The sequence below is a fragment of the Quercus lobata genome, chromosome 5 (assembly GCF_001633185.2).
Source record: "Quercus lobata isolate SW786 chromosome 5, ValleyOak3.0 Primary Assembly, whole genome shotgun sequence".
NCBI classification, from domain to species: Eukaryota; Viridiplantae; Streptophyta; class Magnoliopsida; order Fagales; family Fagaceae; genus Quercus; species Quercus lobata.
This window is the reverse complement of record NC_044908.1, coordinates 69,702,305-69,846,483: the sequence shown is the minus strand read 5'-3', so window position 1 is coordinate 69,846,483 and position 144,179 is coordinate 69,702,305. Positions and strand designations below refer to the sequence as shown.

The window sequence follows — 144,179 nt, the reverse complement described above, 5'->3', positions numbered from 1 at the left end:
GAATCTCTTTTTTTTTACAGTTCAATGAACTGTCCGGATCTGAAAACCTACTCCCAATAGAAGTTATGGATGAAGGGTCTCCTTCTTGGTATAAAGGGAGGATTTTCTACATAGATGCGCAGAAGGAAGTGGTGGAGGCCTTTGCAACTAATTTGAGAGTAATTTATAATTTAGAATGTCCAATCTGCCATCCAAATTAGTATGTAAAATAATAAATAGTGTATACTTATCTTTCCTAAATTATAAATGCATTTGCAACGTACACTCTAAACCACAAAATTCTACAATCAACATCTTAATTTGGCAATATCTACCCCTAATTTAATACACTGATTTTTGGATGATGAAGGATATTGCAAATTAATCCCGGACGAGATTTTATGAAATTTAAAGCTGAATAACTACAATTATTGAATACGAGTGTAACTGAGTTTCCATTTTTCAGTGACTAATTTGGGTGGATAGTGAAATACTGGGGCTCATGAAAAAGTAAATATTTCCATGCGGCAAAGATCATGGTTTTTAATTGTAGAGATTATTTAGGGAAGCAAAAGTGGATGCAGGTAAAGACTAACGAGTTCAGTCCCCACTTCTTTTTAAGTAAATTCTTTACCCGAAGCTAAGGTTCACCGTGTGTCACAGGGTCAAATTTTTCTTTCAATTTGCTGCCTATGATGGCACTAAGCCCACTGACTTAGTCTCAGCCAACACACCACACACACGCACTGTAGGAACACTATGAACAGAATTATCAAGAGAAAGCACACACACACAGCACACACAGTATTTACAGGGCACCAACCCCAACCTTCATCACTTAATATCAAGTACAAAGGAAGCTGAGAATCCACACGAATTTCTCAAAGCAAAACAATACACTCTCTTGCTGTTGACAACCCCAACAGCCTAGGATAATATACAGAATAAACTGCCTTGGCAGTTACTACCAAGTAACTGCCCCTTTTCCTGGACTTGCTGCCACATGTAGTCTGACTTAGGACACCTTCATTGCTGCTGCCTTACACGTTTCCAGCCTTTGCACTGCATATCTGAAGCACCCACAATGCTAGGAAACGTTGGTAACTGCCACCAACTGCTGCTGCACACATAGCACATGCCAGCCCAACACTCAGCATCTCAACATGGGTCTTCTGCCCATGTTCCAGCAGCCCACACGTGATGCCCATCACGTTTTAGAAGCCTTGGCCCTCTATCCAAGCCTTTCCTATCAGCATCACAGCCCACAACATATCATGTCCATCAGCAGCACACTAAGTAACTGCCATCAGCCCACACACATCAATCCATACATTCAGCCAGCACCAACCAGCCCAATGCCTTGCACAGCATATCATTAACATCAGCAGCCCAGCACTGCCTTGCACACAAGCCACCAAGCCCACATACGAAGCAACCCATAGCCAAGCCATCATGCCATGCACTACCACGTAGGGTCAGCACCACCTGCTGCTGCCCATCATCAACAAACCGTTGCTGCCCACCATGGCCCTCCTCTGCCATGGCCTTGGGGCATCATGTGGAGCAAGGTGCCTCCACATGCTGCCCCTCATCATGCTCATCAAACTGATCCCAGCAAGGGGGCTGGGCTTGTCCCCCTCAAAGAGCATTTGGGAGCTTCATTGGATAGGCATGAGGAGCCATTGGTGTCTTGAGAAAACATTGAGCCATGTGACTGGCCTGATGTTGTCCAAGCACTCCACTTCCTCATGCCATCATCAGCAACTAGTAAAGCTCCTAACAAACCACCCCCACCAGAAGAAGCCGACGTCCTCGTCCTCGTCGGGAGGGTATCTTCAAATGCCTTCACCTCTTTCTCAAACTGCCATAATGTTGATGCTTTCTCCCAACTTGCCTCTGATTCAGCCACCCCTTTCCACTTCACTAAGTAGTAAGTTATCATATTTCCTCCCTTTCGATAACCTGTCACCTTCTTATCCAAATGGTAACAAATAACAAGGGCTTTTTAAAAAAAAAAATTAAAAAAAATAAAAGGTAGAATGTTTGATTCTATAAAGAAAATTGAATACAAACAAGTATGCATTAGTCACCTAATAACTAACATATAATCATCATAATTTTTTTAAATAGAATTTGTGATGTGTTTTTGTATCACAATTTCATTGCCTCTTTTGGTGTGTGTGTGTTTTTTATTAAAAAAAAAAAAAAATCTAACATATAATTACATACATTTGACATTTGAACATTTTACTTTGCGCGTATATATATATATATATATTGACATACGTTTGTACTTAATAATAAATTAAGTGGTTGAACAAATATAAATATCAAAAATAGCAGCAAGTACAATTATGGTTAGATTGCATATCAAGCTGTGACAAGCATTTTATAACTCTTACATTTTGTTGAAAATTTTTCATATTATTAATTAAAAAAATAAAATAAAGAGAGAGAATATATAAAATTGGGCTCTAATTGACATGATGCATTGATACACATATGGGGAATTGTATTTAAATGGAAAAAAAAAAAAAAAAAAAAAGGGTCCCTTCATATTGCATATCTTACAATTTCGATTTATAGAAATGTGGTGATTAGACACTCAGGTTCGATTCCCGCTATCAGCAGGAGTCCGTTGGTGGGCATCACATTCCTAAGCATGTGTGATCTGCCCGGGGGTTTAATATAACTATAAACACTCCCATTTTCGATTCTCAAAAAAAAAAAAAAAAAAAAAAAAAAAAATCCCTCAGCAAAAAAGAGAGAAGAATCTATTCTCAAAATTTGACATGACAAGGACATGTGAGGAGGAACCTGCATTGACAGCATTGTTGCTACTTCATAAAATGTCTTTAACTTTGTTATTAATGGTGCTTTTCCACAATTTTACTCTTATTAGAATCTAAAACATTGGAGGTCCACACAATTTACCCAGATTCCTCAAGTCTATTTGAGCACCAGGGGTGTTACCTAGATAGCCTTTTGTTATTACATAATGTTAATGATATACTTATATCTAACTAATTATTACTATTATGAAAGAGAACTTTATTTGAAAAACTAAACCAAACCACATACAAACTAAACCCCAGCCTCCAAGAAAATAACTTTAGCAAAACTCATAGGACTAACAGCCAAACCAGAGAGTATTTATGCATACAAGTTTCCTTAAAGCCATACTAGCTGCTCTATTAACCTAGCTAAATCAAGAGGACTGAAGAGCTTAATTTAGAAACAAAGTTAACCAATCTTAATAGTGATGGGTTCAAATCTTAAGAGATGCTAGTAATTCTTATTTCTTTTTTATTCAAAATATGTAATTCCTTTTTTTTAGATGGTAGTAATTCTTTCTTTTTTATTCAAAATATGTAATTCCTTTTTTTTTTTTTTTGACATGAATAACATCTACTTTTGTAATGATGAACATTAATTCTTATTGCAATAATGCAATCCTTGGTACACATATAATGTATGTCATGCAAGCCAAGTTAAACAACTTAATAAATAAGTCTGCGATGAGGGACAAAGTACAATAATATTACATTAAAAAAACTTGGAGATCAGTAGCCCACCTTTAGCTGAAATGCTTCACAAGTGGATTTCTTTTTTTTTTTGATAATCAAAAAGGGGCGGGGCGATCATATGTGACTCCCTTACGATGTGACCTAATAGAGTACTCCCCCGCTAATGTTGGATTGAGCCATAGCTATTGTGATCGGGGCGTTACAGACGTCACTCTAACACCCCAAGAGAGCCAGTAGATGGGGCGCAATGCAAGCCAGGAACCCCCCCCCCCTCCCCCACATGATCATACCCACCACGACTCAAACAAGGCACCATAAGCTTACCTGCGAGATCCCACACCAACTGGGCCACCCCTCTTGGGGCGCTTCACAAGTGGGTTTGCACAATGATCTGGGTTCAAAATTATAGAGTGCTTCGAATAGTTCTTATATGGGTTTGAGGGTGCAAGCAGAGGTGGTAGACAATAGACATTACCAACTTTTGTGGGTGTGGTCTAGACTCTGGAGTGCACATTGTCTTAAAAGATATACTGGCATGCATAAAGATTAATAATGGATTGTTTGGATGGCTTTTATAGGTGGTTTAATTACAAATTTTGTCCAAATTTTTTGCCCAATGTTTCAAAATGGCTCTTATTTTTTGAAATGTTTCATTTTAGTCTTTATACTTTAAAGTTTGTGTAAAAAATGTTCATGTCGTGAGCTCTTGATTTGATTTTTTCTCTCCAAACATATAATTAATCTTTTTCCCTCTTTGCTGCTATCAAATTCCTTGGGATTTAGCTAAATAATGTCAAACTCAAAATTAGATTGACCTTTTTGATACGTAAAAATATAAAGACTAAAATGAAACATTTTAAAGAATGTGGTTTTAAAATATGAATAAAAAATTATTAAGGACTAAATATGTAATTAAACCTTTCATGTAATTTCCAAAGGCCACATATCAAATCATGGCCGTAACATTTGATAATTTTTCGCATGTGTAAGTGTCAGAGACTGTGACCTCCAGTTGGTCTTGTTTTAAAGCCATGCCAAAGCATATATATATATACCGACATCGATCATCCCTAATCTATGGCTCCAATTGGTCTTGTTTTAAAGCCATGCCAACTAGCATATATACCGACATCATCTCTAATCTTTGGCTCCAATATTCTTCGTGACTTGCAAGGCATCTGATCTTGAAGGAGCTTAGTAGTAGCTAACCCGTTATGAAACCGGGCATGGCCTTTTTTATGGGTTTTAATTTTTTAAATATTAAAATTATGCAACATCACTCAAAATGTCAAGTCATTAGTCCTCTAGATGGGTAGTTAACAGAATGACATATAGAGCTCATTTTTTAAATTTTAGAGACAAATAACACTTGCAAAAAATCATGTAGTTGAATTGTCACCTTTCTATTTGGCGTATTAATAACGCTTACTTGAAAGTAGACTGAAATCACTCACTTGTTGAATTAATTTCAAGAACTAACCATGTATTTTTGGTGTTTTTTTTTTAAAAAAAACATATATATTTTAATAAATAAATAAAAAAGAATAAGGATTAGTCGCTTCAGTTTAATCCGCAAAAATCCTTGAATCTTAGTTTTAGTTTTCTAAAGGCATAAATATCACCCTCAAACATTCCCAGTGCAAGCAAAGAGGTTTCAAGACGCGCGCTTCTATGGGCATGGGAATCTACAATAAATAACATCTCAATTGTGTTTCGAAATTTCCGCCATATTTTGCACGTCCGGTTGAATCGGTTAATGGGTTAGTTTTTATTTAATTTTTATAAAATAGAAATTTTACTCTAGTCTAATTTAGGTATATATATATATATGTATGTGTGAAACTTCCTATTAGAAACTTAAACCTTGGTCTTACTTTCCACACTTCATAATCACTTATATTTGTAGAGTGACCATCGATTATATCAAGAATATGCAATAGATTTTATGGGTCAGTTGCTGATATGACCACTTTATCATATTCGTTTCTTTCATAATGTGACAGTTCTTGGCCACTGCAGGAACTGTATATGATCTAAACCTTTCGTAGTTCATACCAATCAATTTATTCTTTATAGATGCCAATCCAAATTAAAATGAGTGGTGAAATGTTCTTGTCTCAGTGGATATGTCTTAAGCACAATGTCATTTATTTAACTATATGACAAAGAAAGATCCCCCCACACACACACGGTCAAATTAATACTCAAAACACAACAAAGAAAGATTATATTCTGAACTATATATGCTCTTTCTTCAGCGGTGAAAAAGGAAAATCCAAACTGTACAGAGAACATGGATACCCTTACTAGTTCCATGAATATGGAATTTGCATGCATTATTACGTTACGTGTTTTTGTGTACTACGTATGTTGACATGACCCCCTCGTCCAACTTCTGATTGAGCAATGCCTTGTCCTAGTATAAGATGATGAATAAGCCAATAAAATATTGTGTGGATTCATTTGTGTTTTATCATTAAATCCAAATGACAAAATAATAGAGATCAATGGCTATGTTAAAACCATAATAATCAATAGGGCAAATTCATTTATCTTCAGTGACACACTTCAATTAAGCTAGTTTTATATTCCAAATTTGCTCTAATATCTAACAATGAGGATGGAGGAAAATCACCTAAGGCCCATTGGGTAAGGGCTAGATCCCGATTTAGATGTGTCCGGCCCAGGAACACTCGAAGGTCACTTTCCCCCATTATGTCAACATTAATTACCCTACCTCATTACCATATCAGTAACATTGTGGGTAGTACCGTATGCCACGTCCCCTTTTAGTTTCTCACTTTATGGTAAAAAAACCTAAAAATGGTCACCAACCCCACTAACGAAATCCAATAAACACTCACTCAAACGATTATTAAAAATAGGGATGTGCATAGGTCGGGTTGGGTTAAATTAAAGAGATTTTTTAACCCAACCCATCACATAAGTGGTGGTTTAAAAAAATTCAACCCAATCCAATCCAATCCAACCCAACCCATCACATAAATCCAACCTAACCCAACCCACATGGGTTGGATTGAACCCATGGGTTTGATAATTTTTTTATTACTATTATTATTAAATTGAGCAAAAAAAATATAAATATAAATATATTAAAAAAAAACCCAAAAATTAGTATCAATATAACTCCTTAAAAGCAAACAACACTAATGACTAAACAACAATAGTAATCTACTAGGGTTTGTGTGAACTAATTGACTTTTATATAGGATAGGAAGAGTTGATTATTTAAAACAAAAATTATTAATTATATAATATATTTTAAATATATATTAAATATATGGGTGGGTCGGTTCGGATTTGGAATTTTATGACCAAACCGAACTCGACCTGCTATCAAAAAAAATTCTGTAACCCAACCAACCCACCAAGTCCTAAAAACTGACCCAACGTAGTGGGTTGGGTTGGATTATGTCGGTTTTAGTAGATTGGCTACACACCCCTAATTAAAAGAAATTTACTATAGTTTATTATCAATTATTGTTTTTTCTTAAGATTTTTATTAAGAATTCTTGCCCTGACTTGACTTTTGGAGTGCCTCTCTTTTTGCATGCTCCTATTTGATGTATCTTTAATCATCACACATTCCTATTTAATTATGTGATTTATATTCTCATTATCTACAAATAGAATTTCACTTTTTGTGTTATACTTTATGCTCTCCATTAATTATGGTATGTCATGTGCTTTGTTTTTCTATTTTAAAGTCTAATTATTTTATAAGAAAAGTCAAATAAATAAATGTTAAGTTGTGTTTAATAAAACATAAAAATAGAATATAAAAAATAAGACAAGGAATTTATATTCATATTCAACCCTAAAGTGGATAATTTACCACTTTTAATAACAAACACAATGTGTAGGGATAATTTACTATTAATAACAAATACAATGGATAATGTACACCTAATAACAAAGTCACTACAAAAAAATCATCCTGTCCCAACGTCTTTTTCCTGGCGTTTTTACAAACCGTCGTAATAGATAAGCCTGTACCAGCGCTTTTTGAAAACGCTGGTATAGGAAATCCTATTACGGCGGCTTAAAACTGGCGCTTTACAAAGCACAACAATAGGAGGCCTATAGCGGCGTTTTTCAAAAACGCTGGTATAGGAAACCCAAAAAGCACTAGGATAGGGTTACTGATTTCCCTTATGGAGAAAGACCTATCCCAATGCTTTTAGAAGCACTAGAATAGGTAAATCCTATTCCAGTACTTCCAAAAGTGCTGGGACAGGTTTTTCCATTCTCATATAGAGAAAGACCTATCCCGGCGCTTTTTGAAGTGCTGGGATAGGTCACATATAGGGAATTTTTTTTTTTTTTATACAAAATAGAATTTCTATTTTAGCTCTTATACTTTAGACCTAGAAAAAGACCAAAATACCCCCCAAAACATCGAAAAATAGCAAAAACACCTCTGATACCTAGAAAAAGACCAATATGGCCCCGAAACCTAATAGGATCCACCTATTCCAGCACTTCAAAAAGCGTTGGGATAGGTCGTTGAGAAAGACCTATCCCAGCGCTTTTTGAAGCGCTGGAATAGGGTCTTATGGAGAGGGACCTGTCCCAATGCTTCCAAAAAAGCTAGGATAAGTCTTTCCATTCCCATATAGAGAAAGACCTATCCTATTTAGAGGGACCTGTCCCAACGCTTCCAAAAGAGCTAGGATAAGTCTTTCCATTCCCATATAGAGAAAGACCTATCCTGGCGCTTTTTGAAGCGCTGGAATAGGGTCAACCTATTCCAGCGCTTCAAAAAGTCCTAGGATAGGTCATATATAGGGATTTTTTTTTTTATACAACATAGAATTTCTACTTTAGCTCTTATACTTTAAACCTAGAAAAAGACCAAAATACCCCCCAAAACATCGAAAAATAGCAAAAGCACCTCCGATACCTAGAAAAAGACCAATATGGCCCTAAAACCTAATAGGGTTCACCTATTCCAGCGCTTCAAAAAGCGCTGGGACAGGTCTTTCCATTCCCATATAGAGAAAGACCTATCCCAGCGCTTTTTGAAGCGTTGGAATAGGGTCTTATGGAGAGGGACCTATCCCAGCACTTTTGAGAGGGACCTGTCCCAGCACTTCCAAAAGCGCTGGGACAGGTCTTTCCATTCCCATATAGAGAAAGACTTGTCTTGACGCTTTTTGAAGCGTTGGAATAGGGTCAACCTATTCCAGCGCTTCAAAAAGCGTAGGGATAGGTCACATATAGGGATTTAAAAAAAAAAATTTATACAAGATAAAATTTCTACTTTAGCATTTATACTCTAAACCTAGAAAAAGACTAATATGGCCCCGAAACCTAATAGGGTCCACCTATTCCAGCGCTTCAAAAAGCGTTGGGACAAGTCTTTCCATTCCCATATAGAGAAAGACCTATCCTAGCGCTTTTTGAAGCGCTGGAATAGGGTCTTATGGAGAGGGACAGGTCTTTCCATTCCCATATAAAGAAAGACCTGTCTCGGTGCCTTTTGAAGTGCTGGAATAGGGTCAACCTATTCCAATGCTTCAAAAAGCGTTGGGATAGGTCACATATAGGGATTTTTTTTAAAAATTTTTTTATACAAGATAGAATTTCTACTCTAGCACTTATACTCTAAACCTAGAAAAAGATCAAAGTACCCCCCAAAACATCGAAAAATAGCAAAAACACCCCTGATACCTAGAAAAAGACCAATAGGCCCTGAAACCTAATAAATGACTAAAATACCCCCAAAACATCAAAAATGACCCAAGCACCCCCTAAGACATCAAAAATTACCAGAGTACCCCTTGTGTCTAAAACTAGCCAAAATACCCTCGATTACTTGAATAAGACCAAAATACCCCTATCAGTCTGAAAAATGACCAAAATGCCCCTCAAAAGACAAAAAATGCCCAAAACACACCTGACACCTAGAAAAGGACCAATACACCCCCGAAACATTAAAAAAAAAAGAGACCAAAATACCACAAAAACATCGAAATGAACGAAATACCTCCAAAAAACTAGAAAATGACAAAGGCACCCCCATGCATGAAAAATGTGGAAAACCCCTTGATTACTTGAATAACACTAGGGGTGGCAAAATCAATCCAAATCCATTTGCCCACCCAAACCCGCCTACTTAAATGAGACGCAAACACACCCAATTATTATTTTTTTTTTTTAGGATGAAACACACCCAATTATTAATTGGGTTAAATGGGTATTAACCTAATTATACCCAATTAAAATTAATGTTTCTTGGGTTATAAATGGGTACCCAATTAGACCCAATTATGATCCAAGTATCATTTCTACAAATCAACCAACTTTAAAATATCCCAAAATCACTAAAATTACCAAAATACTCCTTTAACCTAAAAAATGACCAAAATACCCCTAAAACCCAAAAATGACCACAACATCCCCCGAAAACCCAAAAAATGACCACGATACCTCCAAAACCTAAAAATTACTAAAATACCCCCGAAACATAAAAAAAATGACTGAAATACCCCCAAAATCCAAAAAAATGACCAAAATACCTCCTAAGTCTAAAAAATGACCAAAATACCCTCGAAACCTAAAATTATCAAAATACCCCCAAAACCCAAAAAATGACCAAAATATCCTTGAAACCCAAAAATTGACCAAAATACCCCTGAAATACAAAAAATGACCAAAATACACCCCCCCCCCCCCAAAAACCTAAAAAATGATCAAAACAACCAAAATCCCTCTAAACCTATAACGACCAAAATACCCTTCAAAATATCTAAAATGACCAACATACCACTAATCCTATAAGATGAACAAAATACACCCGAAGCCTCTAAAATTACTAAAATAGGGGTTTAGGGGGCATTTTGGTCATTTGTTATATTTAGGGAGTATTTTGGTCATTTTTTAGTTTTAGGAGGGGGGAATTTCGTAATTTTTTAGGTTTAGGGTGTATTTTTATCGACTTACAGGTTTAAGGGGCATTCTTGTCATTTTATAGGTTCTAGGGTATTTTAGTCATTTTTTAGGTTTCGAGGATATTTTGCTCATTTTAAGGTTTAGGGGTTATTTGGTCATATATAGGTTTTAGGGGTACTTTGGTCATTTTTTAGGTTTCAGGGGGTATTTCAGTTAATTTCTAGGTTTTGAGGGTACTTCGATCATTTTTTAGGTTTCAACGGTATTTCGACCATTTTTAGGTTTCTAGGCTATTGTGGTCAATATTCAGGCTTTGGGGTTATTTTGGCCATTTTAAGGTTTCGGGGGTATTTCGACCATTTTTAGGTTTCTAGGTTATTTTCGTCAATTTTCAACCTTCAGGGTTATTTTGGCCATTTTTAAGGTTTCAGGGGTATTTTGGTTATTTTTATGTTTCGGAGTTATTTTGGTTTATTTTTAGGTTTCAAGGTTATTTTGGCTATTTTTTAGATTTCAAAGATCTTTAGTAATTTTTTAGGTTTCAGGGGTATTTTGGACATTTTTTTTGGTTTTGGGGGTATTTTGTTCATTTTTTGGGTTTCATGGGTATTTTCGTCATTTTTTATGTTTCGTGGGTACTTTTGTCATTTTTTTGGTTTCGGGGGTATTTTGGTCATTTTTTGGTTTTGGGGTTATTTTGGTCATTTTATGGGTTTTTGGGGTATTTTGGTAATTTTTATGTTTCAGGGGTATTTTGGTCATTTTTTGGGTTTTGGGGGGTATTTTAGTCATTTTTTGGGTTTTGGAGGGGGTATTTTGGTAATTTTTGGTTTCATGGGTATTTTGGTCATTTTTTGGGTTCCAGTATTTTGGTCACTTTGTAGGTTTTGTGATTATTTTGTTAGTTTTTGGGTTTTGGGGGTATTTGGCCATTTTTCAGGTTTCAGGGGTATTTTGGTCATTTTTTGGGTTTTGGGGGTATTTTGGTAATTTTGAAAGTCAAGAGAGTATTCAAGTAGTTTTAAAGGTATTTAGGTCATATTGGGTTAAATAGGTGGGTTACTAATTAAATGGGTTGGGTTGGTAATGGGTAATTAATTTATATATAAACGGGTCATAAATGGATAAATGGGTAACTAAACACACAACCCATTTATGACTCAACCCGCCCATTTGCCACCTCTACGTATGGGGTATTTGGTTCATTTTCAGCTGTTAGGGGTACTTTGGTTTCTCAGCCATTTTTTTCAGTTTATATTTACTCTTAGGGATATTTCAATCGTTTTCAAATGAATATTGAATTATATTTCTTCCAAATTTGGTTTTTTCTCATGATTCAAGGTATTGTGGTCTTTTTCAAGCTTCAATGGTATTTTAGTTATTTTTCTTGCTTCGGGGATATTTCATTCATTTTTTGGGTGGTAGGGGTGTCTCAGCCATCTTTTGAGTTTGTGGGGTAGGTTGGCCTTCTTTTAGGTACTGGGGTATTATAGTCATTTTCACTAAATAATACATTATATTTCCTTCAATTTTGGTGTTTTCTTAGGATTCAAGGGTATTGTGGTCTTTTTTTAGGCTTCAAAGGTATTTCAGCTATTTTTCTTGCTTTGGGGGTGTTCAGCCATTTTTTGGGTGGTAGGGGTGTTTCGGTAATTTTCTATGGTTATGCAGGTAAGTTAGCATTCTTTTAGTTTTAAGGGTATTTTAGTCATTCCAAAGTAATATTAAATTATATTTTAATTTTTTGGTCCTCCTATCGAATCTTACATTTTTTTCTAGTTATTACATCATATTTTAGTAATTTGTAGTGAGGAATTATATTTTATTAATTTGAAGTATTAAATTAAAATATATTAAATTAGTTTGAAGTATAAATTCAATTAAATTTTGTTTAGTTGAATTATGAAAATATATTTCTGTGGGGACAAAATTTGGAGCCCAAGCCCAAATGTATGGAATCCTGGTCCAATAAACCTAATACAATGAATTTTGTAGAGTATGGGTCAAAGAACTAGGTCTAGATGAGTTAGGCAACGGCTAGCATGGAGTTAAGAATCAATCAAACACAAATAAAAGCTATTATTGCTAGAGTACCTTCAGTTCGAGGAGACCAGAATTTGACGTATATATAGATCACAATATTAGGATTTTATAGCATGCTACAGTATTCTCTCTCACTCCTTTTTTCTGCCCCTTTTTCATGGGAGCTCTTCCATATTATATAGCTTTTTCCTGATCATTTGGACTTTACACTTGTTGATCATCTGGATCTCTACTTAAATACCCATCCCATCAGACACCCCTTTCAGCTTTCTGTGAGTTGTGGCAGCCAAGGCAGCACTGTTCAGGGGTCTTCTCCACATTAATGCGGCCAGAAAAGTAGTTGCAGTGCATTTAATGTGTTGGTGGCAGCTTTTCCTTAAATATTTTGAATTTTCTTCTCTCTCACATGTTCAGGGGGCGCATCTCAGTTGTTAAAGTACATACCTGGTTTGCGTTTGTTGTGTTCGAGAAGTTTCTCCTCGGACCTCTTTTCCTTTGTCTCCCATTGATAAGAGTTGCAATGTGGATCATCTAAGTCGTGTTTTCCTCCTCGGACTTGTTAGGGTCCTCGGACAAGGCCCAAGGCCCAATGCATCATTTTGGGCCCCAACCCCTACAATTTCTATTAATTAAAATATTATTTATTTATTAATTTGTAGTGTTAAATTATATTTTATTAATTTGAAGTATTATATTAAATTATACTCAAATAATTTGTAGTATTAAAATATATTTACATAATTGGAAGTATTAATTATATTGTTATTAATTAGTAAATTATATTTTATTGACAATTGTAGTATTAAATTGCATTTTAGTAATTTGAAGTATTAAATTATATATTTGTTAATTTGTAGGATTAAATTAAAAATTTTTAATTATTAAATTATATTTTATTAATTTGAAGTATTAAATATTATTTTATTAAAAAAATCCGTAAAGAGCTATTAAGGCGGACTTAATTTTCGCCACAACAAGTTATATTCCCATCATAATAAATCTTAGCCTACTCTCTCTTTATTGCAGCAGCTTTAAAATTCTGAATGTTGTGACAATAGGTCAAAATGTTGTCACAATAAAAATTCTGAATTCCCTCTAAAACTCTTCGATTCCCACCAAAATTTGGATCTCTTTACTCTCTCACTCAAATCAAACCATCGTACTGCCCACCCAAACACTCTCTACCTCATTCTCCCTTACTCTCGTCTCTGAACCCTCACTGCTAAGCCACCACCGTTCTCCTCGTCGCCGGTCCAACAGTCCTCCGACAACCTCATTCTCCCTCACTCCCTTCCTCACTCTCCCTCACACTCCGTCGGCCTTGCCTTCTGCCGCTGACACCACCATCGCCAGCAACACAGCCACCGCGGCCATCCTCAGACTCCTTCCCTCCCTCATCACTGTCTTTTCATTTAGTTGGTACAGTTCCCATTTTTTTTGTTTTTGTGATTTCTTTTTCATTAAATTAATTTACTTTTGTTTGTTTTTTAATATGAAATTTCAAACTTTTTTGGAACTAACGTTTGTAGGTTTTTTTTCCCCCCTCTATAAATTTGAGTTGGTTTGGTTTTGATGAATAACTGTTTTTTGGGTTCTGCAGATTTGAATCTCTCTTTCAGTGTTGGGCTTAAAATTTTGAACTTTGACAGTGTAAGTCATTCTTTCTTTCTAATGCATCTTTCCAATTATTTGTTAATTTTCTCATCTGGGTATACCTTGTTATATACTAAATTTGATTCAATTGTTGTTGGTCTTTCTAGGTAAATGTGGGAACTGGAATGTATTTGAATCTGATTTCTCTGTGTCTGTGATAGTGATAGTGATAGTGATAGAGGAATGATTGTTTTGATCCAAAGAGACATATGGTCATTAAATTTTGATATTGCTTTAAGCTGAATGTTCTATGAGATATGAAAGGGTTCAAACATTTCAGTCCTTGAATTTGAAAGAGGACATTTCATTTCTCCCATTCCTCTGGTTTGACATCTTTTCATCGGTTTATTTGAAATACAAAGTCATAAAGCATAAGTAATGATGCATTGCAACTTTTTATTCAGTGAGATTTCATTCTAAGACCTACCCCGCCTCCAAAAATCCCTTTTATATCAAAGATTGAAGATAGTTCCATTTTCTTTCAAGAATATTCTATAGTATTTTACTTCAACTGTATCAATGGTTGTGAATTGATTGGTTTTGTAAAATAAACTGCATCAATGGTCATGAATTGAATTTTTGTGACAAATTTGATTGTTTTATAATTACATGCTCATTGTCACTGAATAAGCAGGTTCATTTAGATTTTCAATCTGAAAGTTGATTGTCTTTATGGTTTGTGGACCATTTCACTTATTCTTTTATAGAATGTTCTGAATGTTTAATTCTTAATTTTTTGTCAAATGTGTTTGGTTCTTACTCTCATTGTAACTGAAGATCCAAACTCACCTCAAAATGCAAAGTGGTTTTCTTCTAAATAACTCTTTCAAAAACTTTAAAGTGATGTGAAAGCTCTACTATCAATTAACTTGTAACACATGCCCCACTTCTCAAGTGCATGGAGTCCATCTCACACCATTAAGTAGGGGTTTTATTTATTTATTATATATATTTATGTGTGTGTATGTGAAACAATAATAATATAGTAGAGAGATGAAGAGAGATGCACGACCTTATCAATTGTCATGGTGGCATGTATAGTTGATGGATACTGATGTAGGGTAGGGAAGCTGGCATATTAAGGCAGGATCAGTTGTCAAGGTGGAGTGGGGGGCAGTGCATGGTCATACATGAACTGAATCGGGTCCTGATCCAATTGAGAATTAAAAATATACTTCTCTAGAGGGCTGGAGAACTGCTACTATGGTGCATTTGCACTGGTAAAATATTGTTTATAATTGTATATTTTATTTGCACTGGTGAAATCCCAATAAAATATACAGTCCTTTTCTTTGTGTGATGGCATATTATTAAGCTTATTAATTCATACTAATTATGTTATGTTGCAAAAATTCTCTCCTTTTTCTCGCTTTATATCAACTTTCAAGTAAGGTGATTAAAAAATGGTTGTAGTGTAAAATTGCCCCACTTATTGTGTATGAAAGTGGTGCAACCTCATCATAAAGATGTGGTGCCCTTCATTGTCGATTTCTCCCAGCCTTAATTTTTTTTTTCTTGCTCTACTGATTTTAGGAAAATGGGAAAAAAGGACAAACTTATAGTATTTGTAATGCATTTTTCTTTATAAAAACTTAATTCATGTGCCGGTTGAATAGATATTTGCTTATATGACATTACAGGTGACTCAGAGAAGTTAGTTAAGGTGTTATTTGACAGATGGATGCTATCATTAGTCAACGTGGTGATGAAGGATGTAGTGAGCATTAAGCAAGTAGGCATTTGAAAACTGAGCTACTCATACAGGTGATGTTTGTTTCTTAGAGCTGCACGTCCCTATGTGTAACTGTGGAGTGTGGACACATTATTGATAGTGCACTTAACATAGTGGATATAATTTAATATTTTTCAATTCACTTAAGAAAGAAGTTCATATTCTTACTTATAATAATCATAATAATTTAGATTTGCTTTCTTTACAATGATGTGTAATCTAATTAGAATTTTTTTCTTACATATTATAACATGTAGAAATAATTCTTTATCAAATTTTTAAAAATGAATTTATAGAGTGTACGTGTGTCGCATGGGACATTGGCTAGTAAAATTAATAATTAAATTTTTTTTCTCATTTAACTCCCAAATATGATTACTTCATTTCTTTTCAAACATTTAAACAAGAGGGAGTTAAATATTTAATTTAATTAAATTATATATATATATATATTTATATATGTTTCATTCTTCATAAACTTCCAAGGGTTAAGAGTCTTGAGACTCCACTCATACACTAGCTATCTTTTTGTCATAGAATGCTAAGCACTATCAGTGCCGACTAAGGAGAGGGACTTAGTGCACCAAGAAAAAGTGTCCACAATGTGGGGGCATTGATTGGGTTTACCTAATCCTCACTGAGGATCAATCAGATTGAGTTTAATTAAGGATAGCTTTTTTTTTTTTTTTTTTTTTTTTTTTTTTTTTTTTTTATAAATTGGGAGAATGAAAAAAATTTTATTTGTCTTTCAAACTTTGCCAATAAGAGTAGATATTCTAAGATATTTAGCAACATCATCGTAGACCTAAAATGAAGGCATTTTCTCATGGCAGTATTAGGATGATTTTTGAACTCCATGAATTAATTTATTAGTTTTTTAGAGACAAAAAGACATGCAATGAAGAGGAAATTTGATTGTACTTAAAATTTTTACTCTTATCATTGACTTTGCAAAACTTCTATTCATACTTTATACTATAATATAGCCAATGAAGCTTACGAACTCTTATTTCAATAGTGCATTATGATCTTGTTCAAGTGTCAAATTGTCTGGGAAATATGGATGGTCCAAATTTGCCCCTAAAATTTATGTGATTCCATTTTTTTAATAACAAATCTCTGAAAATTTTGTTAAGATTGGTATAGTGGCTTTAGTGATTGGAATTAAGTTCTGTTGGTCATTCACAAGCAAAATTTTCCAACTAGACGGTAGAAGGCCAACAAAAAAAAAAAAAAAAATCACTTGAAAATTAATAGATACGTCCCTGCTGGTAAGTATTGTACATGAAGCTTCCCAGGACAAACTTGGGGAGCATCTTTTCTTGAAAATCAGACTTGTTTGAATTTCCCCTTCTCCTTCTCTTGGGTTGGGTTTATACAATTGTTTCTTAAATGTGTTTGTATATGATCTATGAAACTTCTAGGTTCAAAACATTGTAGTTCAAAACATTGCAGTTCTTCACATACTGGTTCTTAATTTTTGATATGCTTAGATATTTGATGGAAACTCTTAAAGACACAATATATATGGTTTGAGTTCTAAGTACGCATGGTATAACTCTAACCCAACTTTTTTTTCTCTTTTATAATAACTCCAACCCAACTTTTATATATATAAAAGCATATTACTCATGTTGGCATGTGTATTATTGCCCTCATTGCTAATATATTGTTTTGTTTATTTGTGATTACTAGGCAAAGATGAAACGACTTATGACAGAGGGGTCACAGTTGCAGGGAAACGACATTGAGGCTGGCATACTTTGGCAGCCCAACGATGCATTTGGATAGGTCATCGATGCAAAGAGAGGTGACCGTGTCAGAGGGCTAGGCTTTGGTCCAACCCCTTCTGGCAATCGTGCGAGGTCAATGGATGACAGTACGCCACCTCCAACATCTACTGCAACCGACCAAAGGGTTATAGAGTTGTCTACTCAAGTAGAAGCAATGAAGGAGAAATGCACTCGTTATGATGCCCTTGAAGCTCAAGTTCAATTAATGCAGAGGATGTTGACCTGACTGTGCCCATCATTTCCCAGTATGTCTATGGTAAGTAGTTTGAATAAAAAGTATTGGCATTTTTATTCATGTTTGTATGGTGATTGGTGAGTTGTCATGAAGTTTCTGTGATGCAAAATAATCAGATGAATTTTGTTTGGAAATGGTTTATGGATAATTTATGAAGTTAATGGGTTATTGGATAGTATATGGTGCTTTTTTGTGTGTGTCTAAGTGTGTAGGTGATTGGTGAGTTTTGATCTGATGAATTTTGCTGTGAAATGGGTTAATTGGGTGGCCATGTCTTAGTAGTTTTTCGGAATTTGATTAAATTATTTTCTGTAAATCTTTTTGCAAAATCAAGGCTTTGAGAATCACATGCCTGTATCTAATACTGCATTGTATTATAAAAATATTCTGAAGTTCTAAATATATGGCAAGAAGTGCAGCAAGTGCTTATGGGCTTGAGAACAAATAGGAGTGAATGCTTGAAAGAAAGGTGCCTATAATCAATGCTAACATTCATGGGGTACCCCCATAATATGTGCATGAACTGGCTTCTCAAAAAAAAAAAAAAAAAAAAAAAGGTTGCAGTAATTGTATTGGATTATCACTTGCATTTGCTTAAATTATATTGGTGACTGGATGTCTGATTTGTGAAAGACTAACCTTGTGTTTGTCCTTTGATTTTTGGTTGGGTATTTAGGACATGATTGTAGCTTCTGTTACCATATGATAGCCGTTATATTGCTGCCTATAACACTGCCCTGCCTCTCCACGTAGAGGAACTTTGCTATAGAATGCTTATTAGCACTCATGGTTAATGTATCCCCTTAACTCCCAACTACCTCCTTCTCAACTCCTTCATTAATGTATACCCTAATCTTTATATCTACCAGTTTAGGGTTCATTGTAACACATAAAATACATAGAAATATCAAGTAGAAATGTAACCTCTAAGGCTTTACACAATATGTGTAAGTAATCACTTATTGAATCTTTTGCATAAATTGCTCACTAATCACTTTTTGAGAAATTTACTGAGACTAATACCCAATTGATATGCTTAATTGAAATTAGTTATTTTAAGTGTGTTTTAATTGCTAATGTGGCACTTGGTAGTAATACTAGTTGTTTAGTACACTAATCTATTGTGTGTTTCTTAATTCGTAGGATGGTGATGGTTATTTTGTAGTGGATATCCAATCTCCCGGTGCTCAGCGCTTATCATCTGATGATACGCAGTAGGCGATATTTTGGGCACCTATTTTGGAGTAGGCAATACGCAGTAGAATGTATTCTTTTGTGCAGGACATTCTATATAGTTAGAATGTATTCTTTTGTGTAGGACATTGTACATAGTTGTCTAGAATGTATTATTTTGTGTATAAAATTTTAGACATTTGAGATGTAATTATTGATATGGTTTAATTAAATATATTTAGTTTCTTGATTTAATGTGGTATGGTATTTGCTATTGAAAAATATGAATTGTAGTTCATTACAGTTGCTATAAAATAGGTATTGGAAAATATGTATTTTAGGTACATTACAGGTGCTAATTTTTTTTTTTTTTTTAAAAAAGGACCTATACCAGCGCTTTTGAAAGCGCTGGCATAGGTCTTTTTAAATTATGCTGATTCACAACCTATACCAGCGCTTTTGTGAACGCTGGAATAGGTACATCCTATGCCAGCGCTTTCAAAAGCGCTGGTATAGGCCTTCTAAATTATATTAATTCAAGACCTATACCAGCGCTTTTTAGAACACTGGAATAGGTTCTCCCTATGCCAGCAGTTTCAAAAGTGTTGGTATAGGTTTTTTAAATTATATTGATTCAAGACCTATACTAGCGCTTTTCAAAACGCTGAAATAGGTGTTGCCTATGCCAGTGCTTTCAAAAGTGCTGGTATAGGTCTTTTAAATTATATTGATTCAAGACCTATACCAACGCTTTTGAAAGCGTTGGCATAGGTAGTACCTATTCTAGCGCTTTCAAAAGCGCTGGTATAAGTCTTGAATCAATATAATTTAAAAGACCTATACCAGCACTTTTGAAAGCGCTGGTATAGGGTGTATGTCTTTCCTAGCGCTTTTGAAAAGCACTGGTACAGGTCCGGCAACCCTATACCCACATTCATTGCCCAACAGTTTGAAGCGCCGGGGAAAAAAACACCGGGATAGGCATTTTGACCCTATCTTAGCAGTTTTGAAAACGTTGGGATAGTCTCTTTTTTTTTGTAGTGAGTGTACGATAATAACCAAGCTATTATTGTCCTCATGAACATTGCTCCTCTAGGCTCCTCCGTCTCTAATCACTTTATAATCCCTTCAAAAATACTCATTCAATCCCATTTCTCATCTTGGCATTTTATTTATGATTTCATTTTTGGTTTGCTAATTAAGTTGCTTCAATTAGAGAATTCAATGGGAGCCAAATTGAGCAGGTTCAGACGTTCTAGTTCAGGAAGACAACCTAATTCAGTCAACTCCAGTTATGGTAACATGACTCCGAATAAGCAAATGAAGAGACCAATGTTTCACTCACCAAAAAAGAAGAGTCCCAAGGTGAAGGAGTTAACTCCAGAGGAATGGCTCATGGCTTCTCCAAATAGACCAGATTACTGCAGCGAAAGTGAATTGTATGTATTCAGACCCTGTTCAAAAAGGGTGCACCCATCTTTACCTAGAGCTAGAGGCCGTACTACTTTATCCTCTAAAGCAATAGATAGCTTCTGCTTGGAGAGAAGAGTACACATTGAAGAAAAAGCTGAAGTAAAATTAGAGGTTTCTTCAATACCCGAAACCAAAAGTGGGAAGTTGAAAAAGTTTCATATTTTGCTCACCAGAGCAGTGATCAGTATTATTGTTCATGATGTCCGTTATTTCAACTATTAAGGACTTCTATTTCTATATATTGTTGTTGGGTTTATATATAAGTACATACATGGAGAGAAATTAAGCTAGCTGAAGCAGGAAGAATGGTTTGAGAGGAAAAATAATGTTGCATGTGGAGTTTCTAAATGGAAATCCTAGGAGGGATATGGTTGGTGATCCTATAGGGTATAGAAGTTTGATCAGGAGTTAAATAATTTGTATGTAATGAAATTGATCATTTCGGCATGCATGATGTGATGAAAAAAATATTTAGGTCAAATAAGTCTTTACATCTTTGCAAAAAAAAAAAGAAAAAGTCTTGACATGTCTAAAAATATACAAGTCAATTTAATAAAAAATAAAATTTATAATTAAATTATGCATAGTATACATTAAATGCAATTTAATTTAATGAGTTATGTATGACATAAGAGTAATTAGAGATAATAAAAAATGCATTAGTCAACTATATAAATATATTACATGTTTTTAGAAATAATCTAGGAGGATTATTATTGAAATTTATGTCAAAATTTATTATTTTTATAACAAAAATAAAATGGAGGGAGAATTTTTGAAAGTCAAGGGAGCCATGGCCCCCTAGGCCCTAACCCCCTCCCTCCCTCCCTCCCTCCATGTCATTGGTGTATGTGCACTAGTTAGGGTGTATATTTTATGTTGTTTAGTTTCCTAATATAAAATATGTATTGGATCATGTTCTGTACAGATAGGGTATGATTTGAAACTCAAACTCCATGATCATTACTATTAGTTTGAGATATTAATTTCTTTGATAGGTAGACAGGATTCAAATTTCAAAATCCCCTTTTTCGATGACAAAAAAATATCATTACCAATTAAATTAACTCAACTTATTCATGTATAAAAAAAAAGAAGAAAAAAACCTTTATTCTTACGCATCTTTCTTTTAAGTTTCTAGCATATACTTAAATTAACCCAACTTACTCATGGATTTTTCCAAGAAAAAAAATGATTTTCACTTAGATTTTGCGTTATTGCACATGATTGATCTTCTATTTTATTGTTGACTTTACAATTTTAGTGATGACATATTTTGAGAATTGACTACAATTCTTCGTTAAAATTCTTAACTTACATAAGACTAGATTTTAACCCAACAACATAAGACTAAGATATTGTAGCCCAAAACAAACAATAACTAATGTATTATCAGCGGCCAACTAATATTTTTTCCTCAGTAATTTTCCATCGATCGTATCTTAGATTGTTGGCATGGCTGGTATCTAACATCTATATATTTTTGAGTGTTCTCCCAAAAGCTATAAAGTTGCATCACAACGATGCCTCAGTTGCAACAAAAACTCAATCAAAAAATTAACCTCAAATGCCAGGTCGCGTTAATTAAGTCGGTTGCCTTGAAATTAAATTACTATTTACATTAGGACTATCCTGGCTTTGAATTCAACATCAAATAGGATTTGTTGCCGACTTTGAATTGCATTCATGTGCAAGCAATTTTGTTTCAGCCCTAGCCGACATAAACACCTATATATTTAAGGTTTGTATTTGCTTTGCTTTATTAGAGAGGTGCTGCTGTTTATGTGTGTGAACCGAGTGTACCAAATATTAGATTGAGAGAGATTAGAGAGAGTTTTTGGCAAGTCTCTAGCAGATTATGTGAAGTTTTTCTTGGTCCGCCATTGAAATCAATTAATCGATGACGACTAGTTCTATTAATTATTCAAAGAAACTAAACCTACGCAGAACTAGAGTGATTGAACTGGAAGCCGAACCCACGGGCACACTGGTAGTTTCTTGTAAACGTCTGTATCAAAAGAAGGAGCGAAGGTTGGACGGTCGTGTACTCATGGTTGAAGATTTCAATAACCCTCCTACAAATTTGTTAACCCTCAAAGTTCCTACCCAAATACTCCAATGCCCACCTTGTCACCAACACTATCTTTTGGGGAAAATCTCAGCCCTTAACCTCCTCGATGCTTCGAAAGTTCAGCGAATTGTTTCGACAGCACAAGACCTAGCGGCCACGGGCACAGGATATTTCATCGTGGCCGAGTTGGAAATCCTTCGAGTTGAAGTTGTTAACGTATTTGATTTGTCAAATTTCATTGAGTCTACCATTGAGTCTATGATTTCAAAAGCTAGTATTGATAAACTGGTGAGGAGGGGGAGCTTTGTTGCGAGTAGTAAAAGTCAAGAATTGGATTTGGGTACGTGTACTATTTGCTTAGAGGAGTTTTCATCATCACCAGAGGCGAAGCTGATTCGAATGGACTGCTTTCATGTTTATCACCTAGCTTGCATGTATCCATGGTTGGAGAACCGGAGTACTACTTGTCCCTGTTGCCGTTGCAATATCAATTGATTATCTTGTTTCATTTTTTTTTTTTTTTTTTTGGGTTATAATTTTGTTTTATGATATTAATTGATTATTGATGATATGGTTATTTTTAGTTTTATATTTTCTCTCCATTTTTATGGATTTTATATTTCATGTTGTTGTAATTCGTAAATAACAAAAAATGGTATACTTCCCAAAAAAAAAAAAAAAAAAAAAAAAAACCTTGACATTTGGGTACATTGTTTTTGAACCAGCCCACCTCTTATATTATCAATTTAAATTTTAAATCATGAGATATTACAATGGATCAAGATAATTGGGTGAAACTTGTATCCAGTGCATTTTTTGAACACATGTTCGCATCATAACATATCCAATGCAAAAAGGCACTGGACACAAATCGTATTTGATCAAATTGACCCTTCAGTCCTACTTGCATGGTAAGGTGCAGAGTCTCAAAAACCTATTTGAATCTTTCGTAATTTTTTTAAACTATTAAATTTCATTTTAATACTATTTTTTCTAAAATAAAATTTAATTTAAAAAAAAAACATTTTTTTTGTTCTACTTCACAATCTACCCATTCTCTGTTTCTCTCTCCCTTCATGAAGCTGGTATGGTTGCTTTGATAGCAATTTCCTCTCACTTTTTGAGTCCATAATTCAATCTTTCTTCTACATGGGTGTCATTTTGCAAATCATCCTTGGTTTTTGAATCTATTGGGACAAAAGATGAATGTTAATTCACTTGGGTTTTTTTTTTTTTTTTGGGGGGGGGGGGGGGAAGTATATTAAAAACATAATTTTTTTTTTACTTGGGATATATTAAACTTGAAAATTATAAATGTGACACTTCTAATCTTAAAATTTCATAAACACCCAAACTCCTTTCGTCAACTATAATGGACAAAATGTGGCTATGTGCAAGTGACCACTTTATAATAAAAATAATAATTAATTTTTCTAGAATTAATTTTTTTGAGTAAACAGTAATACTTATTAGAACCCACATGAAAATAATAATATTATTATTTTAAATCGGATTTGATGAAATTAAATTTGGAAAGAAAAAGGTGCATTGAAGTATGAATAATATGAACCTTCATATATGAGTATTTATTTTTTGATGGAATACTTTTTAAAAGGTAATGGTCTATTTAGGTTGAACTCGTTGGGCCTTGACGAGTACGAGAAATCATCGGCCTGTTATCCTTACAATGCCCTCTTCTCAAAGAACCACGAGGCCGAGAGCCTTCAATTTCTCAAAATCACTAGAACATAAAATTTTATGTCATCTACTAGAACATACCAAACTAGTCGCTAACCCGTGCAATGCACGGGCTAGTTGTGAAAATATATAATTATAGATAATTGATAGTTAATAAGTATGAATAAATAAAAAATGAAATTGGACTATTTGTAAAAAAAAATAGTTTACCTAATTTAGTTAGAATTTTTTTACATAACCTCAATCCTAATTTGTTCAAAATTTATTTAGTTTTGGATCCCTTTATTAAATTCTAAATAATTCTAATTAACATAGTTGAAGACTATATGTAACTCTCTTTTTTTTCCCTTTTTCTTTTTTTTTGATACCATAGAAAACAATTACTAAAATGGGATGCTCAATTTATTCGTAATCTTCATCTCAATTGAACATAGATCATGATTTTCTCAAACACCTGAAAAATGTATTGATTTGTAAACACAAATTGACTAATGGAATTGTAATGATTCATTTATAATTATTTTCAGCCTCCTTGAAGCTTCCAATATACATAATAAATCCTCTATGGAAAAATGCACTTACTATTATATTCTTATTAATCTGTCAACATGATTATCTTCTCAAAAATTTAAAATATTACACCCAAAGAAGTCATACCTCGAAAATGTACTTTTCTAAACCTTCAATCCAAGTGACACAAATGCATCAACAATTATTTAAGATTTAATCCAATAATTAGCATGCATTCATATATATGAAAGCTATGAATCAGTGCGTTACTGAAATAGCAAACTATCAATATCATATCCAATATTGTTTATTTGTAAGAAAGACAAACAATTTAATAAAAAAAATAAATAAACAGTAAAATTGGAATATGGGATGGGAGAGTAAGAATTTCTATTAGACTCAGAATGTGCAATAGTGCAAGTGTCCAATCTTATTATACCAAAATGTAAATATTGCCTACTCACTATCCATTTATATGAGGAGGAAGAGCCCATTGTTAGAAGAGTGGAAAGTACTGAAGAAGTAAATATCTATCTCAATTTGATAGGGAAACACAAACCTGAGATTCACCTTTCAATCAAAAATATGAATATAAACGAAATATATAAATATATGTATATTGGAGTTCATCTAACCACTGGTTGACATGGTCATACTATTTATTTCCCTGTATATATATTTTTTCTTGGAACCTAAGCCACTGCGTTGGCGTGTATCATTCCCATGTTATACTTTTCAAACTTTCTTTTTGATAGTAATACAATTTCTACCTTTTCAATCAAATAAATAATAATAATAATAATAATAATAAATCGGAACTGAATTTAACTCCCAACTATTAAAACAAATTAAAATAGAGACTCACTTAAATAGCAAGTTCCATAAAATTACACACCATATGAATTTACTTCCCCTAAAGTATTTCAAATTATTACCATTCTTCTACATCTTAGCAAATAATTTTTTGTATCAAATTATAAGTTAGTGTTTTTTTTAAGTAAATAATTTTATTAGAAAAGGAAAAGAGAGGAAAAATTAAAAGATGTATACACTCCCATTTCAAAGAATACAAATCAAAGGGAAATAGAGTCTTTTTTTTTTTTTTTTGATAATTCAAAGGGAAATAGAGTTGGCTCACTACACCTTGGCTACTCTATGGTGATGAAAACATCGTAAAACTACATACCTGGAGCTTGAGCTCTAACATTAAAAAACTTAAGCATTCTGGCATAACTTCTACTTCTAAAAACTTAAATACTATTGGTGGTAGACTAAAATAAAAATCTCAGCTTACATAGATTTACAAACGATGTGAACTTTACATTAGAATCTCTGTTTTCCCCAAAAGAATATACATCTTTTCTAAGCACAACTCATTTTGGCATAAAAGTAAACCACAATCAAGTGAACAAATTAGAAGTTCTCAAAGCTTTAAATCAAGGCAGTTAAAAACTAAAAACAAAGTTCAGAAAATATCATGTCCCAAATCATTTCATTAAGCAAAACATTGAAACCAACCACACAAACACAGAAACCTAGTCCCAACAAAACAATATGAAACACATAGCATTAATTTCAACAAAGCTTAAATACATACATAGTATGTACACATATACACACAAACAGAACATAAATATACATACAGATCAAACGGACTCAAAAGCAAAATATACTCAACAGATCAAATGAGTAGTGAAGACCAAACGTTTCATCGAAAAAAATCCAACCAAAAAAAATAATGATCAAATCAGAATCAAGCAGATCAGTAACCGAACAAAATTTACAAAACCCTAGTTAAATTTCTAGTCCACTGAAAATCCATAGAGATTTACTCAAATCAACAAATAGTTTTACAAATCTGAACACACACACACGAATCGAAGTACTCAGCATTAATTGATTGCTAATTAATCAAATCGAACCCTAGGTTTGATAAAGAAAAAAAAATCAGCTTTATGCGATTTTGATCGAAAATCTCAAAAAATAAGAAATATAAGAAGAAGAAAACAAACCCTAATTTTCTGAAACAAAGTTCTAATTCAACCATTTGATGCAATCTGTATATTTTTTAATGAAAAAAAGCAGAAAATTTAATGTGAAATCGTAGCAAATCAGTAACCGAACAAAATTTACAAAACCCTAGTTAAATTTCTAGTCCACTGAAAATCCATAAAGATTTTACTCAAATCAACAAATAGTTTTACAAATCCGAACACACACACACACACACAAATCGAAGTACTCAGCATTAATTGATTGCTAATTAATCAAATCGAACCCTAGGTTTGATAAAGAAAAAAAAAATCAGCTTTATGTGATTTTGATCGAAAATCTCAAAAAATAAGAAATAGAAGAAGAAGAAAACGAACCCTAATTTTTTGAAAGAAAGTTCTAATTCAACCATCTGATGCAATCTGTATATTTTTTAATGAAAAAAAGCAGAAAATTTAATGTGAAATCGTAGCAAATCAGTAATCGAACAAAATTTACAAAACCCTAGTTAAATTTCTAGTCCACTGAAAATCCATAGAGATTTTACTCAAATTAACAAATAGTTTTACAGATCCGAACACACACACACACACACACACAAATCGAAGTACTCAGCATTAATTGATTGCTAATTAATCAAATCGAACCTTAGGTTTGATAAAGAAAAAAAAATCAGCTTTATGCGATTTTGATCGAAAATTTCAAAAAATAAGAAATAGAAGAAGAAGAAAATGAACCCTAATTTTCTGAAACAAAGTTCTAATTCAACCATCTGATGCAATCTGTATATTTTTTAATGAAAAAAAGCAGAAAATTTAATGTGAAATCGTAGCAAATCAGTAACCGAACAAAATTTACAAAACCCTAGTTAAATTTCTAGTCCACTAAAAATCCATAGAGATTTTACTCAAATCAACAAATAGTTTTATAGATCCGAACACACACACACACACAAATCAGCTTTGATAATTAATTGATTGCTAATTAATCAAATCGAACCCTAGGTTTGATAAAGAAAAAAAAAAAAAAATCAGCTTTGTGTGATTTTGATCGAAAATCTCAAAAAATAACAAATAGAAGAAGAAGAAAACGAACCATAATTTTCTAAAACAAAGTTCTAATTCAACCATTTGATGTAATCTGTATATTTTTTAATGAAAAAAAGCAGAAAATTTAATGTGAAATCGTATAAATTACCTGAAAATACGCTGAAACCGGTGAAGAGCGAGCGAAGCAAGAGCGAATGAGTGAATGGGGATGGCTTGTAAGGGAGAGGTTTGAGGAATAAAGAGAGAAAGGGGAAACGACAGGACCCAAGACAAAGCGAAGAGAGAGAGAGCTCAAAGTCAGAGGTTAGGGTTTTGGATTTTAAGGAAGCGTATAGGTTAGAAACTTAGAGAGAGTCAGTCCTATAAAATACTGGGAAAAAAATCGAAATTTTAAAAATAAAAATAAATTAATTAATTAAATGCTGATGTGGAAAACTGTGGGAGCTTCAAAAGCTTCGGTTTTATATATATATATAGATTATCAACCTTCAATTCACTTAATCACTCAAACTCCACAACAAACACTAAGTATAACTTTACATGCAATTCCCACAAAATCTAAAACCTCAACATTAAAAAAAAAAATAATAATAAATAAATAAATAAAAACCTTTAAAAAATCAAAATTTCTAACATTTTTTTTTAATACAAGATAAAAATTATTCTCTAATCTAAGTATATATGTGTGTTGTAGGGTCGCAATTTGGAGTCCAGGCCCAACAAGTATGAGGTTCTGACTCAAGGAGCCCCGAAACAATGAATTTATAGAGAGTGGGCTACAAAATTAGGCCTTAACGAAGTGTATTCTGGATAGAATTGGGCCATGCAACAATTGAAAGTAAGAAAATCCCCTTCATGTCCATTAGATATTCAGTCCAAGGAGACGTGGTCGACGTATACGGGTCCTTGCTCAAAGGCTATGGTTCTAGTATTGTTCTTCTACTTTAACTTCCTTTTTTCTCCGTCCCTTTCTTCATGGGGACTCCTTTTTCTTATATAGTCTTCTTGAAGTCATCAGGACCTTACACTTGTTGATCATCTGGACATTCACTTGAGTGCCTGTCCCATCAGACATCTCCCCCATCTTTCTGTGAGTTGTGGTAGCCAAGGCAACACTGTTCATAAGTCCTCTCCACATTAATGCGGCCAGAAAAGTAGTTGTCATGCATTTAATGTGGCAGCTACATCCTCACCCTTGGCACCCTACGCTTTCTTCCTTCTTACGGGCTTGTGGGACTCATCCCTGTTACTTATGCTCGTTGGGGTGGGTCCTTCTAGCAGGCAGAGTGCATGTTTGAGCCATATTTGGTACGTCCGAGGAGACATTTCTCCTCGGACCGTCTTTTAAACATCCTCAGACTCACAAGAATTGGGTCGGGGGCCCTTTTGGCACCCACATCTTTTCCTCGGACATGGTTGAATTTCCTATACGGGACCCAAGGCCCATTGTATGATCTTGGGCCTTTGCCCCTACAATATCCCCTCAAAATTCCGGGTTTTCCCTCTTATCCGAGGAGAAAATGTGGGATTTTGATACTTACGGGATAAATTATTATAATTTCTTGACTCACGCGTGTGGAAGTACAGCCTCATATGCCTCATTATTACTACTGGCGTTTCGTAACCCACGAGGCGCTATTAATTGCGCCAGGCGGCTTTATGTCTCCTGCATCCAACGGTGGAGCGCTTAATCAATGGTTGATATTTCCCCAATTCTTTGGGCGGGAGTAATCCCGTTCAGTTTCTCCTTGCTATATAAGGCTTCTGAGGGGAATTATTTCCCCTTTTTAGAAAAAGCACTCAAATGTCCCAGAGCATTCCAGTACTTCCTCTTGCAAAACACTCAAAAGTCCATATCCACTTCCGTGAGGATTTCCGGCGAGTTCTTCAAAAGCTCGAGAGGTTTAGGATCTTCGCTCCCGTAAGTGTTCATTTCCCGTATTCCTTAACTTTTCCTCTCTGTTGCCTTTCCCAGCTTTCTTCCCTAAGTAAACCTTCTTCGTATCACCTAGGGTTAGTAGGATGGGTAAGTTTCAGAAACTGGTAGATTCTCCGGCCAGTATGGAAGGTTTCAGGGCCAAATACCGTATCCCACCGGGAGTAGGTCTAGAATATTGCTCCTCGGACCAGATCTTAACCAAGAGAGAGATGGGGCAGGTCGCTATTCCAATGATAGCTTTCATAGAAGGAGGAATGATGATCCCCATGGGGAGGATAACTAGGGATTATTTGCGCGGTCATAGGCTGGCCCCCCACCAGTGCGTCGCTAACATGTTCCGGATCCTAGGGTGTGTAGATGCTCCGTAATTTTAATTTGGGGGTCTAAACAGCTTTTGTGTTTTCACACAATTTCAAGACGAATAGATGAACCTCGACCTCTCATGGCACGATGTAGTTCACTTGTACAAGTGCCATTGCCTCAATGAGTCGTATTACCTGAAATCCAGGTCTGACGAGGTGTTGCTGATATCCTGCCTTCCCAAGTCCAACAAAGGCTTGAAGGACAACCATTTAATTGTCTCTGGAGCATGGCACGACGGTCTTTACTGCCCAGTTAGGGCGGGAACACCAGGTGGGGCACTATAGGGTCAGATCCCTTGGCGGGGATCTTAGTTTTGAGCTTTCCTCTCACTTATTTTGGTTTTGGTTTTCATTATTTGCCTTCTCGGACTGACATAACCTTCCTTTTGGAGCTTTAAAATTTGAAAAGTAGCGAAATATTAGAAGTGGAATAGAGATTGATGTTGAGTAAACCAAAAATTGGTTACTCTAATTCTGCAACCCATGTTTCAATTATATGTTAAAAAACCTCCTCATACTCTCCTCTATGACTCTGAACTCCTCTTTATTTACCGCATTTCTTCCTTCTGCAAGAGTCATGTTCACTGCTCCTGCACCTCCAACTCCAACAGGAATTTCCGCGTCTCTATTTATCCCTTCCTTTCTTCTTAACCTCTACCACTACCAATGAAAGAAAGAACTCAAAAATCTTAACAGAAACGGTTAAGTGTCACTTCACACCTTCCTGTGACCCTTCCAAGCTCAACTGGCAATCCTTCTTCATTACTGTGAAACTCGATCACCAGCCTCATTAATTATACCATACAGTTTTGATATAATCTTTGATACCAGAGCACATGACATATTATGAATATTGCCTCATCTCTGAACTTGAAGTTGTTAAAACAATTTGAAAGAAGGATTTCTAGTTCATAGATTGATAATTAAGCTAGGGTTAGAAAGTTAACAACTTACCAACCAAAAAAAAGAAAAAAAAGAAGAAGAGAAGGTTAACAAGGTGCACTAGAAAACTTACTTGTTGGGAGATCAAGGATAAACTTTTTTGACTTTATTGTTTATCGGTGTAGTGAGAATGTGAAGTCATGGACCACTTTGATATTCTAGTTCAACAAGTCATATGGTTGCTTTCGAGAAGCTATGGATTTCCAGTGGCTACTCAAGCATAACGTCATAGTTAGAGATGAAGTCGTGTTATGCGTTCTGAACGTATCGGCTGCATGCATCTAAGCGCTTAACTGCTTATGTTTGGATATTTAGATGTATTTTGTCATCATTAGAATCATAATCAAACTACATAATGGTGTTGGAGCTGCCTGAATGGGCATGCATTTCAATTGTTTCTATTGGAAGATATGCACATGTTATTTTAACAAGCTTGTCAAGATAGTGATTTAGTAATTTAGACAATAGTCACTTCAAGTAATGATCATAATGTGTTAGCAAATGAAGCTCTAAAGTATATTTTCTAAATGAAAAATGAAAGCATGAAACTAAATGCACTTGCATAGTTGCACGCATAATGGTTTTTAAAGGATGCATTAATTGGTATTTAGAAGAATATTTTGATTTTATCTAACACAATTAATACGGTATCGGGTTTGGCTTTTAACTAGAATCTTCTTTTATTTTAATGACCCCCTAACCCCTCCACCTTCCCTCCCTCCCTCCCTCCATACCATTGGTTTATGTACACAAGTTGAAACCCGAAGATCCAGTGTAGTACCTGGCATCACCTTAGGGTGTAAATTTTATTTTGTTTAGTTTCCTAACATAAAATATATGTTCGATCATGTTCTGTATAGATAGGGCATGATTTAAAACCATCGCTCCATGACCATTACTGTTAGGTTGACATATTAGTTTCTTTTATAGGTAGACAAGATTCAAAATCCCCTTTTTGTGACAAAAAAACTATCATTACCAATTAAATTAACCCTACTTATTCATGTAAAAAAAAAAAACCTAACTTATTCTTACACATCTTTCTTTTGAGTTTCTAGTATATACTAAAATTAACCCAACTTATTCATGGATTTTTCCAAGAAGAAAATGTTTTCACTTAAATTTTGTGTTATTGCATATGATTGATCTTCCATATTCTTGTTGACTTTATAATTTTAGTGATAATATATTTTGAGAATTGAATAAAATTCTTTTATATTTTGAAAATTGAATAAAATTCTTCCTTAAAATTCTTAATTTACGTAATACTAGATTGTAACCCAACAACATAAGACTAAGATATTGTAGCCCAAAACAAACAATAACTACTGATGATGTACAAATCGTCAGTCTTGTAGGTTCGTCTAGACGGAGCTAAATCCGTGCCACCAACTTTGCAAATGTAGAACAATGGCTCTCTTAAGGTGGTTATCGGTGTGGTGCCTGCCACAACGTCTCTGATGTCAAAGTTAGTATATATGGGAGTTTTTAGAGAATAATAAGGATGTTTTGAATATAAGAGTATTTTTGGATGAATCTTCGTACTTGGTTTGTCTTTGATCAATATGTATATATACAGCTTCATGGTTTCTAGCCGTTGGGGCCTTATTTATAGCTTTAGTGCCCTTTTTGTAATGCATCAGGGCTCATGAATATAGGTTTTGATGAGGCTCCAACGGTTTGCCCCTTGATTGGTAACTGCCCAAGGCATTGAATGCTATTATTAATGATTCGCCTGTGTTCATTCATGTCGTGCCAAGGTGGATGAGTATATTTGATAAGGTCGTCCAGGAAGGGGAGTTCGTCAGTCCCACCAGCTGCCCTTCAAGTTCTGGGGTCGTCGGGGTTATGACGACCCTCAGAAGATGAAAGGTTTTCTGGCCAGACATGGCTTTTGGGGTTTTGCTCCACATTTAATGCGTAGTGGCGGTGCCACACACATCATGGCCACATGGCGTGTTCTGACCAGTGGAGTTAATGCTCCAATTGTGTGACTCTTGGGTTTCTCGCTGATTTTCAGTTTTTGTGCCTTGGTTTTTAAACTTCCCTTCATTTCACTTTCCCTTTCACTTTCTCCAACTCTCAATCATTGCTATGTGGTTCTTCTCCTCCAACTTGTTTTTTGCGATTTTCTTCGAGCCATTCCATTCTATTGTTGAGCTTCCTTTTGAGGTATGTTTTCTCCTTTCCTTTTTCTTTGCTTTTCTATGGCATGGGTAAATAGTGCTTGATTTTTGATTTTTGCTCCCTTTTTCTCTTCTTCTTCTTCTTCTTCTTTTTTTTTTTTTTTTTTTTTTTTTTTTTTTTTTGGGTTTCTAGGATTATCCTCCCTTTTTGTTTTTTGGGTTTCCATGGTTAGTAGCTCTAAGGTTAGGATAGCTTGCCCTTCAATCTCATTTCTTTTTATGCGTTTAGGGGGATCTTTAGGTACTTTCCCGTACCTTGAGAATTTTGTCTTTGAGGGTAGTAGTTTAAGTGTTGCATTAGCTGATTTGCTACCCTTGCTCCGTCAGTCAATTGATTGGTTTGAGGGTTTAGTGAGGAAGTGAGGAGTGATGTTTGAGGTGAGGTCCAGTGACCTAGAGATCAGGTTGTTGTCTAGCGATGACCCTGTGGAGAGAGATACCGTTGTCTTCGTTCCTCATAAGGTTAGGGCTTTCCATGCCCTTGGGGAGGTATGTAGTCTGGACGATGAGACACTCTCCAGATTCAGGGGTAGATTCCAATTCTCTGATAGGGTTAGGGTTCGTCTTCCTCATGAGGAGGAACGAGCTTGCCATTTCTCACTTAGGGAGGTATGCTTCTATGAGGCTGCTTTCCTGAGTGGTCTTAGATTCCCTGTCCACCGATTCATTATGGAGCTTCTAGGCCACTTCAACATTGCTTCCGAGTAACTTATGCCCAATTCGTGAAGGATAGTAGTCAGTTATATGGAGATATGGCTGGCTACTACTTATAGGGATATGATTAGGGTGGACGAACTTGTTTATCTGTATCGTTTAAAGGAATCCAAGGAACATGGGTATTACGAACTGGTGCCCTGGGAAAGGAGAACTAGGATCGTCCGGGACCTGCCTTCGTCATTTAGATACTGGAAGTCCCGATTCTTTTTTGTGTCCGGGGATGACTAGGAGACTCCTTCTGACGAGGTTTGGGGTGATCTCCCTAGGTTACTCCGTCGGTGGAGAACCCCGAACCTAGGTGCGTCATTATTTCTAATAGCTCTTTAATCTTCATTTTTTTTTTTGTGCATTATATCGTCACTAACTCCTCTGTTTATTGTCTCATGCAGTTAAGAGATGGCCTAAGCTTAAAAGCAGGTACAAGCAACGTGTTGAGGCTATTATTGAGTACGCAAAATCCATTGATGATTTCGACGACTTGGTTAACCCTCGCACATTGGCTTTGCACTGCCTTGGTCCACAGCCTTCCACTTTTGTCTTGCGCACCATTGAGATTGAAGAAAAGAAAAGTAAGCACTTTATTTAGTTTGTCATTGATTTTGCCTCTCTCTTTCTCTTTTCATTTTTTTCTAGGTGATTCCTTCTTGCAGGAATGACGACTAAGTTTAACCAAGACATGTATGCGAAGATGAGGTCAAAGAAGACCGAGCCTTTGTCCAATCTTGGGAAGAGGACAGTGCGCATTGTAGAGAAGGGGGTATCCGTCACTCCTGCTGCCCCTGACACTAAGCCAACGAAGATAGCTTCTCTGGCCACCTCGGTCGAAAAGATCACTCCCATTTGGAAGAAGCCACTGTGGCTGATAAGGGAAAGGAGAAGGCTGATTCTCTTCCTTCCAATGTTTGGGATGACACTGGGGTCACAGTGGCAAGGGCACACGAGGTCGTCTCTACTGAGGAATTGAAGATCTTCTCAAGTATTCCTCCCAATGAGGTTGTGGGTCATCACATCCACAAGCTCGTCCAGGTAATGTACTTGTCTAAATTCATTCTTCTCTTTCTCTTCTTTTTGCATCGTCTTGAATATTTTAACTCTCTTTTCAGGTACTGGGAGAGAGTCTTCACATTACCTCAGAGTATCTTACTTAAGAGGTGCTTGCTCACTCCCAAGTGCAGGAGATCATAGTAATATAATTCTCGGAGTACCGAGGTCGAACCACAAGGAGTAGGATAAATTCAAAGACAATATAATTAAATAACAAATTGGTTGAAGAAGAAAAATACTTTTACTAGGTAATTGTTAACAAGAATAACAATAAAAACTAATTTCAATCAATAATGTAAACACTAGGGTATCGGGATGTATATCGATATGAAATTCTTTGTGATCTAAGAAATTATATATTTCATAATTGATTGTTCTTATAAAATTAAATACTTATGATTCGGTTGAACTAAGACAATTCAAGAACGCATGATAACCTAGATTAATAATGCGGTTAGAAAAGTTTTTAGAAAAACTCATTCACTTTAGAACCTGATTTCTATTTGAAACTATTAGAAATTCATCTAAACAATAAGAAAAATATGATTGAACTTATTGAAAGCACGGTAGAACTAATACATCAAAAGAAATCTAATTGAACAATCAAATATGTTGTTGATAAAATCTTAGAAAGAATCACATTGAATATTCATACCGTATAGAAAAAACATAACCCCTAACCCTAGCAAAGATTTTAGGCTGCCATTAGAGAAAAGAAAATACAAGGTGTTTTTCTCCCAAAAATCATTCTACCAGACTCCCTTCTAAACCCTGATATCTAAGTGTCCAAAGAAAATAATACTTTTACTATTTTAATTTCCGTCCAGGTTTACAACAGTAACTTGTGAGTTGATTTTGGCATTCAAAAATTGATAACATTGGAAAACTCAAAACTGGAAAATTGTAGATATTTAAGTCACGGTTCCAACCCATCTGACCTTGTGTCAATTGGATTTTTGAGGAGAGAGATATGCCCAAAATACTGATCAGTGCTCAAATCAGTTTTTTCCTTTTCAGATTCTGCCTCTTTGATTTCTTTTCTTATTTGAAGCTTCCAATCATGGTAGACGATCCAAGCACTCCAACTGCACCTCCTTAGACATTTAAGCATGGTCCTTTAGCTCCACTTTAATTCTAGTTTGGCCTCCATTCTCTCACAAATTCTTGTAAACTCATCTTTCTCACATGATTTCCTGAAAGTAGAAAATTACACAATGAATGATATCTTATTCAAGAAATTATGTAAAGATAAATAATAGGGACTAATGCAAATCATGGCTTAATTATACAAATTAAGCATAGTAATAAGAAGATAACGCCCACATAAATATATAACAAGTATACATTTTAAGGCATTATCAAGAGGCGAAGGTTGCTTCGGTAGTGTCCAGGGTGGAGGCCTTGGAGGCGGAGAACTCCAAATTGAAGAAGGATCTGATCATTGCGATGGACGAAGCTAATACCGTCAAGGAAAAGGTTAAGGGCCTCTCCGATGAGCTGAAGGTGGAAAAGCAGCAACTTTAGAGAAGGACGAGTAGCTTTTGGCCGCGAGGGAAAAAATCAAGACGATTGCTGCGAAGTCCGTGGAGGCTTTCCAAGCGATAGAGGAGTACAACACCATCCTCTTCAGCTGGTACTTCAAAGGTTTCGAGCTCCTAAGGAGGTATCTTGCCAAGCATTCCATCGAGTGGACTTTGAGAACCTAGATCTTGAAGAGGTGGACAAGGAGATGGCGGCTGACGAAGCTTCTCAGTCCATAGCTCCTAGGGATGCTCCTTTGCCTCCAGCTGATGACAACACAGCTATAGACACCTGAATTTGTTTACTTGGCTTTTTTTTTTTTTTTTTTTTTGGGTGCCCGGTGTGTTTTGGGCTTTTTAATTCTAATTTCAGAACAATGTTTTTACTCTAATTTAAGAACGATGTTTTTTGCCCAGTGTTTATGGGCTTTTACTTATCATATTGAAACAATGTTAGTTGCCCTTTTTTTTGGACCTTTAGTTCTATTAGTAATTTTTATACTTACTTGTTTTCATTCTTTCCTTGCATGAAGCTCAATGACTGCTTCGTTCCTCTAGTTGCCTTTTTTTTTTTTTTTTTTTTTTTTTTTTTTTTTTTTTGCGTCAGTAATTTGCATTATTGTGACTTAGTTATTAGTGACTTAGTTAAGGTTTCTGTTGTGACTCATACTTGTTGGAGGAGTCTTGTTCCGTCAGTAACTTACATCCGTTTAGGTGAAATTTTGTTACTTAGTTAATTTTTGTGACTCACACCCATTTAAGGGATCTTGTTATTTTTTGGCTTTGTCAGTAACTTACATCCGTCTAGGCGAAATCTTGTTACTTGGTCAATTTTTGTGACTTACACCTATTTAAGGGATCTTGTCATTTTTTGGCTTCGTCAGTAACTTACATTTATCTAGGTGGAATCTTGTTGCTTAGCCGATTTTTGTGACTTACACCCATTTAAGGGATCTTGTTATTTTTTGAGTTCGTCGGTAACTTACATCCGTCTAGGCGGAATTTTGTTACTTAGCCAATTTTTGGCTTTTAAGCTCTAGGTTTGCTTGCATTAGGTTGTTGGCTGAATAGTCCTTTTATTGCTTAAAAAAAATGAATAAAATTATTTGTTACAACTATTGGTGATATTTCTTCAAGTGCTCAATGTTCCATGGTCGTGACAGTCTTTGCCTATTTAAGGTCTCCAGGTGATAACTGCCTTGTCCAGAGTAATAGACCACTCGGTAGGGTCCTTCTCGGGTTGGACCGAGTTTTCCTTAGGCAGGGTCTTTGGTTGCTAGGGTAACTTTGCACAAGACAAGGTCCCCTATGTCAAGTCGTCTGAGTTTCACTCTCCTTTTGTAATACTCAGCCATCTTTTGCTGATACTTTGTTATTTTGTGAGAAGCTTCATCCCTGACCTTGTCTAAGCAATCTAAGTTGATCCTTAGTTGATCGTCGTTGGTTCCTTCATGGAACGTCTCTCGTCTAATGTTGGTGATTCTCACTTTGATCGGGATTACTGCCTCGATGCCATAAGTGAGTCTAAAGGGGGTTTCTCCCATCGGGGTCCTCGCTGTAGTCCTGTAAGCCCACAAGACATTGGGCAATTCCTTCGGCCATGCTCCCTTAGCGTCATCTAACCTGACTTTGATGATCTTGAGTAATGTTCAATTAGTCACCTTCGTTTGTCCGTTCGCTTGTGGGTGTCCAAGGGATAAGAACTAGTTTTTGATCCCTAGACTTAAACAAAAGTCCCTGAAGCCTTGACTGTAGAACTGCCGTCCATTATCTGATATGATCATTCGTGGTATCCCAAACCTGCAAATTATGTTTTTCCATACGAAGTTCTGGATTTTTGCTTTGGTGATGGTTGATAATGCCTCTGCTTTAACCCATTTTGTGAAGTAGTCAATAGTGACTAGTAGAAACTTTACTTGTCCCTTACCTTAGGGCAATGGGCTGACGATGTCAATTCCCCATTGTGCAAATGGCCATGAGGAGGTTATCATTGTCAATCTCTCTGCTGGGAGGTGTTGGAAGTTCCCAAACCTCTAGCACTTGTCTCATTTCTTGACGAGCTCCCTTACGCTTACTTGCAAAGTAGGCCAAAAGTAACCTGTTCTGATGACTTTGCTTACCAAGGATCTAGTGCTTGCATGGCCTCCATAAACCCCTTCATGGATCTCTTCTAGAATATATTTGGCTTCCTTTTCGTCGATGTACTTCAAGTAGGACATGGAGAAGCCTCTCTTGTACAGAGTTTCGTTCAAGATCGTAAACCTGGTTGCTCTCTTCCTAACCTTCCTGGCCTCCTCGACGTCCCATGGGACGTGTCCGTCTTGGAGGAAGGATATGATCGGGGTCATCCAGTTGCTTGTGCTCTGGATTGCAAAGGTAAAGATTTCTTCAATGCTAGGGTGTTTCTGGACTTCCATTTCTAGGCCCATGCTTGTTGGTCTTTCTTCCAACGATGCCCGCTTCATGATCTCGTCTGCTACCATGTTCTGGCTTCTGGGGATTTGCACGAATTCCACCCCATCAAATTCTTGTGTTAAGCATTTCGTTAGCCTGAGATACTTTTGCATTCTCTCCTCCTTTGCTTCATACTCCTCCTTTATCTGCCCTATTACCAGCTTGGAATCACTCTGGAGGAGCAAGTTTTTAGCTCCTAGTGCTTTCTCGACCCTTAGCCCCGTCAATATTCCTTCGTACTTGGCTTCATTATTGGTGGCCAAGAATTTTAGCTGAACCCCGTACTTAAGCATTTCTCCTTCTGGGGTGATGACGACGACCCCCACTCCTCCCCTCTTTTGGGCTGACGAACCATCAGTTTGTACTGTTCATATTTCTGTTTCGTTGGCTGCACTGTCCTCGTCTGTGATGGTGAACTCGGCGATAAAGTCTGCTAAGGCCTGCACTTTAATAGCTGTCTTAGGGTGGTATTCAATGTCAAACTGGCTAAGTTTGATTGCCCACTGGACCATTCTCCCTACTGCCACGGGCTTGTTCATGGACTTCTTAATGGGTTGGTCTGTCATTACCAAGATGGGGTTCGCTTGAAAATAAGGTCGCAATTTGCGCGAGGCTACTATCAATGTGAATGCAATCTTCTCAATCCTTGGGTATTTAGCTTCTGCCCCTTGGAAAGCTTGACTGACGTAGTAAACTGGGAGTTATTTCTTGTCCTCTTCCTGGATCAAGGCTGCGCTCATGGCTGTGGCTGATACTGCTAGATACAAATACAGGTTTTCCCCTTCTTTGGACAGACTCAAGAGGGGTGGATTGCTTAGGTAGCACTTGAGTTCTTGAAAAGCTGCCTCACATTCGTCAGTCCAAGTAAAAGCTTGCTTCAATGTCTTGAAAAAGGGTAGACCTTTGTCCGTCACTTTAGTGACGAACCTGTTGAGTGCCGCTATCCTTCCTGTTAGCTTTTGGACTTCCTTGACAGTCTTAGGCGATGCCATGTCAAGTATGGCTCGTACCCTTTCTGGGTTTTCTTCTATCCCTCTTTGGGATACCATGAATCCCAAGAACTTCCCCGATGCTACTTTAAAGGCACACTTACTAGGGTTCAACTTCAACTAATACTGCCTGAGTGTGGCGAACGTCTCTCTGAGATCGTCCAGATGTGTGACCTCTTCTTTACTCTTGACAAGCATGTCATCCATGTATACTTCCATGTTCCTCCTGATCTGCTTGCTGAACATTTTATTCACTAACCTCTGGTAGGTTGTTCTTGCATTTTTTAGCCCAAATGGGCATTACCTTATAGCAATAGAGCCTTGAGCTTGTGATGAAAGCAATTCTCTTGGTCTTCTTCAGCCATCTTGATCGGACTGTACCCCGAGAATGCATCCCTGAACGTTAGTAGTTTATGCCCTACTATGGAATCCACTAACTGATCTATCCTTGGTAGAGGAAAATTATCCTTTGGATGAGCTTTGTTTAGGTCCGTGAAGTCCACGCACATTCTCCATTTTCCATTCGCTTTCTTCACTAGGACTGTTAAGGACATATTTTATGTAATTGACTAATCTTTTGACAAAACGCACTTTACTTGTATTTGGGTAGATCTAGGATGTGTTTAATACTTCAAGAAACATGTTGTTCAAGTCTAGTATTAAAACCATGAAGATTGGACCAAGAAACAAGTGAAGAAAAGTTGTTCATTAAAGCTGGACAGATAGCTCGACACCTGCGGACAGATAGCTTGATAGCTGCTTGACACCTTTCGACAGCTAGGCTATCTATCGAGCTCTTCAGTTGATTATTATTGCAATCTCGACACCTCTCGATAGCTGGTGGTTCGATCGAGAAAGCTCTTATCTCCTCGATAGCTCCTTGATAGCTTCTCGATAGCTGTATCTATCAAAGTTTAAAGCTCGACACCTCCTTGACACCTCCCGATCGATCGAGGTTACGGGAATTCATATTTTCAGATTTGATTTTCGGCCCATGCTGACATGTATGTGTAAGGTTTCTTTTCTCACAACCCTAGACCTATATAAGGCTTATTTTAGAGGCCGTCACATAAGAGAATACAAGGAGAACATATGAAAAATGTGACCGATGCCTTATTCTCTCTGAAAGTAGCTACTGCGTCTTTTCCGCCTTAGGGTTTTGTAACCAAGTGTTTCTTAATCTTCATTGCTGATGAAGTGAAGAATTTTGCAGCCACAATCTTCTTCTAGTTGGTGATTAAGTTGCGTATTGAAATCCGCGCAATTGGTTAGTCACGTATTGGGATTCGTGCATCAAAGGATAACGTTCATATATTAAAGAGTTTAGAGGTTCTAAAGCGGTAGAAGATTTCTGCCGTAAGTTCACCTACGGGGATTGTAGAGTCTAGGGACAAAGGTTTTGTACTAGATCTGAAACTTCTATTTTTTATAGTGAATTGCTTTTCGGGAAGGTTTTCCCCCAGGTTTTTTTACTGTGAAACTAGTTTGTTTCATTGGTTTTCCTGGGTCATCATATCTTGTCTTATTTATTTTTCCGCTGCATGATTTTGACATGATATTGATGTTTGTTTGTTTTAACAAGTTTTATTAATAATAAATCTAATTAACAACTTGGATTTAAAACTTGTTAATTCTATTAACTGGGGTCTATATTTCCTAACAAGGACGACACTGGCGAGCCAACCTGGGTAGTAGACCACTCGAATAAAGCCTGCTGATAACAACTTGTTGACCTCGTCTATAATTGCTTGGTTTCGTTTTGAAGCGAAGACTCGGCATCTTTGTTGGATGGGCTTCTTCTCAGGGTCCACATTTAGCCTATGTTGGATGACCTTTGGGGATATGCTTGGCATGTCCTCGTGACTCCATGTGAAGACGTTCATGTTCTCTTTAAGGAACTAGACGAGTCTCATCCTCATCTCGGGACTCAAAGCTGTCCTTATTCTGGTCGTCTTTGCTATTTCTCCTTCAACCAACTCCACTGTCTCCAAGGCTTCTACTTTGTCTTTTTCCTTCTCCTCGAACATCCACGTATGGTTTTCTTTCGTAGCTAACACGGCCTGATTGCATTCCCTAGCCACTACTTGATCTCTTTTTACCTTGCCTACGTCGTTTTCTGTTGGGAATTTTACTTTCAGGCAATAGGTGAACGTGGCTGCTTTCCAACAGTTAAGTGTAGGCCTCCCAATGATCACGTTGTAAGATGAGGGATAGTCTACTACCAAGAAGTCCAATTGATGAGTCAGTTGCCTTGGGTAAGTCCCCACTGTGACTGTCAATGTTACTATGCCTTTTGGATACACTCTATCTCCACTGAAGTTGACGAGGGGGGAGTCAAATAGGCACAACCTTCTTGGATCTAGCTTCAACTGTTGAAAAGTGGAGAGGTAGATGATGTCCGCGAAGCTGCCATTATCTACGAGGATTCTTCTGGTATTGAATCCTTCTATTGTGAGCATTATGACCAAGGGTCGTCATGATGTTGCTTCACTCCCCTAGAGTCTTCTTCCAATAAAAACATGTCCCTGTCTGTTTGTCTCTACTTCAAGGGGGTATTCTGTGGACACTGTTTACTTGCCTTTGACATGCTTTCTTGAGGGATCTGAATGACCCACCTGTGGATGGTCCACCTGTGATTGTTTTTATCTCCTCGACCACCCTTGGCAAACGTTGGAATGTGTGGTCTTCTTCTCTGGGAGAGGCTTCGCACTGGTTTTTGTTATTGTCTCTGCCTCTACTAGGTTCCCCCTTCTTCACGAACCTCTGCAGTTTCCCTTTTCGTATGAGTTCCTTTATTTGCTCCTTTAGGTCCTTGCAATCATCTGTGTAATGATCGTGATCTTGGTGGAAACGACATTACTTCTTGTCACGCACATTGGGTGATGAATGTAATGGCCTTAGCCATTTGAGGTAGTGCTCATCTTTAATCTATACCAAAATTTTGTCAACAGGCATAACTAAAGGTGTGAATTTTACCTTTTGAGGGGCCTTTTCGTCTTTCCTTTTACCCTCGTCACTAGGCTGACAATCGGGGCGATCCCTTTTTCGTCCTCTATAGTCGTCCTCCTTCCTTCCTTTTTCACTAGTCTTTTCTACGTCCTTTATTGCGGCTAAAGCGTCTTCTGCGTTCATGTATTTTTATGCATTCAGGAGCATTTTTGTCATCGTCTTAGGAGGATTCTTCGCGAGCGAGACCACGAACTCCCTAGATTTCAATTCAGCTTTAGAGGTAGTTAACTGCACCTTGTCATTAGCTTCGTCCACCTCTAAAGTTTCTCGAGTGAAGTGTTTCACGTACGACCTTAGGGTCTCTTTCTCCCTTTGTCTACTGGTGAGTAAGTGGTCTACAGGCCTCCTCGGGTGTTGTCCTCCAATGAAGTGGTGTAAGAAGGCATTGCCCAACTATTCAAAGTTGTCGTTGGACGATGTTGGCAACTTCATGAACCACTCCCCTGTAGCTCCTTTGAGAGTGGCGGGGAAAGAAGGACACAGTATTCGTTAAGAGGCTGTTGAAGGCCCAGTATCATCTTGAAGGTGTTGAGGTGGTCCAGGGGGTCCTTAAGTCCGTCAAACGGTTTAAGCTAAGGCAAGCGAAATTTCGACGGTACTAGACATTCTAGGACTGCTATTGTAAAAGGTGAATCTGTTGTCCTGACCATTCTATCCAGGCTTCGATCTATCTTCCCTTTAATGGCATTCCTCAGCTCGTCCATTTCCTTTCTCATCTCCCGGAGGAGATCCGAGTTTGGTTCATCTGGAGTAGCTAGTCCTCAACAGTCGCTCCTTTTATGACTATCTCCTTCATCTTCTTGATTAGCCCTAGACTAGTTCTCCTCTTGTTGAAGCTGTAGCCTCAACTCCTAGTTCTGCTTGGTGAGTTCTTCCATGCTAGCTGCAAGTGTCTGGATTTGCAGGGCTAATGTTGCAGGATCTTGGTTGAACTCCATCTGAATTTAGGAATTGACTGGAACCGCACTTTCGAACCTAAGTGCGAAACTGTCATTCCCACAGATGGCGTCAAACTGATGATATACAAATCGTCAGTAATGTAGGTTCGTCCAGACGGAGTTGAATCCATGCCACCAACTTTGCAAATGTAGAACAATAGCTCCCTTAAGGTGTGGTGCCTGCGACGTCTCCGATGCCAAAGTTAGTATATATAGGAGTTTTTAGAGAATAATAAGGATGTTATGAATATATGAGTATTTTTGGATGAATCTCCGTACTTGGTTTGTCTTTGATCAATATGTATATATACAGCTTCATGGTTTCTAGCCGTTGGGGTCTTAATTGTAGCTTTAGTGCCCTTTTTGTAACGCCTCAGAGCTCATGAATATGAGTTTTGATGAGGCTCCAACGGTCTACCCCTTGATTGGTAACTGTCCAAGGCATTGAATGCTCTTATTAATGATTCACCTGTGTTTGTCCATGTCATGCCAAGGTGGACGAGTATATTTGATAAGGCCGTCCAGGAAGGGGAGTTCGTCAATCCCACCAACTACTAATGTATTATCAGCGGCCAACTAATATTTTTTCCTCAGTAATTTTCCATCGTATCTTAGATTGTTGGCATGGCTGGTATCTAACATCTATATATTTTTGAGTTTTCTCCCAAAAGCTATAAAGTTGCATCACAACGATGCCTCAGTTGCAACTAAAACTCAATCAAAAAACTAACCTCAAATGCCAGGTCGCGTTAATTAAGTTGGTTGCCTAGAAATTAAATTACTATTAACATTAGGACTATCCTGGCTTAGAATTCAACATCAAATAGGATTTGTTGCCGACTTTGAATTGCATTCATGTGCAAGCAATTTTGTTTCAGCCCTAGCCGACATAAACACCTATATAATAGAGAGGTGCTGCTGTTTATGTGTGTGAGCCGAGTGTACCAAATAATAGATTGAGAAAGATCAGAGAGAGAGAGAGAGTTTTTTGCAAGTCCCTAGCAGATTATGTGAAGTTTTTCTTGGTCCGCCATTGAAATCAATTAACCGATGACGACTAGTTCTATTAATTATTCAAAGAAACTAAACCTACGCAGAACTAGAGCGATTGAACTGGAAGCCGAACCCACGGGCACACTGGTAGTTTCTTGTAAACGTCCATATCAAAAGAAGGAGCGAAGGTTGGACGGTCGTGTACTCATGGTTGAAGATTTCAATAACCCTCCTACAAATTTGTTAACCCTCAAAGTTCCTACCCAAATACTCCAATGCCCACCTTGTCACCAACACTATCTTTTGGGGAAAATCTCAGCCCTTAACCTCCTCGATGCTTCGAAAGTTCAGCGAATTGTTTCGACAGCACAAGACTTAGTGGCCACGGGCACAGGATATTTCATCGTGGCCGAGTTAGAAATCCTCCGAGTTGAAGTTGTTAACGTATTTGATTTGTCAAATTTCATTGAGTCTACCATTGAGTCTATGATTTCAAAAGCTAGTATTGATAAACTGGCGAGGAGGGGGAGCTTTGTTGCGAGTAGTAAAAGTCAAGAATTGGATTTGGGTACGTGTACTATTTGCTTAGAGGAGTTTTCATCATCACCAGAGGCGAAGCTGATTCGAATGGACTGCTGTCATGTTTATCACCTAGCTTGCATGTATCCATGGTTGGAGAACCGGAGTACTACTTGTCCCTGTTGTCGTTTTAATATCAATTGATTATCTTGTTTCTTTTTTTTTTTTTTTTTTTTTTTTTTCCTTTTGGGTTATAATTTTGTTTTATGATATTAATTGATTATTGATGATATGGTTATTTTTCTCTCCATTTTTATGAATTTATATTTCATGGTATTGTAATTTGTAAATAACAAAAAAAAAAAAAAAAAAGGTACCCTACCCAAAAAAAAAAATCCCTTGAGATTTGGGTACATTGTTTTTAAGCCCGCCCACCTCTTATATTATCAATTTAAATTTTAAATCACGAGATATTACAATTGATCAAAAAAATTGGGTGAAACTTGTGTTCAGTGCATTTTTTGAACACATATCCGTATCGTAATATATCCAATGCAAAAAGGCACTAGACACAAGCTGTATTTGATCAAATTGACCCTTCGGTCCTACTTGCATGGTAAGGTGCAGAGTCCCAAACACATACTTGAATCTTTCCTAATTTTTTTTAAACTATTAAAATTCATTTTAATACTATTTTTTCTAAAATAAAATTTAATTTAAAAAAAAAAAAAATTTTTTTTTTGGGTTCTACTTCACAATCTACCCATTCTCTGTTTCTCTCTCCCTTCATGAAGCTGGTATAGTTGCTTTGATAGCAGTTTCCTCTCACATTCAGAGTCCATAATTCAATCTTTCTTCTACATGGGTGTCATTTTGCAAATCATCCTTTGACACTTTTAATCTTAAAATTTCAAAAACACCCAAACTCCTTTCGTCAACAAATGTGGCTACGTGCAAGTGACCACTTTATAATAAAAATAATAATTAATTTTTCTAGAATTAAATTTGGAAAGAAAAAGGTCCATTTCAGTATGAATAATATGAACCTTCATATATGAGTATTTTTTTTTTGATGGAATCCTTTTTAAAAGGTAATGGTCCATTTAGGTTGAACTCATTGGGCTTTGATGGGAATGAGAAAGCGTCGGCCTGTTATCCTTCCAATGCCCTCCTCTCTATGAACCACGAGGCCCAGAGCCTTCAATTTCTCAAAATCACTAGAACATACAATTTTATGTCATCTACTAGAACATACCAAATTATCAACCTTCAATTCACTTAATCACTCGAACTCCACAACAAACACTAAGTATAACTTTACATGCAATTCCCACAAAATCTAAAACCTCAACATATTAAAAATAAAAAAAATAAAAAAAAAGCCCTTTAAAAAATCAAAAATTTTTTTTTTTTTTAATTTTTATACAAGATAAAAATTATACTCTAGCCTAAGTGTATATGTGTGTGAAGTTCTCTTTTGGAGACTTGAACCCTGACCCTTACCCCCTCACACTCCACAGATATTTATACTTGTAGAGTGAACATTGTACCAAGAATGTGTGGTGATCCCACAATTTTAATTAGCTATGATTTTACAATAGTCAAAGAATCCACAAAATCTAATTCTAGAGCTTTAAAATTTGAAAAGTAGCGAAATATTAGAAGTGGAATAGAGATCGATGTTGAGTAAACCAAAAATTGGTTACTCTAATACTGCAACCCATGTTTCAATTATATGTTAAAAAGCCTCCTCGTACTCTCCTCTATGACTCTATCCCTTCCTTTCTTCTTGACCTCTACCACCACCAATGAAGGAAAGAACTCAAAAATCTTAACAGCAACAGTTAAGTGTCGCTTCACACCTTTCTGTGACCCTTCCAAGCTCAATTAGCAATCCTTCTTCATTACTGTGAAACTCGATCACCAGCCTCATTAATTATACCATACAGTTTTGATATAATCTTTGATACCAGAGCACATGACATATTGTGAATATTGCCTCATCTCTGAACTAGAAGTTGTTACAACAATTTGAAAGAAGGATTTCTAGTTCATAGATTGATAACTAAGCTAGGGTTGGAAAGTGAACAACTTACCAACCAAAAAAAGAAAGAAAAAAAAAAAATAAGAGAAGGTTAACAAAGGTGCACTAGAAAATTTACTTGTTGAATGATGGCCTGTTTGGTAGTCTATTTTGAGCAACGTTGTTTTGTGTTTAAACACCCAAACAGGTGGGCCCCATGCTGAAATCTTTGTTTGGTACGTGAGTCTGAACTATTGTTGTTTGAGTTGTGTTCAAGCGTTGTTTGAACAAGTGTTTCACAGGAGATGAGTTGTGTTCAAGCTTGTTTGAGTGTGTGTTTCACTGTACTCTAGGCCCATGCGTATAATTATACTGTCTCTTCTCTCCCACGTGTTCAGTCTTGATATGAAATAAAGAGAAACAGTATCGGTGACAGCTTTTAAAAAAAAAAAAAAAAACACACTTACCAAAACACAACTTCATATTTCTAAACACCAAAATATCTATTTAAAACACATTACCAAACACATTTTTCTCTTTATAAATAGTATAAATACATATTTTTAACAATACTTTTTAAACCACATTTCCACATTATTTTAAACAACGTTACTCAAACTCCTCTGTCAAACAAACTCTAAACTTTATTGACTTTATTGTTTATCGGTGTAGTGAGAATGTGAAGTCGTGGACCACTTTGATATTCTAGTTCAACAAGTCATATGGTTGCTTTCGAGAAGCTATGGATTTCCAGTGGCTACTCAAGCATAACGTCATAGTTAGAGATGAAGTCGTGTTATGCGTTCTGAACGTATCAGCTGCATGCATCTAAGTGCTTAACTGCTTATGTTTGGATATTTAGATGTATTTTGTCATCATTAGAATCATAATCAAACTTCAGAATGGTGTTGGAGCTGCCTGAATGGGCATGTATTTCAATTGTTTCTATTGGAAGATATGCACAAGTTATTTTAACAAGCTTGTCAAGATAGTGATTTAGTAATTTAGACAATAGTCACTTCAAGTAATGATCATAATGTGTTAGCAAATGAAGCTCTAAAGTATATTTTCTAAATGAAAAATGAAAGCATGAAACTAAATGCACTTGCATAGTTGCACGCATGATGGTTTTTAAAGGATGCATTAATTGGTATTTAGAAGAATATTTTGATTTTATCTAACACAATTAATAAGGTATCGGGTTTGGTTTAGTTCTAGTAATTTTTTAACTAAAATCTTCTTTTATTTTAATGAGAAATCATCACATCACCTACTAACTAAATAAAATGTGGAGATTAAAACTTACTACCACTTGCTATTATATATTTAAAATAATATGAAATGTCTAGTTAAAAAAACACTGAAGGTAAGCTAAATCCTGAAGTATCTATTGGTTTTGTATAATGCAGGCATGCAACTAAAGTTGTAGAAGAAAAAAAAAATCAACAACAATGCAATCAGACTTACAAACATCTAAGATTACTTTTATGGGCATCATGCTTATTATAACAGAATTGACTTTTTACCCAAACAGCAAGTTTAGCAGTAGTGTAGGCTAAGAAATAAGATTTCTCCTAACCCAGCTAAATTTACTGAGTTCAAGGAAACTACATATAATAGTGCCAATAGACCAGTCCACTTGACAATCCTTCTTTACATTGAGGCTATCACCACATGCTTTAACATTACCTCTTAAGATAACCTACATCCAATTCTTTCTAGTAACAGCTTGTAAGGCCTAGAGAAAGGCAGATGCTTCAACCTGCAAAGCAGAGCACCTCTCATATAGAGAGATAAAGTGTACACATAAGGTACTTTAATTTGGTTAAGTTTCCATGGTTAAGTTTTTTAAAAATAATGGTTAAGTTTCCCTTCGCACCTTCCCTCGACCCTTCCCAGCTCACATGGCAATCCTTCTTCATTATTATGAAGCTCGATCATCAGCCTCGTTATTATCTACAGCTTTGATATAATCTTTGATACCAGAGCACCTGATGTGAATATTGCCTGATCTCTGAACTCGAAGTTGATACAAGAATTTGAAAGAAGGATTTCTAATTCATAGATTGATAATTAAGCTAGGGTTGGAAAGTTTACAACTTATCAACCAAAAAGAAAAAGGAAGAGAAGGTTAACAAGGTGCACTAGAAAACTCACTTGTTGGGAGATCAAGGATAAAGTTTTTGACTTTATTGTTTATCTGTGTAATGAAAATGTGAAGTCTTGGACCACTTATTGATATTCTAGTTCCAGTCATATGGTTGCTTTGGAGAAGCCATGGATGTTTTCCTGTGGCTACTTAAGGATAACGTCATAGCTAGAGATGAAGTCATGTTATGCGTTCTAAACGTATCAGCTGCGCATGCATCTAAGTGCTTAATTGCTTATGTTTGGATATTTAGATGTATTTTTTCATCATTAGAATCATAATCAAACTACATAATGGTGTTGGAGCTGCCTGAATGGGCATGTATTCCAATTTTTTCTATTAGAAGATAAGCACAAGTTATTTTAACAAGTTTGTCAAGATAGTGATTTAGTAATTTAGACACTAGTTGCTTCAAGTAATTGATGTGCATGAAATATATACAATAAAGTACCCTCATATTTGCATATTTTACCTCATTTTTATGATTAATTTGTGACTAATTATAATCTATCTTTGTTTTATAGGTTATAAAGGCTTTGCATTCTTACAAGAATTAGTGGAAGACAAGAAAAATGAAGAAGAAGCAGAGCAAGTGAAGTGTAATTGACTATGCTGAAACTACAAGGTGGGGCCAATTGATTCAAGAAGCGAATTTACACTACATTCAACCCACAAAAACATGGTCAGCAAAGATGAAGGCTAGCAAACTTTAATAAAGTCAATACAAAATCCAAAAATGAAAACAAAATAGAGAATGAAAATCAGGTGGGTAGGTGCGAATGTAATGAGGGTAGGTAGGGAGGCTAATATGGTAAAAATTTTGAGAGAGAACTTTTCTCTCCCAACTTTTCCTCCCGAATTGGGGAGACACAAATTTGTGGGCCCGGAGAGAAAGTTTTCTCCTGGTTTTCCACTCCCTCTCATTTTCCTCCCTTCCCAAACAGCAGAAAATCTACATTTTCTCTCCTATATTTTCCATCCCTCCTAAATTCCATCCAACCAAACACAGTGTTAGAGAATTGTAATTTGCAAGGCTGGAAGGCGCTAAGTGTCAGATAAGGAAAAGAAAAGACAAGAATTTTGCATGTTTGTGGGCTTTCTCCAGTCCAATAATTCCCTATAACTTCACCGACATACAAGAATTAAACAAGGAATTTCTATTGGGCCACTTCAGTTTTGGTCATTGTAAAGAAAAGCCTTAGGTCAGCCGCATGTGTTATGTGATTATGAATAAGCAAAATAAAGCAATAGAAAGGAAGGCTAGTCCGAATTGTATTAGGAGTGACTTCTCTTATATAATGCTTTAGGTTAGAGTTTGTTTAAGGAGGACGGCTAGGACTGAACGTATAGAACCGCGACTACCTCTTTAGTTTTCTTCCATGACAATTAGTTTTATTTATTTGTCTAGTTTAATGCTTAGTATTTTATTTTTGTGTTTTATTTCAATTACTATGAGTAGCTAGATTTTCAATTAAGGTTAAGGATGAAACCTCGTTAAGGATTATCAGTAATATTTATGTGATTTGATTTTTTCCACAATAGTTGTTAATTTAATGATTTAAATTGTTCTTACTTCATATCAATTGACAAAGATGAGATTCTAGATATGAGTTCAATCATGTTTTTCTCATGATTTAGGATTTATCCTAATTAATTGAATGCTTGGTTTATTATTTCTTGATTTTAAAATTAGATATCTCTTGTGATTTGTTTGTCAATGGATACAATTGATGATTTGATTTTTAGAATTTGATATCTCTTGTGATTTGTTTTTCAATGGATACAATTGATGAATTGATTTTATACTTAGGAAGCGAAGAAAAACATGCTTTAGATTTTTAAACATAAGTTTTAATGATGATATTTTCCATGAAAGCAAGATTGATTTCTAGATTATCATGTAGTGGTTGGGAAAAAATAATAATCATAAATATATGTTGATATGAATTAACAAGGTGGATTCCAAATTAATTCCTTTCTCTACACTGTTTACATCTCTTTACTGCTTTATATTATATCTTTGCTTAGTTTAATTATTTGCTTAGTTTATTTTAATTTCAAAACAACCAGTTTTTATTAAGCTAGATTAGGATTAATTTGGTTAAGGTTTAATTAATTTTCTTACGTTCATTCAAGTCCCTGTGGGTTCGACCTCGTTCTTGTCAAACTATTCTTCGGTACGGTTCGTACACTTACAAGAACTTTGTTGTGAAATTTTAAAGTACTTGCAAGTGTACGAACCGTACTGAAGTATAGTTTGACAAGAACAAGGTCGAACCCACAGGGACTTGAATGAACGTAGGAAAATTAAATCAAATCTTAACCAAATTAATCCTAATCAAGTTTAATAAAAATTGGTTGCTTTCAAAATTAAATAAACGAAGCAAATAATAAAATTAAGCAAATAGTTAAACTAAGCAAAAGATATAAAGCAATAAAAAGATGCAAACAATCAAGGGAAAGGAATTAAGGTTTTGGAATCCGCCTTGTAAGTCATATCAGCATATATTTATGATTATTAATTTTTCTCAACTCACTACATGATAATCTAGAAATCAATCTTGCTATCATGGAAAATATTCTCATTAAAATCCTTATTTTAAAAATCAAAAGAATGTTCTTCTTCGCTTCTTAAGTATAAAATCAAATCATCAATTATATCCATAGCCAAAAAAATCACAAGATATATCAAATTCTAAAAATCAAATCATAAATTGTATCCATTGACAGACAAATCACAAGCGATATCCAATTTTATAATCAAGAATTAATAAACCAAGCATTCAATTAATTAATATAAATCATAAATCATGAGAAAAACATGATCGAACTCATATCTAGAATCCTATCTTAGTCAATTGATATAAAGTAAGAACAATTTAAATCATTAAAGAACAATTATTGTGAGAAAAATCAAATCACATAAATTATACTGATAATCCTTAACAAGGTATCATCCTCAATCCTAATTATAAATTTAGCTACTCATAGTAATTGAAAGAAAACACAAAAATAAAATACTAAACATTAAACTAGAAAAATAATTAAAACTAACTATCATGGAAGAGGTAGCCGCAGCTCTCTATACATTCAGCCCTAACACTAGCCTCACTGAATTTTGCCCTAAAGAGTCTTTAAATAGGTTAAGGAATCCTATTACAAGTTGAATTCTCGTTTGGAGAAAATCCTAGATTTTTAGGCTTTAATTAACCGACGATTTTGGCCCATTTAATATCTGAATTCGGACTTTTGGTAAACTAAAAAATTATAGCCCTTTAAGTTAACTTTCCAGCCCAACTTGAATCATCACCATTGGACATCTGAGCCGAAAGTTATGCCAAAAATGCTAACTGATGTGCAGTCTGAAATTCTAATCCGAATTGGACTTAGATTTGGTGCAAATTTCATTTGAGTCCCTGCTCCAACTGGACTTAAATTTAATTGGGTTGGTCTTCTTTAACTTTATCATGGGCCTTATAAAAGTAACGTCCATTAGTTTTCTTTTTTGTACAAATCCACTTATTTAATTCCATTCTCCTACAAAAGACAAATTCATGCAATAAGATTCAATTAAGCACAAAATTGATTATTCAGCATTATTTCAAAGCCAAATATGAAATGCATGAATTATCTCAAAATAAGTACGATAATGCTTTCTAACAATGATATAAATATGCAAAATTAAGCTATTATCAATGCACATCAAACTTTAAAATTCCACACCAGTAATGTTCATGATGTGTTACCAAATGAAGCTCTAAAGTATATTTTCTAAATGAAAAATGAAAGCATGAAACTAAATGTACTTGCATAGTTGCATGCATGGTGGTTTTTACAGGATGCATTAATTGGTATTTAGAAGAATCTTTTGATTTTAAGTAACGCAATTAATAAGGTAATTAGAAGAATCTTTTGGTTTTGTCTAATGCGGGCATGCGGCTAAAGCTTTGGAAGAAAAAAAAAAAGAGCCAACAACAAACATCCAACTATCCAAGATTACTTTTGGGAGGCATCATGCTTGTTATAATAGAATTGACTTTTTATCCTAATAGCAAGTTTAGCAGTAGTGTAGGTTGAGAAATAAGATTCTCCTAACCCAGCTGAATTTACTAAGTTCAAGGAAACTACAACTAATAGTACTAAGGCCACATTTGGATTCGGCTGAAATGTTTGCGTCTGCATTTTTCCATTTTTTTTTTTTCACGCGTTTTTGAGATTGCGGCTACTGTGCATGAACAGTAGCCGCAAAGTTGGACTTTTCAAACTTTTTTCAGCCAATCAGTGCATACCATGTACTATTTACGGACCCACAAATTTCACTTTTCAGCAACTTTTTCATTAAAAATGGGTCCCACGGTACTATTTACACATTTAAAAATTATTTTGCTACAGTGTTTTTCAGTTTTCAGTTTCAGTTTTCAGTTTTCAGCTGTATCCAAACAGACCCTAAGAGACCGGTCCACTTGACCATCCTTCTTTATATTGAGGCTGTCACCACAAGTTTTAAAATCACCTCTTAAGACAACCTACATTCAATTCTTTCTAGCAACAACTTGTAAGGCCCAGAGAAAGGCAAATGCTTGATGCATCAACTTGCAAAGGAGAACACCTCTCATGCAAATAGATAAAGTGTGCACATAAGGTACTTTTATTTGGTTAAACCTAAGAATTAACTAGAAATATAAGGCAATAAAGTTAACGCATTTGATTTGTGATGTGAAATGGCTTCATTTGTTTAAAGATATTAAAAAAAAAAAAACTCATAGTGTTTTTTAGTGTTTTTTATTTATTGGGGGATGGTTTTTTATAGTTGATGAAGCACAAAGTGTAGTGGACATCATACTTGCCTTTTTTGCTAAGTCAAAAAAGGCATGTTGATCTATTAATCATGACCAAAACCTTAAATTTGGCTCATTGCAAATATCATTTTTAGTATTTTAATATATATTTCATCATTAATATTAGCAAAAAAACATATTGCAAAGTATATGTTTATAGATGTTTAAAAGGATATGTTTATACATATTAAACCAATATGTTTATATTTTCTAAAAAAAACCAATATGTTTATACACATAAATATTCAATTACTTCAAAGTTTTCCTCTCCCACCATGTATCAATTTGGTTCTTAACCTTTCAATTGTATCAATTTGGTCCTTTATATTTCAGTATCATGTCATTTTGGTCCCTGTCATTATAAATTAGATAGAAAAATCTAATGTTTCAAATGAAATAATAAAAAATTGAGTTACTCGCCACATCATCTACCACATATATAGCCAAATTATAAAAAAAAAAAAAAAAAAAAAAAAAAAAAAAAAAACCAACCAAATTTCTATTTCCACTTGAGTTAAGTTGGGGAAAAATTAAAAAATTATATACATGAAAATTAATGTTAACTTTTCATCATCATTCATGGTTTCGCAATAATAAGGATTGTAAATGGGTCTTGTTGTGTTTATTTGAGTACTTGCTTATTAATCAACCAAATTTCAGGTATAACAGTAGTTAATTTTGAATTTCAGTACCACAAAGGACCATCCTAACCATACATATTCTAGGTTGAAAACTTTAAAATACATGCAGCTTCAACAAAGAAAAGTCACTGAAAGTCAAAGAATCAAGTTGTTTCTTAGGAAGCCTTTTTAGTTATTCACACAAAATGCAACTGAAGTGGAAAAATCAACCGTAGTTGATACTGCTCCAACCAATTTGATTATATCTCTGGAAGCTCATAAGAAAGAAATTGTTTGTTGAAATATCCTCATCAGTTGATTCGTTCTTTTCATCTTTAAAAAAAATTCATTACCTTTTTTTATATTGGGTTTGCCATTCAATCATGGCATAAGGGATCTTTGTGAATATCATTTATTTCAATATATATATATATATATATATATGTTCAATATATATATATATATATATATGTTCAATATATATATATATATATATGTTCAATATATATATATATATATAAATGTCATCTTTATAGGTATTAAAAAGAATATGTTTATACATATAAATAAAATATGTTTATATACATAAAATTTTTTTTTTTAAACAATAAAATTAGGACATATTTGGTACATTGAATAAAGATTACAACATGAACAGTATTCTTTATTATTAGAGATAAAATGAATTGTAATGAAATAACTAAACATATTCATACTTTTGGCTGTAAGTTATAATGTTCGTTGGACTAGATCCTCCACTGGATTTGCCCTTCTCATGTTCTCCCTCATCTTCGCCATAACCTTCCTCATCTCGTCCATTTCCTTCTCCAATTGTGGCACCCTTCTTGACGTGGTACCCCTTGATTGGCTTTCAGGTTCAGTGTTTCCCCTATCTTCCTGATTTTGGGCTTGACCTTCAGTATACCCCTCATATCATTGCTTCTTCAAATTAATCTCCCTGGTCAATTCCTGATTTTGACGAGTTAACTCCACCATGGCGGCTGCCATAGATTGCAAGTGTTGAACAAAGGATTGTGGCATTACTGGGGCTGATAGACGATCGCGATGAGGGTTGCTTGAAGCATCCCTACTCTCTTAATGGCCCAGGCTGGTAACCCTCGATCTGGTTCGAACCAATCAACCTTTTGTCATAGAAAGACAAATTGCAAAGCAATCGGACTGCTTCCTACAGACGGCGCCAACTGATATTGCACAGGATCAGTAGGCTGAATGCTTCAACTTCAATGGGCTTATGGTTGTAGTGAAGTCCTGCAAAGATGAATGCACTTATCAAAAAGGTGACCGGGGTGAATCGGCCAAGTCCTCTCCGATGAATAAGTCAATTTCTCTCTCAAAAATCAAGTTCCAACTTCTGGGGAGTAATGTTAGAAAAAACTTGCCTTGATTTGATACCGGTTGGTCTCTATATAGAGAACCTTGAAGCGATTATTGATTTAGTAACTTCCCCAGGATTTGTGGAAATCAACGAATTCTGACATAACTTCCTCAACGGCTATAGAAGTTACAACTGCTGAGGGAAGTTAAGAATTTGTGAGGAATTTGTGGCAATGAATACGGGTTTAATTCCCACTCCAAAATTCCGTGAGAATTCCCCAAGTGTCATGTGGTCGTCCATGCGCTTTGCCTTTGGACGACTCCTTTATCCATAGACAACCTTCCTAAATGTTTGGCCTTTGGCTCACGGACGACCCTTATGGACGAACCAGAGATGAGCAATTTTTGCTATCCCATCAATATCTATATTTAAAGAAATATCTTAATTATACCTTAATATGGCTCATTGTAAATATCATTTTTATTATTTTAATATATATTTCATCATTATTATTAGCAAAAAAAAAAAAACATATTGCAAATTTTATGTTTATAGATGTTTAAAAGGACATGTTTATACATATTAAACCAACATGTTTATACACATAAATATTCACTGGCTTCACCCTTTTCCTTTCCCTCCACTAGTTCTAAAAAAAGGGTTATAAATTATATAAATGATTCCTATCTCTTACACCATATGTCAATTTGGTTCTTAATATTTCAATTGTATCAATTTGGTCATTTATCTTTCAGTATCATGTTACTTTGGTCCCTGTCATTATCCATTAGATTGAAAATTTTGATGTTTCAAACAGAATAATAAAAAATTGAGTTACTTGCCACATCATCTACCACATATATAGCCAGATCAGAATCTAAAAAAAAAAAACCAAATTTCTATTCCCACTTGAGTTAAGTTGGGGAAAAATAACAAAAAATTGTTCTCTTTTCATCATCATTCATGGTTTCGCAATAATAAGGATTGTAATATTGGTCTTGTTGTGTTTATTTGAGTAATGGCTTATTAATCATCCAAAGTTCAAGTATTGTAGTAGTAATATTGAATTTAAATACCATTCTCAAGTTCTCCTGCCAATGCATGATAGGCAAATGAGTCAAAGTACAATAAACCTTCTACAAAGTAAAGTCATTGAAAGTTAAAGAAAGATGTCGCTTCTTATGTTTGTTATCAAAAGTATGCCAAGTTAGGAAGCCTTCTTTTAGTTATTCACACAAAATGCAACTGAAGTGGAAAAATCAACCACAGTTGATATTGCTTCAACCAATTTGATTATATCTCTAAGGCCTCGTTTGAGAGGAGGGAATGGAATGGAAATAAATGAAAAGAATAATTTTAGAATATTTTTCCCTTCTCTTGTTTGGGAGTTTTAATGGAGGGAATGGAAAGCTCTTCCCTTGTTTGGGAGTTTAAGTGGGAGGGAATGGAATGAGTAGGAGGGAACACTTATTCCTCTCTATTCCCTTAAAATCTCAAATTTTCATTCCCCTCGAAATTGGGAGGAATGGGAGATAATGGAATTAAATTTAATAATTTTTTTTACTAAAACTCCCAAAATACCCCTATACATGGGAGAGAATGGAATGAGTAGGAGGGAACACTTATTTCTCTCTATTCCCTTAAAATCTCAAATTTTCATTCCCCCTCGAAATTGGGAGGAATGGGAGGGAATGGGACTAAATTTAATAATTTTTTTTACTAAAACTCTCAAAATATCCCTATATATTCAACTCTTTATTTTAAAATAGGGGTCTAATAGTAATATTGTCATAAAATGATTCTATTTCATTCCCTCTATGTTGCTCCCAAACAAGATTACTTACATTCCATTCATTTTCATTCATTTCCATTCCTTTATATTAAAACATCCAATCAAGGTTACTTGATTCGATTTGATTCGATTCGATTCCTTTCCCTTACTTAAATACATTCAATTCCATTCCATTTCATTCCTTTCCTTTCCATTCCCTTATGATTACTCCATTCTATTCCATTACATTCCCTTATAAACTCCTAAACAGAGCCTAAAAGCTCATAATTAAGAAACTATCATTGAAATATCCTCATCCGTTGGTTCGTTCTCTTCACATTTAAAAAAAAAAAAAAACAAAATCATTACCTTTCTTCATATTGGGTTTGCCATTTAATCATAGCATGAGGGCTCTTTGTGAATATCATTTATTCCACTATATGTGTGTGTGTGTCCTCATTATTGAAAAAACATATTAAAAAGTCATCTTTATAGATATTAAAAAGAATAGGTTTATATACATAAAATTAGTTTTTTTTTAAAGACCATAAAATTAGTTTTTTTTTTAAAGACCATAAAATTAGGACATATTTGGTACATTAAATGAAGATTACATTGTTGCCTTCTTCTTTTCTTTTCATTTTTTCTGTTGAGATAAATAGATAGTGGGGGAAAAGTAGATAGGGTTCAAACTGCATATATAGAAACCACAAAAAATATCATTATCAGTAAACTATTAAGAAACTTCTTTGATTATTTTTCCCATTCAATAAATAAATTAGAAGAATTTGAACTTAAGTTCTTTGCTTTTTCTATAAGAAGCGAATTAGATAATATTAGTGGCTCACAAGATTTTTAACTCACTAAAATAAATTTAAAGAAGATAATAACTTTGGAAATCATACGGCAAGGACAATTGCATTTCAAATGGACTAGGGAAGGAGCTGCCTATTTTCAATAACCAGGTAGCAATGCTAAGTTGTTTTAACGTAAAAAAATTACAGTGAACTCCTGGGAGTTCCCTCTCCATATTTTTTCAATACAAAGATTTTCAGCTTTCCTTGTCACAGGAACCATTTGTACGACAGGTAAAGTCATGAAATTGTAATTAGAGAAGTTAAACTTTGATTTGTATAATAGCTCGCATGTGGACATCTTAGATATTTTAACTCTGATTTTAATGGTTCCTATTTTAATAGGATCTAAATGGAGGAACTATTTTGCCGCAAATGATGAAAGTATAACGAGTGGGAGAGAGAGAAAAGCCTAGAAATCTGATCAAAAAACAAAGCCTAGAATTATTTTATTTTATTTTTTTTTTTTTTGAGAAAGAAAAGCCTAGAAATTGATTACTTTCTCAGGTTTTTTTTTTTTTTCAATTTAACAAAAACTAAATTTTTTGAGAATAAAATAACTTTTAACTTTTATAATACATTAGCATAAAAATTATTAAAACAATTTTAATAAACATTATACAAATAAGTTTCTGAAAACTAAAAACTATCCAATTTAATAATGTATGTTTGGGTAAAATTTGTCTTTTATAAATATGTCTGATAAGTGTGATCAAAACTTATATGATTTAATTCTTATTTTGCCCCCGTCATATCATAATTCAGCACGTAAAACGGTTCAATCCCATATTGAACAAACAAATTGCCAAATGAAACTATACAATTTTTAAATAAATAATAAATAAATAAACTTTTATTTATTTTAATATTTTAAGTTTCACCATTTCTCTTTACTTTTACATTGAATATTAAAAATGAATCACAAAACATATATAATTGTGAAAGTTTACAAAAAGTTCGTTCTTTACTATTTTTATTTTTTTTTATTTTTTATCATGGACAACAACAAATATACTCTAGCCCACCGATAGAATAGCACGTGTAAGCGCATCGGAATTGCACTTGACCTTTTCTCAACCACAAATGGTCGCTACTCCTCATTCGCTACTGACCCTCGTGTTACGTTCACGAGTGTCTGTCATAGTTACAGAGGTTGTTAGATACATAGCCGTGACAGGAAGCCACGTTTGAGTGAAAATTAAATTACAATGTGAGAGTGAGAGTACAAAAAGTTGCCACCTCATGCTGTTACCTAACATTTCTTAGGTAGATTGCCCAAAGCTTCTCTGCTCTTTAATGGTCAAGGGCATTTTAGTCTATCAGTAAATAAACTAAGAGATATTCTAAACAATATAAAATGTTACAACTTTCCTGCGTGGTAGGCAGGGAATTGACTGCCTGTAATTTTTATCGCAACTATTCTATAAATATAAGATACTGCAAATAAGTAATTAATTGTCGTCGGCCACTTCATATGGAACAACCATTATCCTATGCGGCGCACAGTTTGGCGGTATGGTACTCATTGTGAATATCCTTTGTCAACATATATATAATAACATGGCCTACTATCCTAGTACGATAATAAATATGCCAACAAATCCAAAGAGTGAATGATATACGTGTGTAGTTTAGCACCCACACACAATTCACTAAAGTCCTTTGCTCTCGTGTAGGTTTAGGAAAGGAAGCTGCTTGGAAAGGCGTTGCTAAGTGCTATACTAGTGACTAGTGAGCTACAAACTAAAAAGAGAAAGATACGCTTTTGCTTTGCCTCTACTCCATCTCTCTTTTATTTCCTTTGATTTGCCATTTTAAAAGCTATAGAGAGGGAAAAGCCAAAACTGTTTTGGGTTTTGTGGTCATAATAATGGCTGGGTTGAAGAATATTGTGGCTGTTGCTTTGGTTATGATCGTCTCTGTGAGCCTTGAAGGCAAATGGGTTGGAGCCCAAGTGCACCATGTGGTCGGAGGTGACCGTGGGTGGGACCCAGCTACCAATCTCTCTTCTTGGTGCTCCGGCAGAATCTTCAGGGTCGGAGACAAAATCTGTAAGACCCCTCTATTGTACTTTTAATTTCTCTGATTTTAATTAAAATACTATATTGTATGTTATTGCTGTGGTAGGTCTGGAAAAAAATTAGTTGCAATTGTTTTCTCGTGCTTTTTTTGCTTTTGGCATTGCTTCCCGTGTGAGTCCCATTAAAGAAAAATTAAATTTTCTTACCAACCAAACAAAGGGTTCCTCACAAATTTCATTTTCAATTTAGCCAGCTGGTCTACTTTCATTTGTCAATCTTATACTAATTCCAAAAAACCAATAATCCAACGGCAAATCGAGCACTCTCGTCTTGTCCACTCAATTGTAAGCCACTTGTTGAATGAATATCCTCCTCACAATGAAAATTTAGATGCTTTCAGCTTTACCTTAAACTTGTATTTTTTACTACTTAAAAATATAAAAAAGAAAAAGAAAAAGTGTTAGTGTTACTTACAGTATTAGTTAAATTACTAAAAGAAAGGGCAGAGGCCTTTTCTTAGTTCAGAAGTAAAAACAGAAGGTCAATAGCTACCATTCAACCAAAAAAAGGTGACACAGAGAAGTTAATTTAGGGCATGTAACTGCTATCACTTACTCTTTTTTTCTTTTCACTACAAGAAAGGGCAGAGGCCTTTTCTTAGTTCAGAAGTAAAAACAGAAGGTCAATAACTACCATTCATCTAGAAAAAGGTGACGTAGAAAAGTTAATTTATGATACATAACTGCTATCACTTACGCATGAGCTCACTATTTTTTTTTCACTACCAAAAAGGACTGAGGCCTTTTCTTCGTTCAAAAGTAAAAACAGAGGGTCAATAACTATCATTCATTGAGAAAAAGGTGATATAGAGAAGTTAATTTAGGGCACGTAACTACTATCACTTACTCATGAGCTCACTATTTTTTTTTCAATACTTACACTTTTTTTCAAGTCACATAATTATGGTAAAAAAATTGTGAAATAAGTATTTAGCATAATCATAAACTAGATTATTTCCTTTTTAAAAGAAATTAAAATAATTGAAAAACATAAAGAGTTTCATTGGCTTTGATTTTATTTATTTATTTATTATTATTATTATTATGAGTATATCTTTAAATGAAATGGAAGTTGTGCTGTGCATGGGCAGGGTTCACATACTCCGCAGGACTAGAGAGCATCGTTGAGGTGAAACAGCAGGATGAATACTTGTCGTGCGATATCAGCAATCCAATCAGAATGTACACGGACGGCTTGGATAGCATCTCATTGGACGGGGAAGGGATCCGCTACTTCGTGAGCAGCAAGCCAGACAGCTGCAAGAACGGCCTGAAGTTACACGTGGAGGTGCTGCCTCAGGGAACACCTGATGATTTCCAAAAAATAGCTGCATCAGAGTCTAAGGCCTCCAATGGCTATGTGTCGGCTCTTGCTTCTGGGCCCACAACTCCTTCCGGTTCGGCCCATCTCATTGGAAGCTCCATCCTCTTAGCATTTGGGTTCCTTTGCTATGCTATTGGTGCCTAGACACAAATATGAAATATCTTTATCTTTTATCCACAGTAATTCTAGTTTTTGAGTCACGAGTTTTATGGGTATTGGCTAAAGAAAGAAAAAAAAAAAGACTTTTTTTGGACTTGTTATTATGTGGTATTTTTAAAATAGTACTTGCAGTGGTTGTGTTTGGATTGGGATTGTTATGAATTATGTAATCTGATAAAAATATTCAGCCCTTACAGCTTGCAATTGTTTACAATTATATGCATGATAATATATTGTCTTAATTTTGTACGACTTTATGTGATTAATATTTAAGACATAATTTATTGTTAGAATGGTTTTTAGTGCTCCAACCGAAAGTCTTCACTCTTATTATAGATTACTTGGGAGATTTGAATATCCTCGAGTGTTAGTATTTACTTAAAAAAAATGATAATCCCACCGCTTTGGTCGAGTGTCACTAGACACTAGTGGGCACGTAAAAAATATTGAATCCAATTTAAATCATATTAAATAAAAATGTTGAGCCGTTCTCTATTGACTACTAAAGAATAAATACTGGAAATTGTCTATTTCTTTTTTTTTTTTTGATAAATTGTCTATTTCTTTGAAGACAAAGGCAATCCTAAGGTGATATAATTTTCAAATAAAGGCACTATATTCCAAGGGCTATTATATTAGATTATGAGTTCAACGTTGCGCACAAAGAAAGATCCTTTTCCTTATTCTTTCTTTTGCCCCCGTTCCCTAGGGACAAAGTTCAGCTGAATTTAATGAGAAAATACACCACATGAATTTTATTTTATTTTATTATTTATTACTGAAGGTAGCAACATACTCTAGACAGTGCGCATTGTCCTTTTTTTTTTTTCTTTTTTGGATTAACCATAATAATTTGATGGATTAAGAGTCAACAAGTATGTTACAAACTACAGTATTTTTATCAGCAGTCAAGAGACTTGCCACCACTGACGGTAGATTCAAAAAAACAACAAAAGCAGAAATGGAGCTCCCCCAAATTTGGCCAGCACATCCACACATTGATTGGCTTCATGTAATGTGTGCACTATCCACTTGTTGGGAATAGATTTCAAAAGGTTCTTGCAATCAAATAACAGAAGTTCCATTAACAAATTAGAATATTTATTTTTCATCAGTATCACCACACTCAAGGCATCCATTTCCACAATCAGATTATTTAAGCCAAGCTCTTTGGCAGTGGCTAGGCCGTCCCTTAGACCCATAGCTACGCCATAAAACTGCTGGTACTGTCAAGAGCTCTTGCATAGCCTCTTATCCAATCACCCTTGTGATCTCGAATTAGCCCTCCTCCTCCTACCTAACCCAAGTTTCCTAGGGCGACAGTCGCACATTGTCATTATCACTCTTTTCGAGATTAAATTAAGGTTTTTTTTTTTTGGTTAAAGGGATTAAATTAAAGTTGTAGCAACTAACTTTATCTTCTCCTCAGCAAGAGAAAAGTGAAGATTTCAAGTTTGGAAGGGATGTGATCCTCCAATGATCCAACACCTTATCCATCTGGATTGTAGCTGATACTTGTGTTGGTGATTCTACTTTGTTGTATCTCAATTTCAGGTTTTAATGGAATTTTTTTTTTGAGAATAAAGTTTTCAATTGCATTGTCAGCTACTGCCAATAGGCTTTGTTATGTGGATTGGGCTTTAGGCTGGTTTTTGAAGAAGCTGGGCTGATCCACTTACAATATATGCTTCTTTTTTATATATGGTCAAAAGTTAATAAAAATAAACAAAACAAAACTTCTTGTTTAATTTTGATTTTTTATAGAATTTGAAAATGAAAATACTGAAAACTAAAAACACATGCTATCCAAAGCTCATTAGGCTCCACCTTTACAGTTTTGTAAATGCATACAGATCCGAGATACCATATATCAGTACAAAGTAACCCAATATTTATCCTCCATAATTTTGACACAACTTTTGATTCTAAAATGGATCTTATACAAAACAACCTCCTTGCATGACTAGGATTTTTTTTTTTTTTTTGGAGAAAGGGGTGAGGAAGGTTGTGATAGCCGGATAGGGTTTTGTTAGAAATGACATTGTTGGATTTGGGGAAATTGGCTGGCGGGAAGCAACGAAAAGCAAATGGACTCAATCATCTCTCGCTCAAAACAACAGTCATATCCATTTGTCCTGTATATCTTAGAAATTTTCGTCAGAATATCTGCAAAAGTTTTTGTTTATCCTCCACCATATATAGAAGAATTAAGAACACATTTAAGAGATTGTTAAAGTAGTTGGGGTAGGAGGAAGGGGCGAATACCAGCTCACTTAAAAGCAGATGTACATGGATGGATCCAATCATTTCTCTCTCAAAACAACATAGTTAGACTTGGATCCATTTGACTTCTGTATCTTAGAAATTTTCCTCAGGATGGCAGCAAATGCGTTCTTGTCCTGCATCATATGCATAAGAAATCAGAATACATTTCATCCATTTTAAAAAATTGTCAAGTACTCCTTTGAGAAAACATGTTGTAACTCATTACTCTTTTAACAAAAACATGCCATGATTAAAAGAAAGAGAAACACGTCACCAAAATATATATGTCTTTGTTCTGTATTATGTCAGATCTTTTTTTGCCCCTTATTATATGAGATCATCTAGGCTCTAAAAGATCAGGTAAAATGGTTTGTGCAGCAAGCACCACAAAATCATAAATTCTACAGATACATGCCACAAATAATCCTCACATCAAGGACCAAAAATCATTCCCATGGATAAAGAAAATCAAAAACCATACCTAAAATCATTCTACACAATACAAAAGAGCAACGTTTCAAAAACCACACTGTTTCGAAACCCAAAATACATGAACACACTGTTTCAATACCCAAAATATGTGAGAGATACACTGTTTCAACACCCAAAATACATGAGAGATCAAGGAGTTGAACAAGATCAAAGCATGATGTCATAATTACTTAATTATTAATTAAAGAAAAAACAGTAAATACTGGCAGAATAGATTGCCAAAAAAAAGTAATAACAAATGGGGACTAACAATATATATTTACATAAAATAAAAAAATAAAAAATAAAAGTCAATTCTATATTTATTAACTTTTGTATAAAAATTTTATGTATATTCACATAACATTTATGCAACATGGATGGTCATCAATTGTGTTGAATTTGGGAACAAAGGTCTCAAAATACATGAAACTAGTCAATTATTTGTGCCATGGATGGGAAAATTCAATAAATGAACAAAATATGAACTTCTATTTCTGTTTATGTTTTTCTAAATATGAAATTTGATTATTAATGGTAATTATTAACAAACAATCAATATGAATGTATTTGTATATGATCTATTCTACAATTTAAAGAAAATATGATGTGACAAGATTCTAATGGAGATGTAAATATAAGAGGCTTAATAGGGAATCCCCATGAAATTTAAACTCAATAAAAGATATATAATAGATTAATGACATGAAAAGATGTGGATTTTCAAAAACCTGTGTGCAAACATTAGAGGTCAACAAAAGGCCAAAAATTTTCATTTTATATTACGTATAGATAGATGTAACAAAATTAATACTATTACAAAAAATAAATGGCATATGCGCAGTGAGCAGGGGCAGAGCCAAGGGGGGCCAAGAGGGGGCAATTGCCCCCCCACCCCCTGGCCCGCACAAAAAACACCTTAACACATAATACAACCTCCTACCTACTTTATATTTGGGTAACAAAAAGTAGTGCCTATCCAATTAGATAATTGAACATTAATCAAAACTATATCCCTTAACTGCTGAGGAACCTCACCTAGACAAAACCTTTCTTCACTCACACTTCATGAAAATTTAGCTAATTTAAATGCCACTTAGTTTCTTGGTCTTGAAACAGAGCATAGCTCCTAATTTCTAAATGAACCAAGAGTACTTTCATGTCCTCAATCCTCCACTAGCATGCCTTGGACAAAAGCTTCATGTGTATCATAAGCTATCAATAGAAGATAAAGTATATTATTCAGTTACCAGGGACTTTGACGAAGCTTGGACTACGGAGATTTAATAACCAGGCATAGTGGAGTTATAAAGGCCCAAGGACGATTTCTAATGGGTTTATTTTTGGTTGAGTGCTATAGAGTGTAGCCTATATAAAATTGTTGGCTTGACACGCAAGCATAGTGTTGTAATAGAATGCATGTAACCATGTTGCTGGGAATTTGAAGCTAACTATATAATAAATATTATATTATAGTTTCACACATTATAATTTGAGCATTTTATAAGTCTTCATTAACCAAAATTACATAAAATTGCATATCATTTCATTCATAACTCGATTTTTTACTTTGAAAATTGATGCTTGTGAGCAAAAGTCTTTCACTTTCCCTCTTCCTTATATGTGTTTGTTTCTCCAAAAAAGTGAGTAAAAGCTAAATAGATAAATACAACAAAATGAATATACTTCCTTCTCATGAAGGTTTTTAAAAAAATATATAATTTCATTAAAATATTCTTTAATATTTTTTTTTTATAGGTAAGAAAAATATTATTTAATATTCAACTGAATAAATTTTAATTTTTCAAATTTGTGTCGAGCCATAATTGTGAGTTACATATAAATCCCCCCCCCCCCTTTTCAACTTAAATCCTAGCTCCGCCATTGCTTGTGGGTCCATGCATGAGTCTCAAAACGTGCAGGTTTGTGGGTAAAGCTTCCTCCACCAGCAACAACTAATATTTTTTTAAAATAATAGTAATAATAAAGAGGCAACTGAGTTGGTTTGGGCTGATTAAAAGCTCTTAAGTCAACAAAAAAAACCAGTCACCACAGCCTAAGCCGGACGGAACTAGGATTTTCCAAACTTATGTGCCTGCTTAATAATGATAATCATACAAACATTCAAATATAAATTAATACACAAAAATAAAACGTACGTCTATTCAATGTTGACCGTTGATAAGTATAAATGAAAAAAAGTACACAATAAGCCTACATTTTCTTTATTATTATTTTTAAATTTTTATTCTTAAAACTGAAATTAGTAAATTAACTAGGAAAATTACAGAATTGAAAAGAAACAATAATATATATTTCTCAATTCTAAATTCGAAGTATTTTGTAGTTAAGAAAACAAAATCAATAAAAAGATCTATACAAAAACTTGTCCTTTTACGAAATTAATTCCATTGAGAGGGAGGGAGGAGAAATTTTCAAATGCGCTAGGGGTATGAGACTTCTCTCTTACTGAAATGTGGGACCCACATGTCAATAAGAGAGATATCTCATATGCCCAGGCCCAGCACACAAGATACCCTCCCGTGAGAGGGAGAGAGGAGGGAACAAGGGTGAAAGCCCTTGATCCAACCAATAGCATTGAGGATATCAAGGTATAGGTGATCCCCGGATGAGTTGGCAGCATTTCTTAAGGTTGTTAACAACTTCGATACGGTAGTACCACTTGAGTTTGATATTTATTAATTAAAAAGTCATTCATTTTTGGCCAAAATACACTGTTCATGCCTAAGGTTTACATGTTGAGCGATTTCAATCCCTAAAATTAAAAAAAAAAATAAAAAAGAGCCGAATAGCATTGCCCAGTCAAACAACCCCATCCAGTAAGAGTTTTAAAATGCTGTTAAAGAGCATACCTCTGGTGATCTTAATCTTGCCTTAAAATTAGCAACAAGATCCTGAGTTGTCACTGGTGTCTTTTGCATTAAAACAGCCCTGATTTCGTCTTCAGTGACAGGCCCAGCAGATGATGTTGAAGCAGATTTTGATGATGATGATGGTGTTCCTTTTGAAGGCACAGTACTTTTAGAAGTAGGAACATTTTCTTCTTTTACAGAAGATTTTAGTTCCTGATTCCAGAAAAAAAAAATATATTAAAATGATTTTATCAAAACATTATCACATTTAGGGAGCCCTTACTTATCATAGGGAACTAAATCCTTTGCATTGAACACAAACTTGATGCAAGTAAATCAAGTTCAGGGAAAATAATGTCCTACATTTTCTGTCTTCACCTTCTTTGGAGGTGCACCATTTGTTGCTTTTGCATCATCCCCATTCAATTTTCTCTTAGACTTCGAAGACTTGGAGCTAGATGGGGTTCCCTTAGCAGGTCCAGAAGGCGCCGTTTTTAAAGGACTGTTTTCAGCAGGTTCCTCTTTAGGTGCATCCTTCTGCTTTGGAGCCAGCACAGGGGAAAGGCCAATATCATCATCGATCTGGACAAACCAAAAGAAAACACTCCATCAATAGAGAGGAAAACAAGTGCAGTCAAATTTAGAACACATTGTTGGAAAGGAAAGGATTAATAATCATGAAAAAGGTGCATTAATGCTTGAATCACAGCCCTTTTCACTATTCATTACTTATATATAGGAAGTTTACAACAAGGTATATTCCAGATTGTAACAGCTGGTGGAGACGCTGGCACCTTAGGAATCTCCTAGAAAGGTACTGCCCATAACACTCAAGTGTACAACCCATAACAACATTTTCCTATTTCTTAACACACATATAACGTTGGCATTCTTAATAAACATTGCAAGCCATTCTTTTAAAGGGGATTCAATCAATGTACATGTGAGTCTTATCAATGTACATGTGAGTCTTATCAATGTCCAAGAACAAGAAACCAAGTCACTGACTTCACACTCCTAAAAAGAAAATATAATGCCACATCACCATTCCAAAAATGAACTAAATGGTATGAAAATCAAATAAAAACCTTGGTACAGTTAGACAACATCTATCATAATATGGATCACAAAGAAGTGTGAATAATAAACATAAGTTGTTAACATAGCAAGGTACTGCAATTAAGAATCAAACTGAACTTACATCCTCATCATCATCATCATCCTCAGCATCTGAATCATTCAGCCCACCAGTTCGCCCAAGTAGCTTCTTCAACTCTTTTCCAGATTTACTCAGTCCACCCTCTTCTTCATTATCTTCATCCTCGTCCTCTTCATCCTGCAAGAACATGTAAATAGATTTTATCATTTTGACAATTTGTCTAGTGTTCAGATTGAAGAAGCCACAACTTTGGATATCAACATGCACTGGGCAAAGCACGAGACATAAGTACTACTGCTAGTACCAGAAACACAAAATTGAAGAAGTTAAAACAGCTATATAAAACATCAACAATAATTAGCTAAATCTCAAGAATAAATCAGGAACCATGAGTAAGTAAGAATGTGTAGCAGTAATGGAGGCACTAATTATGCGGGATGCTATAGGCCAACACTATATGACTATGCAATATGGAACACTTGCACAATTTTTGAACTTCAACAAAGTTCTAATTGCTGTGAATATATCTCACAAATCAATTGCCAAACATACCACCAACCATTTTTTTTAGCAAATAGTTATCAAAAGGCATAATGAGCCTACAATTTTTGGAAGATAATTCCCATGGGAATTAGTTTCTACTTATCTACAGATCATATCAAGACACTGTAGTAGGAAACTGTATTCAAACAAAAAGATGAAAATAGAATATAAGGCCTATTGTTGGTGGAAGTGTATAATATTGCATATTTGGCAGGAGCGAAATAACTGCTAGAAGTTTTGAGGTATGTGAAAGTACTACTCTCGATCTTAGGTTGCTTTTCTTTGAATCTTTGTCTGATTGGACTCTAGCTTTGGGATCATTTTCTTTTATTTCTCTTTTAGATCTAATAGACCACTGTAACATCAGAACTTCATTGTGCCGTTCCCATAGTATACTCCATGAGTACTTGGGCCTCTTCTTTCTTTCATAAAGTTTTGTTGCTTAAAAAAAAAACACACTCAAAAAATATATCTTGCATGCTACAGACATTAATAGACAGGCAGCTTTAACAACAGAATGTATTTTAGAATAAGATGCACCCTTAATTGGTTAAGATTTAGTCTTAGTTGAGTTAAGTTGCAATTCCATCCTTTAGTAGATAGTTTGCTTAATAGTCTACATGCTACCTGCCTTCCGGAAATTCTAGCTATTAAGAAACCTGCGCTTCCCCTACTATTGTAAGAATGCATGGCAACTCATATAAATAGCTCAGCTCAGAAATTGAGAAGTATATTGTTTACATTAGTTAATATGGCTTCATGCAAAGTAAATGTTTACAAAGTACTATCTTCAATTCAAATAATTTCCATTAGGGTAGATTTTTACTTCATGTCCTCCTGAACTTATCAAAAAAATTAATTTCATTAGGGTTTAACCCAAATTTGCCTGTTATAGAAGTACACACACCTGCTTAATTTCTGGAGGAGCAGGAACTTCAGGGGCCAATTCTTCTCTTTCCTCAGGATCATTACCAACTGCTTCATCATCATCAGTGAAAATTTCTTCATGCTCCCAATCATCACCTGATACATATTGATGCATACATTAGATTCAAAGAAAAGGCCAAGAGCCTTATAGCTCAACTAGCACTTCCTGGTGTTTCAAGTGGAGATGTTGAGGGTCAAATCCCCCCTCCAACTATTGAATTATCCACCAAAAAAAAAAAAAAAGATTTACCATAAAAGCAGACATAATTATTAATTGTAGAAGTCATCATGTGTTTTCAATTCTTATCAGAACAAAGCATTCTTAACACGAGAAAGAATCACCTAACATTATGAAAATTCGTAGATGATATTCCCCAAAACTTAAGACCCATCTTTTCATGCTTTTGCCTCATTCCACATTAAAGATGAATTTACAAGAAATACCATAAAATCAGTGCAGTACAAAAGGCAACCCAATGATGACATGCACTTTCTTCAAGGTTATGAGTACAATGCTATAGAAAACTAATAAATTACCAATTTTCCTAAAAGATTAAGCTATTAGGAAAGGGTGAATTAATCACTTAACACTCCCCCTCTATTGTGGACCTAGACTCCTCCTTGATAAGTGGGGCCCAACACATGGGATTTTTAACTTTTTAAATAGGTGGTAGATTGAATCAAACCACTCTTGTGACAACCAAAATTTCCTTCCTAACATGCAAACATCTCCCCCACAGTCCCATGCATACTCACAGCAACCAAATAATAATAAGGCTAATGAGCATAATTTCCTATACAATGCAGAACATGGTCCACTGTTCAACACTATCCTTGCACAGGCAGAACCTATCCACAATTATATACCCCTCCACCTAAGGTTGTCAGCTTTCAAGATTTTATCCAAAGCAGTTGGCTAGCCAAAAAAATTGCCACTTTCCAAGGTATTTTAACACCCCAAATGCCATCTACAGTCATATCTTGAAACCATAGATGCCAATGGATAATAAGGAATCAAGTTCCTTTCTAAAAAGAATACTATTTAAAAAAATCAAAAAGGTACAGGTTGATGTGGCCAGGGATCTCAGGAATGCTAGGTTGAAGGGCTTGACCAGACCAGTGCTTGGAAAGGAGGTTCAAAAGCTAAGTAGTTGACCAGTTCATGGCTTGAATGGATTTGGGTAAGCTTTGGCTTGTTTTGTGCACACTGGCAGACTGGATTGTGATTGCGTTGATTTGTTGTGTACATTTATAGGTTGAATGTGGCCAGGGATCTCGGGAATGCTAGGTTGAAGGGCTTGACCAGACTGGTGCTTGGAAAGGAGGTTCAAAATATGTAGGGTTGGATGGTTCATGGCTTGAATGGATTTGGGTAAGCTTTGGGTTGTTTTGTGCACGCTGGCAGATTGGATTGTGATTGTGTTGATTTGTTGTTGATGTGTGAGTGCATGTGTGCGTTGAGTTTGCCGGCCATGGGTGGGTTTGTCCATGGCCAGCAGATTGGCTTTGTGTGTCTGGAGGGTATTGCCTGTCAAAGGCTTGCAATTAAATAAATAAATAAACTGTTTTTGAGTTTGTCTTTACCAAAAAGCTTTCAGTTTTTATTTTCTTTAACCTTTTTGAGTTACATATTTTGAAAGAAATTTTTTAGTTTAACAATTTTTTTTTTCAATATCGAAAACAGTTTCTTAGTGTTTTTAGAACACTTTTTAAAAACTGCTACCAAATAAGCCCCTAACATCTCTACTAGTTTTCTGTTATATTCCCCTGGAGAGGACAGTCTCCAAACTCGTCTGAACAGTCTTTCGAGTCTCTTGACATGAATTAAATCAATTGGGTTCCATTAATACAAATTCACATGAAATGAGGAAAATAATCCATGGCAATGTCTTCTTTAAATGGAGAACAATGTACTATAAAGAAAACTGATTACCCTTTTCAATATCATCATCATCCAAATCAAGATCACCACCCCTTGGACCTTCCTCATCATCGTCACCTTCTCTTTTGTTGAGTCCCAATCGATTCTTCCTTGCTGCCTCTTCTTCTTCATCCTCCTCCCCTTTATCTGAAACATTACCTTCTTCTTCATCACCAGTTGTTTTTTTACGTCCCCTCCCACCAGCCACACCACTCTCCTTGTCATCAAACCTCTCCACTTCACCAAATGCAGCAGCTCCATTATTTGCAGCTTTCATCATCCATCGTTCATATCCATCAGCAGTCTTTTTCCTATTCTTCATCTTTTCTTCTGCTTCCTCCAGCGTAAGTTGCTTATACTGTGCAACCTTGTTAAAGTTGTACCTAAAGATTGAACAGACCAAACAACCATCACAAACACAAAAAAAAAAAAAAAAAAAGTTAACTCTACAATTTACAATTAAAATACTTTTTTTTTTTTTTTGATAAGTAATAAGATATTTTGATAAAAAAAGGAACACCCTAGTGCACAGGGAGTGAACAAGGGATAAGAAATCAAATACAAAAATTGCAAGAGTCTAGGAAATCAATAAAAGAAGGGAATGATTGTTTTTGCAAAGCAAACAACCAATCCCTTAAAGTTCTAAAAAAGAGTAGCTTGAGGACCGGAATAGATCTCTCAATATCTTCAAAACATCTACTATTTCTCTCCCTCCAAAGACACCACAATAAGCAATGAGGAATGATGGACCAAATATAAACATTTTGATGACGACCAAAGCTGCCTTGCCAACACTGTAACAGCCCCAAAACAGTGTGCGGCATAACCCAAGATACTATAAAAGACCCAAAACCATAGACCATAGATCCATAGCAAAAGGAAAATGAAGGAATAGATAGTCAACCGATTCACCATTTCTCTTACACATGTAGCACCAATCCAAAATCCACACCTTCCTTTTTCATAAATTATCAATCGTCAAGCATTTCCCTAAGGCAGCAGTCCATACAAAGAAAGCTACTCTAGAGAGAATCTTCTGCTTCCAAATACTTTTCCAAGGAAAACCATAGAAAGTGGTGCCAACTAAAATTCTATAATAATCACTAACCAAGAAACCCTTATCTTTGCTAGGAATCCAACACATTTTATCCTCACCTAGCCCCCTTATAGGAGAACCATATATGGTTTCCATGAAGTCTAACATAGCCTCTAGATCCCGATCATGCACACCCCTAAAGAATCTCACATCCCAAAAGAGGACACCATTGGTGGACATCATAAGCTCAGCCACACTGACATCCTTATTCCTGCAAAATCTGAACAAGTCCGGATATCTAACAGCAAGAGATGTCTCTCCACACACCACCGGTCTTGCCAAAACTTCACTCTAGACCCATCACCAATATCATACAGAATATGGTGAGAGAAAGAAGGCCATCCCTGACTGATATTTTTCCATAAACCAACACCATAAGGGCCATTCACAGATCTGGTACACCAGCCCCCCCACACACATCCATATTTCATCTCCATCACTTGTCTCCAAAGGGCATCTTCCTCAATCTACAATTAAAATACCTACTTTCCCAAAGATATGGAACAAGCTAGTCTATAATGAATGATTTAAGCATACATTTTCAACTAATATTTTAACAAGACAAATCAAATAAAAATGAGAAGATCTTTAAACCACCACCTACCCCCCCTAAAAAAAAAAACAAAACAAAAAACAGTTATCATCACATAGACAAGAATTCTGGTATATATTTGGTCATACCAAGACCCAGCAGGGATAGCAACGAACTCCTTTCCTTGCATCATTAATAGGTAATACGTAGCAGATTGTGCACCTTCAAGATGACCTTGAAACTGGAATTGCCCTGTTTCATCCTCCAATAGCCAGGGTTTATTCTTGTACTTCTCCTATGTGATGCAATAATAAATTTATATAAGAATACATGATAAGAAGCCAATGAGAAGTGCAAAGGAACATTTTGATCTGACTTTTAAATAGGAAAATGAAACTTCATACAGTATCTGCTTTACCATCAAGGTATGGGCATTCATTTTTTTTTTTTTCCACATGTGGTGTTCCATCTTAGATTTTAACACAGCATGTGTACCACTACAGTGGAGAACTTGCAACTTGTGAATAACAGTTATTTCTTCAATTTTCAACATAATGTTTTGTTTCAGCTATTTTAGATGTAAACTAGCATTTCTTTCAAGAAATAATGTGCTGTCTTTATCTATGTTACAATGCTGTCTTCCCAGACATTTCAGCACTGAATATAGCTGTTTATTGTACATTTTGCTATATTGTTTGCCCCCTGCCAATATTTAAGCTTGTCTAAAACCTATAAGACAAGCTTCATCTTTTCTCATTTTAATATAAATATTTTTAAGCATTAAAAAAAAAGATACATATGGTCCAACTCACTTTGAATGAACTCATACGCAAAACAACTTAGTATCAGTTAAAACTCAATAATAAAACGAAAACCAGCTTCATAATGGAGAGAGAAATTAATTTCTAAACTAAATCAGACTTGGCACTACCAGTCTACCACAATAGCAACATTGAATTACTACAGCAATCCCTATAATTCAGAGAAGTTCAATTCCCAAAACTTTAAATGAAGAGCAGAAACAAACAAACCATACGCAATAGGTAAGGATGTATTAAATACCCGCAAGGCATCAGTAACTTGGCGTCCTTGAAGCCCTTCTTTATGTAGAGACCATTTATTCTCAGCACTTTTCTTCTTCGAAAAATTTGGCAGCCCAGTCACAAATCTACCAATAAAGTAATTCTTGTCGTTGCTAGAACTTGCACGAACATTATATTCCTACAATAAAAACAAGTAAAACAACACATAAACTCTAGGTTTACAAAACAAATCTACCGTGTAGTCTCTAAAGTACTTCTTGAAAAAAAAAAAAAAAAAAAGACACAAGATTATAAACACCATGGATACACTGGTCAAGACATATTTAAAAAGAAACCTAAAGACTTTATCATGTTCAATTTTTTGTTTTGATAACCGAAAAATTACTTTCGCTTACTCTAAAAGCAAGAAATTGCACAAACTGGCACCAAGTAAAATTTCACTATGCATTTACACATAAACTCGAATCACTCACAATGCGAAAATTTCTCACAAGAATCTCAATTCAGAATCAAGAAAACCTAGTTATAGCTAAATCATCCACGAGCTTTCTTTAAACAATTAACACAGTAAAATTGAACAGTAAAATCATAATCAACAAGATAATCAGAGCCTAGGGAAAAAAGAACACAAACACGCATTGAACAAGAAAACCATACATGTATAGACACAAACATATACATATATATGAGAGAGAAAGAAAGAGACTGAACTCGAATCAAGCGAGTGACGGTGGTGCCGCACTCGAAGCACTTTCCACGGTTCTCGGCCATGGTTTTGCCACAGGTCAAGCACAGAGTCAAGTGCTTGCAATTGCTTCCGTACAAGTCCGTGGTCGATCCGCAACCACTACACGACGGCTTCAACAGCAGATCGAACGACATGGTCCGCCGCCTTCAAAAAAATTAATTTTTTTTTTCCAGGGAAACAAACAGAAAAATTAGTATTAATTGGTTCAAGTATAAAAGCTAGGGTTTCTTAAAGAATTACTAGTATTAATCAACAAAACTTTATTATACCTTTCTGATCAAAGTATGAGAATTTTAATTAGGGATTAAAAGAGATATTTAATCGGTTCCGTTTAGTTTGTAAGAGTCGCTTTTCAGACAATCCGATTCGTTTGAAGAGAGTTTGGGGAGTCTTTGGGTGGAGATTATGGATCATGTGCCAAAAAATAATGCGTGGTTTTTATATTTATAAACAAAAAAAAAGGTTAAGACGGTGTGCAGATTCGGATTTTTTTTTTTTTTCCATAACAAAAACGAGCAACGCTATATTTTGGACCTTTTGGTCCTTTTGAAGTGCACGTCGTTTAATTCTAGACGGAACGTCGTTCACCATGTCTTCTTTTTTTTTTTTTTTTAGGAAAATTTATTTAGTTTTTTAAAAAAACAAACATTCAAGGATTTATAGGACATTCTGTGGGACAAAGTTTAGCTCAAAACATATTTAGAGCCCAACTACCAATAAAAAATATAAATATATATATGCATTGCATATGGCAGAACATATAACATTTTTCTATTAGTTGTTAGAGCTCAAAGTTTCAAACATATTTGAAACTTTTTTTTTTTTTTTTTTTTTTTTGTGCTGGGGCGGCGGCCAGCGGGGGAGGGGGACGAGGGATTTTCAACTTTGATTAAAAATCCTCTTAAAAACTGGGCTATCTCAAGCCCAAATTTTTTTTTTTTTTTCTTTCAAGTATTGATAATAATATATTAAAGAAAAAAAAGAAGATAGTCTCCACCTATCTCTATCCTCCAGAGAGAAAAGTCAAGATAAAAGAGATGAGATGGTCATGGGCCATCCCAATTACAACTAGTAGCCCAACAGACCAAATAAATGGGACAAATAATTATCATCCCTTTGAACCAAAAAATAAAAATAAAAAATAACAAGAAAGAGAACTTAAAGCAATCTTCAGCTCTAGAAGAAAAGGGGCAACAAACCAACCCAACTTGTTTGGCTTGAGAAATCTATAACCCAAATCATTTTTATCAAAGTTAAGTTCTAAAATATCAAAATAAATTAAACTAAAATATATAAATTAAGTTGTCAAGAGATTTTTAGTATAATGACATAGTTTGTTTTTCTTTATTAGGGGAACTAAGGTTTGAATCTCCCTCTTTAAATGTTATAAGAATAATAGTTGAATTATTAAAAAAAATTCAAAATCCAAAATAAATCAAACTGATTATTAAAAGAAAGTTTAAAAAATCCATTAAAAAATCAAACTGATAAATTGAAAATACATATATATCATTTTATAATTGAAAAAAATTAATAGGTTTTAAATATATTAATAATTTTAGTTAGATCAGGTTGATCTAAGTTGAAAATTTAACTAACCTAAATTTGACCAAACACAAGCTTCTTAAAAAGATTTAGAACTCAATTCAATCCATCAAACCATAATAACAACAACAACAAAAAACCCAAGACTTCAAGTTGAGTTGGATTGGTATTTTTTTTTTTAAATGATAATTTGCTAGTTACAATGAGGAAATAAATATTTGAATCATGTATGTCTCTATTGTAAACAACAGAAAATATATGCCAGTTGAACTCCAAGACTTTTGCCATTAGATCATTCATTGAATTAATTGGTTGAAATGCATACCCCTACATAAGTGAGAGTAGAAAGAGAAAGGGTAAAAAACATGCATAAGCTAACTATAATCTCTAAACATTTAATGGTCACAACTCACAAACCAGCATTGATTAAGATTTCAAATAACCGCATGTAACAAATTAAACTTGGAAAACCATGGAACCCAAAAGTCAAGTTTATAAATAAGGGAAAAGTTAATGGATGCTCTAAGCATTGATTTATAAACTTTTTATGGGAAAAAAAATTATAGGTTTTTGTATTTCTCATAAAATTGGAATAAAAAATTTTCTAAAATGATTTGTAAGGACACGATTCGTGACGGACCGTAACAATTTTGGGCTCGCACGTAAAAAGGCCCAGACAATATGATTTGTAGAGCGTGGGTGTATAGAGCTAGGTTAACTGTGGTCTCCCTTATAAAGATTCGTTCCCATGCATACTAAAAGTCTAAAGTTGGTACAGCAATCCTTTTCTTTAGTGATCAAGGCCACTCTTTTTCTCTACTCTTGCTTTCCTCTTTCTTTTTCTCTGTTCCTCTCTCTCTTCTTCTTTTTGTTTCGATCCCCCATCCTCGTGCTCTTCTTTTAGTTTATATACCCCCCGTTGTGTTCCATCCTCACCGCACACGTGAAGGTTGGGTCCGGAGGATTTCTTTCTGTCCCATCTAGCACCCCCTGGAACTTCCTATGGGCAGCTGTAAGGCTGCTTCCTTACTGTTCAGGTATCACCTCCACATTAATGCGGCCAGAGAGTTGGTTAAGAGGTCATTAATGCGGAGGCAGCTGTAGTGATAGATATTTGTTTGCCTTATCTCTTTCGTCCTTGGTCGGTCATTCTATCTTTTACGGTGACCTAATTCTGAGGTCTGGTTGCGATAGGACCACGTCCTAATCGTCCTCGGACGCACACTGCCGAGGAGTATGGTGTCCTCGGACGAGTACAGAACCCTACCCTTGTGATGTTGACTACCATCGCCTTCAGTAACTACATTATGACCTGACTTGGCCTCCTCGGACGGATATGCATCCTCGGATGGGCCGCGGGCCTAACATTCCTGAATCAATCCTGAACTTTATGGGCCTATTGATCGAACAATCCCCACATGATTAATTAACAAATGTCTTAAGGGCACCCATATTAGATATGAAAATAGTGGAGGAAGCGCCCATTATGAATTACTGTGTGGTTATTAACAGTTGTGTTAAAATAAATATTGATGATGTTAGTACGAGGAGAATTCCAAACTTTGAACTTTCACAGAGGAAAACTAATTGCTTCCAAGTATTCGATGCAATGCGTAGGCTTTGTTTGCGTCCCTAAATATGATAATTGGGAGATTCTTTCGAGAGTAAGTATCGAACACACTAATAGCATTGAGCAAAAGATTGATCCATCCACTTAACGATATAATAATTTTCATTATGAATTTTCTGGGAGACAGTAAGTTCAATTGTACAATTTGATTAATGTTACTTCTTAACATGGACATTTTGTTTCTAAAAAAAAAAAAAAAAAACATGGGAATTTCAAAACTTAAGAGAGTGATTTTCCTTAAATAAATAAAATATATATATTTTTATATATATAAGCCAGCCATCATATTTAATGTTACTCAGCAACATTCCATTCACCTACAAATTTGGAGCTGTTGTCTTGACAAATGACCAGCGGATAAGTCTATCACCTGATTTTAGGACAATTTCATGCCAAAAACCTCTTCCTAATACTTCCTAAATACCGATTCGCTCACCAAAACAATGTTTGCAAAGCAAGCTCTATGCATTGTAAATTTGTCGTTTTCACTCCTCATATTCTTCACCGGTTTTTGATTTAACCATTGAAGCCTAACTGGCCACCCTCTTTAGGCTATCTTGGTTAGTATCAAATCTTCTTCCTTAGCAAGTGATAGCTTTGGTTGGGAGGGTTCAACTTGTTCAAAATGAAAAATTTTCTGATAAGACGGTTTCATGAAACTCAAAATTCCTGTTGTGGTTCTATCTTTCACTTGTACAAAACTACTACAAAAGGAATTCTTTATGATTTGTTTGGTATAGACAATTGAAAACTCGGAGAATGGAGGATGGAAGATAGAAAAGTAAGAGGAAATAATGTATTTGATTTTCCCTATTGCGTTTGTGTTAATGCATCCACTAATGGAGTACTCCAAAGAATCATTCCAAAGAATCCAAACACACACCCCAATTAGCTGCTTCACCGAACACCGAAACACTCCTTTAAGTTTTAAATAATATTAGAAGTGTTCGTGGGTGGGAGCCGATTTAATAAAAAAAGTATTTAGAGTTTAAATATGATTGAACACATAGTTCACATGAAGACTTATATTTTCTCAACCTCATGGTTGTACTTCTTGCTCATCTTTATTCTTAGAGGCTTGACAGACTACTTTAAGAAAAGTATATATGGCTGAATTGTGAATTTTCTCATTGGCTTGAGGTTGAAGGTTGTACCTTACATTGACTCGTGGAGCTAGGGCACTGGCAAAACATGCTAATAGGAGTACCAGTAAATATTGGGGTACCGGAAGGAAGTGGTGAAGACCTGTTTGAATTTGAGCTTTGGAGATTTACTTATGTGTTTGATTGAAAGAGTAGAAAAATGAATAATAAAAAATGAAAAGAAGTGTTATATCCAAACATTTTTATAACAGTTTCATAACAAATTATATATGATTAGTTGTTATTAGTTCTAATTTGAACCCGCCTCTTAAATTATATTTTTGCTCACCCCCATGACCCCAATTTTTCCCCTTTTCTACCCTTCACATTTTCACCCTAACAGACAGAGCATAGGTCTTAGAGGTAATGATTGGTTTCAGTTCATTGTGGAACTTTCCTGCCATCTTGATTTCCTATTTGACATAAGCACTAAATGCTAAAATTAAGTAAAGACTACTTAAAAAAAAGGGGGGGGGGGGGGGGAAGTTAATGAATACCATAAGAACATTGGTTTGTAAGATATTTTTAGAAAAAATTTATAGGAAAAGATAAAAAATAACTACCTATTTTGACATTTTTAAATTTTTTTTTTTTATTTCCCATGAAAGTGATATTAAACTTTTTTAAAATTTTCCATTAACAAATTATGCCCTAAGGACACTCATTAACTTGGAAGAAAAAAAAAGTAAGACATGAATTACAATTAAAATTAATTTCCAAGTCAATTTCTCTTACAATTTTGGAAGCTTTTGTGGTTGTTTAGGTACATCTCCAAGTCTCCAACAAAGGTTTCAATTAAGGGTGGCAATTTGTATTCGTAGGTCAGGTTCGTATTGTGTCAAGCTAGCCATGAGTATTCGACTATATGGATTGACCCGAATCTGGCCTGTTTAGTAAACGTGTTAGGAATCCTCAACCCGAACACGACTTGTCTATTAAATAGGTCAACCCGACCCAACACATTTAACTCGTTTAATTAACAAGTCATGTAAATGTCAATACAAATGACTCGTTTAATAATCTATTTAATTAATAGGTCATACCCAACCTATATAATTTTTATCAATTTCCATATATCTAAAATTAAAATACAATTACAACTATAGATATAGTAATAAACATATAAAAACAACCATAAATTAAACAATAATATCAAAATAACTAATAACTTAATAATCTATATAGGTCAAACAGGTTAAACATGTTCGAATGTTAAACACAAACACTCTCGTTTATTAAATGGGTTAGTTGTGTCAACCTGAATATGACCCGAACTCGTTGAGCCTCAACCCATGACCTGTTTATAAATGGATTAGTTGTGTCGGGTTTGCAGGTCGTGTCAAATTTTGCTACCTCTAGTTTTATTGGCTTTTTGAGAAAAAGGGATTTGGTTTAGGTCTAATACCTCAATGCACTGGATTCAATATTATCAAAAATGGTGTCTATTATGTAAGTAATTATGTGTCATCATCACATGGAGAATAAAACCCAAGCGACCCAACACATTTAACTCGTTTAATTAACAAGTCATGTAAATGTCAATACAAATGACTTGTTTAATAATCTATTTAATTAATAGGTCATACCCAACCTATATAATTTTTATCAATTTCCATATATTTAAAATTAAAATACAATTACAACTATAGATATAGTAATAAACATATAAAAACAACCATAAATTAAGCAATAATATCAAAATAACTAATAACTAAGCTATATAGGTCAAACAGGTTAAACATGTTCGAATGTTAAACACAAACACACCCATTTATTAAATGGGTTAGTTGTGTCAACCTGAATATGACCCGAACTCGTTGAGCCTCAACCCATGACCTGTTTATAAATGGTTTAGTTGTGTTGGGTTCGTAGGTCATGACAAATTTTGCTACCTCTAGTTTTATTGGCTTTTTGAGTAAGAGGGATTTGGTTTAGGTCTAATACCTCAATGCACTGGATTCAATACTATCAAAAATGGTGTCTATTATGTAAGTAATTACGTGTCATCATCACATGGAGAATAAAACCCAAGCTCTGCTTGAGGAGAAATTATAATATCTTCATGGTAGGCCATGTCATTTGTCAATCATTCTACTAAAAAACTCTCACCTCATTTGAGCATAAAAAAAAATTTAAGTAGAAACTAACTACTGACTCAGTAATTTTAAATAAATAAGAGTCTTTTAGTGAAATGGTAGACAAATGATATGGTCCACCATGAAAACGGTATAATTTCTCCTACTTGAGCAAAAAGTGTGTACATTTTAGAGAACAAAAGACTTAAAAGGAAAAAAGAAATAAAAAATAAAAAATAAAAACTAGTAGAGTGAGAGAATATTTGAGAATTTTAGTTTGATTTGTTCAGTTGGAGGAGAGAGAGATATGACAAAATTTGATGGGTCAAATTGCAGAAATTATTACATTTTTTTTTTAATGAACGATTACATATTACTCCTATAGTCCTATGTTTTTAGTCCTTTTTTTTGTTTTTTTTTTTTGTGACTACAAGAGATTAAAAAAAAAAATCACAAAAATATTGATGTATTTATTTAGCACAAAACAAAAGGCCCTCCCAAATTCCCAATTCCCAATTCCCAAATCCCAATCCAGCCAAACTTTACCAAAACGAGTTTTTTTTTTTTTTTTTTGGTGAATATCATCAGCCATCAATCATCATTATCATTTGATACCTAGCAGAGTAGGTCCGTCCTAAGATGACTTACTTCACGTGGGGCATGGCATGGAGAAATTATTGGGACCTCCTGGAGGACCACTGATGTGGTCCTCCCAGGTCCCAACACCCAATTAAAAAACGCCACCTAGCCATCTTTTCTTACTCAACTCCACATCACCACTGATGCCATTAACTTAACTATGGTTAGAAAATCAAACCAAGGTTAAAAACTCAGCTCTACTTACCCACTTACCCACAGTCGGATTTAACCCAAAATCAACTAAACAAATTCAAAAATTTTCTCAAACATAACTCTATCTACCTCTCTCTCTCTCTCTCTTTCTCTCTCTAACCCTATTTCCCCAATATCTCCCCAGAGAAAATATTGGGTAAACCCAACCGAAAACACTGTGATTATATGGGAGATGCGGAGCCCTAATGGGTGGCCCGTCGAATTTGTGTAGCAAAACCGGGAAATGTCTTCAGAAACCATTACTGACGGCAACAACAACCACGATCTAAAGCTTCACGAATTCCTTGCGACAAGTCCAGAGTTGTGAGGACCCGGCAATGCCAAATGCAATGTGTTTCAATTTAAAATTTAAAAACAAAAATATTTACTTGATCTCGTAATATCTTTTAATGCCTTTCTTTTACGCTTCTCCATGTTACTTTTCATTCTTGCATTTGTGACTCCTTTTAGTCGCACACATGGGGGATCTAATATAGGTAAATTATTGAATAAGCAATTTGTCTTCTCAACATCACTAGAGATGGTATTATCAACAAAACTATTTTCTCTTTCACCATCATCTCTTGCCACACTTAACACCTCCATATCTTTCTCAACTAATTCTATCATCTCTCTAATTTTTCTTTTGCACATTTCAATATGTCGAGTTGTTGCTGCACTTCTTTTGAAAATTTCATAAATTGAGCGCATTAATTCATTATGACGTGATGTCATTGACAACTCATCATTTGCATCAGCTGATTTTGCATGATCACATACAACACTATCTTTCTTTGCATCTTTTGTCCATCATTTCAAAATATACTGAACATGAAGCTCTGTTACATTTTTCACAATAAGTATTCGCAAGCATGTCGACATAGTAACCCCAATGTTTCAAACATTTTATAACTGCATGTTACAACATTATTTGAGGAGTTATAATGGACAACATGAACCCTCCACCCACCTCTTTCAATGACTTCATGGGTGGAAGACACTCCATCAAAATTAACATCTTGGTGTGTGACCCCCAAGGTAGAAGTAATTTCTAACTCAAATCTTTTAAACATTGTACAAGTATAAACAAATGATGCATGTTGCAAAAGTCCACAATTTTGAACTATTTGAAAAGATATACCTTGTTTGCAATGAAAATCTTCTTTTAACTCTTCCGTGCGCATATTTTTTGAAGCTTTCTCATACTCATGTACAAATTCTATTGGCCTCATTGTTTTGCATGCCATATGTTGAAAATCATTATTTGTACTTTCACTCCTAGATTAAGCTTTTATTTAGCAAGATAAAATGTTATAACTAAAAACAGAACATCACCTTTCATGATTTTCATATAAGGTGCTAAGCCACTTATTGCCCACCAAATTGTAATCTCTAAGCAAGGCATCCCAACAAAACTCAAACTCTATTTCTATTTCACAATTATAAAGAATCTTATTAAATCTACTCTTAAATTCAAGATTCCCATTATGCCTTGGTAAATTTTCTGCAGCATTTTTTGAGATATGCCATAAACATAGGCGATGGCAAGTATCAAGAAACACAACTCTTATGGCATTCTTCATTGCTTGACATTCGTCAGTAAAAATTGTCTCTGGTTTTTGATTTCTCATTAATTCCAAGAATGTTTCAAACAACCAAATAAACGAAGTAGTTGTTTTATCTAATAGAAATGCACAACCAAAAAGTACATTCTTCCAATGATGGTTGACACCTACAAATGGAGCACATATCATATTATACCTATTAGTTCGATATGTAGTGTCAAAGCATATTATATCCCCAAAAGAGTTATAATCAATTCTTGATCTACAATCTCTCCAAAAAAAAATTGTCATTCGATTTTCTTGATCAACTTGAATTGCATAAAAAAACATAAGATCTTCTGCTTACTTCTGTTTAAAATGGTTTACTAAACTTTGAGCATCTCTAGCCTCAACATTGCTCTAGCCTCAACATTGATTAACTTCTGCTTGTTCACCACATTATAGCAATCTCGTTTTATAAACCCAACATTTTCAAATCCTCCAGCTTCCTCAACTAAATAGGAATATGTACTTGCTTTCTTATGCCCGCTTTTTTGAAACTTCTTATTACACCTAACTGAGCATCAGTTATTTTTTTATTCGACCTTAAAAACAGTCTTTCTTCAGGCTTTGCAAACTCATAATTATGATTAGGATTGAAATGAGTAACCTTCCACTCACCATTCGTCACTGTAAACCAAATACTAGCTTCACAACCAATCCTAGTTTGTAATCTTTTGAATTTCTTATCATCCAAATGGTCACCATCTCGTGGAAATCCTTCTTTTGAATACACATACTCTCGTTGTCTTACACCATTTTTTGCATATCTAAGTTTTTCTTTTCGAACACTAAACCCAATTCGTATAGCATAATCATTGTACAATTTATATGCTTTCTTCTCACTGTGCACCGCCATTCCAAGCAAATTTTCAACATCTTGTAGTTCTTCGTCTGCTCTAATATCTATGATTAAAAACACCATGAAACACATTTATAAGGAAACTTAAATCAAAAGGATAATTAAAAAAAAGAAAGAAAAAGAATGGTTAGAATGGTGTGTGCGTAGAAACTATTAACCGTAAGAAAATTTTTTTTTTTTAAACTATTTTTACATTTTGGACTTAAGTTTCATTTAGAACTTGTACTCTATTTCAGGACCAAAGAAATAGAGTGACATTTAATAAACCCAAAAACAAAAAGTAGGCAGGGGTATGAAATGAGTTCTAACAATTCACACCACAGACTCATAAAATTTTAATTTTTAATATCTATAAACTAGATAGAAAGAAAAAAACACAAAAATTTCATTAATTTAATTCTTTATCATTTTGGGCTTTTATCAAACACGTAGAAGACACCATATTTATAAACTACATAAAAACAAAACAAAACTAAAAAAATGATACATTGAAGAGTGAAATGAGTCTTTATAACCTATATACCTTTATCAATTTTGGTTAGTTGCAATGGTGGTGTGGATATTCTAACAACCACTTCAGCCATAGTTTACAGTCAATCGTACTCACTATTCATCTAGGGAAGAAGAAAGAAAGCCCAACATAAGATTGTTCGAAAGACTCGTCCAATGATGCGGGAAGGGAGAGGGAAGAGGATTGAGCGGGTAAAATAAAATTTTGGGTTTCAAAAATTGGGTGAGAAGTGGCTAACACAGTTGGGGCTAACTAAGCTTTGGTAACACGGTTAGAAGGTTTTGCTATGTTTCTATTAGTTGGAGCTAAGTTTTTATACTTGGTTTGATTTTCTAATCATAGTTAAGTTAATGGCATCAGTGGTGTTGTGAAGCAGAGTAAGAAAAGATGGCTAGGTGGCGTATTTTAATTGGGTGTTGGGACCTGGGAGGACCACATCAGTGGTCCTCCAGGAGTTCCCAATCATTTCTCCATGGCATGGGGATGCAGATAAGATGCGAGCAGCACGTACGTTTTGACTAATGGGTGGCCATCTACCTCATCCTCATGCTTTGTGCTGTTATTAATCGCTGCCCATCCAGCTACCCCCATGATAATATAATTTAACCCTTTAAAATTTCCATATAATACTCACAATCACAAGCAAAAAGACAGTGACCCCATTCCTTGCTTGTAGCTTTGGCACACACTCTAAAAATACTAATATCTTCACTGTTCACTGAACTACTCTCACTCATCGGAGGGAGGGACCTTCGTACGACGCCGTTTCGATTCCGATTTTTCCAAAAAAATGGCTTTGAAATCTTTCATCGAAGTCCACCCGGACTCTCACTTCCCCATACAGAACTTACCGTACGGCGTCTTCAAGCCCGAACCGGCTTCACCGGCTCGGCCGGGCGTCGCGATCGGCGACTACGTCTTGGACCTCTCCGTCGTCGCCTCCGCCGGTCTCTTCGACGGTCCGGTTCTCAAGAACAGCTGCGATTCCTTCCTTCAGGTTCGTCTTGGTCACTTATCGATCACAGTCATTCATTCTCAATCGTGCACGTTGCTCTGCAACTAAACGCTGTCGTTTCGATTCTCTGAATATAGAGAAAATGAACAAATCAGCTTGTCTAAGTTTAATTAAGGTGGAGATTTTTTTAGAGCTCTCTGTTTTTGGATTGTTAATAATTATTGTAGAAATTGTTCTGTTAATGGAGCAATCCGTACTGCAAGAACAACAGCAATGGCGATGATAACTAGCCGATTAGGAATTTTGGTTGCACTGTTGTGAATTTCATGTTTGGTGGAGAATATATGATTATCATGCCCTGTTTTTTTGATAATTTGACTTGCAAGTTCAGGTCGAAAATGTTTTGCAATTTGTTATGTTTATTTTTTTGCCAGCCTAATTTAACTTGCTGATTACTATGAGTTTCTGCGCATTTTGGTTGCATTATTATGAGTTTCAGATGTTTGGTAAAGAATACATGATCATCATGTCCTGTTTTGTTGCTAATTTAGGTCGAAAATGTTAACTAATTGTTATGTATTTTTTTTTGCCAGCCTAATTTAACTCGCTGATTGTTTCAAGTTTCTGCGCATTTCGGTTTCATTGTTGTGACTTTCTGATGTTTGGTGGAGAACACATGATTATTATGTGCTGTTTTGCAACAATTTGACTTGCGAGTTCGGGTGGAAAAAATGTTAACTAATTGTTTTGCAATTTGATCTGTTTTTATTGCCAGCCTGATTTAAACAAATTCCTAGCTTTGGGACGTCCAGCTTGGAAGGAAGCTCGTGCTACTCTTCAAAAGCTTTTGTCAGGTATGCTAATTATCAGTTGAATTCTTCTCTTGGTTTGGCATCTATTTTTTGTATTAAACTATATGAGGCAAAGTTTAAATGAGAAAAAAAAAAAAATACTGAATTTATGTAAATTGCAACTGTTTAGTAAAGAGACTGAGGAATTAACACGTTTTGTATAATTGCAATAAAGAAACTCATTCTAAGTCAAATTTGAAGGAAGTAACGGAAGTTTATTTATCCTCTGATGCAGCCACTGAGCCAGCATTACGTGACAATGCAGCTTTAAGGCAGAAAGCACTTGTGCCATTGGTAATACTCGTATACAGTTCCAAATATGTAATTTCTCTAAAGAGGAAGGTTTCTAATGTTAATTTTTTGTCTAATTGTTACTTGTTAGAGCAAGGTCGAAATGCTTGTTCCCATTTCAATAGGGGATTACACAGACTTCTTTTCATCTATGCATCATGCAAAGAATTGTGGAACCATATTTCGTGGACCAGAGAACCCAATTCCGGCAAACTGGTACCTTGGCTTTGATGTTTATGACTGACCCCCCCCCCCCCCTCCCACCCTTCTTTTTCAAGCTGACTAAGTGTCATTTGATTTCCAGGTTTCACCTTCCCATTGCATATCATGGACGGGCTTCATCTATTGTTATCTCTGGAACAGACATCGTTCGACCAAGGTTTGACAATATAAAAAAAATTTATTTTTTATTTTTTTGATAGGATTTAAATTTTATTTTGATCCTTGGTTTTGTTGCTAAAACATAAAGATAACAAAAATGTCATTTATCAAAAGTACCCTGAAAAAAGAAATGCAAAGAATGCAGAAATGGGCAAAATCATACAAGATAATGCCATAGACATTTTTATCTTATTTGTTACTAACTTACTATAACATTTTTAATTACTAATCATTTCTTACAAATAATAGCAAAATCTGGTTTATCAGTATCCTTGGTTTTGTGTGCATGTGAAAGGTGCATTTGCGCGTGTTCAGTATTATGTGTTGTTTCTCTAGCATCTATATACATGTTTTTCTCATGCTTAATGAGACAGGCTACCTGCCACTCAGGTGTCACACAGAACTTGTGGCTGAAGTGCATTACTTTGTTGGACATTGTGGTTCAACTTACCTATTTCATCTTTCTTGAATTATATGCAACTGAGCCAAGACCTGATTTAATAACATCCATTTCTTGTTAAAATGGTGGATATGGTTCCTACGTATGCTGATTTAAGTGCCTGTTTGTGGTGCGGACACGAGGTACAAGCCCCCAATTACACGCACGTATAGGAGGAAGAGTAAAAAGAAGATGGCCCAACCTGTAGGCTTATGGATGGAACCTATTAGTTATTGGGCTTGAGACTAAGAAAGCCCGAGCATTTAATAATTAGGGTTTCTTTATGCATTTTTTTATTGTTAGCTATTTAAACACTTTTTCGGATTATTGTAAGACAGGTTTGAGAATTATTAAAAAAAAAGAAGTGTGTTTTCTTTCACTGGTGCTGACTCCAGTTTCCTTGGTGCTGACTCCAAGCAACCCTTAGGTGCTGACTCCTAGGATTTATCTTTTGTTCTATTATTAGTGTAGTTGTCCTACGTCAGTTTGGTATATAAATTATTTGTTAGCTTTTTAAAAGTGGATTATGTAAAAAGAAAACTGTACCTTGAAAAAAGTTGGGTTAAAAAAGAAGTAATTTGAAAAAATATGGTTTTAAACTGCCCTTTCAAATGGGCACTCATGAGGGACTTATTTCCCCCACACCGTATTGTGCTGATTTTATCTCATATAGTTTTAAATTTTGCTTCTCCCAGAGGTCAAGGCCATCCAGCTGGCAACTCTCCACCATATTTTGGACCTTCATTGAAGCTGGACTTTGAGCTTGAAATGGTGAGCCTTTTATCTAGACACACCTCATCAATTTTTGCACTACCACCCCCCCCCCCCCCCCCAACACACACACAAATGAAGATGAAAATGATTTGAAATTATATAATTCAAGTGGTATTAGCTCCCCTTCCACTTTAGCTTAAATTTTGGTTATGCTATTCTTTTGTTGTGGTCATGCTGTGTTCCTTCCATATGGTTTTGCTGATTGCTTCCTTGCAGTCATGCTGTATTCCTTCCATTATGGTCATGCTGTGTTCCTTCCATTGTGAGCTTGTGACTCATTACAGTTGTTCCTATATGGGATCTGGTGTTCTTGTAGGCTGCTGTTGTTGGTCCTGGAAATGAATTAGGAAAACCTGTGGATGTTAATGAGGCAGCAGATCATATTTTTGGCCTTGTATTGCTGAATGACTGGAGTGGTACTACTAAAACTACTTATTGCTTCATTTCAGTGTTGTTTTGGAATGTTTTTTATGTTATATTAATAAGAAGTTGGCTTTGACAGCTAGAGATATTCAGGCATGGGAATATGTACCTCTTGGTCCTTTTCTGGGAAAGAGTTTTGGTAAAATTTTGGAATTTGACTGCTTCATTTTTCAGTTTCCATTTCTCAAAGTTGAAGTCAGGATGCGTGCACTTCACTCACTGATAATTACCCATACACTTTGCTTGCAAGTGATTCTTTATCCTACACAAAACTGAAGGCCTTTTTTTTTTGTTGTTGTCTTTTGTTTTTTTAGGTACTACAGTATCCCCATGGATTGTAACACTAGATGCTCTTGAACCTTTTGCTTGTGATGCTCCCAAACAGGTAGCTTATCATCTTAATCACACATAACATGACAGTTTTTAGGTTCATTATGTCGTTCCCAAATTTCTTGCCTGGAACTATTTTTGACGTGGCAAGATGCTATACAATGTGTGGTTAAATTGCAGAACCCTCCTCCATTGCCATATCTTGCTGAAAAGATATCCAAGAACTATGACATTTCATTGGAGGTAGTGTCTAAATGCTGTATATATGTGCAGTTAAATTGTTTTTTATACTTTGTAAATTATTTTCCTTTTTATGTTTTGATATTCAATCAGCTGTAATCTTCTTTAAATGTCTCCTAGAAATGTGTTTTTATTGGACTTAATATAGTTGAATCTTATGGCTCTCTAAAGAGAATGATGAAATTGCATTTTTGCTGCTAGGTTCAAATTAAACCTGCTGGACAAGAAAATTCATCCGTGGTCACGAGGAGTAATTTCAACCATTTGTAAGAAGTTCAATTACTTAATATATTCACATTGTTTCCGAAGCATCTTTGGATGAGATTGGTTGCTGCTTGTTGTGAGTTATAACATCCATTGTATCAGTCTCTTGCTTGTTATGCACTGGGCAATAGAATATCTTATGTGCAATGCTAAACATTTTTTATTTTCAGAAAAATACTCTCCTGGGCACATCATAAGCCCCTCATATTGTTAACAGAATATTCACAACTCCAATTAAACAGAAGGCTTGAAAATACTTATATATCAATATGTTTTTCTTTTGGGTATTCTATATATATGTATGAAAACCTATATGAATCTAAATAAAGAGGAGTTCTATTTTATTATTTTGTGTTTGTGTCATTGTGTGTATTATGAATTTGGTGCTTCTGTTGTATATCTTAAATTTTTGTGTTGCAGATATTGGACACTGACTCAGCAGCTTGCACACCACACCATTAATGGTTGCAACTTAAGGCCTGGTGATCTCCTTGGAACTGGGACGATCAGTGGACCTGTATGGTTTCATCTCACTTATTATAACTTATCTTATTTTGATTTCACATGGTTGTACTGCTGGAACTGTGCTCATTTTGTTTTTTGTATAATTGTGTAATTTAAGTTAGAAATGTATAATTTCTGTGTTGTTCAATTGAAGTTCAGCCACCACTTGTATTTCTGAACAGGAGCCACAATCTTATGGATGCTTGCTAGAGTTAACATGGAATGGACAAAAACCACTGTCCTTAAATGGGACAACTCGAAAATTCCTAGAAGATGGAGATGAAGTCATTTTTAGCGGTTATAGTAAGGTTCGTGAGCATACAAGTTTTCTTCAAATCTCCTAAGCATGTTGTTTTCATATTTTCTCTATCATGACCAAGGAACTCATGCATTTGATCTTCTTAACTTCAATTTTCAAAGTATCTTTCAATTTTAACAATATTATATCCATCAAGTGAAATTGTAAGTTCAATTCATTGATTTGATTTCCAACACCCAACAGCATATAAAGAAATTTATAAAGAAAAGGTTTTTTCAAAATCCTTTTTGTTTTCCACTGTTGGTTGTTGTTTCAAAGGTATAATTAATCTAACTTGGTTGTTAATTAACTTTTTCATTTTGTTCTGATCCATTGGTGCTTGGTAGTCCTCATGAAGTGGATAATTGGTTATGGATCTAGAGTTGGTTTCCCTATCTAAGGGAGGCACTTAATTTTCAGTGATTTTCTTGCATCTTTTCATAAGTATGTTGTTACATTGACCATCAAACTAGACAAAAATGTATTGAGACTATCAAACTAGAGAACAAGCTAGTTTATATGATGTCTTAGGAGAGTGCTATTTGACCAAGTTTAGACTGGAAAGGTGTATTGTCTAATAAGAAAAAAAGGAGTTGAAAACCCAGTAATTCTCTAATTCCATGCAACAAGTGAAGATTTGTTGAAATGATGGACGAAGCCCCATATAGCTGCCACCATCATTTGTTTTAATTCTGAACTTCTGATACCAGCATTTGTTTTTTTTTTTTCTAGGTGAATGAATCTAGAATGTTGGAATTGATATGTAACTAATATGCTACTTTTAAAAATAATAATAATAATAATAATAATAATAATAATAATATGCCTTATTGGATAGGGAGGCTGACTCCATGATGCGCCATTTTTTTCTTTAAGATTGACTTTGTCATCTAACCATTCTTATGAACTTAGATTTTAGACTTCAGCATTGTGTTTGATGTTTTCTTCCAGCATTTTAAATTCAAAACATGGAGGACTAAATGCTTTAAAACTTTAAATCATTGCAGGGAAACGGTTACAATGTTGGGTTTGGGACATGCTCTGGAAAGATTATTCCACCCCCTTGAGGAGGACGATGTTGTTTTTGGTGATGAAGCAAGTCCAGTAAAATCTAATCACACCTCAATTTAAATTGGAATTGCTGGAGCTGGGCTAGTCAGTATTTGTTGTAAATTCTTGTCCATAGTTCTGTAATGTTTTTTCTTTAAATGGTCTGCATTAGCAAGACATTCTTCAACTATGGGCATAACCTCTCTTGAATCTTGTTGCGGCATTCTAAATAAATGGTACTTTCCTGTTCTAATTTGGTCTTTAAAGTAGAGCATTGGATTTTTTTTCACCTGTATAGTCCAGCTGGTGAGGAATTTGTTTAATGTGATATGTGTAAGAGCATTTACAGTAGAGCATGTGAAAAATATAGCTTTTAGTAACTCAAAAAGTCATTTTATTCATTTTAATAACTCAATTTATAATACACCCAATATTAAAGATTTTATTTTAGCATTCAACACATTAAAATAATATAAATAACAAAATAAAATAATATATTCAATTAAGTAAAACAACCAACACAATCAACCCAAAACAACCATCACTAACACCTACAACCTTTACAAATCAAAACCCCCACCACTGCTCCACCAGCCACAACCACCTACACATTCGATTATCAATACCCATTCGATTATCACATTTAATTATCAATACACATCAAAAATATTCTCTACAAGATACCAAAAACCCAAATCAAGCCTCGTTGCCTTGTCGAGTTCGAACCCTTCGTTGACAAGACCCACCAAATCAAGCCACCGAGACAAAACAAAATCAGACCCACATGAAACCCACCAAATTAGACCAACATCACACATGAAACCCCCAAATCAGATTACCAAATCATATCACACATGAAACCCACATCACCAAATCAGACCGATATGAAACCCACCAAACCACCGGAGCACAACCACGAAACCACCAAAGCACAACCACAAGGCACGAGAGAGAGAGAGAAGAGAGAACAGGAAATAGAGAAGTGAGGGAGGAGAGAGAAGAGAGAAGACAAAACAAACTTGAGGATAAAAGAGCTGTTGGGAGGGAATAAAAAAGTGATTTTTATGTTTACCTTTGTGCTACAGTATAAAGGTAAAATAAAAGAGCTGTAGTATGAAGGTAAAATATAGCAAATTTTTTTAACTATAGTAATTTTGTTGTAGGAGTTTTTTGGGTGGTTGAGATGCTAAAATAACTTTTGAGTGATTTTAGCATCTTTACTATATATGCTCTAAATTGGTAAAAATCCAAGCATCCATCCAATTCCAAGCACCCTTCTTTGCTTTATCCTCACAAAAACTAAAAAAAAAAATTAAACTCCCAGACACCAATTTGATTTAGTTAGGAGATTTTAGAAGTGCAATTTTGCTTTTTTTAAGCTTTCCCATTAAAGGAGCAGGTGAGTAGGGAAACGAATTTGAAACCCATATGAGATTTCAAATGCTGCCAAATGTGTGATGGGCCTCTATAATGCCTAATAATCCAAAAAATCGTAACGGGATTTTAACCTTTTAGGCCAACAAAGGGTGGGCCCCGCCTGTGCCAAAGGCTAGTCCAATCATTCAAAAAATGAGACGTTGGGTCCCCTATCCAAAAATCGCTCGAAACGGACGGTTGTCACGCTAAAAAACTGCTCAAATGCCCCACAAGTCACACCACGCATGCTCATTTAATGGCGCCAAGAACATTCAAGAATCATCCCTACAGTTACAAGTAGCAAATTAACATTTAGTAATGTTTTTAATGATTAAAAAAGAGATTTGAAACTCAATTTTTATTTACATAAAAAAATCGATTGGTTTTGGTACAATGATATAGATCGCATGAATTGCAGATCCCACATGTTTAAAGCTTTATAAAAAGAAGAAAAAAAAAAAGAAAGCATATTAAAGCCAAAATAAAATAAGCTAAACTCCTAAACCCAAAACACACATTTTTTGCTCACTCACACTGTCACGCTCTATTTTTCTCTCTCAAATGAAAACCTCTCGCAGAGCTAGCTTCTACTCCTCTTCCACCACAGTCACATACACTTTCCATAATGACCGCTCTACCCCTCCACCCAAGCCCAACTCCACTGAAATTCCCATCCAGTTCTCTCCCAAAACAGCCCAATCACGATCTCAATCCAACTCCGCCACTAAGATCCAGTCCGCATACCGGGCCCACGCGATCCGCACCCTGTACAAAAAGATCTCAGCCGTCAGCTCCGAAGCCGATCACCTCCAGCGCTTAATCCAACGGCAGGAAACGGTGGACGCAATCCGCAGCAACGAGCGGGAGAAGCTGAGGATGAACGAGGCCCTGATGGGTCTGCTACTGAAGCTGGACTCGGTGCCCGGATTTAATCCGACGGTGAGGGAGGCGAGGAGGAAGGTGAGCCGTCGGATCGTGGCGTTGCAGGAAATACTCGACGCTGTTTCGGAGGCAAAGACGGTTTACGACGACGACTGTTACGAATACGGGTTTGTGAGGAGCTGGGACGACGTCGTGGCGAAGATGGAGGAAGAGGTTTGTAGAGAAAGAGGAGGTGATGAGATGGAGAGGTTTTGTGCTGAGCATTTGGGGTTTCGTTGCTTGCAGAGATTTCTCAGTGGGCCCTGATCTTCTTCTTATGTGCTCCGGTACAGACTTTACACCCCTATATATGTATGTATAGTTTAATAGTTGATTGTGTAAGTCTAATCTAATTTTCGTTCTCTGATTTCGTTTGTGGAAGGATCCAGATGCACAAAAGTATGTACACACATCCACTCTCACTCTCACATATAATGCATACTTTTACCGAACGGTTAATGATGAATGTATAATCGAGCTGTATCATGTTATAATCTTTTAAAAATTGCTTGTGTTGTAGTATTATATTGTATCTGTAACCGTGTCCGTGCATCCTAGACATGGAGAAGAATTCTTTTCCCTCCATTTCAGTTTCAGCGAGATAAGAGAATTCAATTTACTGTTAATTTTTTATTTTTTATTTTTATACAAGGGTGTATATATGTGATGTCACGTAATTTATATATTTTTTAATTATTTTTATGCAAGGACTCTATCCATCACTCCCATCTGTGGATGTCAATTGTCATGTAAGATTGCTGGGGATAGAGTTTAGACATCACCACCTAAAAACATGGATGTTGCAGCTTTGATAATTTTTTTTTTTTTTTTAATAGTAGCTTTGATAATTGTCGAATGAAATCTTTAATCAGTTATTGAAATCTTTAAGCTTTAATCAGTTATTGAAATCTATTTTCATTGTTACTACTTAAAGCTCCTTGATATTACATTTATACTTGGCTGGTCTTACCGCCTTATTACTTTAACTGTGCTTTCCTCTCTCACTGTAATAGATACACGGTAAAGAGAGGCTCTCCTGCGGCAGGTGTGGGTACCGATAATATATATATAAATTTTGATTTAAAACCAGAAACACATAGGTGGTTAGATTGAGATAAGGACTTGGCTTCTACAAATGACCACATGTTAGTCGAGTGTTCCATCCAGTGTTTCAATGCAATGGACGGAAGACTGAGTCTGATTGAGAACACCTAGCTAGGACCGTAAGACAACTCTCTCTAAGCAAGCTGAAGAAAAAATAGTCATAATTTCAGGAAAAGAACATCCAGATCCAGATAATGAATGGGAAATGTTTTAAAGTTAGATGAATGAAACTACTTGAAAAAGAGTAGAAGTAACCTAATACAAATAACATGCAGTATAGATATTAAGCATATAAGGATACTATATTCACTTTTAAATTTATGAGATACTAAAGTCTTCTTTTGGATTGATTGTCCTCTTATTGTTTTCTTGGAGGGAAAATGTAGACCATCTCCATTTCAAACAAGATGGAAAAGATCCTTTGGGCTGAAAAATATTCTAAAATAAACATAAGAAGATTGTGTTAGCTCGTTCAGATGCTAGGATAATTGCATCTATTTATCATTAGACTATAATGCAAGAAGCTTCTACAGTACTCTCTCTCTCTCTCTCTCTCTAAGAGGATACATTGAAATTGAAATTGAAATGCTACTATGAAAAAGATCTTTTCAACATATAGGACCATAGGATGGTCATACATCTAAAGTAGAGACTAGTGAAATCACAAACACTTCGATTGAAAGTTGAAACTCATCTAACCCATACAGCTGCACTTGCACTTTAACATGCAACTCTTGCAATCAGACAGAGTTAGGTACCCAGTGTTGCAATCACACCTCTTTACACAATCGGACCTTGAGTTACCACCCCACAAGCATCGTGCCATGCAGCGCAGAATAGGAGCACATGGTGGGCAACTGAACTTCAACTCGTTTCTAATGCAGCTTTTGCAATCTCTGCCGTATGTTGGACAAGCCACCACAGGCGAAATCACCAACCATATCATCAACAAAACCATTGACACAAGAGCTAGCTGAGAGTGCTGCTGCTTCAACTCCATCTCTTCAAACTATAATATTTCTTTTGCCTTGCTCTTCATAGCTCCTTAATTTATAAATCTCTCTCTCTCTCTCTCTCTCTCTCTCTCTCTCTCTCTCTCACATTTCTCTTTTTATTAAAATAGTCTATAGACCCTCTTTGAGACATACACGTAAGAGACATCATGCAATGTTTAATAGCATCACCATACTCTGATCTTACTACCATACAGTGAAGATCCAACTAAGGGTCATTGAATGTGAGAGAAATTTGTCAACTTTGCAATTAAGTTGATTGTTCTAGCCTTCAAGACCTCAGCTACCATTGAATCACCCCACCTCATTAACTTGTCATTAAATGACTGTCAATGCCTTGATTTGCACAATCTCTTCGGGTGGATTGAAATCAGGTGCAATAACTAGGGCTAAGTATTGTGCCTCATACAATTAACTCACTTTTTCTCACAATTTTTTTTTTTAAATTTTTATTTTTAACTTTTTAACTTTAATTTCTTTACTTCCTTTTAATATTTAATTTAACGGTTGAGAACGAAAGTTGAAAAAACTGTTTTTAATCTTAACCATCGATTACAATTGCATCAGGTGCAATACTTTAGGTAATTACACTTGATCTCAATCCTCATCGTGTATATCTCTTTTGCTCTCTAGTTTCTAAGTATTGTACTTGATCTCAATCCTCATCCTTATTGTGTATATCTCTCCCTCTCTCTCTCTCTCTCTCTCTCTAGTCTCTACTGATATATACTTATTCAGCTATAGCCACCGCCTTTCTTTAATGGAAAAAACACATTTTGACTGCAAACAATACATGAAAATCTTTCAAGGGCCAAAATGGAATAACCTTAGCACTCCCTCATAATTACCCTGGTGCCAAAAACTGTAATAACTAAACCATAATCCAATTTTTTAAGCTGCATGCTCTTTCGGTCAAATGGTCAGTATGGGGTGGTGAGGGAGGCAAGGGTTCAAGTTCCTTGGTTGTGAGTAAAATTTACCAAGAAAAACAATTCCATTTAAGGTCTACTAGTTGCCAACTTTGTGATGCACGGAAAATGTTAATATACATTTATAAAAACTTAATAAATTAATATACACTTTAACATTCTCAGCCAAAAAAAAAAAAAAAAAAAAACACTTCTAACATTTCAAAGGGAACTTCGTAACTCGTAAGCCCAACAACGGAAGATTCTTGGGGGTAGAAGAGCTGCCTTGCGTTGTTGGTAAGCATAAGCTCCTCAACATAGTTGTGCAAGAGCAGTAGAGGCTATGGAAATTTCAATGGATGTCAATGATACCATTTCAAATAGCAATAACTTCGTCAATTGAACAAACCTATAGAGCAATTGGCACAATTCTTACAGTCTGATAAAGATGTGCAAGCACAAAACTTTAATAAAACAACCAATCACAAAACAAGCAAGCTGATGCATTGTATTGGTAAAGGATCTTAATGAGAATATATCCCTTTTAAATTACACAAATCTCTGACAATTCCAATGGCTTGAGGATAGGGAAGGCAACACAAGGAGTCTGATGTGATGTGGCATTGAAAACTCTCACAACCTTTAAGTATTGAAAATTCTCTTTGTATAACCCATACAAAATGTATTTTAAATCTTGGGTCATGCTAACGAGTGCCCTTAGGGCACTCATTAATAATTCATTTTAGGAAAATTTTGATATCACTTTTATAGGAAATGAAAAAAGCTGTCAAAATATTAATTACTTTTTTTTCATTTCCCATAAAAACTTTCTTTAAATGGATTATTAACCAATGTCCTAAGGGCACTTGTTAGCATTTCCCTTAAATCTTTTATTCATTTCAAATCTAAAATTTCAAATTTCTCTAACAATTAAAGAAGTATTCGACTCTCCGAGTCCACAATATCACCTGTGTTACTTGCAAATATCTGAAATTTTATCATTTTACTTCTAAAGAGCGAGCCCTTTTGGTAATATCTCAATGTTTGGTATCTTAATTTTTAAAGCCATCAAATGGTGGGAAAAAGACATTAGTTCGACAAGGCTTGAGTTTGCTCCCCCTTTGTGGTCTTCTATAGGTTCCCAAGTCACATGATCTCCAAACATGTACAACAATTCTAGGTGAGATAAACTCAATAAGAGATCAAGTGAAATTCGTTGAAGTTTACATAGTTACAAATTACTTATCTATGTTACATGCTAATGATAACTACTACGACAATTGCAACTGCAGTAGCTAGGAATATATATATGTATATATATATATATATATATATATGTGTGTGTGTGTGTGTGTATTAAAAGGTAAAGTTTAGAGAAAATCCTACTAAATTCTACAATTGAAGTCCAATTTTGCGTCATGTGTCATAAATTATTTATTTTTAAAGAAAGTTTTATTTCTTAATTTTAGAGTCAAATGTGGAACCATATCATAAATATCCATCCAAGTGAGTTATTACATATAAAAACCAAAGAGTTTACATTTTCTACTTAATAATAATATTCTTACAAGACTTTTTAAAGAATTTAAAAAAAAATGACTATCAGTAATATTTAAATTATATATGTAAGAATTATACTATGCATCTTAATGTATATCTTTTAAGTATATCCATGCATATGCATGGGGTTACAAGCTAGTAAGTAATAATGAGTAAAAAACAGAAGATGTTGACTTATCTGAAAAACTATCTAATAATAGAGTGATGTCAGGGACACTATAAATTTTACTATATAACTTTTATAAATTGATATGTGTAAGGTGGTGGGCTGTGTTAGTGGTGTTGGCCTGCTTCCTACAGCACTAAGCCCAAGTTTTCTAGATAAGGGAGTTGGTACTGGTCTAGCTGCAGCTCAAGTTAGTCTGGCTTGTGCACAAACTAGGCCAGGTTTGCCAGGAACGTGCTTATGGCAGACAGAAGTGTTTCAGGCAAGTTGTGGCAGACAGACATAATAATAATAAAATAAAATAAAATAAAATCTGGCCACTCAGTGGGAAATGACTAAACAGCCCTTGAACACAATTACAGCAGTAATATTAATCGTTTTTACGGAAGGGAAAGAACAGAACAGAAGTTAACAAATATTAATATGTATGGGTTAGTCAGAATGTTAGGAAAATCAACTAAAATTTGGTCCGCAGGAGCAGAGCCAGAGAGGAAAGAACGTTCATTCTCAACGCAATTAATCTCTCAGGAAAAAGTCCTGCCGTGGAGATTAACTGCCATGAGGGAAACGGACCTGAGTGGTTTTTCTGCACAGAGGCTCCTTGAGGTTTTCACAGAGAGCAGGATTTCATGAGAGAGAGAGGGAACCAATCTACTGGTGCATGCCTACCGTTCTAATTCTCACTTTGTCTTTCTTTCTGGTTGTTTTCTTTCTTTCTTTTCTCACTCGTTTCTTTTCTATTTCTCTGTTTCTCTTTTAAGTTCCTATTTCTTAGTCAAAGTTCTCGTCGTTCCTCTACCCTTTGCTCACGGCAAGACCCTCTTTTTATAATGCTTGCCGTGACCAGATTTTACTGTTTTAGCATTTAACTCCCTTTGTCTGGTCTGGGTGTACTGGCCGACCATCATTGTTCCGTCTATGTGTCACCCTCCCATCACCAGACAAGGAAGAGTATTTTGTTTGCTTATTTGCCGTGGCACCCTTTCCTGCTACGGTCTGGGTTCTTTCTCTCTCCCTATCCCTCATGGCATGCACTTAGTGGTTCCAACTCAATTTGTCTCTTTTGAGTAGTAAGCCATCCCAGCAAGACACCTCTCCGAAAGAGCCTGAGTCGGAACTTTTAAAATAAAATTTTCCCCTCTCCCTACAACCAAACCATGCCCTCTGAATCTCTGACCCCCGACCTCACCATACTCTGTATTGGCTGGGTACAGGCTGGTGGTGCCTGAGCCTTGCGCGTGCCTTCCTTCCATATGTGTCCAAAATCTGCCTGCTACCTATTCGTCTGCCGTGGTCCGAAGGCTTGCCTGCATTGCCTATCGTCCATTATCTTTGACCTTTTATGTGGCTGCTTTTTGATTTCCCGTTCCCCTCAGGAGCTGGGTTTTATTTGATGATGGACCTTATATTTTTTTGGCCCACCTCATTTCCTGCCATATTTGTTCTGTTATTCCTGTTGTAATGGTTTAATCCTGCTAGGCCTCTTTAGGCCAGCCGTTTATTCTTTCTCCCAGTGGCTTGGTATGACCACTGGTTTCTTTTCTTACTTATGGGCTCCTGTGTCCCATTTGTTTTTCTCTTGGGCATCCTTAGCCCATTTGCTTTCTTTGGGGTTCCTTGGCCCTTTTGTTAATTCTGCATTCCCATGGGATTTTACTAACTTCATTGGGTTTCCCCGGCCCAATAACCTTATTCTCATCCTTGGGGTTCATGAGCCTACCATAAACCCCTTACTTTCTTAGTTTGCATTACTTTGGGCCTGCGGCGACCATTTCTCACTTTTCTACATCATACACTGCCCATGAGATGCTATTTCTCTCTTTCCAGGCTTCTTTAAGCCCACTTGCCTCTTCAAGGCCCATTTGTTTATTTCTTGGGCCTGTGATCCATTATTCCTACCGCTTGGGCCTGATGGTTTTGCTGTCTGCTTTGCCAATTCTTTGCTGTCCTTGTTATTGGGCTTTCCTTCTTTCCACCTGGATTCTCACAAATGGCCCTCAACAATATGTTACCAATTATTAATAAAAAAAAAAAAAATTAATTTAGAAATCCACCAATCATTTTCATTGTAATATCAATTTAAAAAGTTATATAGTAAAATTTGCAATGTTCATATAAGCTTTTAACAATATACGAGAGATAAGTTATTGTTCATATAAGCTTTTAAAAACCTTATACAAAGATTTTTTTTTTTTTTTTCTTTTTTGAATACATGCAAAGGATGTATATTTCATTGATCTCTCTCTCTCTCCCTCACACATATGCAAAAAAAAAAAAAAAAAAAAAAAACCCTATAAGTTTGGTGAATTGTCATTTTAGTCCATTGAGCTTAAAGTTTGTCATTTTATTTTGTTTCACATTTTAGTAGCCTAAGGTTATACCATGTGATGCATTCTTAGAATTTTTTTTAAACAAATTTCCAACAAAAACAATTTAATACATAATCAAGAATATAAAAAGAATAATTATGCAAAAAATATTACAATAGGTTCTTATTTTAAACCAGTATTACAATTACATAAATATATGAGTTCAAATTATATTTAGTGTAAAAGTTGCACAATTTTTTAGTCATAGATATATACATGAGTTTTAATCTTTATTATTATTATTATTATTTTTTGTATTTACACATGAGTTTACTTATATATATATATATATATATATATATATATATATATATTGGGTTTTGATGGTTTATTTATATTAGACTTTTCGTCTTTTGTACAACATTAACTCACCTAGAACCCCAAAAAAAAACAAAACAAAACTTAGATAGGACATATGACATAACATTAGACAACAATTAGAATTCAAATTAAAATTGAATTGAATTTTTTCTTAAATTTTACTTTAATTATATATATAGATTATATTAATCTTAAACTTTTATATTTTCCCCTTTTTTAATGAAAGGTAAATAATTGGAACTTATTTCTCAAACATTATAATAGTTATGCGCATCACAAGAGTGACATCAACTAGCCACATCAATAGTGAGAACTAACGGACGGTTATTATTAAAAACAATATCAAATCAAATAAAAAACAATATCAAATATTGAAAGACTAAGAACATAATAGACAAATGAGCTCACATAAAAAAAAATATCCAAAGTGAAGAGTAATTCTAGTAACGTGATAGACAAATGAGCTCCCCTTCCCTGTCCCTCTCGTGAGAAGAACAAGAAGAGCTAGCTCATAGTAACAAAAAAGTAAAAGACGTGAAGCACACAAGATTCAGGGAAGAACTGGGGTCGGGGTCGGGCCCGTCATCACCAAACCATGGTTAGGGACCATGGAATGGATCGGCCACATTCAGGGATAAACTTGTAGGTGAAATTCTTGGTGCATTCACACAGGCTTTTTGCTTTGGTGAGCTCATGGAAGATGAGGTGGACTTGGATGAAGAAGTAGATAACCTGCGTGAAGGGCTTGTAGCTGTCAAGTTCTCAAGGGATTTTAAGAAGTGTATCCGAACGCCATGGTCAAAAGCTCTTATAGTAAAGGTGTATGGCAAATCGGTGGGGCTTAACTTCCTCCACAACAGGCTCCTTTCCTTATGGAAACCGGCTAGGAGGTTGGACTGTGTTGACTTGGAGCATGGGTTCTATCTCACCCGCTTCTCTCTGAAAGATGATTATGAAACCATTCTTAAAAAGGTCCTTGGTTCATTGGAGAACACTTCCTCTCCATTAGACCTTGGGAACCAGACTTTTGCCCAGCATCGACAAACGTCATTTCTATCGCTGTTTGGATACGGCTAAAAGAGTTACCAATTGAATACTATAATCTTGAGGCCCTCTTGTGTAACGCCCCAGCCCAAGTCAAAAAAAAAAAAAAAGGTGGTCAGATTTTTGACTCACGTGAGCCCCACCCACCTACCCCTTAATTCCCCACCACTCCTTTTCTCTCAAAATTTCTCCCTTTGGCCGGCTGGCTCTCCTCTCTTCTCACTTTGCTCTCTTTTTCTTTTTCATTTTGTCTCAAACACCCACAATCCTCTCTCACTCTCCCACTGGTGCATCACTCCACTACCTCCACCATTATCTTCCGGCGAAAAAGCTCCATAAAAACCTCTTAAACTCCTACATCTCATCTTATTTAAGGTAAGAGCTTTTATACTTTTTGTGGGTTTTCATATTTTGCTAGAGGTTTTTGTAATCTAAGTTTTGAAAGTGATATTCTTGTGATAATGTTTATAGGTTTTGCTTTGGTGGACCTATTTGGGTGAATGGTTGTGGATTTTGTACAATGGTAGCCATTTGAGATTTACCCATAGTAAAGATTTGGGGGTTTTGACTTTCTAATGTGAAACAATTGATGAATCTAATTTTTATTGTTTATTTGGAGCTAGTGGAGGATTTATATTTGGGGTTTGTAATGGTGGATATGGTTATATATGTTGTTGTTTTGTGGGTCTCTTGAAAATGACATGTATGTTGAGGAAGAAATTCATAAAGTGTTGGGATCTCTTATGGTAAAGAAAAGGCTTTGAATGATATGATTATAAATTGGAGTCTAAGCCTTGTAAATGAAATTGTTGATAAACTTTGGAAGTGAAATACATTATTTGTGAGGTTAAGTACTTAGGCTTGCCTAATTAATTTCTTATCTAGCGATTTATAATTCGTAGCTAGGTAAAATGTCAAGCTTTATGCTTATTGTGATGGGTTTGTTTGGTATTGTTTAGGTTCTAACTAATCTCTTTTGGAGTTTTGGAACTAAGCTTTTGTGGGTTGCAAGGTAAGTAGCTTTTAATGGGATTTTTGGAAAATAACCATGTTGTATAAACATTGTTTTCGAGTCAAACACATTTGGAAAATTAATGGTGGAACTATGTTTTTCTAAAAAGTGTTATGTTGTGACCCTACTATATATGATTATATATGAAAGTGCATATTCTTATTGCATATGGGGAATTGCATGATTTGTTAGCATGAAAAAGACTAGCATCTTTGATTGAATTCTTGAGAATGCATTTTATGGATTCATTGCATTATTTGCAAATTCTAAAGATGCTTTATCTTAGCTTGTATTATTTGGGAAATTTACGCAAAATATTTATGACAAGAAATAGTTTAGAGGACTTTGAGAATATTGTGGTTATTTGGTTATTGAAATATTTTATGAAATTACTTGGAAGTGAATTGTGTATTTTAAATACATTAACTTGTGAGCTTTTGACATGGTTTTGTCATTGTGCCATGATATTGGTGATTACCTCGTCTGTGTGACGACCCACCGTCTGTGTGACGACCCCGTCTGTGTGATGACCCGTCTTTGTGACGACTCGTCTATGTGACAACCTTGTCATGTGGCCTTGGGTGAGGTTTCTGGATTTGAAATGGTATTGGATATTTTATGAATCACAATGAATAATATGTAGTTTCATAATTACTTTGGGAAGCTTGGTGCTACAATATGTCTATCATTCTTGTCATGATGTTAAGGAAATTTATTTTGCAGAATTCAAATAGAAATTCCCAAATTTTAGCATGTCTGTAAAATGTTCATTGTTATGAAACTTGCATTTTCCCCACCCCCATTAATTATGCTACTTACTGGGCTCTGTCTAATCCCATTATTTTATAAACTTTTCAGAGTAGGCAACAATCTTTTGAGACAGCTTTTTAGCAGCTAACAGTAGTTAGACTAACTACTGATAAAGGTTGAACTTTTGTAATGGGTATATTAGATAGTGTACATCTTAGAATAGGCTTGACTCATTATTTTGTATATTATAGTGGTTGTGACGTTATTTCCACTGATGGGACAAGCTGATGATATGTAATTAATTATTCAGACCTCTATTCTTTTGTGGCCAATGATCCTTGTAATTATTGCTTAGAGCTTTGATTTACTTTGAGAGTATATTCAATGGAATTATTATGATAATTTTTGATGTTGGTACTTGATATGATTTTTGTGGATTGAATTGTCAAAAAGGAAGAAAAAAAAAATCTACAGGTACTTTGAGACGTATTTCTCATGCTTTGGACCTTTTGGGGTTTGGGGCGTGACATCCTGCATATTGGAAAATCCATCGGTAATGTACTGCGAGTAGATTCACACATTGCTATGGAAACGAGAGGTAGATATGCGAGGATATGTGTACAAGTTGATGTGGATAAGTCACTGGCTACTGCAGTTTTAATTGGGAAATTCAAACAACCTATTTGTTACGAAGGATTACAGAGGTTGTGTTTTTCTTGCGGTAGAATCGGCCACCTTAAAGAAAATTGTTCGTATACAATCCGATCTGAGCCATTGCCAAGGGTGCTTGAAATGAAGAAGGATGGGATTTCATATGGACAACCATGCGATGAGCGTGTTCCTGACAATGTGGGGCCTGAGGTGGAGCTCAGCAAGATCATGCATGAGAATGTGCATGAGGAGGTACAGTTAGGTACATACGGACTGTGGACTGTTGTATCACGCAGGAAGAATGAGACAAAATTTCAGGATAGTGGAAGGTCCCACAATGGGATGGATAACGGTCGTTTAAAGCAAGAGCTGAGAAAGAATGTTACTGAAACAAGGTTCAACAACGCTATGGGAAATTTTAAGTTCAGTGATGGGTCGGCCAGGGAGTCTAAGAGGAAACTTACGTCTTAAAAGCCCACCATTGAAGCCCATATGGAAAATGTTGGTTTAAACGTAGGTAGTAGTGAAAATTCCCAGGCCCAAGCTTCGTTGGTTAAAAGCCTAAAGAATCATGAAGTGGGCAACGATAAGGAGCGGACTGAGGCAGAGGTTTTTTCGAGTAAGTTGGACCATAGAGCTTCAGTCAAAGGCAAGAAAGCCATTGCATGAGCTAAGGTTCATAAAGAAACTTCTCAAAGCACAGCTGGTAGTTGCCAAGTTCTTTCCTCTCCAGTACAGCCCGTAAATCGTCTTCCTCAAGAAAATCGGCATCAAATTGAGAGTGATGGCAAGTCAAAGCAGAGAAGAGAGCTTTATCCATCAGTCACGCCTTGGCCAGAGGTGGGGTTTAAGTTTAGAGGGATTTGTGACGAAGAAGAGCGCGAGGGTGGGCGCTCGGGTTCTCTTGGATCCAGCTTGGTTAGAGGCAATGCACCAGTGGTGGACATGTTTGATGGAGGTGCCGATTGCCTTACTGTGTGTAGTGAAGCCTTTGGAGAGACTACCAGAGAGAAGGATGAAAGTGTTTCAACGAATCTTGATGTGGTTTTCAGGGGAGGGGCAGATCATGGAGATGTTAAAGCAGAGTTTATGGATCTCAAGGGAGGAGGTCATGTCGTTACCTCCTGTTGATAAGTGTCCCACCCCCTCAGCACATTTACCTCATGAATGTCATTATATGGAATTGTAGGGGGGCTTTGAAGCCCATTTTCCAAGGGCATGTTAGACAATTGATTTAGAACCACAATCCGACTATTTAAATTCTAATGGAAATAAAAGTTGGTAGTGAGAGGGCTAGGGAGATTTTTGACAGTCTTCCTTTTGATGGTGGGATTCACACGGACACTATCGGGTATGCTAGTGGTCTCTAGATGCTTTGGAATTCAGACAGGGTGGAGGTGAAACCGAGCAAGAGATACATGCCGTAGTTAAGGTACGGAATTCTAATTCTAGTTGGTTAATTTCTATAATCTATGCTAGTCCTAGGAGTGCCGAAAGGCGCATCTTATGGAATAATCTAAATAAAGTCGCAGAGCTCCATGAGTTGCCATGGGTCATAGTGGGTGATTTTAATGAAACTCTGTTAGCTGAGGATAAGTTTGGGGGTAGGGCTGTTGGGGTTAGTAGCTCCTTGTTGTTCAAGGAGTGCCTGGATAACTGCAACATGATTGACATTGGGTTTGCTAGTTTGAGATTCACTTGGACAAATAAAAGGGAGGTCCATGCTCTTATTCAAGAAAGAATTGACAGATTTTTCGTCAATCCTAGTTAGTGTTTGCTTTACCCGGATGCTAGAGTTATTCATCTCATAAAGTGCCATTCTGACCACTACCCTGTCATACTTGACATGCTTCCAAGAACTAATAGAGGGAGGGTAAGACCTTTCAAGTTCCAAACCTGCTGGTTGATGGATCCCACCTTTCCAAACATTGTATCTCAGGCTTGGAGAGGCAATTGATCTCTTTTCAAAAAATGCCACTGAGTGGAATAGAAATCATTTTGGTAATATTTTTGTTAAAAAGAAGAATATTATGGCAAGATTGAATGTTATTTAGTGGGCAGTAGCTTCTAAACCTTCAAATTTCCTCCTAAACCTTGAGAAAAATTTGGTGAAAGAGCTTGACATGATTCTAAGTCAGGAAGAGGAACTTTGGGCTCTCAAGTCTTAAGTAAACTGGATGATACAAGGGGATAGAAATACCGCCTTCTACCATGTCTCTACTCTGGTAAGAAGGAAAAGAAGCCAGATTTTGGCTATTAAAAATGCAGTGGGGGAATGGATTTATGAGGATAATGGAGTAAAGGAGCACATTAGGGATGGGTTTAGGGATATTTTCACATCCTCCTTCCTTAGTGTTCCTAGGGTAGCTCTGTTGGCCTCCCGATGGCAGGCCAAACTTTCGGATGAGGAGAGGACAAGTATAAGTGGGATTGCAACGGAAGATGAGATAAGAGCTGCCTTGTGGTCTTTGAAAGCTTTCAAAGCTCCGAGTCCGGATGGGTTGCATGCAGGTTTCTTCCATAGATTTTGGTTGATAGTGGGAAGTTCAGTAAGTGACGAAGTGAAAAGGGTCTTTGCAGAGAGAAGAGTTCCTGAATACTTGAATAGGACTCACATCACTCTTATACCAAAGATTCAAAGCCCAGAGACTTTAGGAAATTATAGACCGATAAGTTTATGCAATACAGTTTATAAGATTGTTACAAAGATCATAGTGGCTAGACTGAGACCTTTCTTAGATAAGCTCATTTCTCCCCTCCAAACTGCTTTTGTTCCGGGAAGAAAGGGTATTGACAATGCAATCATAGCCCAAGAAGTCATCCATTCCATCAGCAAGAAGAGAGGAAAGGTGGGTTATATAGTGTTAAAAATTGACTTGGAAAAGGCTTATGATAAGCTCGAATGGAGTTGCATTAGAGATATACTTTTCAAAGTTAACCTCCCCTTGGATCTTATTGAGGTTATCATGAGCTGGGTTTCGATAGTCTCTTCTTTGACTATGGTAAATGGTGAAGCGCTTGATCCGATTTATCCTTCTAGAGGGAGAAGGCAAGGGGACCCTCTATCCCCGTACCTATTCATTCTTTGCATGGATTTCTTTGGTCAACTCATTGAGGAGAAATGCAGTAAAGCCAGTTAAGTTTCTCAAAGTGGTCCGGCTTTCTCTCACTTGCCCTTTGCGGATGACCTTGTTTTCTTTGCCAAAGTGGACCTCAATAATTGCTTAGCAATAAAAGATGTCTTGAATATGTTTTGCAGCTTGTCAGGTCAATCGGTGAGTAAAGCAAAGTCTAGAGTATTTTTCTCTCCTAATGTTGATAGGGACACTAGAGAGTCGTTGAGCGATGTCCTTGGTTTTACATCCACTCCAAACATTGGGAAGTATTTGGGAATTCCTATGAGGGTGCTGGGAGCCTTTTTCCATGATTAAAACTTCATATTGGATAGGGTGAAGCAGAAACTTGCGGGGTGGAAGGCCAATTTACTATCTTTGGCTGGGCAGAATGTTCTCATTCAAGCTTCCATAGTGGCCATACCATCATATCTCATGCAATGTACTCTATTATGGGGGGAAATTCTCGATGGTATAGACAGAGTTAACCGTAATTTTTTGTGGGGCACTTCAGAATCAGCAAGAAAGATTCATTGGGTCGAATGTCAGAAGGTTACAAAGACAAAGGAAGAAGGGGGTCTAGGCCTACAAATAGCTAGGGGGAGAAATATAGCCATGCTAGCCAAACTCAATTGGAGACTTCATACCGAGAATGATGCTCCTTGGTCTCAAACTTTAAGATCAAAATACTGCAATAACATAAGGGTGAATTTGGCAAATGCAGATAAGTTTCCTTGCTCAGGGGTTTGGGTTGCAATTAAAAAAGGAAGAGAAGTTTTTACAAAAGGGAGTTTTTGGATGGTAGGGAGGAATAGTACCTTAAGCTTTTGGTATGGTAAATGGTTAAAGGAAGGCCCTCTCAAGCAACTCGTTTAGGGGCCCTTGCCTCAGGATGTAGCCAATTGGGGAATTAAAGATATTTTGGGGGATTCGGGTTTGGACTGGAGTCGTATGCCTTTTGTTTTTCCTACATACATTAAGGAAAAGCTCCAAGCTACACCATTCTCCCTTACTAGTAGAGGCAGTGATAAACTTTCTTGGGCTGAGAACCCGAAGGGCTGTTTTGAGCTTAAGAATGCTTACAAAGTTGCAATAGGGGCTGATACAATCTCTCTTTTTACCGCAAAATGGCTATGGAAAGCCCCAACTTTGCCACGCATTAAAACCTTCATATGGCAATGCGCTCACAATAGCATTGGGGTGAAGGAATGCCTTGCTAGGAGAAGTGTGACGAAAGATGTGGTGTATCCCATTTGTTGAAGGGAAGATGAATATATTTTACATGCTCTCAAGGACTGCCCTTAGGCTCAATCGATGTGGAGGCAGCTTGGTGTGCAGCCGAGTAATCTCAGCTTTTGGATGTCTAACCTACATGATTGGTTAAATATGAATGGTAGGATGAACACTAATCACCTTGTAGGGAAACCTCCTTGGAAATTTATATTTCCTTTTGCCATTTGGAACATATGGAAGAATAGGAATGGTGTTGTCTTCAATAGGAAAAATCAGAATCCAAACTTGGCATCTGTTGTTTTAAAGCAAGTAATGGAATTTGTGTTTTGTGTTGAAACCCCGAGGGGGTTGACTCGCCATGTTATCAAGAGGGTGCGTTGGGAGAAACCACCTTATGGGTGGGTAAAACTTAACACGGACGGGGTTGCTGAAGGAAATCAGGGCTGGCTGGTTGTGGGGGTTTGCTTAGGGATGATCACGGTAATTGGATTGCTGGTTTTGCGAGGAGAATTGGGACAAGTACCAGTTTTGTGGTGGAGCTATGGGGCCTTAGAAATGGTCTTTCTTTGTGCAATAATCTCAACATACCTTCACTCATTGTTGAGCTTGATGCCAAAGCAATTGTTGATATTTTGTAGAACTCAAACTATGAGAATTCAATACTCTTTCCTATCTTGGATGATTACAGGCAGCTGATGGGGCAGTTCCATCAAGTTCAAGTGAAGCATTGCTATTGACTAGCTAATCGCTGTGCGGACAGGCTAGCTAGATTAGGAACTGTACAGACTTTAAATTTTGTTTGTTTTGATAGTCCTCCTGAGGATATTAGGAATGTTTTGGATAAGGATTGTAATGGCAGATTCTTTAATAGAATCTGTAATGACCTTGCTGGTTCTCCTTAGTTTTTAATGAATCGTCTTTTTACCAAAAAAAAAAAAAAAAAAAAAAAAACCATCTCCAGCACACTCTTCAAATTTTTGTATTGTTTGGAGAGTGAATGGTTGCATTTACCTTTTAACTACTTACTTTTTTCAATACGCTTTTCAACAGACTTTCTATATTTTCTCTATCGCATTTAAGTATTATTTTTTATTCATTCTTTATTCATTCTTAATCTTTCTTTATTCTTTTTTTAATCTTTCTTTTATTTATTCCCAACTATATTTTCTAACTGTCAACGGGTAAAAATTTTAAAATTGTGGTTGGTCTTTTTTTTTCAATAGATCTCTTGAAGCACTTGAGATAACAAATAATATAGTCATGAGTTGTTAGTTCTATTTATTCATTATTATTCACTATTTTATCACAAGCTTTTTTTTTAATTTAATTTTTCTAAAATGAAAAAAAAAAGTGTTTTATCTACAACATTTTCATAACAAATCATATGTGATAAGTTGTTATTGGTTCTAATTTGAATCACAACTTAAATTACTTTTTTGCCTATTCATAACAACTAATAACAATCTACTATTTAGGATTTATTGTAAAAATATTATGAAAATATTATAGGCATAACATCCCTAAAATATATATATATATATATCTGATCATAAAATTTTTGTAATTATCATTCACCCAACTTTCCACCACACATGTACAGACCACTTTTTACAAATCATTGTTTCCATCACACACATACTCCACTATAACTACAAACCAATTCTCCACCACATTCCAAAAGTTAAAGAATAAAAAATATCTCATCTCAAACTCAAAGTCAAAAGACTCAAACAAAGAGAGGATTTCAGCAAAGAGAGAGAGAGAGAGAGAGAGAGAGAGAGAGAGAGACCAGGCAACGAAGATGGCAAGGAAGACGATTATGGAGATCAGGTGCCAGAGGAGGCTGAGGATTAGGAACGTGATGAGCGAGTAGTTCATGCAGTACAGATGAGTCTTTCTCCACAACCAATTTGCTCCGCCTCCACAGCCGCTTGTCCTCCTCCCTACCGCCAACAAAATGCGGTTTTTTGCTTTTATTGTTCGGATTTCATTAGGCTTATGAGAAAGATTGTTTTTGTGTTTCAAATCTTTCGATTGGGTTTTGTGTTTTTGTTTTGATTGTGGTATATTTTAGTTTGTAACCGTTGAGATAGAGAAGCAAGAGAGAGTGAAGAACGAAAGAGAAAAGGGATGAGAGAGAAAAAATTATTATTTTATTCAATTGGTGATTATTTTAAGAGTGAAATATGTTTGGAGTCGTTACAGTGTTTAAGAGAGCTACTGTAGCAAATCTAAAAAAAATAAAATAGAGATGGAAAGATTTTTTTGTGTTTGCTCTCCAAATAAGGCTTTAGAGAGCCTATTGGATGCTCTAAAAATAATAATTAATCAACATTAGAAAATTCAAATCAAAATTAATCAAACATAAAGGTATAAATCACATATATAGTTGACTTGTCTAAACATTTTCTTTTCTCTCCAACAATTTATTCTTTAGATCCCAAAATTTTAATTTTTAATTCTTCAGGTACAAGTACAACATCAAAAAATCGAGAACTTAGAACACTAACAACATCCTTGAAAAATCGCATATACGTGGTTGCAGCCTCTCTATAGATTTTGACATCAACTTCACACCGAATGAGCGATGGCATGAACAGCCACAAACCCGTGATTGCCACAAAAGTCAATGTCAGCGGCCCCGACACTACCTTAGGCAAACACCACGAACCATTTAGAGCTTTCTTAATGGCGATTTCAATGGCCAGACAAAACCCATGAATGAGAAAGAAGCATGTGAGTTCCCACGTTGGCTTGAGTCGACCAATGTAATAGAATATTATCTCATGCATCAATCCAGAGACAAAAAACACAGCAATGACTGCTGGAAGTGGAGCCCATTTCCTCCCAATCCAACGGCTGGAAATGGACCTGACAGGATTGTATACAGTAGGGTGTAGGATTCTACTAACCATGAGGTTCCACCTCCTTCCCCAGAAGTCTTGTAGTGAGGTAGCGAGGTAAGGCTCATCAAATTGTGGCTCGAGCTCAACACCAAGCAAGGCTCGAGTCAGGACTGCAAAATTGCCTAGGAGGATTTCTAAGGCAATATACAAGTGGATGCTATATAGTAACAATAGTATTTTTGGGTGAAGATGATCTTTGTTGTCATGGACAGGTCCATATGTAGCCAATAATAGAACCTTTGTACCATAATTTAGAGGTGACTTATGGAGATTTTGGGGTCTTTGGAGAGATGGGTGTTCATTATTTTTGGTAGACAAAGGCTTTTGAGGATTTTTGGGTGATGGGTGGTTTTGAATCTTGATAGGGAGGCAAGCAATTGAGATGAAACGTGAAAAGGAGATGGGTGTAGAGGATGATGATAAAGGGCCTTCACCATAGGCAAAGAGGAGGAGTTTGAAGGTGGCAAGCCAAGCAAGGAAGAAAGATGAGGGGCCTCCAAGATGGATGGTGGTGAGATTTAGAGGGAGAATGAGAAAGAGACATATGACTGGTAGGATTGAAAGGAGTCTAGATGTACCTTTGGGGATAGCTTTACCTATGGTGTGGCAATAGCATAGTGATACCAGAGCTGAGACCCATACCATAATGAAGTTGTTGATTTCACCTTCCATGACCATTGTTTTAGGATTGTTGGAAAGTGTAACTTTGGATGCTATGGGCTATACCACATCGTGTTGTAAAGATCCCCCTTTGACGAGATAGACCTACAATTCTATATTCTGTGTGCTAATTTTGAATTGCCTTCAGCCTGCTATGACTACCACCAATAGATCCCACTTTGAGAGAGTATATCTATATTTTATGTGCTGATTTGAACTACCATGGGCATTACGGGAGTTGACTACCAAATTAATTTGACCGACAGATGTAGAAATGTCCATGGGTTAGTGAGAATTCATTTAAAAAAAAGTCGGCGAGAAACAGTTGACGGCATTGGCGGCTCCACATGTATGTAGTTGAGGGTGGTCACAGACCACTTAGCTGCCAAAATAATTAATTATTATATATAAATTTTAAAAATATATAATTTTATTATTCTTAAAAAATATTTGTGACCACCCTAAAATTTTTTAGGCCTAACATAATTAATTTTTAGACAAATTTTCGCAACAAACTTGATTGTAGACTAAAACTATAACTCTACTCAATATATTTTTATTGGATGCGAATTGTTAAAAATTCACCATTAGATTATATTTTCTTTTTATATCTTTCATATTTGCAAAATTTCAAGAAGATCAAAGATAAATAGTTATGTTATCAATCAAATCTTTAAATTTTGAGTTTTTGTAGTCTCAAATTACATAAAAATTTAAGTTTATAGATCAAATAATAAATAACATCCGATTGACATATAACATGTTTTAAGAACATAAAAAACATGCGATTCAACGGTTAAATTTTCAAAATATATAACTATGTTAATTTTTTAAGTGAGAGTTGTAGTCTGAAGCTACAACTAAGTTTGTAACCAAACTTTATCTTTAAATTTTGGCCCATTTAACAATATACTAGTTCCTTACAAACGAAAATAAAAATCCCAATAAATTTTTTATCTAACTAAATTTTGAAAGAAATGTATCTGCAACATTAATAATGAGACTATCATGCAAAGATTTCAAAATAAGAAAATTCCTATAAGAAATTTGTCAAACTGTGTGTGTGTGTGTGTGTGTGTGTGTGTTTTGGTCAATATAAGAAGTTCCATTTTTATTAAATTTTTGGTCAATAATGACCACCTTGAAAAATATTCCTAAAGCCGCTACTGCTTGACGGTTGAATATTTCAAACAAAAACTTCATACCGGACCAAAACAACAAGCAACAAACATTATTGGGTTTTAGATCTAATAATTTCTCTCCTCTCTCAATAACTTACTAATTTTGCTCTTGCTTGGGTCACTACCATCGTCAACACGGTGCTTGTAACAACTCATTTGGCCGATCTTCTCCTCAACTTCTGTTGTTGCCTGCTGCTCCTTTGTTTGCTCAGAGCCTCAGACCATGCATTTCTTCTTCTGTTTTTTACGTTTCTTTTTAGGGTTGTGTTAACGGGTACCTTACCGTGTCCGTTAACTACCGCCTATGTACTTTTTTTTTTCCAGCTTTATTGCTTTATGTCATATTTTTGTAGTCTTTAGGTTGTGGAACCAGTTTTATAGAGAAAAAAAATATATTAAAATAAGTTATGGGGTCAGTTTTACGACTTTTTTTTTGTGTTCTATTTTTTTAATCAAATAGGATCCACATTAGTGCAACATTTGCCTTCTTTTTATTTTTATCTAACTTTTTGTTGTTGTGTGTGCCTAATAGGTAGTGACAACCCACATGAACATCTTTCAAAATTCAAACTCTACCCCTTTTTTTTTTTTTTTTTTTAGAATTTTTTTTTTTTTAGAATTTTTAAATAGGGTCTAACTAATGTATGCACATTAATAAACTATTTTTTAAAAAAATTTATATAAAAACCAAAAAATTATCAACTTTTTTGATAACCTTTTTAGTTCCTCATAAAATATTTCTAAAAATAAATGACTAAATACAACTGTGAGTACACAACTCGCCATTAAGCAGTTTTTGTCCGCTTTGGGGAGTCAGTCCCTCATGGTTTTGTCCTCGGCCCCGAGTGTGGTCTTTTGGGATTTTCACCTTCTTTGAGGCTTGACACCCTTAGTCCCACATCGGTTGGAGAACCCTCCCACTCATGGGTTATAAGCTTCTGGAGCAACCATGAGTGTACCACTACTACGCTAGTAGTGGTACACTTATGGTTGCTCCAGAAGCTTATAAACCATGAGTGAGAGGGTTCTCCAACCGATGTGGGACTAAGGGTGTCAAGCCTCAAAGAAGGTGAAAATCCCAAAAGACCACACTGGGGGTCGAGGACAAAACCATGAGGGACTGGCTCCCCAAAGCGGACAAAAACTGCTTAATGGCGAGTTGTGTACTCACAACAACTATTTAAGATTTTTCGTTTTGTGTGCACTATCTACACATGTGAACACTACAATGACTATTTTTTTTGCCGAGAACACTACAATGAGTCATTGAAGTGTTCTCGGGGGAATTTTTAGGAGTATTTTGGTTAATTTTTAGGTTTTGGGGAATTTTGGACAATTTTTAAGTTTCAGGGGTATTTTGGTCATTCTTTTAGGTTTTGGAGGTATTTTGGTCATTTTTAGGTTTGGGGAGTATTTCGGTCTTTTTTATGTTTCAAGGGTATTTTGGTCATTTTTTAGGTCTCAAGGGTATTTTGGTTATTTTTTAATTTTTGGGGTATTTCAGACCTTTTTTAGGTTTCGGGGGGTATTTTGGTAATTTTTAGTGATTTTTGAGCATATTTTGTTTTTTTTTTTTTTTAGATTTAGGGGTATTTTGGTAATTTTAGAGGATTTGAGAAGTATTTTAGTCATTTTCAAGTTTTAGCGGCATTTTCGTAATTTTGATTATTGGGTAATTGAGTGAGTTGGGGTTTACTGGTTAGGAGTAATTAGTTAAATGGGCAATAAATAGATAAATGGGTTTTATGTACCCAACCCAATTATGCCCAGCCCAAACCCACCCATTTGACACCCCTAAGCCAATGACGAAGACTATTTATTATTTAATACTACATCAATATTAATTCTATTATAAATGTTATTTATTATATTTTTTTGCTGAGAATATTATATATTATAAGTATAATAATGAATTAACATTTTAGCTAGAGTTTAAATTATTAAATATGATATGAATTGATAATTTTAAATATTGTAAACAAGTTATATAGGCCTTTTTTTTTTTTTTTTTTGGCTGAGACAAGTTATATAGGCTTTGACTTATGGATATACAACTAATATATATATTTAATACTTAGTGGTAAACTCAAAACGGTACACTGGTATTAATCAATACCAAAATATTTCGTTCTTCTAATTAAACCGAAATAGCCTTTGATATGGTATTGACTCCATAGTTTTCGACACACACTCTATGCTAACATGTGCGCAAGTCCTCCTTGACTTAGCCATGGGTTTCAATCCCATTTTTGGGTTTCCACCTTTGTCATTCAAAATATGCTAAAATTTCGAATAAAGCTACCACTCTCCCACAATCACAAGTTATTTTTCCTTTATCTAAATGCAAGTTACATGGAGTTATATTTCTGCCATAATGATAACCACTCATGAGAAGATTTATCCAAATTAATTCATGGCCATGTCAAAGGTTACTTCCGCACCAGGTTAGGATTTGCTAAATTTGTGATTTATACATGTGGGTTTGTCACTTTGTCTTCAGTACAGTTCGATCAATAAGATCTTCTAGGGATTTTTGGTGGTATTTACTTTATTGGGTAAGCAATTGTGGGAATTACTTTTATTTTTATCTTCTCTTTCTTTTGTTTTTTTGAATTGCAATGTCCAGGTTATGAGTGAGATTACTTTTCAACGCCATTAGAGTCCAATACCCTTTAAACAAGAAGTGACCTTTTATGGTTGTGTTATTTAGTTTACTGTGTTAACAATTGTGGGGTTTTTCATTTTCCCTTCTTCTTCCTTTTTTAAATTAATTTTGCCATTGGAGTCTAATACACTTTATAGGGGAGTAAACATGAGAATGTAGGGTTAGGTCCTTATCTACTTTTTTCTGTTCTTTTTTTTTCCCCCTCTCAATTTAGATTATATTTTCCATTTTTCAGTTAATTTGTTTTGGATGTATACATTCCTCTTCTACATTGGGGGTTCTAAAGTCAAATGTAAAAGAGGAATCATTACCACCAAATGCAATTGTGTTTATTTATTGAGAGGTGCTACGTCTACAATATTTTTACAACAAATCACAGGTGGTTAGTTGTTATAGGTTCAAATTTGAAACTAACACTAAGATTACTTTTTTGCCCTAACAAGAAACAACTAGTAACAACCTACCACTTAGGATTTGTTGTAAAAATGTTGTAGACATATCATTTCTCTTATTTATTTATTTTTATGAAAGATTGTGTTTATATTTAAGTGCGTATTAATTTGATTTGGTGCATTTCATTTATTTCCTTTCCCACAAAAATTGCGCATTTAAAACTACTAATATAGCTAGAAGTGTCATAAGGTTAGCTACAAAAAATGAACATCGAAATAATATTGAAATCATATGTTCATGTGTGAATTTGTTCATTTTTTGTAGTTAACCTTATGACACTTCTAGCTATATTAGTAGTTTGCGCAATTTTTGTGGGAAAAGTGTAAATCTCAAATTATAATGAGTGAAAAATTATAACACTAAACCAAAAAAAAAAAAAAAAAAAGCCTTATTGCACGCACGAAGTGCGTGTGATGAGGCTAGTTAAATATTATCTCTTAGTCAAAACATAGGTTGTTCTATGATTTAAGTTTATATTGTTTGTATTAGACTTTGTGTTTGAATAGAATTTAAATGATAAAGTTCTACCTAAATTAAATAGTTATTAAATATTATCCCTTAATTGAGGAAATATATTCTAACAGAAAATATATAAGTAATTTACTAATTAGTGAGAAGGGAAATGATATGTGTACAACATTATTACAACAAATCCTAAGTGGCAAGTTGTTATTGGTTGTTATTGTTAGGGCAAAAAAGTAATCTTAGTGTTAGTTTCAATTTGAACCAATAACAACTAACCACCTGTGATTAGTCATTTGGTGCAACTACAGTTTCTAAGTTCAACTTTTATTCATTCTCAATAAAAAAAAGTTCAACTTTTATAATTTCTATATATTAAGAGAGTTCAGAAAGTTAGTTACTGTTCTCTAAAAAAAATAAAAAAATGTTAGTTACCATCTACCTACAATATCTAAAATACCCCTAAAATTTATTAAGCACTACTCTAAACAAAAAATAACAAGTGTATAAAAGTAATTTGAGCTACATATATCAAAGAGATATTTGATTTAAACTTAAATGTAAATACCCATTTGAATTCCACTTTCCATGTTTTACTCCTAAAAAAGTGCTTTTTATATGCCAACAATGTTATCCATTTTTTCAATTACCAAATTCATTTTTTTTTTCCTTTTACAACCGATTAGATTTAAATTTCACTTCCCATGTCTTACTCTTAAAAAACTACTTTCAATTTGCCAACCACATTTCTCACTTTTTCAATTACTAAATTCATTTTTTTCAATTACCAAATTCATTTTTTTTTTCCTTTTACAACCGATTAGATATAAATTTTACTTCCTATGTTTTACTCCTAAAAAACTGCTTTCAATTTGCCAACCACGTTTCTCACTTTTTCAATTACTAAATTCATTTTATTTTCTGTGAGGATAAATGAGCAGAGTAGGAATATTGGGTCATAGGCCTTGTCCGAGGAACTAGGATAACTCGAGGAGGGTTGAACAATAAGATAAACTTATATAACAAAGGGACGAGGACAAGGACAAATAATGAGGAACAAAGGTTGTCTCCCGAGGATCCAAACTTCCTTGGGAAACGTTGTGGGGGGATCGGAGTCTGGTTGCCTAGAAGATACCGTACAAAAGGGGCACCATACTTCTAAGGATAAGTTTCAGATAAAAGAGTCAATAGTGAACCAATAAATATCTGAGAAGAAAGTTGCTACCACCACATTAAATGTTCTACACCTAACTATCTGGCAGCATTTATATGGAAATGATGCCTGAATAGTGGTGTTGAGCCTTACAGCTCTATACAAAGGTTCTAGGAGGGCTCTGATGGGACAAGCATCTAGAAGATCACTTACACAATCAACAGATGGAAGGCTAGGATTGAAAGGAAGTAAAACTATATAAAGAAAAGACCCTCGTGAGAACTGGGATATAAAAAAAGGGAGAAAGAAAGAAAAACGAGAGAGAGAGAGAGAGAGAGAGAGAGAGAGAGAGAGAGAATATCTTGTACTTTAAAAAGCTTGAGTGAATATAAGAATAGTGGATCCTCAAACTTGACCGAGGAGCATTATTCCCTTTTTAAACTGTGTTTTCTTATCTTTTCGGAGTGAGTCCAATTCCTAGTGGCCCATATATGATTTGCTAAGTCTTACTTGTAAAATCCACTCTTTAACAAATATATTGTTTTGGGCTTGTTGGGCTATCATCCATCACAAAGTGGGCTGAAGGTCCAAAGTCAGTTCTTACATTTTCCTTTTACAACAAATTATAAATCAAAATCAAACTTTTTTAAGGTGAAAATGGTTCAAATTTGTTCTTGAAGGTTTTTAATACTTGGGTTGCTTTTTATCCATAAAATGTTTTTTTAAAAGAAATATTTGTTTGGTTTTGACAAACATAGATAAGAATGGGTTTTTTTAAATTGAAAATCCTATATCAGTTTAAACAATTGCTTTAAAATTTAATAAAAGTTTCTGCTATTGTAGAAAAAAAAATTCAAACGAAAAGCCAGCACTAGGATTCAATAGAATGGTACATTTACAAATAGTCTATTGGACTTAAATGAAAATTTCCCTTCACATATGTTTTTGTCTTTATTTTCCCCTTTTTTGGTCATTCAAACCTTCAGTAAGTAGATTTGTTTCCAATTTTTATAACTTCTTTACTCTTTTTTATTGCATTATAATACTGCTTTTTTTTTTCTTTTCTTTTTCTTTTTTTGTAATTTTGGATTTATGCAGTTTTTAGGTGACTGAGAAACATGGAAAATGAATGGAAATTTGAAATATTTATTTTTAGTTAATTGTTGATGATTCTTTTTTCCAGCAACCAAGACAGTACAATTATTAACTCACTTTTTAATTTATTTGCAGGTTGATTTGGTAGATTAAGAAGAGTGGTTTGGGATTTGCTCTACCAAATTATCAAAGACAGTTAGACACACATCTTCCTCTTCTTTCTTCTTCATTTTGGTTGATTGGGTGGTTGAAAAATGGATATAGGTGCTTGGACAATAATGCACTCACTAGCGGCTCTACATAGAGTCCAGGGTGGTCACAACACCACCCTGGCCTAGAAAAAATAATTATTATTATGTATAAATTTTAAAAATTTATGACTTTTTTTATCTTTAAAAAAAATTGGGACAATCCTAAATTTTTTTTAGGCCCAACATAACTAAACTTTGGAAAAAATTTGGCAACAAACTTGGTTGTAAGTTAAGGCAATAACTCCATTCAATATTTTTTTTATTGGTTGTGAATTTTAAAAAATCCACCATTTAATTTCATTTTCTTTTTATATCCTTCATACTTGCAAAATTTCAAGAAGATCAAAGATCAATAGTTATGTCATCAATCAAATGTTTAAATTTTGAATTTTTGTAGTCTAAAATTATACATAAAAAATAAGCTTATGGATCAAATAGTAAATAACACCCGATTGACATGAAACTTGACATGTGTTTTAAGAATATAAAGAACATGTAATTCAGTGTTTAGATTTGAAAAATATGTAGCAATGTTAATTTGTTTAGTAAGAGTTGTAGCCTCGTGCTACAACTTAGTTTGTAGCCAAACTTTATCCTTCAACTTTAGTCCCCTTAACAATATATTAGGTCCTTACATAAAAAAAAATTCAAAGAAAAATTTTATTTAACTAAAATTTTAAAAGAGATGTTACTTGCAACATTGATAATGAGACTATCATGTAATGATTTCAAAATAAGAAAATTCGTAGAAGGAAATTGTAAGATTTTATGTGTTTTTGCATGTGTGTGTGTGTGTTTTTATTTTTTCTTTTTTTTGTCAATATATGAAGTTATCTTTTTATTAGATTTTTTATAATTTAAATTTCTTAATGACCACCCCCAAAAAAATTTCTAAAGCCACCACCGAATGCACTTATGCACATAGCAAGTCCTTCATGTCTGTAAAGAACTTATATAAGTTTTTATTTTTATTTTTTTGGTGTGTGAAACAACTTATACAATCGAATATCAAGGATTCATATAATTTTTTTGTATGTTTTATTTTGTGATTCAATAGTCTTTACATCAAAATTATATGTATCAGTAGTTCGTAAATGCGTGATATTAATGGACAAATGTGTAAACCCCAAATTAATATAAAAGAAAAATTAAGATACTAAAAAAAAAAAAAAAAAAAAAAAGTCTTATCGCATGCGCATGTAATGAGGCTAGTATAGAGGGGTGTTTGCCAAACCACACAAATCGCAAATACCGCACCAAAGCTGCCCACAAAATGACATAACCGCACTGCACCACAAGTAACAGTGCACTGTGGTGCAGTGCAATTTGTGGTTTTATAATAAGAAAACTGCACAAATCGCATCACACTGCACCTGCACTATATATTAATATATATATATATATATATTTAAATATTAAATATATTATTAATAGTTTAATAACCCTAGTTTTCCAAAAAATAGAAAAAAAGAAAAAGAGTTTAATAACCCTAACAAGTGTTGACTAGGAAAGTCAGCCCAAAATAAAGAAAAATTAGCTTGATAGTTTAAAACTTTGCCCAAAAAAAAGAGAAAAATAAATTTTGGGTTGAGCAAGAAAAGCCCAAAATTTGAAAAATGTACCGGTTTCAAATTGCATCTTACGCCACACCACACATGTGATCACAAAAATGAGGTGCGGTGCGGTTATGGTTTTGGCTAAATTCTAAACCGCACCGCATTTGTGACTGCAAAAATGAGGTGTCATTTATGGTTTTATAATAAGAAAACCGCACAAATCGTACCGCATTGCTCTCGCACTATATATTAATATATTATTTTTTTTAATATTAAATATATTATTAATAGTTTAATAACCCAAGTTTTCAAAAAAAAAAAAAAAGGTTTAATCATCCTAGCAAGTGTTGATTAGGTAAGTCAATCAAAAAAAAAAAAAAAAAAAAAAAACCAGCTCAATAGTTTAAAACTTGGCCCAAATCTAAGGGAAACATCAGTTTTGGGCTGGGCAGGAAAAGCCCAAAATTTGAAAAATATACCGACTTCAAATTGCATCTTATATGTTATACCGCATATGTGATCGCAAAAATGAGTTGCAATGCGGTTGTGGTTTTGACTAAACTTTAAACCGTAGTGCACCGCAATGCACATATAACTGCAAAATGAGGTGCAATGCGGTTATGATTTTGGCTAAACCATACTACACCACAAACACCACTAGGCCATTGTACATGATGATTTACAATTTGCTAATTGTTTAAGGTTTTATGAAAATTGGTAATTTATTAAAAAGAAACTCCGTGATACAATATTACAATGTAGCCACCGTATAGTATTGATGATCCTTTGTTATTCTTCATGATTGTTCTACCTTTAGCATTACATGAAAGTGTTGAAACCAATCAAAACCAATCTCACGAAAAGTAACTGCATCCTACCAAAAACAAGCAAACATACCACATTCAAGTACAAAATCCCAAACACAAAAAAAAAAAAAAAATATATATATATATATATATATATATATATATATATATATATATAGAAAGGTTCTTCAAAAGTCCGTAAAGTATAATTGAGAGCTTTAGGCTTTGCTCCCATCGCATGTAGCCTTTTGGAAGTGCTCTTCATTCTTTATTATCGCGTTTGGCTTACCTATATGTTACTTTTTTTTAACTGGACACTTCTTTTTGTTTTAAGTAACAATGACAAGTAGTAGTGGATTTTAATTTTCACATTTTATTTAATTAGTGAGTGATGTGGTAGTTTCTCATTAAAACAAAATGAGATTCTAGTTAAAAAAGTCTTACAGGTAAGCCAAATCCTTTATTCTCTAGTTATTTACTGTTCTACCTATTAGCTGCCCCATAAATGTCACTGTTTATTCCTAACAAGTAACAAGTGTCCATGGCCTATCCAACACTCTTGCATGATTTTTATTTTTGGGTAATTTTAGTGTGTATATATATATATATATACACACGCACATTAATGAGAATCGTGAAGAAATTTCCCTTTCCTTCTTGTATGACCAGGAGTCCAGTTTATCGGGGAATATACACACTAAAATCATGATTGAGATGGTTTTTCTAATCGGAATTTCTCACCATTTATTCAAGATTGCGTATAGACATTTGAGGATAGGCCTTAGGATAATAGTTTTTTGAGGTTGAAACCTAAAAACAGCTTATTTTACTCGAACAAAAAAATATGACTAATCATTGAATGAGACTGATTCCATTAAACAAAAAAAGAAAAAAAAAAAGAAAAAGAAAAAAAAAGCACCATTATATTTCCTATTTTCGTCAGCAAGAGCACGTTGAATTTAATCGCAAGAAATTATTTATAAGTTTAAAACGTTTAAAACCTACATCTTTGGGTGATAATATTTACTATTAATAACAGAATTTTATGCACTACAACAAAATATATTTTCAGTGACGAAAAAATATGTTTGGGGTTTTAATATTTTGCGTACTAAAATACTCCCACACAAATTTTTAAACTCTTTAAAATACTCTTATCTTTTAGTTAAATAATTTTAAATTAAAAAACACAAACTGGTTAAAAGAGTAATTTATTGTTCCTAAGTTTTAGGCTTTTTTCTTTATTTTCTCCATTTAGCCTAAAACTTAGGACATTATCTCTATCTCATTTTTAAACATAATTCCATGTTAGCTTACCTCTTTCTTTAAATAAAAAAAAATATATATACAAACAGTTATTCATATATCACTTCTAAACATTATAATACGAAATCAAAAAATAAATAAATAAAAATGAGCATTATTACACATGCAAAACGCGTGTGATGAGTCTAGTATTGTAATAGGCAAAAACTTGTTGCATACACGTTAATGATCATACCTTTACACACATGTGAAAAAAGTTACTAAAATGTGTTAAAGGTGTGTGCATTAACATGTGTTTAATAAAAACTACTAATTGTAAAAAGATTATTGATCTTATTATTGGCCATTTTTAAAAGAGAAATGATATGTCTACAACATTTTTACAACAAATTCTAAGTGGCAGGTTGTTACTGGTTGTTATTGTTAGGGCAAAAAAGTAATCTTAGTGTTAATTTCAATTTTGAACCAATAACAACTAACCAACTCTGATTTGTTGTAAAAATGTTGTGGACGTAACATCTCTCTTTTTAAAATTTTCTAATAAAAATTCAGGATGAATATTCATAATTTTTATACCAAGTCATTTGTATGTATATTCCTTTGCTACTCCATTACATGGTAGGCTATGTTCTAATTGCGAGTCTTCTGCACCATTTTACAATTGTTTTCTGGTAGCTAGATTTCTCAAGGCTTAATAATTAAGCACTGTTTATGACATCTAAGAATCATGTAGATTTGATTCGATTGGATTATATGAATGTGTCTGTTGTGTCTCATATGAAGTGTTTACTAGGTTAATGTTTGGGTATATAAATAAATGATTATGACCAACTCCAATTGCAATGCGACTACTTTTTTGGAGTATAACGGAGACATGACCAACTCCAATTAATTACCCCTCACTCTAGCCCCAATTGCAACTTGACTATTTTTTTTTCTTGGTATAGTGGAGATATGACTAACTCCAATTTATATGGCTAAATTGATGTTAGGTATATAAATAATTATGACCAACTCCAATTACAACTTGACTAATTCGTTTTTTTTTTTTTTTGGGTATAATAGATATATGGCTAGCACTTTGCTCGTGTTGTTAAATGTTAACTAATGATATCTATGCAGGCTGCATCAAATTGAGCAAATTGGTGATTCATTTGTACCCTGCCCAAAGAGCTTTACATAGATCCATGTGGATTCGGTATATGGTATACTAAGTAATACATATATAGGCCATATAGCTGAGCAGACCTTAATTGGAAATTTAGTGTAGTTTGTATAGCTTCTACAATAAAATTTTCTTGATTCTCATCAAAATAATAAATAAATAAAAATGTACAGGCCATATTACATGGTCCTCCATTGTTGAAAATATTTTTTAAATTTTAAAGCATGAAAAATGTCCTTAAAAATTGTGTACTCCTCCAACACCCTAACGTCAACCTTAAACCGTAGTAGAGGTGGAAAGAACATCCAAAAGCCAGTGACCAGCAAGAATCCAAGGGCCAATGGCCCAGATATCAGCCTCGGCAACCGGATTTTCTGGTAAAGAACCACTTTCTTCAAATAAATCTCAACCACTAAACACACCCCGTGGAAGAGGAAGAACCATGTGATCTCCCACGTGGGTTTCATGTGCGATACGTAGTAGAACATGAGCTCGTGCATGAGAGCCGACACAACAAAGGTACCCAATATGGCTGGGAGTGGGGCCCACTTATGACCAACGACATGTGTGGCAATGTTGAGAAAAGGTTCGTATACGGCTTGTCGTAAAATACTTGTGACCATGATGTTCCATCTCTTGCCCCAAAAGTCTTGCAATGAGGTAGAGAGGTATGGTGCATTGAACTGTGGCTCGAGCTCAAGTCTCAACATGGCTCGAGCTAGGGCTGCCACCAAGGCTAGTGTGATTTCAAGCCATAAGTATATGTGGAAACAATATAGACACAATATGGCCCATGGATGAAATTTGTCACTATAGTCATATAGTTGGATCAACATGGCTAAAAGTATGCTCTTTATTGTGATATTTAGAGGCCACTTGTGGCCCTTCCTAGGCCTTTTGAGAACTGGGTTTTCCTTAATTGGTCTATTTGGATGTGTTTTTTCGGGTGGGTTTTCTTTATTTAGGGCAACTGAATATGATTTTGGAGATGGGTTTGACTTATTTTGGGTGTTTTGGGATTTATCCAACGAGTCTAGAGGTGGGTTTTGTTGGATTTTGATGGGTAAACAAGCAAAGGCGATGAAGTGCCCAAGAGAGATTGATGGGTTGGAGGACAAAGGCCCTTTACCAAAAGCAAAGAGCAAAAGCTTGAAGTTGGCTAGCCATGCAATGAAGAAAGCAAAGGTGCCTCCTAGATGAATGGAGGAGAAGTTAAGAGGAAGGAGAAGAAATAGGCACACAATTGGGAGCACACCAAAGAGTCTTGGAATACCTCTGGGGACAAATTTGCCTATGTAATAGCAGTAGCATAGAGATATGAAGACTGAAAGCCATACGTTGATAAAATTATTCATCTCACACCCTCCAATAATTTTTTTTTCTTCTATAATTAATCTTTCCTGCTTATTCTTGATCTTTGCACTATTGGTGGTAAAGAGCTAAGGAAGAGAGGTATTATGTCCATAAGTTGGAGTCGTAAGGAAATAATATGCATAGAAATGTGAGAAGCACCAGTTTGAGAAGTTGAACCACGTTTCTCACTGGGTTGTTAGACTTTTGGACTCGTATACGTTTCTAGCCCTGTATGAATTTATGCATTTTATTCTTTGCGGGAAAAAAACAGTAGAGAAAGAATAAAGTTAGTAATAAAAGAGATAAACCTTCTTTTCTTTTTTCTAAATCTTCTTTTCCTCAGGCTAGTGGGTTCATGATTCATGAAACTTCATATTCTTGACGTAGATAATATGTAAGAGGAAATTTATCTCACAATGTTTGCATGATATCAAATGTTATACGCTATCTTTTTTTTTAGTATCGAAATTAGTAGGATAGTCAATAAAATGTGCATTCTCGTTCCAAATAAGCTACTTTACTAACTATGAAGGATGAGTGCAAATTTAAGATCCACCTACTATAGTTGTTTGGACTAGCTATTTAAAGTCTAATACCAAACGAAGGGGACAACACAGAGAAGTCCAATATTCAGAGAAATCAAAACCACACAAGTTTCTAAATGAATAAACAATTTTCTATGGGAAAATTTCATTTCCTACGGAAGAATTTCTTTCCCTAATTAAACCATCTTTCACCATATTTCCAATAATGTGAGACAATTATATCTTCTTTATTATTATTATTTTTTTATTGGCACTAGGTGTCTAGGACTTTGTCCTGACTAATCCAGTAATCCTGCGGGTGTACAAGCCCTCGGCAAGGAGTTTTCCGCAAGTGCACTTCGGGTAATTCAAGAGGCAATTAAATGCACGTATGGCTGCTCGAACCCAAGACGTCAGAGTTTTACTGCTCGACCTAGAGTTTGCCTAACCAATACGCCACACACCTTGGAGTTAAATGTGAGACAATTATATAATTTCAACATAATAATCATAGCAAGCCAATAACAAGAACAACTAGGGAAAAGCTTAAAATTCTGATCTATGCACACAGTATACTACGGCTTCATAATATGTTATTTGTAGTTTTGTACCACCAGGTAGTAGCTGAACAATCAAAGACATTTGGAAGAAATAATCACTAAACAACAGTGACCACTAACACTGATCTGTCAAAAATTCTAACACTAAAGTTTCGCCTTCAGAATTTCTTCAAGACAATGTGAGCATGGTTTTACAGTCAAAACTAGCAAAACGGATTGGTGCTTTTGCTGACCTTAGGAGATGAAACAGGGCCTCAATTTCTATAGGGCCGACTTTTCCTTCAATCAGGAAATCTTCCTCCATATGACAAATCAACCATATAAGAAGCTCAATAATTTCTCTCCTTTCTCCTATGATGTTTCATAATCTGTTTGAAAAATATTACACTATGATTACCTAAACTTGATAAACAACCAATCAACATTTAACAAGAGGACTTGAACTCCTATATTACTGATGCTGTTCATAAATCTGCATATACGTCTCCGAGAGTGCAACCATTTGAGGAAGTGTTTCTGAAACATGCAAATCCTGCATCTCATACCTGAAAATATTGAATGCCAAAAGTGTCAATTGCAATATCTGTTACATTAAAAGAAAAAAAGAAATTCAAAATTTCAGTTTTGTGCATATTGATGAAATATGGAATTACCATAATTCTTCTGACTTCCTCTGTACAAATACCCTGTAGTACCCTTCACCAGGTTTACCATCATGAACAATGTTGGCAATCAAATCATACTTTGAACGCAATTTCTGATTCTCCTTAGGTGTTGGCAAGGGAATGTAATCCTTCAACTCCAGGTTCTTCACGGGAAAGTTCACTGAGACAAAGTTACATCATTCAGCACAATGGGCATGAGTTGGCCCAGTTTTGGATAATATTATATATGTAGATACATCATACAACTACTAAATATAGGAATGAAATCTCACCTAATGTAGGATTTTTTTCCACAAAAAAGTTGTTCTTTGTAAATCGACGCATGTGGAGAATTAGATACTGTGGCAATCTGGTAACACGGTATCTCATCCTTGCTATACAAGGTCGGACAACCTCAGTGATAGTTTCACCATCAAACTTCTTCAGGATGTTGAAGAGTGGAACCTATAACAAAAGCATATGCAAAATTTAGTCTGAAAGAAATACTACTGAGAAAAATATATAAAAAACCACAAATTTTCTCTAGTACTATTATCTTTCAAAGACTTCCGCAGAGCACCTTTTTTCCAACATGCAATATAAATAAGGCCAATTTGATTTAGCTAGACGTATATACCAATGAGTTTGTATTGCAGTTGATACTGATGTCATGCAATGCAAATATAAATTGAGAATGGATATACAGCCTAAATTCCCAAACAGGAAGCCACTTCCAAATATCACCAAAATGTCCTCTTATTTTATTCTAAAAAAATACTCTCCAATTGGTTCTCAAAATATAAGACAGAAATAAATGGAAAATGCTTGAAATTTTTATAATCATTCTTAAGAGAAATGAAGCAATTCTTTAGCATAATTTTTTCCTTTCAAACTAAACAAGGCCATAAGAGAATTGGCCAATTTCACGCAACTTTAACATAGTACCAAAGTGGCATAGAATGTTGCAAATGTTAATCAAGAGAAAGGGGAAAATAAATAAATAACTTGCCAATTCTTAGCGCTAAACAGAACCAAAAATAACTTCTTAAATGAACTTAATAGAACTTGCCAATTCTACTATTTAAAAAGAAAAAGGAAAAATTCCAATTCAGAGTCACTTTAGAGTATTACCATTGGCTTTCTCTAACTTTTACACAGTAAAAAAATGGCTTTGAATACTGCAGCTGTAAATCCCAAGAAAGAACAACCAAATTTAACTCTCTCTCTCTCTCTCTCTCTCACACACACACACACACACACAGACGGCGTAACCATAGCACGGCTAGAGAAACAATATCCTCTTTGGAAATCAAAGGTTAGGCAAAGCTAAACAATAAGTTCCCATGGTAGTTAATTAGGTTTTTATGTTTTATTTGTCATTCTAGAGTCAAGGGTAATTTAGTAATTCCACAATTGTTAGGTATGAACAATAGTTATGGGCCATGGGTCTTCTTTTATTAATTTTTTTTTTTAAAGGTAATAAAAGTTTTATTGATAGCAAAAAAGCAATGTGTTTACAATTGCAATGGGTCTTCTTTTATTAATAAGTCTTATATAGTTAATGGGTTGTTATGTGTGGGCTTTGGTTCAATTCAATTAGGATTTGGTTCACTAGTCAAAGTAGAAGCCCAGCTCTAGTTCTACTAAGAGAGGTTAAGAGTAGGGTCTATGCAACTGTACTCAAATAAGTTAGAGTTGATCAACCTATCAAAAAAAAGTTAGAGTTGATCAATAAAATGTCAAGTGTTTTGAGAATTGAGGCACATTGGCCGTAGTATTCTTTTTCCTCCCTTTCTCATCTTTCTTTCTTCTTTTCTTTCTCACGGAACTATTTATGGTACGGTTCATGGCACTATTTTCTCACACATTGTTCACATGCTAGAAAATAATTCATGGCTTTTTCTTTCTTCTCTTTGTAACCATAAATCAAATCCTTTCTCTCTTGAACCCTAATATTACTTCTAAAAAGGTTCTAAACTCAAAATCCACAAATCCTCCTAAACCTTAACCCCATCACAACCACACATAGACAAGTTCGCCCACGCCCCTTCCCTAAGCATTACACTTTTCAAGGAATTATGAAGGCCTTAAAAGCATTTGTCAATTCCACATTTTTTTTTCCAAAAATAAGTTTTAGCCCCAAGGGGAAGGAGAAGAGGAAATTTGAATAGTAACCTCCACTTCATGAGGTGTGGTCCCTAACTAATTGTACTACGCGTTAGGGTTTTGCCAATTCCACAATTTTAAATAGCCTCTCTATCCCTCTCGAGTCTCTACCAATATTAAAATGTAAAATTTTTATTTTATTAGAAACTCTTTTTTTTTTGAAAGGGAGAGGGGGAGGTGTGGTTCGAATCACAAACACAGGACATTATAAAGAATTCCATTACCATTAGGCCATCACTTGAACCTCATATTAAAATGTAAACCCTTAGGGTTAGTTTGGTTGGAAATGTGGAAAAGTGGGAGAATAGAAAATGGTGGGAGGATAGAAAAGATTTTAATTTCTCTCATTTTTGTTTAGTTGGGAGTGGAAAAGTGAAATGATGGAAAAAGTGAATTTGTATAAATTTACTCATACACCCTTGTTAAAAAATGATGGCCAATTAAAACAAAAAAGTGACAAACAACCAAAAAAAAAAAAAAAAAAGCAATCATCCAATTTATTAAAAAATAAAAATCATGTCCCCAAAAAAAATCATGTCTAGTTAAAAAAACAAAACAACTATCACACCCAAAAGGGAAAAAAGAAAAAAATGGCAACGTCCAGGAAAGAAAAGGAAAAAAAAGAAGAGGCATCGTGCCCACCCTCAGCCTAGGAAATCGAAAAATGAAAAAAGAAAAGAAAAGAAAAAAAAATAGCAACATCTAGGAAAGAAAAGAAAAAAAAGAAAAGAAAGAGGCAATGTGCCTAGCACCAAAAAAAAAAAAAAAAAAAAAAAGAAGAAGAAGAAAGGAACTGGACATGGGCATTTTTGTCCATTAAGCAGCCCCATTTTCTCCCTTTAGCCTTCTCTCCATTTTGGAGAGAACTTTTTGGTGGATTCGAGAAGAAAACACCTGGGCCCCACTCAACCAAACACACTCAAAAGTTTTTCTTCCCATTTTCTCTCCAAAGTTTTCCATCCACCCTATTTCACCTCCAAACAAACACACCCTTAGTCAATTAAAATCAACCCTACAGGAAAATCTACTAAGGACAATAGAAAATACATCTCATTTATTATGCAACCAAACTCACTGAGAAATTAAAATACCTGGGGTATTATATTTTTCTCCATCACGTCTTTGAAGAGAGGAGGTGGTGGCAAATCCAGTCCAAGCATTAAGAATGGCATTCTGGAAGTTTCTGTCACAACAGCATCATGTTCAATTCCACCATCTGTGAGTTTTGAAGCAGCATGCTGGTCATCACTGTTTTCTTTCTTCTCCAAGAAAGCTTTGTTATGAATCTCTTTCACAACCTCCAATTCACCCTATAAAGTGTACAGATGTCTTTAGATAAGTGCAACTGGCTATCCAACTACTAGCAACAAAGTCAACAAGAACAATTATAGAGACAACCTGAAAGCAATCATAGATAATGCTTCTATTCTTCTTTGTTTTAAGATCAGCATGCAGTGTGTTAAGAAGCCATGATATGAATTCAACTGGATCAGACTGCGCACCAATCCGGAACCTTTTTTTACTGGCTTTCATAATTGCCTGTAGAAACTCATGTGGGCTTACCTGTAAACATTAAGAATTTTGATAAATATGAATTTCATGTTCAAGAACCATTAACTCAAGGTGACAATGACTGGGAACATACCTGTCCTTTAAAGTTCCTTGTATGCCAGATCTTTCTTGTGAGTTCTCCAAATCGATGAACAAGTGGAGATTTGCTGTGTTTATAATTTTCAGGGATAAGGAAAAAATTCCTTAAAGGAGTAACTCTCATCAAAGATTGTATTGTGACATTCACAAAATCTGTCTCTTTAATGTTGTTAAGCCCCACCTGAAATTTGCCAAAATCATGATTAACAACACTTCAAAAGGTCCCATTTAATATCATATAAAATCTCCAACAATAAAACAGAAATGTGGTAAGGCCAAGGATAAGTACCATTCCTGGAAGGTAATCAGAACCATCAAGTGCTCTAGACCACTGCTTGTTCTTGTCAAGTTGTTCCACTTGTTCCCTCGCAAACCTGCATGTATAGTAGCCAAAAATAATCAACAATTAAGTGCTTAAAAGTACATAATCCAATAAATTAAATTCTTAAATAAAACATAAAATACAATGTGAATGAAAGAGAGCATATTACTATCACAAATAGTACTGAGAAACTTAATGAAGCTGACCGTGGTGGTTCTCTTTCAAAGGAAAACTGTAATCCACAAGGATCAAAGCAAACATATCCAACTGACAGCCATCACATCCACATCCATAGGATGCATGTGGCTGTGCACACACACACACAGATATGCAAAGAGAGGGTATAACAGCATGAAATAGAGAAGGAAAAATATAGTGAAAGCACTTTGCAAAAATATAAGCACACCTGGGATTCAGAACATGTCGAATGTCATCTAATGAGGGGTCATCGATTTCATATCCGTCAGGAAGGCAATAAACCTGCTCAGTCTGAAGATTGATATAAACATGGTGGCCTGCTTCCAGACTGTGAGTATATGCATGAGACTTTCTCCCTCTTCCTTGATAATACTTCCCACATACCAGACAGGCATACACATTCAAATTTGACAGAGAGACAGAACAAAACTTCTCAAAATCAAAATCCAAAACCTGCAAAGCATAGAATAGCAACCACAAAACAATATTTAAAACCCCACCCCAAAAAAAAAAAATTATGTAACTTATCAACATGAGCATTTACATAGATACATGCCTGAAGCTAACAATGCATATACAAACAAGTTTTTCTCAGAATCAAAAATCCAAAACCTGTAAAACATTAACAAGTAACTCAAACCATTGACATTGTAGTAAATAAAAATGCCCATTTTGTCAAATTTATCTTAAGCATCAAAGACGAGTAGTATACCTGACGATTAACTGTATCAAGATAAGGACAGTCCCTCCGGCGCTCAACCTCACGGTTACGCCTTCCTTGACCATATCCTTGCTCAATTTGATCCTCCTCCTCCTCCTCCTCCTCCTCCTGCTCTTCTTCTCCATTGCCATTCTCCACTCCCTTCCTACCGCCATTTTGCTCAGCCCCCTGCCTCTCCTCTTCCTCCTCCTCATCATCATCGTCATAATTCGCTAATCCCGAAAGAGGATTTGCAATTGGAAGAGGCGGCGGCGATGGAGATGACTCCACCTCCTGCTCCTCCACCACTCTCTGCCTCTTTGCTTCCGAACCAAACCCTTCCTCCGACACCAAATCACCAGTTTTCCTCTTTGAACTCATTCCGTTACAGTTTAACTAATTATACACATAAATAAATAAATAAATAATCATCAACAAAACTCTTTCTAATAATAACAAATTCAGATTAAAAAATTTCAATTTTCAACTTTCATCAAAGTTATCCACAATATTAAGTACACTGATCCAAAAATGAATAAATAAATAACAATTTTTCTAGGTTTAAAAAGGAACTAGATTGTTTCCGAATGAGTGAGTGAGAAAGCTAAAGCGTTTATTCTAAGGTTTCTCAAAGGTGTAAAAATGCCACACAGAACCAAAAAAAAAAAAACAATTGAATGAAAAGATTAAAGAGTTAATTGCTTTAAATTCGTTGACGAACCTGAGACTCTGTGAGAGAGAGAGAGTGAGAAGAAGCTCCGGTTCGAGAGGTTTTCGAGTTGGAAGGCGCTAGATTGCTCTCTACACGACACGGGTCGGAGTTGTCCGATTACGCCATGAACTTGTTCTATCTTCATGGGCTTGGAGTTGTAGGGCCCAACGAGTTGTAAATGGTACGTACTTGGGCCTTCATATGTTTAGAATCACAATCTTTATTTTTATTTTTCCTTTTTACACACAAAACTATTTCCAACCGAGATGACTAGTTGTAATTAGGGATAGTAATTTAAACCCTGCAGTTGCGGGTACCTGCCTCACCTGTCCTTAATGGATGGGTTTTATTCGTCCAAGTCCCACGTAATAAATGGGACGGAAATGAGAATTAATATTTTCCCTCGCATCCTTCCTGTTTATATTTAAATAATTAAAAAAATATTTTTATAGGTTTTTTTTATATAAGACATGCATATGTTTTTTAATCCTTCTAACTTTAAATTTATGATTTTTAATTATATTTTATTATTGAATTAAAACTTTTATGTTTTAATATTTACGTTGTTTATTATTTTTAATTGTTGTATTTCTATGTTTGAATTGTTTTTGTATTTCTTATTACTTGAATTGTTGTACTGTTATGCTTTGAGAATGTCTTGTAATGTTAGAACTTGTTTTTTTTTTTTTATGATTTTTAATTTAATGCATTCAAAATAAAATTTTAATAAATTATATATAAAAAAAAAAAAAAATTGAGTGCGGCGAGATGGGTACCCGTGAGCACCTGCTAGAATGGGATGGGGGGAGGGGGGACCACCCCGAAGCAGAAGTGGGGCAAGGAATAGGAAACCCACCCCATACCTGCCATGTTGCCATTCCTAGTTGTAACTTGCATTCCTATTGTTTATGCCAAAAAAAAAAAAAAACATTTTGCTTAATTTGGTAAAGAATGATGTGTGAATATGACATGAATTTATACAGGTTAGGGTTGGGCCATTTTTGGAGAGAGAGAACCTCTGATATTAATGAATTAACAATAAATTAATATTAAATTCTTGTTCAATAACAATGACCATCAATCAATTAATTATAACTTCTTTCATGACCATATTTAACAAAAAGAGAGGAGTTACTAATAACAAATTTCATAATTTAAATCAAAATTCAAACTATATATATGCATAATAAGTATAAAAAATAAAAAATAAAATAAAAAAGAACAAAATCATATGATATCTATGGGGAGTGGAAGAGTCCCCATCCAGGCCTTAAGCCTAAGAGATAATTGGGCCATGGGGGACAAACTGGGCCTAGCATGTATACTTAAAGGAAGGCCTAAGGGGTGATGGGGTATGGAAGAAAGAAAACAGGACCGTCCCAAGTACCAAAAAGGAGGGGAGCAACATAGGAAAATAGTTCCCGTGGAAAAAGTAAGATGCTAACCTTACCCGAAGCAAGCTGCATGGATGATCCACGTATGGTTTCTAGAAGATGTCTGGAACCACAAGAAACTTCTTGAACACACAAGAAGATTAAAGACTTTCACCTCTGCATTCATGAGGGGGTTCTCACCTAACCTCTGCTGCATTAAATGCATGTGAGACAATTGAACAGTACAAACACCCCCGAAAAGTCAGAATTCTAGGATAAGGGAAAGGAGGAAACCGATAAAGTAAAGGAAAATATCCCTGAGAGTTTGGCTGGCAACAGGACAACTGTAGAGATAAGAACAAGAGATGTACCTATTAAAAGGTGGAGATAGGCAAACAAGAGAAAGAGTTGGAGAAGGAAAAAAATAGAAAAAAGAGGGGAGAGAAAGAAGAAAAGTTAGTTGCTTGAAAGAAAGAGAGAGTGTGTAACACCACGGGAACAAGAAAATTTCATGTTGTAATACTTTTAGCTTCATCTGAAATGTATGTAGCCAATGAAATCAATTGTTTGAGTTTCCCATTGTGGAGTGTTTCTTCCTTATTGCTCATTTATAATAGATTATGTCAGACATTTCAACTATAATCCGTGGACTTTACTGCGGGCTAGTTTTTTTCCCCCACAATTGGTGCCATCTATGGGAATCCTCTACTAGGCAGTAGGCTCAAGAGTTTATTTATTTTTATTTTTTTACCATGGCGAGTCGATCCCGAAGCGATCTCGCCTATCTATCTCTCCCAAGCATTTTGAAGTATCTGTTCATGTAGATTGACATTTGTGATCTGGAAGTTCACAAAGAGACTCAAAAACAACCCAACCCACATCCGCAAAAGGAGAGATCTGCTATGAATACAGGAGGCCCTTCCTACTCTAATAGGGATAGGGAAGTAGAAAAGTTGAGGGAGCAAGTGGAGATGTTGTGGCGGGAAGTTAAGAGAAATGAAGAGCTCTTACGAAGGAAGGACGAAGAACTTCTTCATCAAAGAGAACCGAGTCCTGTGCCAAGTCACTCCCAAGGTGATGAGTGCAACAGGGGAGATAGGTCTAGGAGGAGGGACAGAAAACCTCCTCCCTATGGGAAAAGGAAGCAATCTCCCTACAGGGAAAGGACAGTCTCTCCCCCTCACAAAAGGAATAGAAGGGAAGAACAGAATAGGGAAAAGTCTAAAGGGCTAATCTCTCAGCGTTCAATATTTCCCGGTCCTCAAGATCCTATTACGCCTCAAGCCTCTAGATGTGCCTTTGGAGTTAGCTTGGGCAAGTTTTTGGGGTATTTAGTTACTCACCAAGGGATTGAAGTTAACTCGGACCAGATAGTAGTGCTACAAAATCTAAAGCCCTCAAGGAATCCTAAAGAGGTCCAACGACTTATCGAAATGACTGCAACTCTCAACCGGTTTATTTCACGATCCGCGAATAAATGCTGACCTTTCTTCCAATTATTGAAGAAGTTGAAGGACTTTCAGTGGACGAACGAGTGTCAACAAGCGTTTGATGAGCTTAAAATATATTTATTCCAGGCACCAATCTTGTCAAGACTAGTGCCTGAAGAGATGCTGTATATATACTTAGCTGTGACAGATCATGCAGTAAGTGCGGTTTTGCTAAGTTTAGATTAGGGAGTTCAAAAGCAAATCTTTGATGTTAGTAAAACTCTCGTGGAAGCTAAAACACATTACCTCCCTTTGGAAAAAGTGGCACTCGCAATAATCCATGTTGCTTGGAAATTGCCTCATTAATTTCAAGCCCACATAGTAGTCATCTTGATCCTTTGCAAGAATTGCTTAGAAGATCGGATTTCACGGGGAGGATAGCTAAATGGGGAGCCTTTGATATTTAGTATAAGCCCCGAACTTCCATTAAAGGTCTGGTCTTGGAAAACTTTGTTACGGAATTCACCCCTAGACATCCCGGAATCTTGCAAGTGAAAGGAGGAGAATCATGGGAACCTCGAGAAAACACGTAGTAGATATTTGTAGATGGAGAATCGAACTACCAAGGAGTAGGAATTGGTATCATCTTGATCTCTCCAAAAGGAATTATATTGGAGAAATCATTCAGACTGGGATTCCTAGCATCAAATAATGAGGCAGAGTATGAAGCTCTTCTTGCGGGGCTTTGTATGTCTAAGCAAGTGGGAGCATAAAGGATATGGATGCACTGTGACTCTCAGCTAGTTGTAAGTCAGGCTAATGGTGAGTTTGAAGCCAAGGATCAAAAGATGGTAAGCTACTTAAAAGAGGTTGGAATCCTCAAGCATCAATTTAAGGAAGTGGAGATTTCACAAATCTCTAAGGGAAGTAATAGCCACGCCGACTCTCTAGCTACACTAACTTCATCCATGGCTGATTCGCTCTTGAGGATCGTTTCAGTTGAGCTTTTGCCTTTCTCTAGTGTTTCCTACTCCGATATAGCCTTAATCTTAAGTATTCACCCATCCGCTAGTTGGATGGATCCTCTCATAACTTACCTTCGAAGTGGAATTCCACCTGAGGATAAGAAGGAGGCTGATCAGATTAGACATAGGTCTCCCTGGTATTGACTATCTAAAGAAGGGAAGTTATACAAAAGGTCATACTTGGGACCCTACCTACTATGCGTGCATCTTGAGGCAGTCAAGGAGCTTCTAGAAGAGTTGCATGAAGGAATATGCGGAAGTCATACAGGAGGAAGATCGATAGCTCACAGGGCCCTTACCCAGGGGTATTGGTGGCCGAACATGCAGAAGCAAGCACAGGAATTCTCCAATAAGTGTGTTCAATGCCAAAGGTTCACTCCTAGTATCCATCAACCCGGGGATCTACTCAACCTAATATCCAACCTGTGACCATTTGCCTAGTAAGGGCTAGACATAGTAGGGCCTTTCCCTAGGGCGACCAGTGATAGAAGATAGCTTTTGGTAAGAATAGACTATTTTACTAAGTAGGTTGAAGTTGAGCCCTAAGCTAATATATGAGACATTGATGTTAAGAGGTTCGTGTGGAAAAATATTGTGACATGGTTTGGCGTACCAAAAGCTCTCATATCAGACAATGGAATGCAATTTGATAGCAAGGCTTTTTGGTGATATTGCTTGAAGCTAGATATTGTCAACAGATATTCTACCCCATTTTACCCTCAAGGCAATGGTCAAACTGAAGTGACTAACAAATCCATTGTGAACAGCTTAAAGAAAAGACTTGATGACTCAAAGGGAAGATGGACAAAAGAGCTTTCAAGTGTGCTATGGGCATATTGAACCACTCCGCAACTCAACAAGTGAAACTCCTTTCTCAATAATGTACGGGGCAGAAGCCGTGATACTTATAGAAGCTGGACTACCCACTTCTCAGACTAATGTATTTGAGGTAGAAAAGAATGATCAACTATTGTGTAAACATTTGGATCTCGTAGAAGAAAACCGAGATGTTGCCTTAGTAAAGTTAGCTAATTACCAATAAAAGATCAGCCGAGGATATAACAAAGGCATCAAAAACAGGGAGTTCATACCAAGAGATTTGGTGCTGAGAAAATTTTTGGGAAATACTCGAAACTCTGTTATGGGAAAGCTAGGTCCAACTTAGGAAGGACCTTACAGGGTCACTTCCATTGTTAGGGTTGGGGCCCATCGACTAAAAGACCTAGATGAAAGACCTGCAGCAAGGCCGTGGAATGTGTTTAATTTGAAGAAGTACTACTCTTGATTGATATATAAGAAAATATACCTTACTCATATTTCTATTTCATCTCAATTCAGTGAACAACAACAAATTCTATGAGAGCCCGACTTGGAACACTAAAATTAAAAGAAGGAAATAAACCCCGTGGTAATAGACCCTATCTTTGCCTCGAGTAGGTTTTAAGCTGAGTTTTATGCCTTAGCTTGACTTCAAAGTTACTAACAGAAAACAAAATTAAAACTTCACAAATAGGAAATAAACCCCGTGGTACGAGACCTTGTCTTTGCCTCGGTTAGGTTTTAAGCTGAGTTTTTTGCCCTAGCCTGACTTTAAAGTCACTAATAGAAAACAAAATTAAAACTTCACGAATAGGAAATAAACCCCGTGGTACTAGAACCTGTCTTTGCCTTGAGTAGGTTTTAAACTGAGTTTTCTACCTTAGCCTGACTTCAAAGTCACTAACAGAAAACAAAATCAAAACTTCATGAATAGGAAATAAACCCCGTGGTACTAGAACCTGTCTTTGCCTCAGGTAGGTTTTAAGTTGAGTTTTCTGCCTTAGCCTGACTTCAAAGTCACTAATAGAAAACAAAATTAAAACTTCACCAAAAGGAAATAAACCTCATGGTACTAGACCCTGTCTTTGCCTCGAGTAGGTTTTAAGCTGAATTTTTTGCCTTAGCCTAACTTCAGAGTCACCAACAGAAAACAAAATTAAAACTTCACAAATAGGAAATAAACTTCGTGGTACTAGACCTTGTCTTTGCCTCGGGTAGGTTTTATGCTGAGTTTTCTGCCTTAGCCTGACTTCAAAGTCACTAACAAAAAACAAAATTAAAACTTCACAAAAAGGAAATAAACCTCGTGGTACTAGACCCTGTCTTTGCCTCGAGTAGGTTTTAAACTGAGTTTTTTGCCTTAGCCAAACTTCAGAGTCGCTAACAAAAACAAAATTAAGACTTCATACAAAGAAAGAAACAAGCCCCACAGCACTGGACCCTGTCTTTACCACAAATGATTTTTAAAAGTTTCTGTTAATATCCCAGGTAAGTGATTAACTTAACTTGTTTAGTTTGATCTAAGAGTCAACTAGCAAATTATATATCTATATCTCGAAGAAATAATGATGTTTCTCCCATGGAAAAAAACCATGAAAGATAATTATCAAATGTCCAATTAACTTAGGAAATATAAATATGAAGCATAGATGGATATAAAAACCTAGAAATATTTTTAAGCATAAGAGTTTAAAGTACTTAAGGAAATTAAATACAAAACAAAAGCCCCCAAAACCAAGCAAACTATAGAAATGTTTTTAAAGCAACGTAAAATAGAAGAAAATTAAGCATGGGGTGGCTCTTTGGTGGTAGATACTGCAGCGGAGTTGGTCACCTCTCCCTTTAACACAACAACAGGACCGGTTCCTCCAACCTCACGGACAAGGGATTCATCATTGATGATGGCCTGAATCTCAAGATTCGGAATAATGACTAGCTCCTGGGGAATGGGAATGTTACTCTCCAGCCTCAAGGGAGATGAAGCCTCCACCTGCAGTTTATCTAAAGCTGTGACCCATCCTTTAGAGAAGTAGACTTGCAAGTTCTGTTGCACCTTAGGCTTCACGATGGCAATGCAATCATACTGGCCTTGGTAATAAGCCTCTTGAATTTTGGTGTCGTCTTTAGTGCAGCATCCTTCTTCGTAAGAGTGTTCTTCACTTCCTGCAACTCTTTCTCCAAGGCCTCCTTCCTCTCAGTAATGGCCTTAGTGTTCTCCTCGGCCTCGAATCGAAGCTTTTCGAATTTAGAGACCTTGCTCATAACATCTGAGATCTTTTTTAGAAGGTCCTCGTTGTCACTCTTAGCTCTTCGGTTTTGGCCTTAGTAGCTAAAAACCTCTGTTCAATCACCACAAAACATTGGTATCCTTACCAAAGAATATGCAAAAAGAAAGTGATCAAGCATAAAAAATAAAAATAAAAAAAGAAAAAAAGAAGGAAATGTAAAGAGATGATCTATTACCATGATGGCCTAACTCTTCATGTTGAGTAGCAAGGATTCATCATCTCATTTTGCCCAATGCTTCATGTCTTCGGGAAGGAGGAGAGCCTTGCCTACACATTCAGTAACCTTACCTCCGCAGCTTTCCCTCCAAGGCCTAACCCTGTCCGTTGCAGAAAGCACCTCCTCATCCACGATAAAAGCCTTGATGTAGGCTGGGGCACCCATAGCATCAACGTGGGTGTCGCCCAGGTCGGGAGGGAAATTTTCAAAGTCAGGGGCTGTTAAGAGTTGATCGGAGCTTGACCCCTTAGGACGCTTTTTCCCAGCCCTTGTTTCATGGGTGGGAGTAAAAGTTACCGCAGTGACTAGAGGAACAAGCGGAGTAGCAGAAGTGGTAGCTTGGGTAGGAGGAGCCTGACCTTAGGGTACAATAAGAGTAGCTAGGAGTTGGCTAAGAGTCACTCTTCATCTTTGAAATGACATCTTGGCGGGAGTTTCTTCTTGTGGGATGACGGTTTGAATTATAGGTTCTTCTTCGATTGGTAAGGGGCTGCGGGAAGGAGCGTTACTCGTCTTCTTTTTTCTTTGGAACAACAATAGTAGCTCCTAAGTTAGCTAGGGAAAAAGGAGGAGGAGAACTACTTCTGTATCTCCCTTCTTCTCTTTGAGCATGTTCAGAGGGAGATAAAATATACCCCTTGCACGGAACGTCAATAAAGGGGAGTAATGGATGATTTTGGGTGATGGCCTTTCTTACGGCTTGAAAACTCTGATACACAGGAGAATAGTTGAGGATGAGATATGCTGCCCGGAGTTGACCGCCAGGGTGAGGATAGACCGGGGACTGCAATAGTTTATTCAGGTTGGTAGAATTAATTAGCTGCCTTGTCTTTTTGAAAGCGTGCATCCTCTGTATAATAATAAAAAAAGTAATTAAATAGAGTGTATGTGATAGCTCGAGAATTAAAAACAATACATCTACAATAATAAATTGATAAAGAGGTTCCTATCAGATCTACACACCTGCTTTACCCGCACTTGTGGGGCAGTGGATTCTGCTGGGTACCAATTCCCTGAGATGATAAGGTAATCTCCTTCTATCTCTTTGTCAGAATCCAGAAGGCTTGAGATAAGCCTCACCTCCCTGTGCTGTATTTTAAAGTAAAACCCAGAGGTTTTACTGTCTTGGAAACTATAGATATAGTTAATATCATGCTCAGTAAGCTTTAAGGCGAGCCTTTTATTAAGAGTATATACACTACTAACTACTCTAAATACATTAGGGGTACACTGATTAGGGCAAACTTTAAAATGCCGTAGAAAATTGGTAAGAAAATCACTCATAGGGATCCTAACTCCCCCTTCTACAATGGCCACCAGTGGATTTACTACTGTGCCCTCCCTTCTTGAGAGTATTACCTCAGATTTTGGGCAATACCTCACCTCTACATCATCAGGGATGTTGTACCTTCTCCTAAACTCTATTAATCTTTCAGGGGGTATCAACCATAGATTTAAACTTTCCCATTGTCAACAAAATTCTATGATAAAAAAAAAATTAAAAAATTAAAAAAAAAGTGAAGAAGAAACAAAATAAGAAAAAAAGATGAAAAGATGAAACTAATCTTGAGGGAGAAAAGGAGACGAACTTACTACAATAAGAAAAAGCAGAAAAAAGAAGGCACTAATGGTCACCTGAAGGTTGTTGGAGAAGGAGGCAGTGAAGGAAAATATTTTTTTCTTTTGAAGTTCTAGTAAGAGATTAATGAGAAAGGAACCTAGGAGTAGGTTTGGGATCCTCCTTATATAGAGAAAAATGAGGGATAGGAAGGGATAGATGAGACCCTTCCTTTCTCGCTCATTTTCTGTTT

General features: G+C 35.3%; 8 protein-coding genes and 1 long non-coding RNA gene across 14 annotated transcripts; 4 read left to right on the top strand and 5 right to left on the bottom strand.

Annotated features, from left to right (window-relative positions):
* The first annotated feature begins 13,613 nt into the window (after window positions 1-13,613).
* On the top strand, window positions 13,614-19,305 carry LOC115992439. Its single transcript, XR_004092513.1, has 5 exons — window positions 13,614-13,883; window positions 14,065-14,114; window positions 15,758-15,881; window positions 17,545-17,898; window positions 19,021-19,305. It is a non-coding gene; the product is annotated as an uncharacterized LOC115992439 (long non-coding RNA).
* A 41,203-nt stretch (window positions 19,306-60,508) lies between these two features.
* Window positions 60,509-62,861, top strand: LOC115993025 (early nodulin-like protein 2). Its single transcript, XM_031117293.1, has 3 exons — window positions 60,509-60,559; window positions 60,723-61,097; window positions 62,218-62,861. Exons 2-3 carry the CDS (start codon window positions 60,917-60,919, stop codon window positions 62,592-62,594), a joined length of 558 nt encoding a protein of 185 aa, XP_030973153.1. The 5' UTR covers window positions 60,509-60,559; window positions 60,723-60,916; the 3' UTR covers window positions 62,595-62,861.
* A 628-nt stretch (window positions 62,862-63,489) lies between these two features.
* LOC115992964 (transcription initiation factor IIF subunit alpha) lies at window positions 63,490-76,635 on the bottom strand. Of its 3 annotated transcripts, none has more exons than XM_031117216.1 (11): window positions 76,457-76,635; window positions 76,151-76,331; window positions 75,459-75,617; window positions 74,546-74,691; window positions 72,781-73,151; window positions 70,828-70,943; window positions 69,420-69,554; window positions 68,582-68,800; window positions 68,219-68,431; window positions 64,875-65,008; window positions 63,490-63,668 (listed from the first exon to the last, which is right to left on the bottom strand). In XM_031117216.1, exons 2-10 carry the CDS (start codon window positions 76,319-76,321, stop codon window positions 64,913-64,915), a joined length of 1,626 nt encoding a protein of 541 aa, XP_030973076.1. In that variant the 5' UTR covers window positions 76,322-76,331; window positions 76,457-76,635; the 3' UTR covers window positions 63,490-63,668; window positions 64,875-64,912. The 3 variants fall into 3 exon arrangements, with proteins under 3 accessions (XP_030973076.1, XP_030973075.1, XP_030973077.1); XM_031117215.1 differs by lacking the exon at window positions 63,490-63,668 and adding an exon at window positions 64,413-64,744; XM_031117217.1 differs by lacking the exon at window positions 63,490-63,668 and having other exon boundaries at window positions 64,413-65,008; window positions 68,597-68,800; window positions 76,457-76,634.
* A 10,281-nt stretch (window positions 76,636-86,916) lies between these two features.
* On the top strand, window positions 86,917-93,476 carry LOC115992963 (fumarylacetoacetase). The gene is made up of 14 exons (XM_031117214.1): window positions 86,917-87,384; window positions 88,118-88,196; window positions 88,429-88,487; window positions 88,576-88,700; window positions 88,789-88,863; window positions 90,000-90,075; window positions 90,395-90,494; window positions 90,581-90,640; window positions 90,816-90,886; window positions 91,012-91,074; window positions 91,273-91,337; window positions 91,756-91,852; window positions 92,022-92,147; window positions 93,145-93,476. The coding sequence occupies exons 1-14, from the start codon at window positions 87,178-87,180 to the stop codon at window positions 93,202-93,204; spliced, it is 1,263 nt and encodes a 420-aa protein (XP_030973074.1). The 5' UTR covers window positions 86,917-87,177; the 3' UTR covers window positions 93,205-93,476.
* Window positions 93,477-95,005: 1,529 nt separating this feature from the next.
* Window positions 95,006-97,394, top strand: LOC115988823 (BAG family molecular chaperone regulator 5, mitochondrial). 3 transcript variants are annotated; one of them, XM_031112443.1, is made up of 2 exons: window positions 95,006-95,811; window positions 97,377-97,394. In XM_031112443.1, the coding sequence occupies exon 1, from the start codon at window positions 95,165-95,167 to the stop codon at window positions 95,789-95,791; it is 627 nt and encodes a 208-aa protein (XP_030968303.1). In that variant the 5' UTR covers window positions 95,006-95,164; the 3' UTR covers window positions 95,792-95,811; window positions 97,377-97,394. The 3 variants fall into 3 exon arrangements, with proteins under 3 accessions (XP_030968303.1, XP_030968304.1, XP_030968302.1); XM_031112444.1 differs by lacking the exon at window positions 97,377-97,394 and adding an exon at window positions 96,233-96,434; XM_031112442.1 differs by lacking the exon at window positions 97,377-97,394 and adding an exon at window positions 95,904-96,150 and having other exon boundaries at window positions 95,008-95,811.
* Window positions 97,323-97,864, bottom strand: LOC115991029. The gene has a single exon (XM_031114785.1). It carries the CDS (start codon window positions 97,626-97,628, stop codon window positions 97,323-97,325), a length of 306 nt encoding a protein of 101 aa, XP_030970645.1. The 5' UTR covers window positions 97,629-97,864.
* Window positions 97,865-113,108: 15,244 nt separating this feature from the next.
* Window positions 113,109-114,497, bottom strand: LOC115992241 (acyl-CoA--sterol O-acyltransferase 1-like). Its single transcript, XM_031116337.1, has one exon. It carries the CDS (start codon window positions 114,350-114,352, stop codon window positions 113,195-113,197), a length of 1,158 nt encoding a protein of 385 aa, XP_030972197.1. The 5' UTR covers window positions 114,353-114,497; the 3' UTR covers window positions 113,109-113,194.
* Window positions 114,498-126,355: 11,858 nt separating this feature from the next.
* Window positions 126,356-128,062, bottom strand: LOC115992444 (acyl-CoA--sterol O-acyltransferase 1-like). Its single transcript, XM_031116640.1, has one exon. It carries the CDS (start codon window positions 127,740-127,742, stop codon window positions 126,567-126,569), a length of 1,176 nt encoding a protein of 391 aa, XP_030972500.1. The 5' UTR covers window positions 127,743-128,062; the 3' UTR covers window positions 126,356-126,566.
* Window positions 128,063-128,791: 729 nt separating this feature from the next.
* On the bottom strand, window positions 128,792-135,356 carry LOC115991992 (U4/U6.U5 tri-snRNP-associated protein 2-like). 2 transcript variants are annotated; one of them, XM_031116015.1, is made up of 10 exons: window positions 135,226-135,356; window positions 134,517-134,900; window positions 134,013-134,257; window positions 133,574-133,658; window positions 133,280-133,465; window positions 133,033-133,197; window positions 132,726-132,944; window positions 129,762-129,933; window positions 129,478-129,649; window positions 128,792-129,369 (listed from the first exon to the last, which is right to left on the bottom strand). In XM_031116015.1, the coding sequence occupies exons 2-10, from the start codon at window positions 134,883-134,885 to the stop codon at window positions 129,276-129,278; spliced, it is 1,707 nt and encodes a 568-aa protein (XP_030971875.1). In that variant the 5' UTR covers window positions 134,886-134,900; window positions 135,226-135,356; the 3' UTR covers window positions 128,792-129,275. The 2 variants fall into 2 exon arrangements, with proteins under 2 accessions (XP_030971875.1, XP_030971876.1); XM_031116016.1 differs by having other exon boundaries at window positions 134,517-134,886.
* Between the last annotated feature and the right edge of the window lie 8,823 nt (window positions 135,357-144,179).

Bases quoted from the DNA above. Each gene is read 5' to 3' on its own strand.
- LOC115993025 (XM_031117293.1), top strand. From the start codon at position 60,917: ATGGCTGGGTTGAAGAATATTGTGGCTGTTGCTTTGGTTATGATCGTC. The intron at 61,098-62,217 runs GTAAGACCCCTC...GTGCATGGGCAG, and splicing joins CAGGGTCGGAGACAAAATCT to GGTTCACATACTCCGCAGGA.
- LOC115992964 (XM_031117216.1), bottom strand. From the start codon at position 76,321: ATGTCGTTCGATCTGCTGTTGAAGCCGTCGTGTAGTGGTTGCGGATCG. The intron at 73,152-74,545 runs GTATGACCAAAT...TTCAATCTTTAG, and splicing joins GCTATCCCTGCTGGGTCTTG to GTACAACTTTAACAAGGTTG. The intron at 65,009-68,218 runs GTATGCTCTTTA...CATATGATGCAG, and splicing joins CAAGATTAAGATCACCAGAG to GACAAGAACGCATTTGCTGC.
- LOC115992963 (XM_031117214.1), top strand. From the start codon at position 87,178: ATGGCTTTGAAATCTTTCATCGAAGTCCACCCGGACTCTCACTTCCCC. The intron at 88,701-88,788 runs GTACCTTGGCTT...TTTGATTTCCAG, and splicing joins AACCCAATTCCGGCAAACTG to GTTTCACCTTCCCATTGCAT. The intron at 91,853-92,021 runs GTATGGTTTCAT...ATTTCTGAACAG, and splicing joins CTGGGACGATCAGTGGACCT to GAGCCACAATCTTATGGATG.
- LOC115988823 (XM_031112443.1), top strand. From the start codon at position 95,165: ATGAAAACCTCTCGCAGAGCTAGCTTCTACTCCTCTTCCACCACAGTC.
- LOC115991029 (XM_031114785.1), bottom strand. From the start codon at position 97,628: ATGGAGTTGAAGCAGCAGCACTCTCAGCTAGCTCTTGTGTCAATGGTT.
- LOC115992241 (XM_031116337.1), bottom strand. From the start codon at position 114,352: ATGGTCATGGAAGGTGAAATCAACAACTTCATTATGGTATGGGTCTCA.
- LOC115992444 (XM_031116640.1), bottom strand. From the start codon at position 127,742: ATGAATAATTTTATCAACGTATGGCTTTCAGTCTTCATATCTCTATGC.
- LOC115991992 (XM_031116015.1), bottom strand. From the start codon at position 134,885: ATGAGTTCAAAGAGGAAAACTGGTGATTTGGTGTCGGAGGAAGGGTTT. The intron at 129,934-132,725 runs GTATTTTAATTT...CTTTTGTTATAG, and splicing joins AGAAAAATATAATACCCCAG to GTTCCACTCTTCAACATCCT. The intron at 129,370-129,477 runs GTAATTCCATAT...CAATATTTTCAG, and splicing joins AGGAAGTCAGAAGAATTATG to GTATGAGATGCAGGATTTGC.